At 47.2% G+C, this 144,179-nt stretch overlaps 1 protein-coding gene across 3 annotated transcripts; it reads right to left on the bottom strand.

Moving 5' to 3' along the window:
• Positions 1–40,681: 40,681 nt before the first annotated feature.
• b4galt4 (UDP-Gal:betaGlcNAc beta 1,4- galactosyltransferase, polypeptide 4) lies at positions 40,682–103,919 on the bottom strand. Of its 3 annotated transcripts, none has more exons than XM_070893290.1 (7): positions 103,641–103,919; positions 64,179–64,601; positions 62,557–62,789; positions 60,645–60,832; positions 52,921–53,043; positions 49,437–49,541; positions 40,682–47,152 (listed from the first exon to the last, which is right to left on the bottom strand). In XM_070893290.1, exons 2-7 carry the CDS (start codon positions 64,447–64,449, stop codon positions 46,999–47,001), a joined length of 1,074 nt encoding a protein of 357 aa, XP_070749391.1. In that variant the 5' UTR covers positions 64,450–64,601; positions 103,641–103,919; the 3' UTR covers positions 40,682–46,998. The 3 variants fall into 3 exon arrangements, with proteins under 3 accessions (XP_070749391.1, XP_070749393.1, XP_070749392.1); XM_070893292.1 differs by having other exon boundaries at positions 64,557–64,601; XM_070893291.1 differs by lacking the exon at positions 103,641–103,919 and adding an exon at positions 86,498–86,586 and having other exon boundaries at positions 64,557–64,601.
• Between the last annotated feature and the right edge of the window lie 40,260 nt (positions 103,920–144,179).

The raw sequence follows: 144,179 nt of genomic DNA, 5'->3' as shown, positions 1-144,179 counted from the left end.
TGGGTCCCAACCTCGCTCCGCTCCTGGGTCCCGATCACGCTCCGCTCCTGTGTCCCAACCTCGCTCCGCTCCTGTGTCCCAACCTCGCTCCGCTCCTGGGTCCCGACCTCGCTCCGCTCCTGTGTCCCGACCTCGCTCCGCTCCTGTGTCCCGACCTCGCTCCGCTCCTGGGTCCCGACCTCGCTCCACTCCTGGGTCCCGACCTCGCTCCGCTCCTGGGTCCCGAACTCGGTCCGCTCCACTCCTGTGTCCCAACCTCGCTCCGCTCCTGGGTCCCAACCTCGCTCCGCTCCTGGGTCCCGACCTCGCTCCGCTCCTGGGTCCCGACCTCGCTCCGCTCCTGGGTCCCAACCTCGCTCCGCTCCGCTCCTGTGTCCCAACCTCGCTCCGCTTCTGGGTCCCAACCTCGCTCCGCTCCTGTGTCCCAACCTCGCTCCGCTCCGCTCCTGGGTCCCAACCTCGCTCCGCTCCTGTGTCCCAACCTCGCTCCGCTCCGCTCCTGGGTCCCAACCTCGCTCCGCTCCTGGGTCCCAACCTTGCTCCGCTCCTGGGTCCCGACCTCGCTCCGCTCCTGTGTCCCAAACTCGCTCCGCTCCACTCCTGGGTCCCAAACTCGCTCCGCTCCTGGGTCCCAAAATCGCTCCGCTCCAGGATCCTGACCTCGCTCCGCTCCTGTGTCCCAATTTCGCTCCCCTCCTGGGTCCCGACCTCGCTCCGCTCCGCTCCCGTGTCCCAACCAGGCTCCCCTCCTGGGTCCCTGACTCGCTCCGCTCCGCTCCTGGGTCCCAACCTCGCTCCGCTCTTGGGTCCCAACCTCGCTCCGCTCCTGGGTCCCAACCTCGCTCCGCTCCTGGGTCCCTACCTCGCTCCGCTCCTGGGTCCCGACCTCGCTCCGCTCCGGGGTCCCGACCTCGGTCCGCTCCTGGGTCCCAACCTCGCTCCGCTCCTGGGTCCCAACCTCGCTCCGCTCCTGGGTCCCAGCCTCGCTCCGCTCCTGGGTCCCGACCTCGCTCCGCTCCTGTGTCCCAACCTCGCTCCGCTCCTGGGTCCCAGCCTCGCTCCGCTCCTGGGTCCCAGCCTCGCTCCGCTCCTGGGTCCCGACCTCGCTCCGCTCCTGGGTCCCGACCTCGGTCCGCTCCGCTCCTGGGTCCCAACCTCGCTCCGCTCCGCTCCTGGGTCCCAACCTCGCACCGCTCCTGGGTCCCAGCCTTGCTCCGCCCCTGGGTCCCGACCTCGCTCCGCTCCTGGGTCCCAACCTCGCATCGCTCCTGGGTCCCGACCTCGCTCCGCTCCTGGGTCCCGACCTCGCTCCGCTCCTGGGTCCCAACTTCGCTCCGCTCCTGGGTCCCAACCTCACTCCGCTCCTGGGTCCCGACCTCGCTCCGCTCCGCTCCTGTGTCCCAACCTCACTACGCTCCTGGGTCCCAACCTCGCTCCGCTCCTGGGTCCCAACCTCGCTCCGCTCCGCTCCTGGGTCCGAACCTTGCTCAGCTCCTGTGTCCCGACCTCGGTCCGCTCCGCTCCTGTGTCCCAACCTCGCTCCGCTCCTGGGTCCCAACCTCGCTCCGCTCCTGGGTCCCAACCTCGCTCCGCTCCTGGGTCCCGACCTCGCTCCGCTCCTGGGTCCCGACCTCGCTCCGCTCCTGGATCCCGACCTCGCTCCGCTCCTGGGTCCCGACCTCGCTCTGCTCCGCTCCTGTGTCCCAACCTCGCTCCGCTCCTGGGTCCCAACCTCGCTCCGCTCCTGGGTCCCGACCTCGCTCCGCTCCTGGGTCCCGACCTCGCTCCGCTCCTGGGTCCCAACTTCGCTCCGCTCCTGGGTCCCAACCTCGCTCCGCTCTGCTCCTGGGTCCCGACCTCGCTCCGCTCCTGTGTCCCGACCTCGCTCCGCTCCGCTCCTGTGTCCCAACCTCGCTCCGCTCCTGGGTCCCAGCCTCGCTCCGCTCCTGGGTCCCAACCTCGCTCCGCTCCTGGGTCCCAACCTCGCTCCGCTCCTGGGTCCCGACCTCGCTCCGCTCCGCTCCTGTGTCCCAACCTCGCTCCGCTCCTGGGTCCCAACCTCGCTCCGCTCCTGGGTCCCAGCCTCGCTCCGCTCCTGGGTCCCGACCTCGCTCCGCTCCTGTGTCCCAACCTCGCACCGCTCCTGGGTCCCAACCTCGCTCCGCTCCTGGGTCCCGACCTCGTTCCGCTCCTGGGTCCCGACCTCGCTCCGCTCCTGGGTCCCAACTTCGCTCCGCTCCTGGGTTCCAACCTTGCTCCGCTCTGCTCCTGGGTCCCGGCCTCGCTCCGCTCCTGGTCCCGACCTCGCTCCGCTCCGCTCCTGTGTCCCAACCTCGCTATGCTCCTGGGTCCCAAACTCGCTCCGCTCCTGGGTCCCAACCTTGCTCCGCTCCTGGGTCCCGACCTCGCTCCGCTCCTGTGTCCCTAACTCGCTCCGCTCCACTCCTGGGTCCCAAACTCGCTCCGCTCCTGGGTCCCAAAATCGCTCCGCTCCTGGGTCCTGACCTCGCTCCGCTCCTGTGTCCCAATTTCGCTCCCCTCCTGTGTCCCGACCTCGGTCCGCTCCGCTCCCGTGTCCCAACCAGGCTCCCCTCCTGGGTCCCTGACTCGCTCCGCTCCGCTCCTGGGTCCCAACCTCGCTCCGCTCTTGGGTCCCAAACTCGCTCCGCTCCTGGGTCCCAACCTCGCTCCGCTCCTGGGTCCCTACCTCGCTCCGCTCCTGGGTCCCGACCTCGCTCCGCTCCTGGGTCCCGACCTCGCTCCGCTCCTGGGTCCCGACCTCGCTCCGCTCCTGGGTCCCGACCTCGCTCCGCTCCTGGGTCCCGACCTCGCTCCGCTCCTGGGTCCCGACCTCGCTCCGCTCCTGGGTCCCGACCTCGCTCCGCTCCTGGGTCCCGACCTCGCTCCGCTCCTGGGTCCCGACCTCGCTCCGCTCCTGTGTCCCAACCTCGCTCCGCTCCTGGGTCCCGACCTCGGTCCGCTCCGCTTCTGGGTCCCAACCTCGCTCCGCTCCGCTCCTGGGTCCCAACCTCGCAGCGCTCCTGGGTCCCAGCCTTGCTCCGCTCCTAGGTCCCGACCTCGCTCCGCTCCTGGGTCCCGACCTCGCTCCGCTCCTGGGTCCCAACTTCGCTCCGCTCCTGGGTCCCAACCTCGCTCCGCTCCTGGGTCCCGACCTCGCTCCGCTCCTGGGTCCCGACCTCGCTCCGCTCCTGGATCCCGACCTCGCTCCGCTCCTGGGTCCCGACCTCGCTCCGCTCCGCTCCTGGTGCCCGACCTCGCTCCGCTCCGCTCCTGTGTCCCAACCTCACTACGCTCCTGGGTCCCAACCTCGCTCCGCTCCTGGGTCCCAACCTCGCTCCGCTCCGCTCCTGGGTCCGAACCTCGCTCCGCTCCTGTGTCCCGACCTCGGTCCGCTCCGCTCCTGTGTCCCAACCTCGCTCCGCTCCTGGGTCCCAACCTCGCTCCGCTCCTGGGTCCCAACCTCGCTCCGCTCCTGGGTCCCGACCTCGCTCCGCTCCTGTGTCCCGACCTCGCTCTGCTCCTGGGTCCCAACCTCGCTCCGCTCCTGGGTCCCGACCTCGCTCCGCTCCTGGGTCCCAATCTCGCTCCGCTCCTGGGTCCCAACCTTGCTCCGCTCCGCTCCTGGGTCCCAACCTCGCTCCGCTCCTGGGTCCCAACCTCGCTCCGCTCCTGGGTCCCGACCTCGCTCTGCTCCTGGGTCCCGACCTCGGTCCGCTCCGCTCCTGTGTCCCAACCTCGCTCCGCTCCTGTGTCCAAACCTCGCTCCGCTCCTGGGTCCCAACCTCGCTCCGCTCCTGGGTCCCGACCTCGCTCCGCTCCTGGGTCCCAACTTCGCTCCGCTCCTGGGTCCCAACCTCGCTCCGCTCTGCTCCTGGGTCCCGACCTCGCTCCGCTCCTGTGTCCCGACCTCGCTCCGCTCCGCTCCTGTGTCCCAACCTCGCTCCGCTCCTGGGTCCCAACCTCGCTCCGCTCCTGGGTCCCAACCTCGCTCCGCTCCTGGGTCCCAACCTCGCTCCGCTCCTGGGTCCCGACCTCGCTCCGCTCCGCTCCTGTGTCCCAACCTCGCTCCGCTCCTGGGTCCCAACCTCGCTCCGCTCCTGGGTCCCAGCCTCGCTCCGCTCCTGGGTCCCGACCTCGCTCCGCTCCTGTGTCCCAACCTCGCTCCGCTCCTGGATCCCGACCTCGCTCCGCTCCTGGGTCCCGACCTCGCTCCGCTCCGCTCCTGGTGCCCGACCTCGCTCCGCTCCGCTCCTGTGTCCCAACCTCACTACGCTCCTGGGTCCCAACCTCGCTCCGCTCCTGGGTCCCAACCTCGCTCCGCTCCGCTCCTGGGTCCGAACCTCGCTCCGCTCCTGTGTCCCGACCTCGGTCCGCTCCGCTCCTGTGTCCCAACCTCGCTCCGCTCCTGGGTCCCAACCTCGCTCCGCTCCTGGGTCCCAACCTCGCTCCGCTCCTGGGTCCCGACCTCGCTCCGCTCCTGTGTCCCGACCTCGCTCTGCTCCTGGGTCCCAACCTCGCTCCGCTCCTGGGTCCCGACCTCGCTCCGCTCCTGGGTCCCAATCTCGCTCCGCTCCTGGGTCCCAACCTTGCTCCGCTCCGCTCCTGGGTCCCAACCTCGCTCCGCTCCTGGGTCCCAACCTCGCTCCGCTCCTGGGTCCCGACCTCGCTCTGCTCCTGGGTCCCGACCTCGGTCCGCTCCGCTCCTGTGTCCCAACCTCGCTCCGCTCCTGTGTCCAAACCTCGCTCCGCTCCTGGGTCCCAACCTCGCTCCGCTCCTGGGTCCCGACCTCGCTCCGCTCCTGGGTCCCAACTTCGCTCCGCTCCTGGGTCCCAACCTCGCTCCGCTCTGCTCCTGGGTCCCGACCTCGCTCCGCTCCTGTGTCCCGACCTCGCTCCGCTCCGCTCCTGTGTCCCAACCTCGCTCCGCTCCTGGGTCCCAACCTCGCTCCGCTCCTGGGTCCCAACCTCGCTCCGCTCCTGGGTCCCAACCTCGCTCCGCTCCTGGGTCCCGACCTCGCTCCGCTCCGCTCCTGTGTCCCAACCTCGCTCCGCTCCTGGGTCCCAACCTCGCTCCGCTCCTGGGTCCCAGCCTCGCTCCGCTCCTGGGTCCCGACCTCGCTCCGCTCCTGTGTCCCAACCTCGCTCCGCTCCTGTGTCCCAACCTCGCTCCGCTCCTGGGTCCCAACCTTGCTCCGCTCTGCTCCTGGGTCCCGGCCTCGCTCCGCTCCTGGTCCCGACCTCGCTCCGCTCCGCTCCTGTGTCCCAACCTCGCTATGCTCCTGGGTCCCAAACTCGCTCCGCTCCTGGGTCCCAACCTCGCTCCGCTCCGCTCCTGGGTCCCAACCTCGCTCCGCTCCTGGGTCCCGACCTCGGTCCGCTCCGCTCCTGTGTCCCAACCTCGCTCCGCTCCTTGGTCCCGACCTCGCTCCGCTCCTGGGTCCCAACCTCGCTCCGCTCCTGGGTCCCAACCTTGCACCGCTCCGCTCCTGGGTCCCAACCTCGCTCCGCTCCTGTGTCCCGACCTCGGTCCGCTCCGCTCCTGTGTCCCAACCTCGCTCCGCTCCTGGGTCCCAACCTCGCTCCGCTCCTGGGTCCCAACTTCGCTCCGCTCCTGGGTCCCAACCTCGCTCCACTCCTGGATCCCGACCTCGCTCCGCTCCTGGGTCCCGGCCTCGCTCCGCTCCGCTCCTGTGTCCCAACCTCGCTCCGCTCCTGGGTCCCAACCTCGCTCCGCTCCTGGGTCCCAACCTCGCTCCGCTCCTGGGTCCCGACCATGCTCCGCTCCTGGGTCCCAACCTCGCTCCGCTCCTGGGTCCCAACCTTGCTCCGCTCCGCTCCTGGGTCCCAACCTCGCTCCGCTCCTGGGTCCCAACCTTGCTCCGCTCCTGGGTCCCGACCTCGCTCCGCTCCTGGGTCCCGACCTCGGTCCGCTCCGCTCCTGTGTCCCAACATCGCTCCGCTCCTGTGTCCCAACCTCGCTCCGCTCCTGGGTCCCAACCTCGCTCCGCTCCTGGGTCCCGACCTCGCTCCGCTCCTGGGTCCCAACCTCGCTCCGCTCCTGGGTCCCAACCTTGCTCCGCTCCGCTCCTGGGTCCCAACCTCGCTCCGCTCCTGGGTCCCGACCTCGCTCCGCTCCTGGGTCCCGACCTCGCTCCGCTCCGCTCCTGTGTCCCAACCTCGCTCCGCTCCTGGGTCCCAACCTCGCTCCGCTCCTGGGTCCCAACCTCGCTCCGCTCCTGGGTCCCGACCTCGCTCCGCTCCGCTCCTGTGTCCCAACCTCGCTCCGCTCCTGGGTCCCAACCTCGCTCCGCTCCTGGGTCCCGACCTCGCTCCGCTCCTGGGTCCCAATCTCGCTCCGCTCCTGGGTCCCAACCTTGCTCCGCTCCGCTCCTGGGTCCCAACCTCGCTCCGCTCCTGGGTCCCAACCTCGCTCCGCTCCTGGGTCCCGACCTCGCTCTGCTCCTGGGTCCCGACCTCGGTCCGCTCCGCTCCTGTGTCCCAACCTTGCTCCGCTCCTGTGTCCCAACCTCGCTCCGCTCCTGGGTCCCAACCTCGCTCCGCTCCTGGGTCCCGACCTCGCTCCGCTCCTGGGTCCCGACCTCGCTCCGCTCCTGGGTCCCAACTTCGCTCCGCTCCTGGGTCCCAACCTCACTCCGCTCTGCTCCTGGGTCCCGACCTCGCTCCGCTCCTGTGTCCCGACCTCGCTCCGCTCCGCTCCTGTGTCCCAACCTCGCTCCGCTCCTGGGTCCCAACCTCGCTCCGCTCCTGGGTCCCAACCTCGCTCCGCTCCTGGGTCCCAACCTCGCTCCGCTCCTGGGTCCCAGCCTCGCTCCGCTCCTGGGTCCCGACCTCGCTCCGCTCCTGTGTCCCAACCTCGCTCCGCTCCTGGGTCCCAACCTCGCTCCGCTCCTGGGTCCCAACCTCGCTCCGCTCCTGGGTCCCAACCTCGCTCCGCTCCTGGGTCCCGACCTCGCTCCGCTCCGCTCCTGTGTCCCAACCTCGCTCCGCTCCTGGGTCCCAACCTCGCTCCGCTCCTGGGTCCCAGCCTCGCTCCGCTCCTGGGTCCCGACCTCGCTCTGCTCCTGTGTCCCAACCTCGCTCCGCTCCTGGGTCCCAACCTCGCTCCGCTCCTGGGTCCCGACCTCGCTCCGCTCCTGGGTCCCGACCTCGCTCCGCTCCTGGGTCCCAACTTCGCTCCGCTCCTGGGTCCCAGCCTTGCTCCGCTCTGCTCCTGGGTCCCGGCCTCGCTCCGCTCCTGGTCCCGACCTCGCTCCGCTCCGCTCCTGTGTCCCAACCTCGCTATGCTCCTGGGTCCCAAACTCGCTCCGCTCCTGGGTCCCAACCTCGCTCCGCTCCGCTCCTGGGTCCCAACCTCGCTCCGCTCCTGGGTCCCGACCTCGGTCCGCTCCGCTCCTGTGTCCCAACCTCGCTCCGCTCCTTGGTCCCGACCTCGCTCCGCTCCTGGGTCCCAACCTCGCTCCGCTCCTGGGTCCCAACCTTGCTCCGCTCCGCTCCTGGGTCCCAACCTCGCTCCGCTCCTGTGTCCCGACCTCGGTCCACTCCGCTCCTGTGTCCCAACCTCGCTCCGCTCCTGGGTCCCAACCTCGCTCCGCTCCTGGGTCCCAACTTCGCTCCGCTCCTGGGTCCCAACCCCGCTCCACTCCTGGATCCCGACCTCGCTCCGCTCCTGGGTCCCGGCCTCGCTCCGCTCCGCTTCTGTGTCCCAACCTCGCTCCGCTCCTGGGTCCCAACCTCGCTCCGCTCCTGGGTCCCAACCTCGCTCCGCTCCTGGGTCCCGACCACGCTCCGCTCCTGGGTCCCGACCACGCTCCGCTCCTGGGTCCCAACCTTGCTCCGCTCCGCTCCTGGGTCTCAACCTCACTCCGCTCCTGGGTCCCAACCTTGCTCCGCTCCTGGGTCCCGACCTCGCTCCGCTCCTGGGTCCCGACCTCGGTCCGCTCCGCTCCTGTGTCCCAATATCGCTCCGCTCCTGTGTCCCAACCTCGCTCCGCTCCTGGGTCCCAACCTCGCTCCGCTCCTGGGTCCCGACCTCGCTCCACTCCTGGGTCCCAACCTCGCTCCGCTCCTGGGTCCCAACCTTGCTCCGCTCCGCTCCTGGGTCCCAACCTCGCTCCGCTCCTGGATCCCAACCTCGCTCCGCTCCTGGGTCCCGACCTCGCTCCGCTCCTGGGTCCCGACCTCGCTCCGCTCCGCTCCTGTGTCCCAACCTCGCTCCGCTCCTGGGTCCCAACCTCGCTCCGCTCCTGCGTCCCAACCTCGCTCCGCTCCGCTCCTGGGTCCCAACCTCGCTCCGCTCCTGGGTCCCGACCTCGCTCCGCTCCTGTCTCCCAACCTCGCTCCTGTGTCCCGACCTCGGTCCGTTCCGCTCCTGTGTCCCAACCTCGCTCCGCTCCTGGGTCCCAACCTCGCTCCGCTCCTGGGTCCCAACCTCGCTCCGCTCCTGGGTCCCAACCTCGCTCCGCTCCTGGGTCCCGACCTCGCTCCGCTCCTGGGTCCCGACCTCGCTCCGCTCCGCTCCTGTGTCCCAACCTCGCTCCGCTCCTGTGTCCCGACCTCGGTCCGCTCAGCTCCTGTGTCCCGACCTCGCTCCGCTCCTGGGTCCCGACCTCGCTCCGCTCCTGGGTCCCAACCTCGCTCCGCTCCTGTGTCGCAAACTCGTTCCGCTCCTGGGTCCCGACCTCGCTCTGCTCCTGTGTCCCAAACTCGTTCCGCTCCACTCCTGGGTCCCAACCTCGCTCCACTCCTGGGTCCCAACCTCGCTCCACTCCTGGGTCCCAACCTTGCTCCGCTCCTGGGTCCCGACCTCGCTCTGCTCCTGGGTCCCGACCTCGCTCCACTCCTGGGTCCCAGACTCGCTCCGCTCCTGGGTCCCGACCTCACTGCAAAATACACAGCCAATCAGCTACCTAGTTTCCGGTGACACCACACTTCGATTTTGTCCTCCTCAAGGCTCAGCTCGCGCTGCTCTCTGCGGTGGCTAGCTCCTGTTAAGCCCCACTGCTGATGCTGTCTCCTCCTAGGTCGGGTCGGCACCTGTGATAGGGTGGAAGGCAGGAGAGATTAAAAGACAAAAGGGATGATGGTGCAAGGCAGGAGGAGCTGGTAATGGGGCAAGTTAAGAAACCAAAGATGAGTCTGGAAAAGGTGTAAATGGAAATGGCAGAATCATCAACAGCTACCATGGGGAGAAAAAATAGGGGCAAAATCATGGTTTGAAATTATTGAACTCAATGTTGAGTCCAGAAGGCTGTAAAGTGCCTAAATGAAAGATGAGGTTCTGTTTCTCTAGCTTACATTAAGCTTCAGTCGAACAGTGCAGAAGGCTGAGGGCAGAGGTCAGACTGGGAGTGGAGTGGAGTATTAAAGTGACAGGCAACTGGAAGCTCAGGGTCACATTTACGGACTGAATGGAGGTGTTCTGCAAAGTGGTCACCCAATCTGCATTTGGTCTCCCCAATGTAGAGGAGACTGCCTCGTGAGCAGCGAATACAGTTTACTAAATTGCAAGAAGTACAAATAAATCACTGTTTCACCTGGAAGGAGTTTTTGGAACCCTGGACAGTGGGAAGGGAGGAGGTAAAATGGCAGGTGTTGCATCTCCTGTGCTGCATGGGAAGGTGCCGTGGGAAGGGGAGAGGTTGCTGGGGATGATTGAGGAGTGGACCAGGGTGTTGTGGAGGGAACTGTCCCTTCGGAATGCAGCTAGAGGAGTGGAGAGGAAGATGTATTTGGTGGTGGGATCACGCTGGAGATGGCAGAAATGGTGGAGGATGATTCGTTGAACATGGTGACTGGTGGGGTGAAAGGTGAGGATAAGGGGAACCCTATCGTGGATTTGGGAGGGAGGGGAAGGGGTGAGAGCAGAAGTGCGGGAAATGGGCCATGTCAACCACTGTAGAGGGGAATTCTTGGTTGAGGAAAAAGGAAGACGTATCGGAACCATTAGTATGGAAGGTGGCATCATCAGAACATATGTGACAGAGACGGAGAAACTGTAAGAATGGAGTGGAATCCTTACATGAAGCGGGGTGAAAGTGTAGACCAGGTAGCTGTGGGAGTCAGTGGTCTTGTAGTGAATGTTTGTCAATACTATAAGCCCACTGACTCATTTTGTTCTTTCCTTCCCTCCCTTGGATATTAAGGGAATCAAGGGATATGGGGATAGTGCAGGAAAGTGGTGTTGAGGTAAAAGATCAGCCATGATCTCATTGAATGGCAGAGCAGACTTGAGGGGCCGAATGGCCTACTCCTGCTCCTAATTCTTATGTTCTTATGTTCTCTCTTCCCTGCTCCTACATCTCTAACTTTTTCCAGTGACGAAGGATCAGTGACCTGAAACGCTAACTCTGTTTCTCTCTCCACACCTGCTGAGTATTTCCAGTAGTTTCTGTTTTTATTATTGGAATAGTCGAGTCTGGAAGTGACAAAAGCATGGGTGAGGGTTTCAGCAGCAGAAGGGCTTAGGCGGAGGAGAAGGTGGATAATGTTACAAACATGGAAGTAAGCAGTCTTTGTCACGGAGAGGACGTTTACATTGTGAATAATCTTACTGAGCCTGAGACAGTGGCCAGGAATGGAATGGGTGAGGATACAGAAAACTGAAGACAATGGTTTCAGCCTTCTAATGTTTATCTGGAGGAAAGTGCAGCGCATCAAGTTTGGATGTCGGACAAGCAGTCTGATGGCAGATGAGGGATCCAAACAGGCAGTGGCGATGTAGAGCTGGGAGTTGTCAGTGTACAAATGTAAACTGAACCATGTTTGCTGATGATATTGCCAAGGGGTAGCATGTAGATGAAGAATAAGGGACCGATGATAGATCCTTGGAGGACACCAGAGATAAGATTTTGAGATTGGGTCAGTACCATTGCTGGAGATGCTCTGGCACGATCAGATAGCGTGTGGAATCAAGCAAGTCCCAGTGCGCTGGACAATGAAGGAGAGGTGTTGCAGGTGGATGGGGTGGTTGACTGTGTCAATGGCTGCAGGGAGGTTGAGGAGGACAAGGAGTAATAATACACAGATGATGTCAATTGTGACTTTGGTTAGGGATATTCCAGTGCTGTGGCAGGGACATCTTATAAGAGAAATGCAAAGAGAGTGTTGCAGGAAAGATGGACTTGGTTAGTGTTATATATGTGGACCTGTATTTACTCTGTACAGCCACCAGAGGGCTCATCCCCTGGAGTCCAAAGGATCCCATAATCCTTTGGGAGCACAGGTATTTAAGGCGGCTTCACAGTTTGGAGAGGCACTCTGGAGAACTGCAATAAAAGACTAAGGTCACACTTTACTTTGAGCTCACAGTGTTCAGTCTGACTCTCTCTCTCCATACACAACAACTGGTGATGAGATACAGATAGCGAACCCAAAGATGCAGAGAACAGTGGACATTCTGGAGAAATTTTCGGAGGGAGATGATTGGGAAACTTTTGTGGAGCGACTCGACCAATAATTTGTGGCCAATGAGCTAGATGGGGAAGAGAGCACTGCCAACTGAAAGGCGATCCTCCTCACCGTCTGTGGGGCACCAACCTATGGCCTCATGAAGAATCTGTTCACTCCAGCGAAACCCATGGAGAAATTGTACGACGATTTGTGCACACTGGTCCGAGAGCATTTGAACCTGAAGGAAAGCATTCTGATGGCGAGGTATCGGTTCTACACCTACAAAAGGTCTGAAGATCAGGAATTGGCGAGTTATGTCACCGAGCTAAGACGCCTTGCAAGACATTGTGAATTTGAAGGACATTTGGAACACATGTTCAGAGACGTTTTCGTACTTGGCATTGGCCACAAAACCATACTTCGCAAACATTTGGCTCTAGAGACCCCAACTTTGAGTAAGGCCATAGCGATAGCCCAGGCGTTCATTGCCACCAGTGACAATACGAAGCAAATCTCTCAGCACATAAGTGCTGCTACAAGTACTGTGAACAAAGTGATGTTGTTTTCGAATCGTAACGTACAGGGCAGATCACATACCTGCAGCTGCACGTCTGCAGATGTCTCAGAGTCCACCATTAAGGGTGATGAATGCAAGGACATTAACACCTTGTTGGCGCTGTGGGGGTGATCATCGTTTCCATTCATGCAGATTCAAAGAGTACATTTGCAAGGGCTGTGGAACAATGGGACACCTCCAACGCGTGTGCAGGCGAGCTGCAAAGCCTGTTAAACCTGCAAACCACCATGTTGCAGAGGAGGACAGATCCATGGAGGATCATGATGAACCAGAGCCTCACATAGAGGAGACGAATTGTCCCCCGATAATGCTGAAGGTTGAACTAAATGGACTCCGGTGTCAATGGAGCTGGACACGGGCGCTAGCCAGTCCATCATGGGCAAAAAGACTTTTGAAAGGTTGTGGTGCAACAAGGCCTCAAGGCCAGTCTTAACTCCAGTTCGCACAAAACTAAGAACTTACACAAAAGAACTGATTCCTGTAATCGGCAGTGCTACCGTAAAGGTCTCCTACGATGGAGCGGTGTACAAGCTACCACTCTGGGTGGTACCGGGCGATGGTCCCACGCTGCTCGGCAGGAGCTGGCTGGGAAAGATACGCTGGAACTGGGACGACGTCCTAGCGCTATCGCCCGCTGACGACACTTTGTGTGCACAGGTCTTAAACAAATTTCCTTCGCTGTTTGAACCAGGCATCGGGAAATTTCAAGGAGCAAAAGTGCAGATCCATCTAATTCCGGGGGCGTGACCCATCCATCACAAGGTGAGAGCAGTACCGTACATGATGAGAGAAAGGGTAGAGATTGAGCTAGACCGACTGCAAAGAGTGGGCATAATTTCACCGATCGAGTTCAGTGAGTGGGCCAGTCCTATTGTCCCAGTCCTCAAGGGAGACGGCACCGTCAGAATCTGTGGCGATTACAAAGTAACTATCAATCGTTTCTCCCTGCAGGCCCAATACCCACTACCAAAGGCCGCCGACCTCTTGGCAACGCTGGTGGGAGGAAAGGCGTTCACGAAGCTGGATCTGACTTCAGCCTACATGAAGTAGGAACTGGAGGAATCATCGAAGGCCCTCACCTGCATCAACACGCACAAAGGTCTTTTTGTTTATAACAGATGCCCGTTTGGAATCCGATCAGCGGCAGCAATATTCCAGAGAAACATGGAAAGTTTACTGAAGTCGGTCCCGCACATGGTGGTCTTTCAGGACAACATCTTGGTCACAGGTCGGAACACAGTCGAGCACCTGCAGAACCTGCAGGAGGTTCTTAGTCGACTCAACTGTGTGGGGCTCAGGTTAAAACGCTCGAAGTGCGTTTTCCTGGCGTCTGAAGTGGAGTTCTTGGGAAGGAGTATTCCGGTGGATGGCATCAGGCCCACCAACGCTATAGAACGTGACTGAGCGGGAAGTGTATCCGCCTCCAGCTCCTGACGGTCCGCGTTGCGGAATTGGAGCTGAGGGTGGATTCACTCTGGAGCATCCACGATGCTGAGAATGACGTGAGTATCACGTGTAGTGAGTTGGTCTTACCGCAGGGAAAGGGTCCACAGCCAGATAGGGAATGGAAGACCAACAGGAAGAGTAGAGCAAGGAAGGTAGTGCAGGGGTCCCCTGCGGTCATCCCCCTGCAAAACAGATACACCGCTTTGGGTACTGTTGAGGGGAATGACTCATCAGGGGAGGGCAGCAGCAGCCAAGTTCATGGCACCGTGGCTGGCTCTGCTGCACAGGAGGGCAAGAAAAAGAGTGGGAGAGCGATAGTGATAGGGGATTCAATTGTGAGGGGAATAGATAGGCGTTTCTGCGGCCGCAACCGAGACTCCAGGATGGTATGTTGCCTCCCTGGTGCAAGGGTCAAGGATGTCTCGGAGCGGGTGCAGGACATTCTGAAATGGGAGGGAGAACAGCCAGTTGTCGTGGTGCACATTGGTACCAACGACATAGGCAAAAAAAGGGATGAGGTCCTACGAAACGAATTTAAGGAGCTAGGAGCTAAATTAAAAAGTAGGACCTCAAAAGTAGTAATCTCGGGATTGCTACCAGTGCCACGTGATAGTCAGAGTAGGAATCGCAGGATAGCGCAGATGAATACGTGGCTTGAGCAGTGGTGCAGCAGGGAGGGATTCAAATTCCTGGGGCATTGGGACCGGTTCTGGGGGAGGTGGGACCAGTACAAACCGGACGGTCTGCACCTGGGCAGGACTGGAACCAATGTCCTAGGGGGAGTGTTTGCTAGTGCTGTTGGGGAGGATTTAAACTAATATGGCAGGGGGATGGGAACCAATGCAGGGAGACAGAGGGAAACAAAAAGGAGCCAAAAGCAAAAGACAGAAAGGAGATGAGGAAAAGTGTAGGGCAGAGAAACCCAAGGCAAAGAACAAAAAGGGCCACTGTACAGCAAAATTCTAAAAGGACAAAGGGTGTTAATAAAACAAGCCTGAAGGCTTTGTGTCTTAATGCAAGGAGTATCCGCAATAAGGTGGATGAATTAATTGTGCAAATAGATGTTAACAAATATGATGTGATTGGGATTACGGAGACGTGGCTCCAGGATGATCAGGGCTGGGAACTCAACATTCAGGGGTATTCAACATTCAGGAAGGATAGAATAAAAGGAAAAGGAGGTGGGGTAGCATTGCTGGTTAAAGAGGAGATTAATGCAATAGTTAGGAAAGACATTAGCTTGGATGATGTGGAATCTATATGGGTAGAGCTGCAGAACACCAAAGGGCAAAAAACGTTAGTAGGAGTTGTGTACAGACCTCCAAACAGTAGTAGGGATGTTGGGGAGGGCATCAAACAGGAAATTAGGGGTGCATGCAATAAAGGTGTAGCAGTTATAATGGGTGACTTTAATATGCACATAGATTGGGCTAGCCAAACTGGAAGCAATACGGTGGAGGAGGATTTCCTGGAGTGCATAAGGGATGGTTTTCTAGACCAATATGTTGAGGAACCAACTAGGGGGGAGGCCATCTTAGACTGGGTGTTGTGTAATGAGAGAGGATTAATTAGCAATCTCATTGTGCGAGGCCCCTTGGGGAAGAGTGACCATAATATGGTGGAATTCTGCATTAGGATGGAGAATGAAACAGTAATTTCAGAGACCATGGTCCAGAACTTAAAGAAGGGTAACTTTGAAGGTATGAGGCGTGAATTGGCTAGGATAGATTGGCGAATGATACTTAGGGGGTTGACTGTGGATGGGCAATGGCAGACATTTAGAGACCGCATGGATGAAGTACAACAATTGTACATTCCTGTCTGGCGTAAAAATAAAAAGGGGAAGGTGGCTCAACCGTGGCTATCTAGGGAAATCAGGGATAGTATTAAAGCCAAGGAAGTGGCATACAAATTGGCCAGAAATAGCAGCGAACCTGGGGACTGGGAGAAATTTAGAACTCAGCAGAGGAGGACAAAGGGTTTGATTAGGACAGGGAAAATGGAGTACGAGAAGAAGCTTGCAGGGAACATTAAGGCGGATTGCAAAAGTTTCTATAGGTATGTAAAGAGAAAAAGGTTGGTGAAGACAAACGTAGGTCCCCTGCAGTCAGAATCAGGGGAAGTCATAACGGGGAACAAAGAAATGGCGGATCAATTGAACAAGTACTTTGGTTCGGTATTCACTAAGGAGGATACAAACAACCTTCCGGATATAAAAGGGGTCAGAGGGTCTAGTAATGAAGAGGAACTGAGGGAAATCTTTATTAGTCGGGAAATTGTGTTGGGGAAATTGATGGGATTGAAGGCCGATAAATCCCCAGGGCCTGATGGCCTGCATCCTAGAGTACTTAAGGAGGTGGCCTTGGAAATAGCGGATGCATTGACAGTCATTTTCCAACATTCCATTGACTCTGGATCAGTTCCTATGGAGTGGAGGGTAGCCAATGTAACCCCACTTTTTAAAAAAGGAGGGAGAGAGAAAACAGGGAATTATAGACCGGTCAGCCTGACCTCAGTAGTGGGTAAAATGATGGAATCAATTATTAAGGATGTCATAGCAGTGCATCTGGAAAATGGTGACATGATAGGTCGAAGTCAGCATGGATTTGTGAAAGGGAAATCATGCTTGACAAATCTTCTGGAATTTTTTGAGGATGTTTCCAGTAAAGTGGACAAAGGAGAACCAGTTGATGTGGTATATTTGGACTTTCAGAAGGCTTTCGACAAGGTCCCACACAAGAGATTAATGTGCAAAGTTAAAGCACATGGGATTGGGGGTAGTGTGCTGACGTGGATTGAGAACTGGTTGTCAGACAGGAAGCAAAGAGTAGGAGTAAACGGGTACTTTTCAGAATGGCAGGCAGTGACTAGTGGAGTGCCGCAAGGTTCTGTGCTGGGGCCCCAGCTGTTTACATTGTACATTAATGATTTAGACGAGGGGATTAAATGCAGTATCTCCAAATTTGCGGATGATACTAAGTTGGGTGGCAGTGTGAGCTGCGAGGAGGATGCTATTAGGCTGCAGAGTGACTTGGATAGGTTAGGTGAGTGGGCAAATGCATGGCAGATGAAGTATAATGTGGATAAATGTGAGGTTATCCACTTTGGTGGTAAAAACAGAGAGACAGACTATTATCTGAATGGTGACAGATTAGGAAAAGGGAAGGTGCAACGAGACCTGGGTGTCATGGTACATCAGTCATTGAAGGTTGGCATGCAGGTACAGCAGGCGGTTAAGAAAGCAAATGGCATGTTGGCCTTCATAGCGAGGGGATTTGAATACAGGGGCAGGGAGGTGTTGCTACAGTTGTACAGGGCCTTGGTGAGGCCACACCTGGAGTATTGTGTACAGTTTTGGTCTCCTAACTTGAGGAAGGACATTCTTGCTATTGAGGGAGTGCAGCGAAGGTTCACCAGACTGATTCCCGGGATGGCGGGACTGACCTATCAAGAAAGATTGGATCAATTGGGCTTGTATTCACTGGAGTTCAGAAGAATGAGAGGGGACCTCATAGAAACGTTTAAAATTCTGACGGGTTTAGACAGGTTAGATGCAGAAAGAATGTTCCCAATGTTGGGGAGGTCCAGAACCAGGGGTCACAGTCTGAGGATAAGGGGTAAGCCATTTAGGACCGAGATGAGGAGAAACTTCTTCACCCAGAGAGTGGTGAACCTGTGGAATTCTCTACCACAGAAAGTAGTTGAGGCCAATTCACTAAATATATTCAAAAGGGAGTTAGATGAAGTCCTTACTACTCGGGGGATCAAGGGTTATGGCGAGAAAGCAGGAAGGGGGTACTGAAGTTTCATGTTCAGCCATGAACTCATTGAATGGCGGTGCAGGCTAGAAGGGCTGAATGGCCTGCTCCTGCACCTATTTTCTATGTTTCTATGATCATTTCTGGGACGCTTGAACTACTTTGGTAACTTCTTACCGGGTCTCAGCACACTGCTAGAACTACTACATGTCTTACTACGAAAAGGGGGCGAATGGGTTTGGGGCAAAAGCCAAGAATATGCCTTTGTAAAAGCGAGAAAATTGTTATGCTCAAACAAATTGCTTGTGTTGTATGATCCATGTAAGCGTTTGGTACTAGCATGTGATGCGTCATCATATGGCGTCGGGGGTGTATTGCAACAAGCTAATAATTTCGGGAAACTGCAACCGGTTGCTTATGCATCCAGGAGTCTGTCTACGGCTGAGAGAGCCTACAGCATAATTGAAAAAGAAGCATTAGCGTGTGTCTATGGGGTAAAGAAAATGCATCAAGACCTGTTGGGCTAAAATTCGAATTGGAAACTGACCATAAGCCACTTATATCCCTGTTTTCCGAGAGTAAAGGGATAAATACCAACGCATCGGCCCGCATCCAGAGATGGGCGCTCACGTTGTCCACATACAACTATGCCATCCGCCACAGGTCAGGCACAGAAAACTGCGCCAATGCACTTTGTAGGCTGCCATTGCCCACCACAGGGATGGACATGGAGCAGCCCGCAGATCTAGCCATGGTTATGGAAGCATTTGAGAGTGAGCAATCACCCGTCACTGCCCGACAGAACAAAACCTGAACAAGCCAGGACCCCTTATTATCCCTAGTCAAAAGCTGTGTGCTTCATGGGAGCTGGTCCAGTGCCCCAGTGGAAATGCAGGAAGAGATAAAGCCGTTCCAGCGGTGCAAAGATGAAATATCTATACAGGCAGACTGCCTTCTGTGGGACAATCGAATAGTGGTCCCCAAGAAGGGCAGAGACACCTTCATCAATGACCTCTGCAGTACCCACCCAGGCATCGTAATGATGAAAGCGATAGCCAGATCCCACGTGTGGTGCCCGGTATCGATGCGGATTTAGAGTCCTGCGTTCACAGCTGTAATACATGCTCGCAGTTAAGCAATTCACCCAGGGAGGCGCCGCTAAGTTTATGGTCTTGGCCCTCCAAACCGTGGTTTAGGATACATGTCGACTATGCAGGCCCAATCTTGGGTAAAATGTTCCTTGTGGTTGTAGACGCGTACTCAAAGTGGATAATGTCGGCTAGCATGTTCGCTGCCACTACTGAAAGCCTGCGGGCCATGTTTGCCACTCACGGCTTACCCGATGTCCTGGTGAGCGACAACAGGCCATGTTTTACCAGTGCTGAGTTCAAAGAATTCATGACCCGTAACGGGATCAAACATGTCACATCTGCCCCGTTTAAACCAGCGTCCAATGGTCAGGCAGAGAGAGCAGTGCAAACCATCAAGCAAGGCTTGAAGAGGGTAACTGAAGGCTCACTGCAGACTCGCCTATCCCGAGTCCTGCTTAGCTACTGCACGAGACCCCACTCACTCACTGGGATCCCACCTGCTGAACTGCTCATGAAAAGAGCACTTAAGACAAGGCTCTCATTAGTTCACCCTGATCTACATGAACAGGTAGAGAGCAGGCGGCTTCAACAAAGTGCATACCATGATAGCGCAAATGTGTCACGCGAGATTGAAATCAATGATCCTGTATTTGTGTTAAATTATGAACAAGGTCCCAAGTGGCTTCTTGGCTCTGTCGTGGCCAAAGAGGGGAGCAGGGTGTTTCGGGTCAAACTTTCAAATGGACTCATTCACTGGAAACACTTGGACGAAATCAAACTCAGATTCACGGACTACCCTGAGCAACCCACCTTGGACCTTACCTTTTTGATCCCCCAACATACACACCAGTGGCAACCGGCACCACAGTTGACCACAAAGCAGAACCCATCATCCACAGCAGCCCTGCAGGGCCCAACATATCAGGCAGCCCAGCAAGGCCAGCTGCACAGCAGCCCAGCGAGGGTCCAACAAATGCTTCAACAACACCAGCTTTCACACCGAGACAATCAACCAGAGCAAGAACGGCTCCAGATTGACTCACATTGTAAATGGTTACACTAGTGACTTTGGGGGGGAGGGTTGTAATATGTGTGGACTTGTATTTACTCTGTACAGCCACCAGACGGCTCATCCCTGGAATCCCAAGGGATCCCATAATCCCTTGGGAGCACAGGTATTTAAGGAGGTTTCACAGGTTGGAGAGGCACTCTGGAGACCTGCAATAAAAGACTACAGTCACACTTTACTTTGAGCTCACCTGTTCAGTCTGACTCTCTCTTTCCACCACATCAGTTAGTAGTGGAGACAAGAATCTACATGTTATCTTTACTCTCTGGTATGATCCTGGAGTAATGGGCCATTTTGGCAGAGGAGAATGAGGCCAGATAACACGTGATGTGGTCCAGCCAGATCTGGAGGTGGATGGCTACGCCAGTTGTGTGGCAGATATGTATAAATCTACGCTTCTTGGACTTGAGGGGCCACAGATGGGGACCATACCGGGAGAATAACTGGGGTATAAGTAGGATGAGAGAGCAATGGTTTTTTGCCGGAGAAGGATACCAAAGGTGGACTTGAGGAAGTGACTGAGAAAATGAATAGCTGCAGAAGTATCAAGGCAAATGGAGGGACAAAAGCTAGGAGTTTGAAATTGTAATTGTAAGTAACTTGGGGGAGTTTTGCCTAGGGCAGATGTCGTAAGTAGGGTTGGAAGCAATAAAGGGGGATGTGGGTGGTGATCAGATATGGTCATGTCAGCAATCAAGATCATGGGAGTAGGGACTTGGGAGATAGTAAGCTCGCAGATGTGGTCATAATATGGTTAGGAAGGTTTATATGAAGGGAGAGTGTTAGAGAGGAAAGGATGGTGCAGAATTCAGAGGAAAGAGGTCAGAGGGGTTTGAGATGGAGATTGAAATCACCGAGGATGAGGAGTTGCTCAATACAGAGGATGAAAGAGGAAAGGAGGATATCACAAAGAGAAACTCAGAGTGGAGCTTAGATTTTACAAGGATTTTACATGAGAGGAGTGAAAGAAAGTGATGTGCTCAAAGGAGAAGAGGGAAGAGATCAAGGTGTGACTTAGAGATAAGGGTCACACCACCACTGCAATAGTTTGGATACAGCAGGTGATGAAAAGAATAACCAGATAGGGAGGCCTCAGGACGGGACAAGGTGCACCAACCCATGAAATCATGAAATCAAGAGCCAAGTTTCAGTCAAAGAATGTCAATAAAATCATCCACAATGATGAATTAATTTACATTCTGGAGGAAAATGAAAAGAGCGGTGGTGATGTTGATTCTCTGACAGAGTCCAAGGGGAGGGTTGCAGGACGAGGAGGATGTTGGTGAGGCTAGTCCCAGCTGGCGGATGGATGGGAAGGTCAGTGAAAGAGGAGATTGAGGCTGTTGGGGTTGCTGCTTGTAAGGAGGCAGTGACGGGTGCCTCGATGGGCCCTTGACAGAATGCCGAGAGGTGCAGAGGAAAAATGTGGGCTTACTTCAAGGGCAATTTATGCCTGGGATAATGGCAGCAGTACACGAAGACAGGGGAGTAGTGATGTGTGGCGATACGGATTGGGGCTGGTGGGGAAACCCAAGAGAGGAGAAATTAAAGGTGGCATAACTGGGCAACAGGAAGGTGAGGAGCTGGGAGAGAAGGGCCTGAGAGAAAATTCAATGGGAGATAGAAGTGGTGGGTTCAGGTCTAGGGTGGCAGCCAAAATGTGCAAGTTAATAGTCACAGAGGGATTCAGATTACATAGGCATGGCACAGATTAAAAGAGATATGTCCTGGTTGTAAACAGTGGATAGGGTGGATATGAAAGCATCCAACGATGATGTCTGAGGTCCTGTGATGGGATAAAGTTGACCTGAATACAGTGTGGAATCAACTTGGAGCATCCGGGAACCAGTATCCAGGCTCGGAAACAGTTGTGAAGAGAGAGTGGATCCAGTAGTCGTCAAGGGGAAGAGTATCAGTGGGCCCCCTGTTGGAGGTTGTCCAGTGTAATCAGAAGGCTGACCTCAGGTGTTAGCAGTGCACACCAGTACATTCAGTTTCTCAGCTTATACAGAAGTCTCAGGAATAACAGTGCAAGAGTCCAAATCAACAAAGAATCAGACTGTGCTATTGCTGCTTCTGTTCCCTATTCTGATGCCAAATTCAGGATAACTAATTTAAGAACTGAATGCAGCTAATGACTCGATAGCAACATGGCTTCACATAGAAACCATGGGAAATCAGAACCAAGAAAGAAAGTTCAAACTCCTGGCTCATCAGCTGCTGCTATGCACAGCCAGTTAATAAGTACAGAGAAGATTAGAGCAATTTGGATTGAGAAGCTGTTCATTTGGGCCGTAGAGTGTAAAACCACTGGCGGCAGGGTGAATGCAAAAGCAGGTGATGGATTGAGCATCAGAGAGTTAGGGTATTGCAGAGTTAGGCTTTGATGGATTGAATGATGTTTCTCATCTCTGCTCTGACTTTCTCAACATTCTCCTACTACTTTAATCAATTTCGTTGAACAAAATATGAATACGCGTCATGGGATGAGAGTAATTGACTTGTTTCCACCCTAATCAGGACCCAACCTTTAATTTTGAGCACAATCCCTGGCAGATTCATGCATACATTTGTCAGAAATCAAGATAAAAAACCAAATCCAGCCGGGCGATGAAATAGATATGTACTGGGCTGTTGATGGAACTATAAATACTTAGATTTTATCAGATAATAAAATGAGCCACCTGAACACAGAACAGTATTTTATACTAAAAGTACTCGCCTGTATAGTTAACCATTACTTTATTTACAAAGAAGGAAGCCCATGACTATTAACTGAATGTAAACACAAGCATCCTCTTCAGTTCTAGAGCAATGTGTAATGGAACTCCACCTATTTATTTAGTGCAGTGGGGAACATTGCTGTTCTATATTTGTGCAAGATATATGTTTCAGCATTTTATTATGTTCTCCAAGTGTAGTACAAAAGGACCTCATGATTTATAACATACAGCACATAATCTGTTACAAACATTGATCTACAGCATTGTGAGATGCTGCATGGTGTCAAAATATTTACTCATTATGACCTTCCAGCAACAGATGGCGGAGGTCTGTGTTGGCCAACAGGGCCTGTTAAATTACTTTCAGACCCTTCCTACAATGACACACAAACTATCCCATTCACCTAAAATCCAGTTGCAGAACTTCTAAATATATTTATTGTGTACAAACAGTAAGAGAGATTTCCCGCTGCTCCCAGGGGACAGGAAAATTGGGGACGGATTCTTTTCATGGGAATAAGGAGCATGCTTTCTCCACTCGTGCAGGGCCAGAAGAGGATGGTGATAATGGGGTCACTTTGACTTTGTGCGATAGTGTAAAACAGGCTCTTGTGCCGGGCACTTTCTCAGCATGTCTCACCATCTGCATGGGGACAGATTTAATGCAGGGTTGCAAAGGGGTCATTAAGCCTCAGTGTTAGGGTCTGCTCCTCCAGACCCCACAAGGAATGCCTGGGCCTCTGCTACCCCGGACTCCCCACCTTCTCACTGACAAGACCCTGCCGACATCTCCCTCTCACCACTTGTCCGAGTGCTAGTGGGCGACCTCCGGCCACCCTGCCGCCAGCCAATTGCCTCTTTATGCCCATTTTGGGTGGACAGCTGGTCAACAGAATTTAAATGGGGCACAGCGGCTAACATCAGCCGAGCTTCCCATGCCGACGGGGAGCCTAGGAGTTAAAATTTCCCCTTAATGTTTGAAGGAACACTGCTGAGGTAAGGCTGCATGATCTCACTGTATTTGCTCCGCTATCAAGCCATCACTCACCTATGTGATCTGTGGAGGTATTGAAGACTTACATACCAACCTAGAAAATTCACAAAAGCTGGTGCATAACTCCAAAAAAGCTTACAACACAAAAGCAGCCCTGAATATACACCATGACCTGGCTCACAACTTTATGGTAACTTAAGTTAAATTAGGTTTTTTATATTGCGTGGGATTCCAGGATTCTAGCTCTGAACCGAGGTTCAAAGTCTGCAATTCAGCGTGGGTTTTACTGGTGTGGAAACCAAAATCTATTAAGCCTGTGACGTGTGGAAACAAGTGGTTAGATTCATAGACCCCGCTATTAGCTCGGAGGCGAGGAGGGAGCGGTGAGTGGGGGTCGGTCCTGTCAAATTTAGCGACAGCCAGATTGAGACCGGGGGCAGGGGTGGGAGGAGATCGCAGGTCGGGGAGGGAATCGGCAGGGTATAGGATCGGTTGAATGGGAGTCCAATCACTGTAGACATTAACAGGTTAGCTTGGTGGGCCAGGGGTAGCATTCCTGCTCCTTCTGGCCCACAAGCAGAGCTGGAAAAGTACTTACCTCTTCCACGCAGCAGTACTCACCTTCCTTTAACTGCCGGGTTTCCCACAGCCTGGGAAACCCGGACAGTTAATCTTAAAGCTGGAACAGAGATAAAATCTGAGGCGCACAGCCACATTAAAATATTTAAGTGAGCGACCCGCCTCCTGGGAGCGGGTTGGTCACCCGCCTCGCTGTCCCAGCTCCGTTAAAACCGAAAGTGGGCGGGTTCAAGGAGGGTTGGGTTCAGGTTTGAAAATGTTTACATTTTTACTTCCCATCTGATCCAAATCCACCTGTTTTGGGGTTAAAATTCCCCCCATAGTGCAGGGTGATATGAGCTTGTCATTACATAATATATTAATTTGATATATATGATATTCTATCACTTCTTTTGCAGGAAAAAGCTACAGTACATAACAATTGCATTTTTGCAATGATGGATTTAGAAGTGTCAAACTGAAGCTCAAGATTTACTTGCAAACAGAGCTCTGGAAACAGACCCTCAGGAAATTTTGACTTTTGTTTTTGTTTTGACACATTTTGGTGCATTCCATCATTTTGGCATCTACTGTAATCTTGTCTTTGAAGCCAAATAACATCTATTCTGGAAGTGTTAGCTATTTCACATGCTAAAATAATGTAATTGTTACAAGTTACAGTTAAATCTTGATTTTGGAACCATTGTAGTCAGTACAACATGGCGATGGCAGGCCTGGGTGTACTGTAGCTGAATGGTGCTGCTGTGTAAATAACAATGGGCTGTAGGCTTACTTCCAACGTAACAACATTATGGAAATTAAAAGTAAATACAATATTCTACTGAAAATTACATTGATGCAAGGAACGTACCAGCAATTTGCATTTCCATCGCGAGTTCTTTCACCTACCCTTATACAGATCCCGGAGCTGAGGTACATATGCTCAATAAAATTCAAGATTTGGCCACCTGCCCCGCTAGCTTCCAGCCTCTTCATGAGGGCTGTATGAGTCAATCGTTTACAAAAATAAAATCACAAAGGGTTTCTCCTGCACCTTACAGGCTCTGTGATATCGTAGAAAGCTCAACCTGCCCTACATATTCCCCCATTAGAGCAAAACCCAGCCTATTCCTTTCTATTACACTGCATTTCTCCAAAGTTACTGAAATGCACGTCAGGTGAAAGTAAAGAACCATCTGAAGAGCTGTTGATGTCAGCGAGATTCTCTGTCAGTTTTTAGTCTCACCGGGATTCTCTGTGTGAATACAAACCACAAACACATGCTAGAAGAGCAAAGAATATGCCCACCTCAAACAGAATTCTATTCATCAGCCTCAGAAGGGCAGTTCCAAGGTAAGGCTGTTCTTGGCATTCTTCACCAGACCCAATAGCCGAGCGCAATAGTCAAATGGTTGGCATCAACCCCCTCAACTAAATTTGACCTAATTGACAGCTGGGAATAACAGATAAATACACACATCTTACACCTCATTTGTTGCCTAAGGGAAAGGCTGTTGCTGACTCAATTCTGCGCACAGATTTAGGTTTCTGGAGTTTGCAGGTCATGTCTGTAACCTCGGAAGTCACTCTCATCATATTGCTACTCAATATTAGAACATTGAGGGACTGGCCCTCTGATCACTAGTTGACCTGCCATCTATTCGATCAGCATGGGTGCCGTTTATACTGTCTCATCTTGGTCCTCAGAATCGGACCACGATGATCCCCACTACCAACAGCACCAGCTACACCAGCAACAGCAGCCTTCTCCCAAATGACCCGATGCTCCACAGGAGAGAGGGAGGCACACCAGGGATGCAGCGTGCCAGCGGTGATACTCCCAACATGGGGTATACAGGCAGAGGATGAGCTTCCTGGACATGACTGAGCAGCAGTGCTTCAGGAGGCTCAGGCTATCGCGTCGGGTCATTGCAGGCATTTGTAGCTTGCTGGAACAAGACCTGCTGCCCAGAGCCCTGGGATCTGCAGCAGACATTTGCAGGATCTCGCAGTCAACCACCCACAGATGCAGCACACAGGTCACCACAGCCAATTATATCAACTTTGCCACTGAAGAGGTCAATGTTACTGAGCGAGTGTTCGGATTTGCAGCTCTGGCCAGCTTCCCACAGGTGCAGGGCTTCATTGACTGCACACACATGTGGCCATCAGGGCACCCCATCATCACCCAGGTGTATTTGTGAACTGCAAGGGCTTCCACTCCTTCAATGTGCAGCTCGTCTGCAACCATAAAAAGATGATTATGCGTGTATGCACCAGATTCCCTGGCAGCTGTCATGAATCTCTCGTGTTGACCCAGTCCACCCTCCCTCACCTCTTTGTTACCTCCAAACAGACTTACCGGCTGGCTGCTTGGAGGCAAGGGCTATCCACTGAAGACATGGCTCATGACACCCCTGAGGAGGTCAAGTACTGAGGCGGAGGAGCGTTATAACGAGAGTCACATCTCCACCAGATGTGCCATATAAAAGCAATAGGCATGATGAAGATGCATTCCAGATGCCTTGACACATCTGGAGGAGCCCTTCAGTACGCACCAGCCAGGGTCTCCAGAATCATCATTGTCTGCTGCACGCTGCACAACATAGCGCAGTAGCAAGGATTGGAGCTGCAGGAGGAGCAAGGCTCTGAGCGCACAGTGCCTTCGGAGGAGGAGGAAACTGAGATGCAGATGCCACCAGCAATGGCGCACATTGCTGCCCGGGAGGCCTAGGATGGCTTCAACATGGCCAGATTGACTTAACTTGCTCCAAGTCAGCCACATGCTGCACTAGGTTCCACAACACCAAAGCAGCCCTACAATGACTAATCCACTGCTCTCACCCAAAGCCTCAATGCTCGAGGTTAAATGATGTGTCACTATTCCAAATGACAAAGCCACTTCCGAGGTTTGAGGTAAAAATGGATAAGACCTGAAGTGGTGCAAAGTTAAACATTTATGTGTGCAATCAACTGACACTTAGCGCTAACATTTTATGCCATACCCATTTGCTTGCCCTTGTGCATCTGCTTTCGTGTCATTTTTCTTTTGCGAGTGCTTCTACAAGGTGCTACCCCTGTGGCTTCAGCAGAGGTAGAGGCAGGCTGCTCACTTCCCTGCTGCGACTGCGTAGACACATTTGGCAGATGCCCTCTGGGTTTTGGAGCCTGTGAGGGCCCGGCCAAAGTCTGCTCCTCCTGCAACTGTGCAGGGCAGACTTGGTCATCGGGATCCGAGGAAGCGTCTGGGGCTCTGACTGAGGGGGGAGGTAATGGGGGAGAAGTATGGGAGCTTTGAGAAGAGCCCCCATTTCCAAGTCTCTTCTTACCATTGTCCCTCTCATGGGTCACCCGCACTTCCCTGCTAGCAAGGAACTGGCGAGTACCTTGCAGTACAGCAGTGGGGTGATGAATGCACAAGTCTACATTTACATCCTTGCTAGAGAGGAGGTCTGTGAGCCTCTGCCACCTATTGTCCAAAGCTAGCTCATGTGCTCATGGGAGTGGTGCATTAGCTGTTCTATGCAGGTAGCCCTCCTTTCCATGGAAGTGCACATAATTGCTGTAACGTATGCACCTGTGGGTATGCTCGCAGGTTTGTAGAGCTGTTGTTAGTGTCCCCCTCCCCTTTTATAGGGGGCACTTGTATATATATCTGTGGTTTTAGTGCCCAAAAAAACCCACAAAAAAACCACAAAAGAACAACAAAAAAAACCACAAAAAAAATGGCACTTGAAAAATGTTTGGAGTGTCCCCCAGATCGGGGTGGGGCGGGGGGGCACTTGATTTAATTATTTTTGTTTTCTACAAAAAGAGTTGGAGAGCTGTTGCGAGAGGTGGACGCCAGAAGAACTGGAGTGCATCATCACCCCCGGCAAACCAAATTTTAATTTGATTTTATATGTTTTAAAGTTTAATTTGTTTTATTGCCGGTTTTAGTGTCCCCCGAGTCAGGGGGCACTTGTATAATTTGCCTCTCGGTGCCCTAAAAAAAAAAACCAAAAACCACAAAAACCCCCCCCCCAAAAAAAACAACAAAAAAAAGGGCACCTGAAAAGTGTTTGGAGTGTTCCCCCCCACCCTTTAATAAGGGGGGCACTTGGATTAACGTTTTTGTTTTGCAACAAAAGAGTTGTAGAGCTGTTGTTGTGACGAGAGGGCTGTGGCTGACCAGGGTCAGGGACCTGCTCGATGGCACAGGAGCGGGCTGGATGGCGCCAGACATGTTGGCACGGCGTCTAAGCTGGGCCGATGTCCGGCGCAAGGCCAATGCCATCGAGTCACTAAAAACAGCGCTGGGCCCTGACTCCGTTTGGTGTGTCGAGGAGGCTCAAGCACGTGGGGAGATCCCATCCGAACTGACCCCTGTCCGGACGGAATTCCTCATCGGCGCCAAGCCCCGAAACTTCCCTCGGGAGCCGGCGCCTCACAAATTGAGCCACCTCGGGGAAATCCCCTCCGTGCCTTTCAGTTCCGCGCGGAGGGGTTTCCTGTACGGGCTGCTCCTGCACACTCTCAACTTTGCCATCCTCGCCGGCCGTCCGGACACGCCATGGCGTACCATCTTGCCGTCCGGAGGAGGCGGGGGTCCCCGATGGAGTGTACTCTACGCAGGAGTCCTCCCACTATTTATCGGGGACTTGGCCTGGAGGATGGTGCACGGAGCAGTCCCGTGCAATAAGTTTTTAAGTTGGTTCATGGGCTCCCAGGCCGATCTGGAAGAGTCTGTTTTCCATCTTTTTACTGAATGTGTAAGGTTGCAGCACCTATTCCATTATTTGAAGGGGCTGCTCCTCAAATTCTGGTTGCACTTCAGTCCCACACTCCTGATCTTTGGGCACCCTGTGCGGAGGGGAGCGGGCAAGTCAGAAGGCCTTCCCATGGGACTGCTCCTGGGCACGGCCAAGGGGGCCATCAGTCGGTCCAGGCAGCGGGCGGTCGAGGGGGTCGTTCAGCCCGACTGCCTGCCTCTCTTCCACGGTTACATTCGAGCCAGGATGTCCCTGGAGATGGAGCACGCGGTGTCCACTGGTACGCTCGCGAGAGGTGGGCGCCGGAGGGACTGGAGTGCATCTTCACCCCCGGCAACCAAATTTTAATTTGATGTTTTGTCTCAAGTTTAATTTGTTTATTGTGCCAGTTTTTGTGCCCCTCCCTCCCCCTTTTAGCCAGGGGGCACTTGTATAATTTGTGTTTTAGTGCCTTCAAAAAAAAAAAAAACCCCCCCCCAAAAAAGCAAGGGTGCACTTGTTTGAAAGTGTTTGGAGTGCCCCCCCCTCCCTTTTAATCAGGGGGTATTTGATTTAACGATTTAATTGTCTTCAACTAAAATAGTTGTGGAGCTGTTGTTGTGATGAGAGGGCTGTGGCTGGCAAGGTGACCAAGGTTAGGGACCTGCTCGTTGGCGGAGGAGCGGGCTAAATGGCGCTAGACATGCTGGCATGGCGCCTAAACAGGGCCGACGTCCGCCACGCGGCCAATGCCAACGAGTCACTAAAAACAGCACTGGGCCCTGACTCTGTTAGGTGTGTCGAGGAGGCTCAAGCACGTGGGGAGATCCCGTCCGAACTGACCCCCATCCGGATGGAATTCCTCATCGGCGCCAAGCCCCAAAACCTCCCTCAGGAGCCGGCGCCTCACAACTTGAGCCTCCTCGGGAAAATCCCCTCTGTGCCTTTCAGTTCTGTGTGGAGGGGTTTCCTGTACGGGATGCTCCTGCACACTCTCCACCTTGCCATCCTCGTCTGCCATCTGGACACGCCATAGCGCACCATCTTGTCGTCTGGAGGAGGCGGGGATCCCCAATGGAGTGCACTCTACTTGGGAGTCCTCCCTTTATTTATTGGGGACTTGGCCTGGAGGGTGGTGCACGGAGCAGTCCCGTGCAATAAGTTTTTAAGTCAGTTCATGGGCTCCCAAGCCGCCTTCAATTTCTGCGGTCTGGAGGAGTCCGTGTTCCATGTTTTTACTGAGTATACGAGGTTGCAGCCCCTCTTCCAATATCTGAAGGGGCTGCTCCTCAAATTCTGGTTGCACTTCAGTCCCACACTCCTGATCTTTGGGCACCCTGTGTGGAGGGGAGTGGGCAGGTCGGAAGGCCTCCTCGTAGGACTGCTCCTGGGCATGGCCAAGAGGGCCATCAGCCGGTCCAGGCAGCGGGCAGTCGAGGGGGTCGTTCAGCCCGACTGCCTCCCTCTTTTCCGCGGTTACATCCAAACCAGGATGTCCCTGGAGATGGAGCATGCGGTGTCCACCGGTACGCTCGCGGCCTTCCGCGAGAGGTAGGCACCGGAGGGACTGGAGTGCATCATCACCCTCGGCAACCAAATTTTAATTTGATTTAAGTAGACTATCCAAAGTTTAATTTGTTTAAATTTGTCGGTTTTAGTGACCCCCCCCCCCTTTAATCAGGGGGCACTTGATTATTGTTCTACTTGAAATAGTTGTAGAGCTGTTGAGGAAATCCCCTCAATGCTTTTCAGTTCTGCGCGGAGGGGAATCCTGTACGGGCTGCTCTTGCACACTCTCCACGTTGACATCCTCGTCTGCCGTCCGGACACACCATGGCGCTCCACCTTGCCGTCTGGAGGAGGCGGGGGTCCCTAATGGAGTGCTCTCTACGTGGGAGTCCTCCCTTTATTTATTGGGGACTTGGCCTGGAGGGTGTTGCACAGAGCAGTCCCATGCAATCGGTTTTTAAGTCAGTTCATGGACTCCCAGGCCGCCTGCAATTTCTGCGGTCTGGAGGAATCCGCGTTCCATGTGTATGTTGAATGTGTGAGGTTGCAGCCCCTATTCCATTATTTGAAGGGGCTGCTCCTCAAATTCTGGCTGCATTCAGTCGCAAGCTCCTGATCTTTGGGCACCCTTTGCAGAGCTGAGCGGGCAGGTCAGAAGACCACCTCTTAGGACTGTTCCTGGGCATGGCCAAGGGGGCCATTAACCGGTCCAGGCAGCGGGCGATCAAGGGGGTCGTTTAGCCCAACTGCCTGCCTCTCTTCCACGGTTACAGCCGAGCCAGGGTGTACCTGGAGATGGAGCACGCGGTGTCCACCGGAGGGACTGGTGCGCATCATCACACCCAGCAACCAAATTTTAATTTGACCGTTTATTGTCTAAAAGTTTTATTGTTTAATGTCCAAAGTTTAATTTGTGAATTTGTCATTTTTAAGGGGGCACTTGATTTATAGTTTTACTAAATTAATTGTAGAGCTGTTGCATTGTGAGTGGCTTAGTCAGTTATGTGATGTACACAAGACTCAATATCCCAGTCAACAGAGCTGGTACCAATATTCTCGCAGGGAGGTATGGTCATGGGAGCCTCTGCTCCATGGGAAGTTTCTGTCCTCCCTGAGCTCGCCTTAGGACACCTGCGTTACAGTGTGTGAACGCTGGGGCAGATTTAAACTAAGTTGGCAGCGGGATGGGCACCAGGATGTAGCAATAGAAAGGAGAAACAATGGGCACAAAGGATGAGGAGAGATGGATAGCACTAAAGCAAGAAATAGTAAGGTATTAGGTAGGGTCAGACTAAGAGAGAACATAGGATGGTCTAAGATAGGTTCACAGTGTATGTATGTGAACGTACAAAGCATAGTAAATAAGGTTGGTGAGCTGCAGGCACAATTAGCCACATGGGAATATGATGTTGTGGCGATAACAGAGACCTGCTCAAAAAAGGACAGGATTAGGTATTAACTATTCCTGGAGATAAGAGGTTCAGGAAAGGTAGGGAAGGAAAGATAGGAGCTGGTGTGGTAATATTGGTTAAGGAAAATGTTACAGTGCTGGAGAGAGAGGATGTCCTGGAGGGGTCAAGGACAGAATCTATTTGATTAGAGTTAAGTAAAATAGAGATGCCATTACACTACTCGGTGTATTCTATAGGCCACCAACTAGTGCGAAAAATATGGAGGAATGAATTTGCAGAGAAATTACAGAGAGATGTAAGAACCATAGAGCAGTGATAATGGGAGACTTCAACTATCCGAATATAGACTGGGATAGTAATAGTGTAAAGGGCAGAGCCGGGGAAGAATTTCTGAAATGTGTTCAGAAGAACCTTCTTGATTAGTATGTTTCAAGCCCAACGAGGAAGGTGGCATTGCTGGATCTGCTTCTGGGGAATGAGGTAGGTCAAGTGGAGTAAGTGTTAGTAGGTGAACATTTAGGGAACAGTGATCATAGTATCATAAGGTTTAGATTAGCTATGGAAAAGGACAGGGAGTAATCTAGAGTAAAAATCTTTAATTGGAGGAAGGCAAATTTCAGTGGGATGAGAACAGATCTGACCTGGGTAAATTGGATTCAAAGATTGGCAGGCAAAACTGTAGTGGCACAATGGGCTGCCTTTAAAGAGGATATAGTTTGGGTACAGTTGAGGTACATTCCCACTCGAGCGAAATGTAGGACAAATAAAGTCAGAACTCTCTGGATGATGAAAGAGATAGAGAGTAAGATGAAGCAGAAAAAGAGGGCGTATGAAAGATGTCAGGTCGAGAATACATCTGAGATTCAGGCTGAATATAGAAAGTTCAGAGGAGAAGCGAAAAATAAAATAAGAGGGGCAAAGAGAGGGTCTGAGAATAGAATGGCAGCCAACATAAAAGTTAATCCAACAGTCTTCTATATGCATATAAATAGTAAATGGGTAGTATGAGGAGGGGTGGGGCTGATTAGGGACCAAAAAGGAGAACTACGCAGAGGGTATGGCTGAAGTACTAAATGAGTACTTTACATCTGTCTTCACCAAGGAAGAAGGTGCTGCCATAGACATAGTAAAGGAGGAGGTAGAGGAAATACTGGATGGGATAAGAATTGATAAAGATGAGGTATTAAAAGGACTGGCTGTACTTAAAGTAGATAAGTCACCAGGACCGGATGGAATGCATCCTAGAACACTGAGTGAAGTGAAGAAGGAAATCGCAGAGGTACTGGCTATAATCTTCCAATCCTCCTTAGAAATAGGGGTGGTGCCAGAAAACTGGAGAATTGCAAATGTTACATCCTTGTTCAAAAAACAGTGCAAAGATAAACCCAGACTAGTCAGTTTAAGATCGGTAATGGGGAAGCTTTTAGAAATGATAATCATGGACAAAATTAACAGTCACTTGGACAAGCATGGATTTGTTAAAGGCAAATCATGTTTAACTAACTTAATCGAGTTTTTTGATGAGGTAGCAGAGAGGGTTGATGAGGACAATGCAGTTGACGTGGTGTACATAGATTTCCAAAAGACGTTCAACAAAGTGCCACATAATAGGCTTGCAGCAAAGTTGAAGCCCATGGAATAAAAGGGACAGTGGCAGCATGGATACGGAATTGACTAAGTGACAGGGAACAGAGAGTAGTGGTGAACGGTTGTTTTTCAGACTGGAGGAAGGTACACAATGGTGTTCCCCAGGGGTCTGTACTAGGACCACTGCTTTTCTTGATATATATTAATAGAAACATAGAAACATAGAAAATAGGTGCAGGAGCAGGCCATTCAGCCTTTCTAGCCTGCACCGCCATTCAATGAGTTCATGGCTGAACATGCAACTTCAGCACCCCCTTCCTGCTTTCTCGCCATACCCCTTGATCCCCCGAGTAGTAAGGACTTCATCTAACTCCCTTTTGAATATATTTAGTGAATTGGCCTCAACTACTTTCTGTGGTAGAGAATTCCATAGGTTCACCACTCTCTGGGTGAAGAAGTTTCTCCTCATCTCGGTCCTAAATGGCTTACCCCTTATCCTTAGACTGTGACCCCTGGTTCTGGACTTCCCCAACATCGGGAACATTCTTCCTACATCTAACCTGTCTAAACCCGTCAGAATTTTAAACATTTCTATGAGGTCCCCTCTCATTCTTCTGAACTCCAGTGAATACAAGCCCAGTTGATCCAGTCTTTCTTGATAGGTCAGTCCCACCATCCCGGGAATCAGTCTGGTGAATCTTCGCTGCACTCCCTCAATAGCAAGAATGTCCTTCCTCAAGTTAGGAGACTAAAACTGTACACAATACTCCAGGTGTGGCCTCACCAAGGCCCTGTACAACTGTAGCAACACCTCCCTGCCCCTGTACTCAAATCCCCTCGCTATGAAGGCCAACATGCCATTTGCTTTCTTAACCGCCTGCTGTACCTGCATGCCAACCTTCAATGACTGATGTACCATGACACCCAGGTCTCGTTGCACCTCCCCTTTTCCTAATCTGTCACCATTCAGATAATAGTCTGTCTCTCTGTTTTTACCACCAAAGTGGATAACCTCACATTTATCCACATTATACTTCATCTGCCATGCATTTGCCCACTCACCTAACCTATCCAAGTCACTCTGCAGCCTCATAGCATCCTCCTCGCAGCTCACACTGCCACCCAACTTAGTGTCATCTGCAAATTTGGAGATACTACATTTAATCCCCTCGTCTAAATCATTAATGTACAATGTAAACAGCTGGGGCCCCAGCACAGAACCTTGCGGTACCCCACTAGTCACTGCCTGCCATTCTAAAAAGTACCCATTTACTCCTATTCTTTGCTTCCTGTCTGACAACCAGTTCTCAATCCACGTCAGCACACTATCCCCGATCCCATGTGCTTTAACTTTGCACATTAATCTCTTGTGTGGGACCTTGTCGATAGCCTTCTGAAAGTCCAAATATACCACATCAACTGGTTCTCCCTTGTCCACTTTACTGGAAACATCCTCAAAAAATTCCAGAAGGTTTGTCAAGCATGATTTCCTTTTCACAAATCCATGCTGACTTGGACCTATCATGTCACCATTTTCCAAATGCACTGCTATGACATCCTTAATAATTGATTCCATCATTTTACCCACTACTGAGGTCAGGCTGACCGGTCTATAATTCCCTGTTTTCTCTCTCCCTCCTTTTTTAAATGTGGATGTGGGTGTACAGAGCACAATTTCAAAATGTGAAGATGACATATAACTTGGAAGTATAGTGAACAATGAGGAGGATAGTGATAGACTTCAAGAGGACATAGACAGGCTGGTGGAATGGGCGGATATGTGGCAAATAAAATTTTACGCAGAAAAGTGTGAAGTGGTACATTTTGGTAGAAAGCATGAGGAGAGGCAATATAAACTAAAAGGTACAATCCTAAAGGGGGGTGCATGAATAGAAAGACCTGGGGGTATATGTGCACAAACCATTGAAGGTGGCAAGGCAGGTTGTGAAAGAGGTTAAAAGAGCTTATGTCATCCTGGGCTTCATGAATAGCGGTATAGTACAAAAGCGTGGAAATTATGAACCTGTATAAAACTGGTACGGCCTCAACTGGAGTATTGTGTCCAAATCTGGGCACCGCACTTTAGGAAGGATGTGATGGCCATACAGAGGGTGCAGCAAAGATTTACAAGAATGGTTCCAGGGTTGAGGGACTTCAGTTACGTGGATAGACTGGAGAAGCTGGGGTTGTTCTCCTTGGAGCAGAGAAGATTGAGAGATTTGATAGAAGTGTTCAAAATCATGAGGGGTCTGGACAGGGTAGATAAAAACTGTTCCGATTGGTAGAAGGGTCGGGAACCAGAGGACACAGAATTAAGATGATTGGCAAAAGAATCAAAGGCAACACAAGACACAATTTTTTTTTTTACACAGCGAGTGGTTAGGATCTGTAATGCACCACCTGAAAGGGCGGTGTAGGCAGACTCAATCACAGCTTTGAGTTGGATAAGTATCTGAAAGAAAAACAATTGCAGGGCTACGGGGAAAGGGTGGGGAAGTGGGACTAGCTGAAGCGCTCTTACAGAGAGCCAGCATGGGCTCGACGGGCCAAATGGCCTTCTTCCATGCTGTAACCATTCTATGATTCCATGATTCTATGACCCTCCAAGTAATAAGTGACCTCCTTATTCACCCTACCAAAATGTAATACCTCACATTTATCTGTATTGAATTTCATTTGCCAATTATATGCCCATTCTGCACGTTTATTAATGTCCTCTGTAATTTGTTGCAGTCCTCCTCAAATTGACTATCAAATTTGGTGTCATCCGCAAATTTAGAAATTGTGTTTTTGATTCCAAAATCTAAATTGTTAATGTAAATTGTGAACAACAGTGGTCCCAGCACAGATCGTTGTGGAACACCACTGTAAATAGCTACATTTTACCAATACTCTTTGCTTTCTGTCTTGAAGCCAGCTAGCTATCCATTCTGCTATTTGTCCCCTGACTTCGCATTCTCTGACCTTGTTCATCAGTCTATTCTGGGGTACCTTATCGATGGCCTTTTGAAAATCTAAATAAATTACACCTGCTGCAAAATGCGTAAATCAGCATAAACAATCGGGGTCCAATGAAATGGTAAACCCACACACATATTCCTTCTTTGAGTCTAAACATTTAAGTTTCAACTCATTTCACCATCATTCATGCAGATTAAGCACAGGGAAACGTTTCAATTTTTAACGTGATTTATACTTATATCCTAAATATTGATTAAAAGAAAAATGAAAATACAGAACAGGTCTCAGTGAGGATATATTTTTAACTCTCAATAAATTCCAATTTAATGACCAGAAAAATGATCGTTTCATGCTGCACCTGAAAATTCGGTTGCAATGTGAATAGGCTCTCCGAGCAAGCGCAATTGGAGGTCACTCACATTTGAGAGTTGGGGACATGGCCAATTTTGTGGGCGGAGAGTTTGATGGATGAGTGTAACAGATTGAGGAATCATAGAAATTTACAGCATGGAAAGAGGTAATTTCGGTCCATCGTGTCCATGCCAGCCAACAAGAGGCTATCCAGCCTAATCCCACTTTCCAGCTCGAGGTCCGTAGCCTTGCAGGTTACCACATTTCAAGTGCACATCCAAGTACTTTTTAAATGTAGTGAAGGTTTCTGCCTCTACCACCCTTTCAGGCAGTGAGTTCCAGACCCCCATAACCCTCTGGGTGAAGAAATTTCCTCTCAAATCCCCTCTAAACCTTTTTCCGATTACTTTAAATTTATGTCCCCTGGTTGTTGACCTCTTTGCCCTTCCTATCCACTATAGCTAGGCCCCTCAATTTTATACTCCTCAGCTCCAAGGAAAACAAACCAATGCAATCCAATGTGTCCGAAGCTAAGATTATCCACTCCCAACAATATCCTCGTAAATCTCCTCTGTACCCTCTCCTCTGTAGCCACAGCTAGAGTACTGCACGCAATACTCTACCTGTAGCCTAACTAGTGTTTTATACTGTTCAAGCATAACCCCCCTGCTCTTGTATTCTATGACTTGGCTAATAAAGGCAGCATTCCGTATGGTTTCTTAACCACCTTTTCTACCTGGCCTGCTACTTTCAGGGATCTGTGGATATGCACTCTAAGGTCCCTTTGTTCCTCTGCACTTCTCAATGTCCTACCATTTAATGTGTATTCCCCATCCTCGTTAGCCCTCTCCAAATGCATTACCTCACACTTCTCCAGATTAAATTCCATTTGTCACTGTTCTGCCCATCTGATCAGTTGATTTCTTCTTGCAGTCTACAGCTTTGAGCTGGGCTTGGGCGAAGTGTAGTTAGGCATGTAACTTAATCGCGTCAAAAATTCCATAATCTTTTAAGTCACGTAATTTCCTTACACCCAGATTATGGGTGTATCTGGCCGCAAATGCAGAGGAAACTCCAGGCCAAGTTTAATCCTGCGTTTTATGTTTGTCACCAAATGCTGACAAGTGAAGAAAGCCCAAAACAACACTAATGATTGGCCCAAATGTGGATAAGGAAGAAAGCATCCCAGTTGTACAATGTCTGAGGTCAAATTCCCCGCTCAATACTGACAAGCTGCAGTTAAGAGTAAGAAGTGAGCTTTGGACAACTTCTGTTTATATTGTACAAGCTCAGCCCATTGGAAGCTGTTATTGTTCTGACTTCAGTGATTACATCGCAGGATAGATTCTAGAGCAACGGTGGCAAATGTTCGTGTCCCGTTACTTTCAACTCATCATGACTTTCAAGTTTCTGACCGTTGACCCTCTCTGGCGGCAGAGGAGATCTGAGCAATTATTCCACCTCCCGCCACCAATTGAAGGAGATTTAGCTAAAAGCAGCATTGGCAGTGTTCTGACTGATAGGTCATGGAGGGGAGGGTGGGTGCCTATGTGGACTGACAAGTGGAGAAAAACCAGAAAGGGCAGGAAGAGAGCATGCTCTCCAAACAAGAACATTTCTTTAAAAAAAAAGAAATGCTTACTGACCTACTATGGATGAGGTGGAATCTGTATGGGTAGAGCTACAGAACACCAAAGGGCAGAAAATGCTAGTGGGAGTTGTGTACAGACCACCAAACAGTAGTAGTGAGGTTGGGGATGGCATCAAACAGGAAATTAGGGATGTGTGCAATAAAGGTACAGCAGTTATCATGGGCGACTTTAATCTACATATAGATTGGGCTAACCAAACTGGTAGCAATACGGTGGAGGAGGATTTCCTGGAGTGTATAAGGGCTGGTTTTCTAGACCAGTATGTCAAGGAACCAACTAGAGAGCTGGCCATTCTAGGCTGGGTCTTGTGTAATGAGAGAGGATTAATTAGCAATCTTGTTGTGCGATGCCCCTTGCGGAAGAGTGACCATAATATGGTAGAATTCTTCATTACGATGGAAAGTGACACAGTTAATATAGAGACTAGAGTCCTGGACTTTAAGAAAGGTAACTTCGACGGTATGAGACATGAATTGGCTAGGATAGACTGGCGAATGATACTTAAATGGTTGGCGGTGGATAGGCAATGGCAGACATTTAAAGATCACATGGATGAACTTCAACAATTGTACATCTGTGTCTGGCGTAAAAATAAAACGGGGACGGTGGCTCAACCATAGCTTACAAAGTAAATTAGGGATAGTGTTAAATCCAAGGAAGAGACATATAAATTGGCCAAAAAAAAAAGCAGCAAAACTGAGGAATGGGAGAAATTTAGAATTCAGCAGAGAGGACTAAGGGTTTAATTAGGAGGGGGGAAATAGAATATGAGAATAAGCTTGCAGGGAACATAAAAACTGACTGCAAGCACTTCTACAGATAGATGAAGAGAAAAAGATTAGTGAAGACAAATGTAGGTCCCTTGCAGTCAGAATCAGGTGAAGTCATAATGGGGAACAAAGAAATGGCAGACCAATTGAACAAATACTTTGGTTCTGTCTTCACTAAGGAAAACACAAATAACCTTCCGGAAATACTAGGGGAACAAAGGTCGAACGAGAAGGAGGAACTAAAGGAAATCCTTATTAGTTAGCAAATTGTGTTAGGGAAATTGATGGGATTGAAGGCCAATAAATTCCCAGGGCCTGATGGTCTGCATCCCAGAGTACTCAAGGAAGCAGCCCTAGAAATAGTGGATGCATTGGTGGTCATGTTCCAACATTCTATAGACTCTGGATCAATTCCTATAGACTGGAGGGTAGCTAATGTAACCCCACTTTTTAAAAGAGAGAGAAAACAGGGAATTATAGATTGGTCAGCCTGACATCGGTGGTAGGGAAAATGTCAGAATCAATTATTAAAGATGTAATAGCAGCACATTTGGAAAGCAGTGACAGGATCGGTCCAAGTCTGCATGGATTTATGAAAGGGAAATCAGGCTTGACAAATCTTCTAGAATTTTTTGAGGATGTAACTAGTAAAGTGGACAAGGGAGAGCCAGAGATTAGTGTGCAAAATAAAAGCACATGGTATTGGGAGTAATGTACTGACGTGGAGAGAGAACTGGTTGGCAGACAGGAAACAGAGAGTAGGAATAAATGGGTCCTTTTCAGAATGGCAGGCAGTGACTAGTGGGGTACCGCAAGGTTCAATGCTGAGACCTCAGCTATTTACAATATTCATTAATGATTTAGATGAAGGAATTAAGTGTAATATCTCCAAGTTTGCAGATGGCACGAAGCTGGGTGGCAGTGTGAGCTGTGAGGAGGACGCTAAGAGGCTACAGGGTGACTTGGACAGGTTAGGTAAGTAGGCAAATACATGGCAGATGCGGTATAATGTGGATAAATGTGAGGTTATCCACTTTGGTGGTAAAAACAGGAAGGCAGAGTATTATCTGAATGGTGACAGATTGGTAAAAGGGGAGGTGCAACGAGACCTGGGTGTCATGGTACATCAGTCATTGAAGGTTGGCATGCAGGTACAACAGGCGGTGAAAAAGGCAAATGGCATGTTGGCCTTCATAGCTAGGGGATTTGAGTATAGGAGCAGGGAGGTGTTACTACAGTTGTACAGGGCCTTGGTGAGGCCACACCTTGAATATTGTGTACAGTTTTGGTCTTCTAATCTGAGGTAGGACATTGTTGCTATTGAGGGAGTGCAGCAAAATTTCACCAGACTGATTCCCGGGACGACAGGACTGACATATGAAGAAAGACTGGATCGATTGGGCCTGTATTCAATGGAGTTTAGAAGAATGAAAGGGGATCTCCTAAAAACATATAAAATTCTGACGGGATTGGACAGGTTAGATGCAGGAAGAATGTTCCCGATGTTGGGGAAGTCCAGAACCAGGGGTCATAGTCTAAGGATAAGTCATTTAGGACCGAGATGAGGAGAAACTTCTTCAGAGTTGTGGGCATGTGGAATTCTCTAGCAGAGAAAGTTGTTGGGGCCAGTTCGTTAGATATATTCAAAAGGGAGGTAGATTTAGCCCTCATGGTGAAAGGGATCAAGGGGTATGGAGAGAAAGCAGGAATGGGGTACGGAAGTTGCAGTATCAGCCATGATCATATTGAATGGTGGTGCAGGCTCAAAGGGCCGAATGGCCTACTCCTGCACCTATTTTCTCCGTTTCTACTATCTCGCTAGCTCAGATCTCTTCTCCCCCACTTTTTGAATGTTCAGATCAACTTAAATCCATGTTGGCAGGCGATGGATCGTGAGTTGACATTTACTCTCTCTGTCAGAAGCTAAACGTGTGTAAATTATCAGGGCTCCAAATTCAAGGGAGCAACATTTCAGCATGAAAATAGCTGTGAGCCTTTGCACTGGCTGAGGAAAAGGATAAACACTGATGTGGTTTTACACTTAAATTTTATTCACATGGAGAAACAATAGCATTTAAAAAATATATATCTAAACAATTTTGTAGAAACACAGGACATGCAATTTTAGCTATGATTTAAGGGACAGGTGGGCACAAAAATCATGTGCGGAAGAACTTTATTTTAAAAGATGAAACTTTTAAAAACCATGTAGTTGCTATACAGTAGTGCATAAAACAAATCTGGCGAAGAGGATATTTTCTTCACCTCAGGAGGAGGAAAATACAAACCGACAAGTGGAAAGGAAGACTTTAATAAAACATTGTGGTTATCTGATTTTCACTGAATGTGTGTGTAAAGATACCTTACAAGGTACTTGTCTAATTTGCACAACTCTATGGGTCATTTGAGCAATGACAATTCAATAAAATATATTTTTCTCTCATTACAAAATACTCTTAATTACAACAGTTCCGTTGCCAACTAAATCACACAATCCCACAATTGATCTTTGTAGCTTCTCTTGTAGTCACAATAAAAAGGTATCATTTCGGAACCCTTACTGGACTAAACACTCATCCCAACTGATCACTAAACTTAAAATGTTATGATTGATAACCTATGTATACTCCTTGGAGTTTAGAAGAATGAGAGGTGATCTTATTGAAACATATAAGATTCTGAGGGGGCTTGACATGATAGATGCAGAGAGGATGTTTTCCCTTATGGGGGAATCTAGAACGAGGGGGCATAGTTTCAGAACATGGCTTCGCTCATTTAAAACAGAAATGAGGAGGAATTTATTCTCTCAGAGGGTCGTGAATCTTTGGAATTCTCCACCCCAGAGAGATGTGGAGGCTGGGTCATTGAATATATTTAAGATGGAGATAGACAGATTGTTGTATGATAAGGGAGTCAAGAGTTATGGGAAGCTGGCAGTGAAGTGGAGTTGAGGCCAGGATTAGATCATCTTATTGAATGGCGGAGCAGGCTCGAGCGGCCAAATGGCCTACTCCTGCTCTTATGTCTTATGTTATGTTCTTATGTAATACATAATAGGTTTACCGCAACACAGTTCTTACCAGTCAATCAAATCAAACAGTGTTTTATATTGCTTGTAATGTAATGAATAAAGCTTCTATTAACTAACAAAAAAAAGCTGCAATGGCTGAGAGTCGATCACAAGCCCAGTGCTGAGATTGACAAGGAGGAGTAAAACTTGTCCCTGGTGTCTTATACAACTTTAAATTACCGCTCACGGGCTGGTGCAAGTGTCTATGCTTACAGTCCACAACTCATCTGCGCATATTTTAAAAGCAGTTTGGGAAGTAATGGAAGGGAAGGGGTTTCCCGATGAGTGGCAGCGAATGATAAAACCTCACGCCATCACTTGCGAGAATCTATTGATATTATTCGTGACAAAGTTTCAGGGAGCTAGGAATTGTCAACAGCATTCCGTGAGTTATGAACACGTGTTTGGGCCGCACTTCCCCACCAGTCCTGACGTTAAACTCTACGGTCAGGATTTTCACAGCAATGGTTAGGAATTTCTAGTTCCTATAAAAGGCGCACTTCCGAGTGAGAGAGCAGCTCCGAGCTGCCTCGGCAGCACCACTTTGCTTTAAAAAAACCTCAGGAAGGCAGTGAAAAGATCCGTTTGTGAGCCACTCTGAGTAATAAATCACTCTGCACAACGAAACACTTGGCCTACCTAGAATTTGGAAACTAGTTTATTTTCTAATTAAATCTTAAGACATGTCAGGCATAACATACTGCAGCAGTGCACAGTGCAGCAAAGGAGGCGGCACTTACATACTACAGCAGGCCGCTTAGAATGCAAGCAACTGAGGAGATCATCATTTCTGAATAAAAAGAAAATGAAAGCAGGCAAGTTCCTCACTGCATTTTTGGCTTTGGGGTCAATTTTAATTGTCCCCGTCAGACAGGGAAGGGGCGGTAGTGAGTCCATTTCACACCCCACCCGCTGTTCCTTTTGATTGGCTTAAACAGATGGGAACATTGAGCGGTGTGAGCAGGCAGCTGAGCTGCTGAGATCACCCCGTTTGCTGCACTCCCAACAGCTTTCAGAAAAGTGAGGTAATGAGTCTAGCACTGGCACAGTATTCGTCTGAAGAGAAAGGTGAAAGTTTACCATTGGCCTAGAAATTGGCCCACATATGTCAATGGAAATATTTACAGCACCGTGGTAGAGGAGTGATGTAATACTTCCAGTGAGCAACGTGCTGAAAAGGGCAGCTTTTACCAAACCGAACATTCTCGCCGATACCTATCCACACACATCTGCAGTAACAGCATTGACACTAGGCTAACATTTTATTAAAATACAAGGCGCACTCCCCCTGTGGGTACATTGTATGCAGCTCTCAACTTGCACCATACATGGAGCTTGGTAGCACTTATACATATCCTTATATCAAATCACCTTATATCAGCCAATGATTAGATGTAGCCAACATCAAACTATTAATTTCATAAAAGATCAACAATTTATGAATGGATTTATAAAAATATTTCTACAACTAGTTTTCTAAAGTCCTAATTAAGGCTGGATTAGGCTAATGAAAATTGTGCAGAGACTTGAGGTATAATAAATAAGAGATTGATGCTGCATATTAAACTACTCACAGCTCAAGTACTGCATTTCCTCTCCCCTCCTCCACCCCCACCCTCAGCAATGTGCTAGTTGCATTATGGAGATCAAGGAATAAAAATTCATCTGGGCTGCGAGGGTAGCTTGCACCTGAACCTGGTCCGAGGATCCATAGAAATCGGTCCTCGGGGCTTCATCTGAATAATTGTGCCTTCACAGGCAGCTCGCCCGATGGGACACATCAATTTCAGGTCATCTGCCTCACTGGGTAGCAGCCCTCAGGCAAGTCCCGGGGGCTCTCAATCACGGCATCTGTGGAATCGGGGGAGCATTCTTCTTCCACCTGGATCCAGAAGATGATGTGTTTTTAATAAGCCTTACAATAAAAATTCATCTGGGCTGCGAGGGTAGCTTGCACCTGAACCTGGTCCGAGGATCCATAGAAATCGGTCCTCGGGGCTTCATCTGAATAATTGTGCCTTCACAAACACTTGCTTGGTGGTTGTGGGGGTCACTGAAGAATCCCAAGCCAGGCAGGCCCAACGTCTACCCCTCTCATCAATGACAAAATGGGTCAATTTCCAAGGGCCTATTGCCTATTAAAAGCATCCGCCAGGGGTTACCTCCAAGGTGGGCCCCATGAATTTGGCAGCGAGACCAATGCCTGGGTAGATTGGGCCCATCCCATCGCCAAATCGGTATGCTTTCCAACCATTTTTTGGGCATATAGCCAGTGCCAAGCATACCGATTTCTACTCCCAAGATAATCATGCAACCAGATAAACATGATGTATGCAGAAGTACAGCTATTTCATCAATTTATCTACATTTCAGGGCCAAAGGCATGTATATTGACCACTGAACACCAATCTGCGGTTTATTTTAAGGTACCACCAGATTTTAGAATTTTCCATCTATTTCTGAAACCCCATTAAAAGACCATGAAAAACTAATGCGACTCCATTTTATAGTCATCACAGCAAAAAAGAAAACACTAATCTATAAAGTGGAATAATTTTTCACTTGCAGTCAATTTTCCATACTTTGTACTTGCACAATTTACTGCTTAGTTAAAAGTTACTAATATTGGCCCGATTCCATAACCCTGCTTCCTCATCTGCTCCCTGATCTGAACAATCCTCTTGTACACTGCCTGCATTATGTTCAGTGGTTGCAACAGCTGCTAACTTCCATGATGAGATAGGAGGGCAAATTCAGCAATCGCACACTCCCAGCATTGAGCCGCACTTGAAGGGAATTTACCCCAAGGTGAGCACTGCAGGAGTAGTAATATATACATGTTACCCTTTGTGCTTGTGAACATCAAGGTGTTAGTGCTGTGGAATGAAAGTCTTGTCATTTCACACATCCAGGGCCAGCATCAAGCACTCCCAGGTCAGATATAACAGTTAGATGTCGAGTAAAAACTCACTTTACTGCGTCCTAGGTCTTAGCCCCAATATCAGAAGAACGCTGCATCAGTGGGCCATTTCCCACAACAGTCATTTGGGGCTTGAATGAGAATACCAATTAGTGTGACCTTTCTGCTGTAGGCTGAGAGGACTCTTACAGCATGCAGAGAGACTTTAATCCAATCAGTCCAAAATGGATTAAAATTCAGATCCCAGAGATGAATGCCAGTGTCCAACCCACTCACCTTTCTTCTAGTTTCCAGATTCCTAATCGCCTTAATGAGCCGGAAAACCTGCCCTGCAGTGCTCAGCTCCGGCTCTCATTATGGAAGCTGGCAGCGTTCAAGATTTTACTCGACAGAACTTATATTAAGGGTGAATTCGCTGTTGGAGGAGCAATAGGACTGGGGTTATGGAAAAGGTTTCACATTTGTATACAACAGCCCAATTTAAGGATCATAGTAATATTTATGCAAGGATAATTATAGCAAATTAATTATATTTGTCAGTCCTTTTGAAGCAAGTGAAGAATATTTTTTTTAAGCTTTCCTACCGGTAATTTAGCTGTGTGCAGGACACTGGAGACATTCGCAGAAATTCCCAACTCGCTACCATAGCTTTGGTGGAAGATCAGTGGAAAACTCCAAATTAATGCATAAACATGGTTAAGCGTTAGATTATGGTGGGCAATCAGAAGGAAATTACTGGTGCCTACATTTACTCTCAATATTGTGTAGGAAAAATAAACCAAAAGAAAGAGAGCATTGAATGGAGCAAAGAATCTCTAGCAGGGTGCAATGTGTGTTACTGGTGGATTTTCTCTAACTGCGTGTCATGTGGGAGCATAACAAATTTCAATGGGCAACTAATACCAGCGCAGGCTCTTTCACCACTAAAATACAAGGACAGTTCTACAACCCCACTTCACGACTCATTTAACTAAATATCAGTGAGCTGTTCCTGAGAGTTGCAGGACTCCAGCTTTGGATAGTAAACTCGTGGATTGTGATGAGTATCGTCTGTGCCCACTGTGATGTTCATGCACAGCGGCTACACTCTCACGTCATCAAGTCATGGGAGTAGTTCACGCCATCCATCATAAAAGAGAAATGCTGTTGAGTGTGACCAGGAATAAATATCACAAGGCTGCATTGTGAAAGTGGTGCAGGACCTCCAGTGGTCTTCGCCTGTATATTCACTCAGTCACACATGACGATGGTATTTTCACAATAGCAATTTCTAGGGCATTCAGTAATACAAACTACACTCAACTGGAGGTTTTGGATGCCTATTGAAAGCTCTTTAGTAGTTTAACAATGATTATCAGAAGAAGTGAACTTTACACAGGAACAGAAAGTCCACAATGATGACATCCATTAATCTCAGCAAGCAAGAACTGATGGTAATCTACAATAGCTAAATAAGTGAGCAGAGAGTGGTCTGACCTGAAGAGTAACAAAACAAAAATCATTAATGACAGTTCTATGAAGAGACTGACTTGCACCCGGGGCTTTGGTCCGCTTTTAATGCCTGGGGGCTTGGTGTGTTTTTTTTGTAATTCGTAAGGAAGTTGTTTTCAGAAAAACAGTTCTGGAATACAAAGCTAGCACAACAAAATATTGCCTAGTGATTACAGAATGGGAAGTGTTCACATCACAGCTGTAAAGTCAGAACTTGGAGTCCAGGGAGTAAGGCATCACAGCTGGTCCACCATGTGTGTCCTCAACTGTTAGCAGTTGTTAGTAGTAGTTGTTGGATTACCACATCGAAGATCACTGATGGTGCAGCAAAGCACTGACTGGAGTCTTTAAAAGGGAGTAAAATATTATGCCCTCACCGAGTCCGAAACCTCGAGACAACTGCCTAGCATCCTTAAAAAAAATGTTTTATTCAGTCTCGAGATACAGGTGTCACTAGCAAGGCCAGCATTTATTGCCCATCCCGAATTGCCCTTGAAAAGAAGGTATTAGTGAGCTGCTATTTTGAACTGCAACAGTCTGTTTGGTGACTGTACTCTTCCACCATGCCATGCCGTTAGGGAGGGAGTTGCAATATTTTGACCCAGAAATTCACAACACCCAGATTCAATTTTAAGGTATATAGTGTTTGAACAATTTCTACTTGCTTCATTCACCGAGATTTAGTACCAACTGACAGCTATCAGTTGACTTTCAGTTTAAAAAATGGTTCAAGTTTCATTGCCCACAGTTTATTCTTGTTGATTTTCAGGCAGCATATAAAATGTCACTCAGAGTTACTGCAGGTTGCAAAACCTGAAGATTTATTCATTTTTCTCAAAGGAGAATCTGTACAGCAGCCAATCATCTGGGACCCACAAGTGAAAGCAGGAACACTGCATTTAGACAGCAACTTTTGGATTGTGATGAGGATCACCTATGTCCACTGTGATGTTAATGTACAAGGGTTTATGTTCTTGTGTTAGCAAATTGTAGGAGCAGGAGCTCAAACCATCTTTGCTCCAGACTTGTGGAACTTTCTTTAGTAGCGTCATCCTGTGAAGATGAACAGAAGTATGAGAAGTGCTATGATCAAGCAAAAAAACCCATGAACAGATTTATTTTCTGAGCAAGTACTAGAATATCAAATGTACTACAACAACAATCTCTCATAGGGGAGAAAAAGTTAATCAAACCACAAAAATAAATTTAAAACTCATATTAGGGAGAACTTCCTTATTGAAAACGTGATAAATGTATTTGAGACAAAGATACTAGGAATGACTAGGAATGCAGTTGGTGCTATAATTAGAAAGGGCGCTGAGCACCTCGAGTCTCATCGCTGAGAGCATGCAGAAATCAAACGCAGGCAGCGGAAAGATTGTGCGGCAAACCAGTCCCACCCACCCTTTCCCTCAACGACTATCTGTCCCATCTGTGACAGGGACTGTGGTTCTCGTATTGGACTGTTCAGTCACCTAAGGACTCATTTGTTTAGAGCGGAAGCTAGTCTTCCTCGATTCCGAGGGACTGCCTATGATGATGACTAGGAATGCAGTTGGAGCTATAATTAGAAAGCTGCTACACTGGGAGAATTAGAGCATTAGTGAAATAAGCCGGAAGATTCTCCTGTCCTCGGCTTTTCTCACATTCTCAACATTTTTCAATCTAGTTCCAGCAAAGTTTTATTAAAGCTGGCCGGGTGGCTCAAACTTGGGTGAAATAATCCTCTGATCAAAATTTTTATTGGCTGGGATTTTGTGGTTGTAATGATGGCAAAACAGTCAGCAACTGTGCAACTTCTGGCGTCCGCCCGTGCGCGGTTAAACTCGTAAATCCAGTAGTAGACTCCTTGCTCCTCCACAAGGCACGCTGTTGAAGACCACGCAGATGGCAATCTTTTTGAAATCACTGAACTGACGAGAACTTTTATTTCTTTGCTCTAATATCGCTGTTAAAACCCCATACAAAATTAAGCCTCGTTCAATGAGGTGCAACTGGGTTTTTAAACTTGGTTTCTAAGTCATAATCACTGCTGAACAATCACTTGTCCCTGAAAAGCTAATTTTATTTGTGGAACGTCAAATGTTTCCATGATAAAAAAAAAATCTGTATTTTAAATATAATAATTTTGTTTTACAGTTTATGATATTGCAGCTTCTAGCCATATCCTACATGTATGTTCCAATTTTTATTTGTCTCTAAAATTTATAAGTGAAGGTAATCAGTACATTTTACTTCTTGGTTTGCTATCTGAGAATTCTTCAATGTGATTAGCTGCTTAACCTGTTTGATGACATCATTGCTGCTGGACATTGGAGAGCCCCTAGACTTGGCACCAGAATCAAATCAACACTGGGAAAGGTGAAAAATCAATGCCACAGAGACCGTTAGATTTTTGTGTGTAGCTTTCTTCGAGGTCAGCGGTGAGTGCCATCATTTCCCCATTGACTGCAAAATCTGGGCCATTATCAACTTGCAACAGTTAGTTCATCCCATCATTGTGTTCCTCACACTTCCCATCGGTAGAAATTGTAATGACTTTGGCAATGAAAACTACTGAGACTTATGGCAGGTGAGGAATCAGAATGCATGGCTCCAAAAATCCATGAAGACAAGAGACAAAGTGAAGTTAGCCCCAAGTGATAATGCTCAACGCAACTAAGCTGCAAAAATTATACTTGATTTTTTCAGGCGCCCATTCATCACAATATCAAATGCAACTGTTTTTTTTAATAAAAAGGATGAATTCGTTTCAAGCTAAACTAAAGCTGTTACTTTACTGCTGCAATATTCTCGTAGATTTTTAAACTTTATTTTAAATGGTTGGCACTTTCGATGTCAGGTAAATGATCAGTTTAGGAGCAGAATTACACTTGGGCCAAACTCCATCATTCCAGTACATACAACTTAGATCGCAAGATATTTTGATTTAAATAGTAACTGGGACTGTTGTGCACCCATGAGTTCAAAAAGATTAGCATGTCAGGATTTGAAGCAGAACAAAACCATCAGTCACAATTATACAGTACTGATAAGGCTATAAAAACAAACATAAAAAGCTGATGTTTATAAAAATTGTAGCCAACCTACCAAAATCATAGTACAAGTATCTGTGCAACGCACCAGGATATTTGTATTAAAGACAAAGAACAAATTTAGTCCCAGACATAAACCACCACAGATTGTTCTGTAACATGGTGACACCGTGACCAGAGTAGATCTCAGATCGAAGACACCAAATGATGCTTTTATAAAAGAAAAGCAAATACACAAACTTGCACATCTACAAACATGGGGTTGACCGGTCCCACTGAATTAAGTTTCCATTCCAACCCACCTTTCACGATTGACTTCATTTCCATGATCTCTCGTGTGGAAAGTCATTGTGTATCTGGCTACCTCAAGAGGGGGGCGCACAATTTTCATTTTGTGCAGCTGAACTCTGAAAAATAAAACTGGCCATTAGTACAAAGCACTTGTGTGCGACAAATAAAATGTCACTTTTCTGAGGGAGGACAAGTAGTTATTTATTTTTTGTTTTATTCCCCGAGTTAATACGTGGCAGCACATTGCGGTACTCATATGTTAACCATTTTAATCTACATTTTATTCCACATGGATTCAACAAGTTTTTCTTTTCCCTGACCTATAGTCTTGCAGGTGATTTAATACAGTAATAAATCATCTCAACTGTATGTAAATGCACCTTATATCACCAGAGATGTGCTTGGGAGAGATAGCTGCCTCCATTGCTTTGCAGTATGCAAACCTACCCTAAACTCAAACTTAGTTCCTCTGTAGGAGGTTAAAAAAAGGGAGTATTTTCAATAGTAATAACTTACATAGAAATTAGGTGCAGAAGCAGGCCATTCGGCCCTTCAAGCCTGCACTGCCATTCAATAAGATCATGGCTGATCATTCAACCTCAGTACTTGGGAGTACTTTCAATAAATTACTATTCCAGGTTGGTGTGGTGCTCAGATTTATAGCTAATTATATAAAACACGATCCAAGTAACTCACTTTGGGAACAGGGAGGAATTCTAAATCAATGATTGACCTTCCTGCCATCTTCCATACCCTTCTCTGTAATTCTGATCTATCTACAGCACTACAGAAACAAACACTTCCCACAAAGGCCAATATTAATTACGTATAATAGCCTGGGGGAAACTGCATTTAATTCCTCAGCCATCAACTTCCATGCAGCTTATTCCTCCCTCTTCACACAGTCAGTGGTTTTGCACTACTGACAGTGCCACCCTAGAAATAGTGGATGCATTGGTGATCATTTTCCAACAGTCTATCGACTCTGGATCAGTTCCTATGGACTGGAGGGTAGCTAATGAAACACCACTTTTTAAAAGAGGGAGAGAGAAAACAGGCAATTATAGACTGGTTAGCCTGACATCAGTAGTGGGGAAAATGTTGGAATCAATCATTAAGGATGAAATAGCAGCACATTTGGAAAGCAGTGATAGGATTGGACCAAGTCAGCATGGATTTATGAAAGGGAAATCATGCTTGACGAATCTTCTGGAATTTTTTGAGGATGTAACTAGCAGAGTGGACAAGGGAGAACCAGTGGATGTGGTGTATTTGGACTTTCAAAATGCTTTTGACAAGGTCCCGCACAAGAGATTGGTGTGCAAAATCAAAGCACATGGTATTGGGGGTAATGCACTGACGTGGATAGAGAACTGGTTGGGAGGTAGGAAGCAGAGAGTCGGGATAAACGGGTCCTTTTTAGAATGGCAGGCAGTGACCAATGGAGTGCTGCAGGGCTCAGTGCTGGGACCCCAGCTCTTTACAATATACATTAACGATTTTAGATGAAGGAATTGAGTTTAATATCCCCAATTTTGCGGATGACACGAAACTGAGTGGCGGTGTGAGCTGTGAGGAGGACGCTAAAAGGCTGCAGGGTGACTTGGACAGGTTAGGTGAGTGGCAAATGCATGGCAGATGCAGTATAATGTGGATAAATGTGAGGTTATCTATTTTGGGGGCAAAAACACGAAGGCAGAATATTATCTGAATGGCAGCAAATTAGGAAAAGGGGAGGTGCAATGAGAATGGGTGTCATGGTTCATCAGTCACTGAAAGTGGGCATGCAGGTACACCAGGCGGTGAAGAAGGCAAATGGTATGTTGGCCTTCATAGCTAGGGGATTTGAGTATAGGAGCAGGGAGGTCTTACTGCAGTTGTACAGGGCCTTAAGTGAGGCCTCACATGGAATATTGTGTTAGTTTTGGTCTCCGAATCTGAGGAAGGACGTTCTTGCTATTGAGGGAGTGCAGCGAAGGTTCACCAGACTGATTCCAGGGATGGCTGGACTGTCATATGAGGAGAGACTGGATCAATGGGCCTTTATTCACTGGAGTTTAGAAGGATGAGAGGGGATCTCATAGAAACGTATAAGATTCTGACGGGACTGGACAGGTTAGATGCGGGAAGAATGTTCCTGATGTTGGGGAAGTCCAGAACCAGGGGACATAGTCTAAGGATAAGGGGTAAGCCATTTAGGACTACGATGAGGAGAAACTTCTTCACTCAGAGTTGTTAATCTATGGAATTCCCTGCCGCAGAGAGTTGTTGAGGCCAGTTCATTGGATATATTCAAGAGGGAGTTAGATGTGGCCCTTACGGCTAAAGGGATCAAGGGGTATGGAGAGAAAGCAGGAAAGGGGTACTGAGGGAATGATTAGCCATGATCTTATTGAATGGCGGTGCAGGCTCGAAGGGCCAAATGGCCTACTCTTGCACCTATTTTCTATGTTTCTATGTTTCTTGCTGCACCTCCTGCAGCAAGGACTCCCAAGGCATCACTGGCCTGAGTCCCTGCACACAGGGAGCGTATGGGAAGGGGCTTGCCTCTCAAAGTTGAGTGAGGTCAGCCCTCCCCAACAGCCAGTGCAGCTGTGTCTGCGTCACAGGAAAGCACAGCTTGATTGTGGCAGACCTGATCGAGTCTTAGCTCTCAATCTCACCTCCAACTGTATTGCCCCAATTCCTTTTTCTATAAAAACACCGTCAGATGTCTCAAAGTCAGTTACACAATTCATTTGACTGAATTTTTAAAATAGAGGACAGAATTTCAAATGAACGTGCTAAGTGTTCAAACTTCCATGTCAGTAAGTCTCATGCGAAGCACCTTAAATGCTTTTTTTTTTAAAAAAAGAAAAGAAAAGATATGTTTCATCTAACAATTGTGTTGCTTCCTGAAAGAGCTCCAGTAAATCGGTTTGGCTCAGAATTATTATTTTCATTTGTTAAACGTTCTTGAATTAGTTTCCAATAGGCTCCCGTGCTTGCCCTACAATATCAGAGATGAGAAAGGTTGAATTCACTGAGCAGTGCACTCTCACTTGACTGCATAAATGAACCTATACAGGAACATGAGAGAGGAGACATCTTTTCATCAGGCAGCCCAGACTCAGCAGAGCTTAATTTGATACATATTTTGTTCAGAACAAGCTCAGTTCGATTATTTTGCATTGTATGACTGCAACAAAAATAAACTTATTACAACAGATGGGTAATTCTTCAAAATATCAAATCTCAGCATGGGCAGCACATTACCGAACCTACCTCAATTTCACTGTCATTTTAGATTCTTTGAGGTAAGTGTATGATGGGTACCGAGCAGTTAACACAATCAGGCCAAGAGTTTCTTTTTGGCTGTGTACATACTCAAAATGTACTTTTATGCGCAAGATAACGGAACAATCAAACTGCTGACAATAATCTGATGTAGGCAATTATCCAAATATTTTGAACAATTGCCGTGCTCGCACCAAGTGTATAGATGCACTGACTTACCTTATGCGAAGATCGTCATCCTCACCACCCCAACCCCAATAACGGTTAGAAAACCCATTGACTCGGGTGAACTGCTTCTTGGTCATTGCTGTTGCTCCACCGAAGTAACCTTTGTAGCGCAACCTTGTGTTTGGAAAAAGTATACATTTGTAAATGTTATTTTACCTGCAATTTTTTTTCTGCAAAGAGATAATTCAACTGTACTGCATATCAACGGAATCTGTAGGCGGAGTATTAAAATGGCATGGACCAAACTGGCTGCAAAGAAAGCACTATTTCCCCGTTTATAAACCCCAACTATCAGCTGAGTGGTGCCCGAAAGCTATTGCCCGATATCTGCACCATGCTTGTCCCCAACAGCTTTAACAAGTGCAATGAGGGCCCATCTAAAAATTCACTACAATCTCCAAACCTTTCATCTGAAAATGCAGGGCAAGTCTGCAGTACAGTTAATTTGTGCAGCAGATTTAAATCTTGACATGATCAGCATGCTGAAAGCTGTATGCTTTTGGTCAATGGAGAGCAATGTAGCAATTGTTTCCATTTAGTTACAATTTCACGCTTTATAACAAAAAAAGCTGCCCAAGGTATTCGAGCAATCTCCTTCCTCCTTAGATATTAGAAAGTATGAAAGCTTCCTTTATGAAACCAGAAGGCTCTGAAATAAAATGAATTAGAGCATTTTCAATGCAATTACCAGGGAGCCATGAGCCAGAACAGAAAACAGTTACCAATGCTGTCATTAATTTAGCAATTTCAGGATTATATATGAGAAATGGAAGTATCACCCCAGCGCAGTAGTAAGTGCTTGGAGACAGGTCAAATTACAGTCATCACTGCAACGTGACAAACTTGCATTGTAATTTAATTCCTGACATTCCCAAGTGAAAAAATGTCAGCACCATAATATCGCTTGCCCTGAAGAAAATCATACTCGTTGGCATTAACTGAATTAGTTACCTGACCAGTCATAGCAATTGCTAATCACTCAAAATGAACTGAAAATGAAGTATATGACCCCTATAAGTAAATAAACAGTAATACAGACAGCAGTGTTGATGGAGGAAATGGCATTAGTGACCAAAAATTGATATGCAAGCCATTCTTTGCAGAGACAAAACATGTACATCATAGCTGGTAAGGTGAGTAACTAAATCAACAAGGTTCAGAAGAGTAGCAGATTTTGAAGTACCTAACTTCCAACACATTAAATATCCCATCTGCTTTTGGATCAGTTGGTAAAGATGTTCTGTTGAATACTGCTATTTCTCAAAGTGTCACACCATTTACTGGATACCTTTTTAATAGGAACATTTATTTAAATGAAACATTCCCATATTTATTTTAACTACACCCTAATACAAAACATAGGATATACGGCACAGAAACAGGCCATTGGGCCCAACCAGTCCATGCCGCCGTTTATGCTCCACTCGAGCCTCCTCCCATCTTTCCTCATCTAAATCCATCAGCATAACACTCTATTCCCTTCTCTCTCATGTGCTTGTCTAGCCTCCCCTTAAATGCATCCATACTATCGCTTCAACCATTCCCTATGGTAGCGAGTTCCACATTTTCAACACTCTTTGGGTAAAGAAATTTCTTCTGAATTCCCGATTGGATTTATTTGATTATATTAATGGCCTCTAGTTATTCTCTTCCTCATAAGTGGAAACATTCTCTCTGCATCCACTCTATCAAAACATTTTATAATTTTAATGACTTCTATTGGGTCACCTTAGAAACATAGAAACATAGAAAATAGGTGCAGGAGCAGGCCATTCAGACCTTCTAGCCTGCACCGCCATTCAACGAGTTCATGGCTGAACATGAAACTTCAGTACCCACTTCCTGCTTTCACGCCATACCCCTTGATCCCCCGAGTAGTAAGGACTTCATCTAACTCCCTTTTGAATATATTTAGTGAATTGGCCTCAACTACTTCCCGTGGTAGAGAATTCCACAGGTTCACCACTCTCTGGGTGAAGAAGTTTCTCCTTATCTCGGTCCTAAATGGCTTACCCCTTATCCTTAGACTGTGACCCCTGGTTCTGGACTTCCCCAACATTGGGAACATTCTTCCTGCATCCAACCTGTCCAAACCCGTCAGAATTTTAAACGTTTCTATGAGGTCCCCTCTCACTCTTCTGAACTCCAGTGAATACAAGCCCAGTTGATTCAGTCTTTCTTGATAGGTCAGTCCCACCATCCCGGGAATCAGTCTGGTGAATCTTCGCTGCACTCCCTCAACAGCAAGTATGTCCTTCCTCAAGTTAGGAGACCAAAACTGTACACAATACTCCAGGTGTGGCCTCACCAAGGCCCTGTACAACTGTAGCAACACCTCCCTGCCCCTGTACTCAAATCCCCTCGCTATGAAGGCCAACATGCCATTTGCTTTCTTAACCGCCTGCTGTACCTGCATGCCAACCTTCAATGACTGATGTACCATGACACCCAGGTCTCGTTGCACCTTCCCTTTTCCTAATCTGTCACCATTCAGATAATAGTCTGTCTCTCTGTTTTTACCACCAAAGTGGATAACCTCACATTTATCCACATTATACTTCATCTGCCACGCATTTGCCCACTCACCTAACCTATCCAAGTCACTCTGTAGCCTCATAGCATCCTCCTCGCAGCTCACACTGCCACCCAACTTAGTGTCATCCGCAAATTTGGAGATACTACATTTAATCCCTTCGTCTAAATCATTAATGTATAATGTAAACAGCTGGGGCCCCAGCACAGAACCCTGCGGTACCCCACTAGTCACTGCCTGCCATTCCGAAAAGTACCCATTTACTCCTACTCTTTGCTTCCTGTCTGACAACCAGTTCTCAATCCACGTCAGCACACTACCCCCAATCCCATGTGCTTTAACTTTGCACATTAATCTCCTGTGTGGGACCTTGTCGAAAGCCTTCTGAAAGTCCAAATATACCACATCAACTGGTACTCCTTTGTCCACTTTATTGGAAACATCCTCAAAAAATTCCAGAAGATTTGTCAAGCATGATCTCCCTTTTACAAATCCATGCTGACTTGGACCTATCATGTCACCATTTTCCAAATGCGCTGCTATGACATCCTTAATAATTGATTCCATCATTTTACCCACTACTGAGGTCAGGCTGACCGGTCTATAATTCCCTGCTTTCTCTCTCCCTCCTTTTTTAAAAAGTGGGGTTACATTGGCTACCCTCCACTCGATAGGAACTGATCCAGAGTCAATGGAATGTTGGAAAATGACTGTCAATGCATTCGCTATTTCCAAGGCCACCTCCTTAAGTACTCTGGGATGCAGTCCATCAGGCCCTGGGGATTTATCGGCCTTCAATCCCATCAATTTCCCCAACACAATTTCCCGACTAATAAAGATTTCCCTCAGTTCCTCCTCCTTAATAGACCCTCTGACCACTTTTATATCCGGAAGGTTGTTTGTGTCCTCCTTAGTGAATACTGAACCAAAGTACTTGTTCAATTGGTCTGCCATTTCTTTGTTCCCCGTTATGACTTCCCCTGATTCTGACTGCAGGGGACCTACGTTTGTCTTTACTAACCTCTTTCTCTTTACATACCTATAGAAACTCTTGCAATCCGCCTTAATGTTCCCTGCAAGCTTCTTCTCGTACTCCATTTTCCCTACCCTAATCAAACCCTTTGTCCTCCTCTGCTGAGTTCTAAATTTCTCCCAGTCCCCAGGTTCGCTGCTATTTCTGGCCAATTTGTATGCCACTTCCTTGGCTTTAATACTATCCCTGATTTCCCCAGATAGCCACGGTTGAGCCACCTTCCCCTTTTTATTTTTACGCCAGACAGGAATGTACAATTGTTGTAATTCATCCATGCGTTCTCTAAATGTCTGCCATTGCCCATCCACAGTCAACCCCTTAAGTATCATTAGCCAATCTATCTTAGCCAATTCATGCCTCATACCTTCAAAGTTACCCTTCTTTAAGTTCTGGACCATGGTCTCTGAATTAACTGTTTCATTCTCCATCCTAATGCAGAATTCCACCATATTATGGTCACTCTTCCCCAAGGGGCCTCGCACAATGAGATTGCTAATTAATCCTCTCTCATTACACAACACCCAGTCTAAGATGGCCTCCCCCCTAGTTGGTTCCTCGACATATTGGTCTAGAAAACCATCCCTTATGCATTCCAGGAAATCCTTCTCAGCTTCCTTTTTTCAAGAGAACAAAGACCCAGCATGTTCATCCTTTCCTGATATGTATACCCTCGCATTTCTGGTATCATCCTTGTAAATCTTCTCTGTACCCTCTCCAGTGCTTCTATATCCTTTTTATAATATGGCAACTAGAACTGTATGCAGTACTGCAAGTTTGATCCAACCAAAGTTCAACACAGGTTTAGCATAACTTACCTACTTTTCAATTTTTTACCTCTAGAAATAAGGTAATAGTGATTGGTTCACCTTTTTTATGGCCTTGTTAACTTATGTCGCAATTTTTAGTGATTTTTGTATTTGTATTCTGAGTTCCCTTTGTTCCTCCTCCCCACCTAGACTCGCACCCTCCAGGTAATAAGTGACCTCCCTATTCTTCCTCCCAAAATGTAATACCTCACATTTATCTGTGCTGAACTTCATTTGCCAATTATATGCCCATTCTGCAAGTTTATTGATGTCCTCCTGTAATTCGTTGCAGTCCTCCTCAATATTGGCTATCTCCCCCCAACTTGGTGTCGTCTGCAAATTTAGAAATTGTGTTTTGGATTCCAAATTCTAAATAGTTCATGTAAATTGTGAACAGCAGTGGTCCCAGCACTGATCCTTGTGGACCACCACTACTCACCTTCTGCCACTGTGAATAGCTACATTTTACCCCTACTCTCTGCATTCTGTCTTGAAGCTAGCGAGCTATCCATTCTACTACTTGTCCCCTGACTTTGCATTCTCTGACCTTGTTCACCAGTCTATTATGGGGCAGCTTAACAAAGATTTTTTGAAAATTTGGATAAATTACATCTACCGCATTACCATTGTCTACCCTTCTCCGAATTCCCACTCTTTCCAAATAAAACACTCTGTTCAAGTGACTCCGTTTAATCCCGCTCTGTGCAGACCTGCTAGTTTACTGAACTGGGCATGTTGTGAAGACAATTCTTAGTAAGACTACATCAAATTTATCACTGAATTCAAAGCAGCATGAAGTATTGAATGCCAGCTTGACTCTATGTTAACAACAAAATGAGTGCAATCCCAAGGAGCTCAATAGGAGAATTCACAACTTGATCCAATGATATTCGTTCTCATATACTGGCCAATTAGGATTATTATACAATATAAGGATAACTTGTCATTTAAGTCTGGATTTTAATGAAGCCTGCCCAGTGCAAACTGAGAAGGCAGGTGGTATATATGGCGGTCAGACGATTTGCACCGCGGTCCCGATGCAGTCGTGCTCGCCGCCATTTTTGCAGCGGTGTTTTCAAGCAAGAGAGGGCCACCGGGGGCCAGCGAGGGCCTAATTTAAACATGAAAGTTATGCCCCACGACATCAGCAGCACTGCAACACATTGTTTACTCTAACAGGCAGGAGTTCCACACGTTAGCAAACCCAACAGTAAAACCTGGTGGGATTGGGGTCTGGGAGAGATCCAATGGGCAGTGAGCTGCAGCTCAGTGCAGCTTTGTATTTTGCCGGGAGAGTTTCCAGCCTGTAGGTCACTTATTTCACCTGCAGGAACTTTCTCATTAAGGGCACTATTATTGTTACTTTCTTCTGCCTGGAGGAAGAGTAGCAGCAGCAGCCCCAGCAATCAGCATCTCTCAGCAGATACCAGATGAGGGGGGGGGCGGGGGCTGCTCGCAGGAGGCCATACCCAGCACACAGGGTGTATAGGCCAAGAGTCAGTCACCTGGATCTATCTGAAGAGCAGTGCTTCAAGAGGCAGGTTGTCACGGACCTTTGTAGCCTCCTGCTGCCTGCCGGGGGGCGTGGGGGGGAAATAGGAGGGGAAATTTCTTCACCCAGAGGGTGATGGGGGTCTGGAACTCACTGCCTGAAAAGGTGGCAGAGGCAGGAACCATCACCACATTTTAAAAATATTTGGATGTGCACTTAAAGTGCCGTAACCTACAGGGCTATGGACCAAGAGTTGGAAAGTGGGATTAGGCTGGAGAAGCTGTTTGTTGGCCGCTGCAGACATGATAGGCCGAAATGGCCTCCTTCCGTGCTGTATATTTCTATGATTCTAATCTTTACCTTCTTTGTCATGGTCTCTTTCCAGTCTGCTACAGGGGACCTCACCCACATCTCCCAGCATGCAGTACACAGTTGTATTAAGCAGGTCAGCAACGCGCGGTTCGCCAGGGGTCAGCAGTACACCACATTCCCCAATGACCTCAACAGGAGAGAGCGTGGAGAGCTGCAGCAGTGACGGTCTCGCACCACGTCCAGGGTGCAACTGACTGCATACATGTCACCATCAGGGCGCTTCAGTTCCAATCTTCCCCATTGAACATATTTTCGTAAAGTTTGGAAGTTCCAGTGATGTGTTTTTTTTCTTTTAAATGTCTCATGATCATATATCACGTGACCACGTGTCGCATGTCACCTGATCACGTGTCACATGATCAAACCTGCAAGAATACATCCAAGCAGAATTGGCAAACCTAATTGGAGGCCAAAGTGTAATACAGGTGACTAGTTTAATAGCAAATGCCGTGAATTCATTTCTCACTCAAGTGCTCAACACATAATGCTTATCTTTAAAAAAAAAGTTTCCTAACTGTACTACTCTGACGAGATGCAACCTTAGTGGACTGAGCAACGCCAGTGGAAGGCTGCTGCTCACATCAGGATAGCCCCGCTTTAAATACTCTTCCGGCACTGAGCCAGCAATGCAAGTTTGGACGATTGCCTGATTTGCACCTGCATCTTGACAGCAGCCAGTCATTCTTATTCAATTGAGGCCATGGAGTTAACATGGGCCGGGCCTCATGCCAAGGAGTCCGTGAGGAATTACTCCCACCCCAAACACACCAGCATTAAAATCGAAGCTTTAGTCTGACCTTCAATCTTTCTCCCAATCTACCAGGAGGTTGAGTAATCTGGCTTGGATCCAAGGATGCGGTTATTGCCTCTCCTGGTTGATCGGTTTCCAATTTTCTTTTCTTTCCTCCAACATGCTCTAGTAAACTCGGTGACCTAGCCAAGATTAGCAATTTGCTGTTGAATATGAAAAATTACTGACCTAGAATATCCCTGGAGCTGCTCCCACAACTTGGCCAGGAGTGCAGTGAAACCACTGTTTATGCACGAAAGTGAGGTTTACATTGCACCTCTGGTGAAGTCAGGCTGGGGGGCGTGGGGGGGAAGGAGGTGAGGGTGGAGCATGAACAGCTCCAAATCCAAGGAAATCCCAGGTCAACGTCTATGAAAATATGGAGTGCTTTTCACTGGTTTATGTGTGTATGTCGTCACACTTCAGGACCTCAAACAGCAGAGGTCATTGTCACAGACAATTTTCAATCATCTGACTATTGATAACTTCATAATCTTGTTTGATAAATCAAACTCTTTAATCAGCCTCAGTGCTGTTTGCAAAATGGGCCTTGGCCTTTTACCTGGGTTTCTCCAAATCAGCACACTGTGGCCAATTGGGATCATTATACAATATAACAATGATTTTGCATTTAATTTCCCCTTCAACCTCCGTTCTGTGTCAAAATCAGACTCCACAATAGCACCTACTTGTATCCAGTCGCATTCCGGCCCACAACGAGGTGTTTCGGCTCATGATCACAGAGGTACACATTGAAGTCATTCTCTGGTACAAGATCAACATCATGGAAAATGAAGCAGTCCCAATTGCGTTCCTTCAGTGCTTCCAGGAAGCCCACGTTCAACAGCTTGGCTCGATTAAACACACCATTACCAGCCTAACAGAACAAAAGACTTCAATCAGCATGTGTCACCTATGGCAGAGTCACTAGAAAAATGAAATGCTTAAAAAGCTTCCTATTTTCCCACTGAGTGACCAGCATCCTGCTTACCTTCACCCAATTTTCCTAGATCGATGTCAAACTTTGTTTTGTACCTAAGCAACACTACCCACTGAGGCTTATGATCAACATCGATGATTTATAAAAAAGGTGAGTTTGAGAAGTATGAGATAATGCAGCTCCAAACACTATTATACTTATAAATGACTACATTTTTACACCATCCTCAATTATGTACAATGAACCCTTCATTATAAAACTATAAGGAGGGTTGGCAACAAAGTTCTCATCAAGGACTCATCTGCAGAATCTTTGTTGGTCATAATGGAACTTTATAAGTGGCAACTTTGGAGAACAATTCGAATACATTGGCAGGATGCTATGCCAAGATCCATAGATTATGGTAGCAGCTGATCTTCCTGAAGGCGAGGGAGGGGGTCTGCGGGAGCAAAGGAGAGAGAAGATGGCATCGACAAGAAAGGGATGGCGACAACAATGACGAGATCTTTTGTGAAAAAACAGAAAGGAGATTCACAGGTGAGAAATGGGATAGGAGAGGAGCAAAGGAAGATTGCGACACAACAAACATGAATGAGAAGCACAGAGACAGAAAACAAAAATAAAAGGACAGAGAAATACAAAAAAAGAGATGGGAAGGAGCATCTTCCCATCCCATTTCCAAAAACACAGACAACAGGCACATGAGAAAAGGAAAGGGAAAGCAACTAAGAAAAAAAAGCAAAACTAGAAAGGCCATATTTTTTTCTAGCAAGGAAACTCAAGTTTTGGTTAGAAATTAATTTAGCACCAATGAAAGCAGCGGCCTGGATTTTGCAGCCAACAGCGGTCTCTATGGCATAGATTTCACTTTTCCCAACGTTAATTTCATTCTGACGCCATCGATAGTGGATCTCCAGTGTCCAGCAACAGTGATGTCATCAAGCAGGCTAGGCAGCCAATCATATTGAAGAATTCTTAGTTAGCAAACCAGAAAGTAGTGAGCAGGTTTTAATCAAACATTTTTTTATAATTTTAGAGATGGCGAAATGAAGTTTGGGATATACACATGGGATTAAGGTAGAAGCTGAAATATCAACAAAAAAACTTTTTAAAAAAACCATAATTTTAAAAATTATGGAATTTGTGTCATGGAATGAAGAAATCGGACATTCCACAAATATAAAATTAATTATTCATAGCCAGAGAAGTTGTTCAGCAGTAATTCAGACTCAGTACGTTGTTAAAAACCCAATCACACCTCATTCAACAAGGCACAACTTTTTCAAGGTTTTCACAGCGAGAATAGAATGTAAAAAGTGGAAGCTCATGTCAATTCCGTGATTTTAATTGATTTCCATCGGTGCGGACTACAACAGTGCACCCCGTGGAGGAACGGGGAATCCCCGACAGCAACCTCACGATTTCTGCATTTAAATGTGTGTGTTTTTTCTCCAGAAGCTGCTGTCAATTTTACAAAAGTAATGACTGCGAACACTGACAGTTTCACCGTCATTACAACCGCAATTTCCGGGCCAATAAACCCACCAGTGCCAAGTCAGCGTAAAATTGTAATTGTAGTAAATGACGTAGGTTACATTAATGTACAAATCCAAGAGGATCATCAAAGTCTTGCTTTCTCTGCACTCTTATTAATAAAATACCTGATTAATGACATAGATCCCATAATCCAGAAGCTGCCGCTGCAGAAACGGGTGTAGATGCTCAAGTAGATATAGGAGGTGTCTTTCCCGGTGCCTGTACGGAATCAGTATAGCAACACGTTGAAGAGGTTGGCACTCTTGGGGCCTATACATCCCTTCTCGTACGTTTGGGTTCTTTGTCTGAACCTGTTCCAAGGTGAGTTGTGCATCAAATTTTAAAATGGTTACACCACCTAAAAGAATTAAGATTGTGTGGAGGGTAGGAAAAGAAATTATTTTGTTTACATCATTAGTTGTTAGTAACCATCTCTGCTCTTATTTAATAAACCACAGCTATGGTTCGCAATTTTGCTTTAAAAAAAATTGTACCCATTCTGGGAAGATCAAATGTTCAGCCTCTTAAACCTCGTGAAATAAATTCAAAAACAGCTGATGTATTTTTCCTCAAAGCGAGGACTAGGAATTCCAGCAGGCATTCAGTTTACCTGAAGCTGGTTTTGTGTCATCAGAACAGACAGGAATTTACAAGGAACAAGAATAGACCATCCAGCTCCCCAACCTCTTCTGCCATTCAATTAGATCATGGCTGATTTGTACCTCAACTCCACTTACCCGCCTTGGCTCCATATACCTTGATAACTTTTGCCCAATAAAAATCTGTCGATTTTAGCCTTGAAAATTTCAATTGACCCAGCATCCATGGCCTTTTGGGGGCCAGGGAAATTCCAGATTTCCACTACCTTGAGAGAGAAAAAGTGCTTCCCGATTTCACTCCTGATTTTCTGCCCTTATTCTAGATTCACCTACCAGAGAAATTGGTTCTACCGAATCCTTTTTTAAAAAAAAACACCTGAATTAGCATCTTTCAACCTTCGTGGTGTCAGCCGTAGCTCAGTAGGTAACACTCAATTCTGAGTCAGAAAGTTGTGGGCTCATGTGCCACTCCAGAGATTTGAGCAGAAAAATCTAGGCTGATACTCCAGTGCAGTACTGAGGGAGCTCTGCACTGTGGGAGGTACCATCTTTCGGATGTGACGTTAAACCTCCGATACCCGCTCAGGTGTGCATAAAAGATCCCATGGCACTATTTCAAAAAAGAGTAGGGGAGTTCACCCATGCCCTGGACTATTTATCACGCAACAAACATCACTAAAGCAGATTATCTGGTCATTATTACATTGTTGTTCGTGGGACATTGCTGTGCACAAATTAGCTGCCATGTTTCCTACATTACAAGAGACTATTCTTCAAAAGTACTTCATTGGTTGTAAAGCGCTATGGGATGTCTTGAGGTAGTGAAAGGCGTTATATAAATGCAAGTGATTTTTTTTTTAATAATGACAATCTATACGCCCCAACTATGAACCATTTCTGGCAAAATGAATTTAATTCTTCAGCTTTACCTTGGGGAGAAAAGTGAAGTTTGCTTTGGTGACTAACCTTTTTCGTCTGCATTGAGGATATTACACATTTCCAATACCCACCTCTATACACGAGTAAACCCTTTACTTTAAAGTCTACAAACTTCTCAACCAATTCACAATAGTAACCCTGACATGGTTGCAAATCCTTCCTTCGTCCCCTTCATCGTACATGTTAAATGAAAACGTCCCTATACTTACGCAGGTATGGTGATAGAAAAGGACACAATGGAAGTCTTGTTGGAGTTGGGGACACCTGTGGTGGGCAGCGCGGACCTGTTGACACCATCTGGTCTTCAGACCATCTTTGCATTTTCCATAATCTTTGTGCCAGAGGTTGGGGATTAATTTCCCATACTAGCTCCTGGATATTATGAGTTATTATCCAAGTAACAATAGAGCCAAGACTAACAATAATTAACAGAAGTTTCAATCTTTGAGGAAAACTGAAAGCTGCCAATTTACAAGCCATAGTATAAATATCAGAGAACAATAAAGGTAATGGATCATAGACCAGCTTTATAATGAATTTTGGCAGAGGAATGTCGTGGATCCTCTATAATAATCCTCTCCACCTACGTGTTTTCTTGCCCATGGCATACTTTGTACTTCTAGGTATTCAACCTGCAAGACAAAAAGATTAAGTCAGTAATCAACTGAGACAGCTCACATATTTCCAAAGAAAACAAAACTTTGCATCAAAAAGAAAATTATCTTTCAAAATGTTTGGTAATTTACAGAACCACATATACTGTCTCAACAGCAGCAACTTTTGTAATTTAAGTTGGAATTTTGTAATAATTAAGTTTGATTGTGTTCTTTTTCAGGTCAATCAGTACTATTCAGAAACAAAACTATTGCTTCGAATTGCAGGCAAAATGGGAAAAAGAAGAAATACTGGCTCAATTCAAAGATGACTGAAAAATCTTCCCAACCAAGAACAGAGATTTCTTTGCCACCAATAACCCCAACCACCATGCTTTCTGTCGGACCTGGCATTCTGCTAACTGACTGCTGCATTTGCTTCTAAAAATTATGCTTAAAGTAATTTATTGGATGTGAAGCACTTTAGAACATCCTGAAGATGTTAAAAAGATACTATGCAAGTGCAAGTTCTTTCTTTCTTAATATAGACTCAATCATTTGACTATTCCAGAAGTTGATGAGTTTGAGGGCATCACTGTAGTTGGGATTTGTAAATCACCCCAATGGTAACTGGCAACCCCATATGCAACAAAATTATAGCTGATTCACTGTAGAACAATGAAACATTGCTCCCTCTCCCTCATCCTCATATTCTATGGTGGGGATAGAACAGAATGGAGACACTATGTATTGAGCAGCTTCTTTCCTGAAACCAATGACTTTATCAGGTACAATTCCAGGCACTAGTATTTCATAGTAGCCACTTATGATGTGTAAGTCGACACAAAATGGTCTTGACAGTTTATTCAATGATGTGAGGTGCCACAGCATAACCTAGCCCTCACCCAACAGCTCTACGAGTTGTAAGAGTGTAAAGCGCAATGGTGTTGGCATTTCTTTCAAATTTTCTCCTCTTTTGCTCTGTGGTAATCTTGGGGGCTGATGACAGCTCACTCAAATGGCCACTAGATTGGAGGTTGACGCTCTTGCCCAAAGAAGGATATTTATTCCGAGCAGGAATTTCTAGTGGCCTCCACCTGACCCAGCCTTAGACGCTCAATCAGCCCCAGATAGGGCTGTACTTTCTCCTATGCTCTTCATGTTTACCTCAGAGCCATCTTATGTTGTGGAAGTCTAGACAAACGGTCTGGACAGTCTATTCAAAATAAGGGAAACTCAAAAGGCTTGATTGACCCATAGGTCTTTTCCTGTCCATAATTTTTGTATGTTTGTAAAGGGAACTTATTTTGGTGTGGCAAGTAAACAAGCAGTCCATACATGCAGGCATGTTTCCCTGTTTCTAGCTATCCTGCAGTGACCCACAGATCCCATGTTGAATGGAATAGGCTATTATGGTCTTCCGAGACAGGTTATACGATTCTCAGCAAACCCCCAGTGAACAGTGTGAATCAGTAGAAACACGACTAGTCGCAGCACGACATTCGTGGAGCAAGAGAGAGATCAGATGATTGTGTGGTTGGAAACTACTGCAGTATGACCATCATACTTCAGAACAAATAAGCAACCCGATTGAATTCAAACTGATGAATTGTTCTGTGGCTATCAAGGGAAATCAGGGATAGTATTAAAGCCAAGGAAGTGGCATACAAATTGGCCAGAAATAGCAGTGAACCCGGGGACTGGGAGAAATTTAGAACTCAGCAGAGGAGGACAACGGGTTTGATTAGGGCAGGGAAAATGGAGTACGAGAAGAAGCTTGCAGGGAACATTAAGGCGGATTGCAAAAGTTTCTATAGGTATGTAAAGAGAAAAAGGTTAGTAAAGACAAACGTAGATCCCCTGCAGTCAGAATCAGGGGAAGTCATAACTGGGAACAAAGAAATGGCAGACCAATTGAACAAGTACTTTGGTTCGGTATTCACTAAGGAGGACACCAACAACCTTCCGGATATAAAAGGGGTCAGAGGGTCTAGTAAGGAGGAGGAACTGAGGGAAATCTTTATTCGTCTGGAAATTGTGTTGGGGAAATTGATGGGATTGAAGGCCGATAAATCCCCAGGGCCTGATGGACTGCATCCCAGAGTACTTAAGGAGGTGGCCTTGGAAATAGTGGATGCATTGACAGTCATTTTCCAACATTCCATTGACTCTGGATCAGTTCCTATCGAGTGGAGGGTAGCCAATGTAACCCCACTTTTTAAAAAAGGAGGGAGAGAAAACAGGGAATTATAGACCGGTCAGCCTGACCTCAGTAGTGGGTAAAATGATGGAATCAATTATTAAGGATGTCATAGCAGTGAATTTGGCAAATGGTGACATAATAGGTCCAAGTCAGCATGGATTTGTGAAAGGGAAATCATGCTTGACAAACCTTCTGGAATTTTTTGAGGATGTTTCCAGTAAAGTGGGCAAGGGAGAACCAGTTGATGTGGTATATTTGGACTTTCAGAAAGCTTTCAACAAGGTCCCACACAAGAGATTAATGTGCAAAGTTAAAGCACATGGGATCGGGGGTAGTGTGCTGACGTGGATTGAGAACTGGTTGTCAGACAGGAAGCAAAGAGTAGGAGTAAATGGGTACTTTTCAGAATGGCAGGCAGTGACTAGTGGGGTACCGCAAGGTTCTGTGCTGGGGCCCCAGCTGTTTACATTGTACATTAATGATTTAGACGAGGGGATTAAATGTAGTATCTCCAAATTTGCGGATGACACTAAGTTGGGTGGCAGCGTGAGCTGCGAGGAGGATGCTATGAGGCTGCAGAGTGACTTGGATAGGTTAGGTGAGTGGGCAAATGCATAGCAGATGAAGTATAATGTGGATAAATGTGAGGTTATCCACTTTGGTGGTAAAAACAGAGACAGACTATTATCTGAATGGTGACAGATTAGGAAAAGGGGAGGTACAACGAGACCTGGGTGTCATGGTACATCAGTCATTGAAGGTTGGCATGCAGGTACAGCAGGCGGTTAAGAAAGCAAATGGCATGTTGGCCTTCATAGCGAGGGGATTTGAGTACAGGGGCAGGGAGGTGTTGCTACAGTTGTACAGGGCCTTGGTGAGGCCACACCTGGAGTATTGTGTACAGTTTTGGTCTCCTAACTTGAGGAAGGACATTCTTGCTATTGAGGGAGTGCAGCGAAGATTCACCAGACTCATTCCCGGGATGGTGGGACTGACCTATCACGAAAGACTGGATCAACTGGGCTTGTATTCACTGGAGTTCAGAAGAATGAGAGGGGACCTCATAGAAACATTTAAAATTCTGACGGGTTTAGACAGGTTAGATGCAGGAAGAATGTTCCCAATGTTGGGGAAGTCCAGAACCAGGGGTCACAGTCTGAGGATAAGGGGTAAGCCACTTAGGACCGAGATGAGGAGAAACTTCTTCACCCAGAGAGTGGTGAAGGGAGTAGGATGTTTGAGGTCAAACTTGCAAATGGACTAACTTGCAGAAAGCATTTGGACCAAACCAAACTGCGATTCACAGACAGCCACGAGCAACCTGAAGAGGACACCAACTTCGACCGTCCGATACACACAAGTGGCAACCGACATCATGGTTGACCACGAAGCTGAACTCATCATCCCCAGCAAGGCCAACTGCGCAGCAGCCCAGCGAAAGCCCAACCAACTCACCTGCACCTGTTTCTACCGAGACGATCGACTAGGGAGCGGAAAGCCCCAGATTGTCTCACCCTGTAAACTATTGACTTTGTGGGGGGAAGTGATGTTATGTATGTAACACCTTGTAACCAGCATTCTACCGCCACCAGAGGGCGCATCTGTTGGAGTCCCAAGGGATCCCAGCATCCCTTGGGAGCATTGCTTATAAGCAGGCCTCCCATGCTGTGCCAGAACTCTGGAGTCAGAATAAAGAGACTAAGGTCACACTTACTCAAGTCTACAGGACTCAGTCACATTGCTTTATTTGAGACATAACACATTCCAGCACCAGACCATTGCTGCAGAGTTCCTCAGGATAGTTTCCTCAGCCCAGCCATGTTCAGCTGCTTTATCAATGACCATTGCTCGAACACAAGGTCAGGAATGGTGTTCGCAAAAAATTCCATAGTGCTCAGCTCCACTGACGACAAAAACAACAACTTGTATGAAATAGTGCCCTTAAGGTAGTGAGATGTCCCAAGGTGCTTCACTGGATCATTATGAAACAAATTTTGATACCGAGCTACATAAGCCAATGTTAGGACAGGTTGCCAAGAGCTTGGTCAAAAAGGTAGGTTTTAAGGAGCATCTTAAAGAAGAAGAGGTAGAGAGGCAAAGAGGTTTAGGGAGGACATTTCAGAGCTTAGGATCTCGGCAGCTGAAGGCACGGCCGCCAATGGTGGAGTGATGAAAATCAGGGATGCATAAAAGAAGCCACAACTGGAGGGACGCAGATATCGGAGTGTTGTAGGACTGGAGGAGGTTACAAATTTAGGGAGGGGCAAGGCCATGGAGGGATTTGAAAACAAAGATGAGAATTTTTAAATCTAGGCATTGTCGGACCAGGAGCCAATGTAGGTCAGGAGCGATCGGTGAATGGGACTTGGTGGGCGTTTTGGATGAACTCAAGTTTACGGAGGGTACAACGTGGGAGACCAACCAAGAAAGCATTGGAATAGACAATGGCTTTGGTCTTTCTAATATTTAGTTGGAGAAATTTCTGCTTATCCAATACTGGATGTCGGACAAGCAGTGTGACAAATCAGAGGCAGTGGAGCAGTCGGGAGCGGTGGTGGTGAGGACGAGCTGGGTGTTGTCAGTGTAAACATGGAACTGATGTGGTTTTGGATAATGTCGCTGAGGGGCAGCACATAGATATGAAATAGAAAAGGGCCAAAGATAGATCCTAGGGGGTCTCCATAGAAAACGGTGTGGGAGCGGGAAAATGAAACATTGCAGGCGATTCTCTGGCTATGACTGGATAGATAGGAATGGAGAGATAGAAGGGGAGCCCCACTCAGTTGGATGATAGAGAGGCGGCGTTGGAGGATGATGGCATTGTCAACCGTGTCAAAGGCTGCAGACAGATTGAGAAGGATGAGGAGCAGTCACACAGGATGTCATTTGTGACTTTGATAAGGGCCATTTCAGTGCTCTGGCAGGGGCAGAAACCTGGAGTGGTTCAAACATGGAGTTTTGACAAGATGGGCATGGATTTGGGAGGCAACAAAATGTTCAAGGGCTTGGGAGGAAAAAGGTAGGTTGGAGATGGAGGGGTAATTTGCAAGAGCAGAGGGATCAAGGGTGTGTTTAAGGGAGGATGATAACAGCAGATTTGAAGGGGAGGGGGACGGTAGCCGAGGAGAGGGAACTGATCATATCAGCAAGCATGGGGGCCAGGAAGGAAAGTTGGGTGGTCAGACTAAGGCTGAGGGAGCAGGAGGTAGGTCTCATCGACAAGATTAACTCAGAGGGCATGAGGGGAGATACGAGAGAAATAGAAAGTGACGCGAATTCAGAGATAGGGCAGGGGGAACCTTAGGGGAAGTTTGGCTTGGTGGGCTAGGAAATGGGAGGGGAGCAGCAGAGGCAGCTGAACGGATAGAATCGTAGGGCCCAAATTTTCCCAGGTGTTGCTCCGTTTTTTTGGGAGCAACTTGATTTTTCTGGACTATCTTAAAAATCCCCATTCTGCACATTCAATTTCCGCCAGTGTGAGTGAGTTAGTTAGGATTTTTTTTAAGTTTAGTTTTTTTTTCAAAAGGGGGCGTTACCAGCCACCTATGCCCGTTTTGGCCATTTAAGCCAGTTTGCACAGCTAATAGTTGCTCCAAACTAACTTAGGCCAGCATATGTGGCCACTTGTGGCCGCACAGAAAACGCTTGCGCTTGACTGAAGAATGAATAGGATCAAACAGCTATACAAGACATATGACACTTCGCAAAGTTGAGTTAGTATACAACAGAAGCAGTCATGGAAGCTTAAACTACAAAAATAATAGTAGAGACAAAACATATTTCCATAATTTTTTCAAAATATCCAAATAAAAAATAGAAATACCTCTTGCTCGTAATTCTAATGTTCTATGTAGGGAAGTATTTTCATCAACAAGGTTAAGGAAAGTTTTGAGTAAGCTCATTAAAATTACTGGCTACACAGTTATCATTCTCCGCGCCCCCCATCAAAACTCTCCTCACTAAACAAAGCACAACCATCAATAATAAATAAAAAATAAAACTAAGTCCTACCTTGGTCCGGGAAGTCAGCGGGCCGGTCAGCCGGTGAGGAAGGCCACTCGGCTTGGGATAGGGGCAGGACATCGAGTCCCTCGATGTAGATGAGCTACTGCGCATGCGGGAAACATCCCTGCGGGGACTCTTAGGCACAGGGCCCTAGCTCCGCCCCCTAATTGAATTGCCAGCCACGTCAAGCCATGGGAGAGGCCACAGAGCGGCCAGAGTGTGGAGACAACTTCTTGGTGCCGTTTGTATCCTAGGAAGTCGGTGCATCTCACTTGAGTGCGGCGAAAAAAAACGGGTGGGCCAAATTTGGGCCCATAGAATGGTACAGAAAGAGGCCATTTGACCAGTCGAGCCCATGCCAGCTCTCTGCAAGAGCACTTCAGCTAGTCGCACTCCCCCGCCCTTTCCCCGTAGCCCTGCAAAAAATTCTCAGGTACTTATTCAATTCCCTTTTGAAAACCAAGCTGGAGTCTGCCTCCACCACCCTTTCAGGCAGTGCATTCCAGATCCTAACCACTCGCTGCGTTAAGGCTTTGTCTCATGTTGCCTTTGGTTCCTTTGTCAATCATCTAAAATCCGTGTCCTCTGGTTCTCAACCCTTCCACCAATGGGAACAGTTTCTCTCCATATACTTTGTCTAGATCCCTCATGATTTTGATCAGATCTCCTCTCAACCTGCTCTGCTCCAAGAACAACCCCAGCTTCTCCAGTCTATCCACGTAACTGAAGTGCCTCATTCCTGGAATAATTCTCGTAAATCTTTTCTGCACCCTCTCTAAGGCCTTCACATCCTTCCAAATGTGCGGTGCCCAGAATTGGACACAATACTCCAGTTGAGGCTGAACCAGTGTTTTATAAAAGGTTCATCATAACTTCCTTGCTTTTGTAGTCTATGCCTCTATTTATGAAGCCCAGTATTCCCGATGCTTTTTTAACCACTTTCTCAACCTGCCCTGCCTCCTTCAACAATTTGTGCACATATACCCCCAGGTCGCTCTGCTCATGCACCCCCTTCAGGATTGTACCCTTTAGTTTACATTGCCTCGCCTCATTCTTCCGACCAAAATGTATCACTTCACACTTTTCTGCATTAAATTTCATCTGCCAGGTGTCCGCCCATTCCACCAGCCTGTCTATGTCCTCTTGATCACCATCCTCCTCACTGTTCACTATACTTCCAAATTTAGCGACATCTGCAAATTTTGAAATTGTGTCCTGTCCAAGTCATTGATATATAAATCAAGAAAAGCAGTGGGCCTAGTCTCAAAAACAACCATTCACCACTACTCTGTTTCCTGTCACTTAGCCAACTTCATATCCATACTGCCACTGTCCCTTTTATTTCATGGGCTTCAACTTTGCTGGCAAGTCTATTATGTGGCACTTTATCAAATGCTTTTTGGGAGTCCATATACAGCACATCAACCGCCTTGCTCTCATTAACCCTCTCTGTTACCTCAACAAAAAACTCGATCAAGTTAGTTAAACACGATTTGCCTTTAACAAATCTGTCCTGGCTTTCCTTAATTAATCCACACGTGTCCAAGTGACTGTTAACTTTTGTCCTTGATTATCATTTCTAAAAGCTTCCCCACTACCGAGGTTAAACTGACTGGCTTGTAGTTGCTGGGTTTATCCTTACACCCTTTGCTGAACAAGGGTGTAACATTTGCAAATCTCCAGTCCTCTGACACCATCCCTGTATCCAAGGAGGATTGGAAGATTATGGCCAGTTCCTTTGGATTTCCTCCTTAACTTCCCTCAGCATCCTAGCATGCTTATCAACTTTAAAGTACAGCCATCCTTTCTAGTAACTTCTCTATCAATTTTTATCCCATCCAGTATCTCCACTACCTCCTTCTTTCACTATGACTTTGGGCAGCTTCCTTGAAGGCAGAAGCAAAGTACTGCACCGCTGCCATGCCCTGTGTAGGTCTCCCTTTTGGTCCCTAATCGGTCCCACCCCTCCTCTTACTATTTATATGCCTATAGAAGACTTCTGAATTCCCTTTTATGTTAGCTATCAATCTATTCTCATTCTCTCTTTTCACTTATTATTTTCTTTTTCACTTTCCCTCTTAATTTTCTATATTCAGCCTCATCCTCACTTGTATTCTCAACCTGACATCTATCATACACACTCTTTTTCTGCTTCATCTTACTATCTATCTCTTCATCATCCAGAAACTACTGGTTTTAGTTGCCCTACCTACATAAGAAATAGGAGCAGGAGTAGGTTCCTCGAGCCTGCTCCTCCATTTAATACGATTATGGCTGATCCGATCGTGGACTCATATCCACTTCCCTTCCCGCTCCCCATATCCCCTTATCGGTTAAGAAACTCTATCTCGGCCTTAAATTTATTCAATGTCCCAGCTTCCTCAGCTCTCTGAGGCAGCGAATTCCACAGATTTACAACCCTCTGAAAGAAGAAATTCCTCCTTATCCCAGTTTTAAAATGGGAGGCCCCTTATTCTAAGATTATGCCCTCTAGCTCTAGTCTCCCCCATCAGTGGAAACATCCTCTCTGCATCCACCTTGTCAAGCCCCCTCATAATCTTATACGTTTCGAAAAGATCACCTTCAATCTTCTGAATTCCAATGAGTAGAAGCCCAACCTACTCAACCTTTCCTCAGAAGTCAACCCTCTCATCTCCGGAATCAACCGAGTGAACCTTCTCTGAACTGCCTCCACAGCAAGTATATCATTTCTTAAATATGGAAACCAAAACTGTACTAACTATTCCAGGTGTGGCCTCACCAATACCCTGTATAACTGTAGCAAGACTTCCCTGCTTTTATACTCCATCCCCTTTGCAATAAAGGCCAAAATTCTATTGGCCTTCCTGATCACTTGCTGTACCTGCGTACTAACCTTTTGTGCTTCATGCACAAGTACCCCCAGGTTTTTGCAATTTTTCTCCATTTAAATTATAACTTGCTCTTCGATTTTTTTTCTGCCAAAGTGCATGACCTCACACTTTCCAACATTATACTCCATTTGCCAAATATTTGCCCACTCACTTCGCCTGTCTCTGTCCTTTTGCAGGTTGTGTCCCCCCCCCGGTTCTGGGGGAGGTGGGACCAGTACAAACCGGACGATCGGCACCTGAGCAGGACCAGAACCAATGTCCGAGGGGGAGTGTTCGCTAATGCTGTTGGGGAGGGGTTAAACTAATATGGCAGGGGGGATGGGAATCCATGCAGGGAGACAGAGGGAAGTAGAATGGGGGCAGAAACAAAAGATAGAAAGAAGAAAAGTAAAAGTGGAGGGCAGAGAAACCCAAGGCAAAAAGCAAAAAGGGCCACATTACAGCAAAATCCTAAAGGGTCAAAGGGTGTTAACAAGACAAGCCTGAAGGCTCTGTGCCTCAATGCGAGGAGTATTCGGAATAAGGTGGACGAATACTCCTGCAGTTACTACAGTTGTACAGGGCCTTGGTGAGGCCACACCTGGAGTATTGTGTACAGTTTTGGTCTCCTAACTTGAGGAAGGACATTCTTGCTATTGAGGGAGTGCAGTGAAGGTTCACCAGACTGATTCCCGGGATGGCGGGACTGACCTATCAAGAAAGACTGGATCAACTGGGCTTGTATTCACTGGAGTTCAGAAGAATGAGAGGGGACCTCATAGAAACGTTTAAAATTCTGACAGGTTTAGAGAGGTTGGATGCAGGAAGAATGTTCCCAATGTTGGGGAAGTCCAGAACCAGGGGTCACAGTCTAAGGTTAAGGAGTAAGCCATTGAGGACCGAGATGAGGAGGAACTTCTTCACCGGGAGTGGTGAACCTGTGGAATTCTCTACCACAGAAAGTTGTTGAGGCCAATTCACTAAATATATTCAAAAAGGAGCTAGATGTAGTCCTTACTACTAGGGGGATCAAGGGGTATGGCGAGAAAGCAGGAATGGGGTACTGAAGTTGCATGTTCAGCCATGAACTCACTGAATGGCGGTGCAGGCTAGAAGGGCCGAATGGCCTACTCCTGTACCTATTTTCTATGTTTCTATGAATTAACTGCGCAGACAGCAGTTAACAGATATGATGTAATTGGCATCACAGAGGCATGGCTCCAGGGTGATCAAGGCTGGGAACTCAACATCCAGGGGTATTCAGCATTTAGGAAGGATAGACAGAAAGGAAAAGGAGGTGGGGTGGCGTTGCTGGTTAAAGAGGAAATTAATGCAATAGTAAGGAAGGACATTAGCTTGGATGATGTGGAATCAGTATGGGTGGAGCTACTAAATACCATAGGGCAGAAAACGCTAGTGGAAATTGTGTATAGACCACCAAACAGTCGTAATGAGGATGGGGACAGCATCAAACAAGAAATTAGGGATGCGTGCAATAAAGGACCAGCAGTTATCATGGGCGACTTTAATCTACATATTGACTGGACTAACCAAACTGGTAGCAATACGGTGGAGGAGGATTTCCTGGAGTGTATTAGGGATGGTTTTCTAGACCAATATGTCGAGGAACCAACTAGAGGGTTGGCCATCCTAGACTGGGTGATGTGTAATGAGAAAGGACTAATTAACAATCTTATTGTGCGAGGCCCCTTGGGGAAGAGTGACCATAATATGGTAGAATTTTTTATTAAGATGGAGAGTGACACAGTTAATTCAGAGACGAGGGTCCTGAACTTGGGGAAAGGTAACTTCGATGGTTTGAAGTGTGAATTGGCTAGAATAGACTGGCAAGTGATACCTAAAGGATTGACGGTGGATAGGCAATGGCAAACATTTAAAGATCACATGGATGAACTTCAGCAATTGTACACCCCTGTCTGGAGTAAAAATAAAATGGGGAAGGTGGCTCAACCGTGGCTAACAAGGGAAATTAAGGATAGTGTTAAATCCAAGGAAGAGGCATTTAATTGGCCAGAAAAAGCAGCAAACCTGTGGACTGGGAGAATTGTGTAATACAGCAGAGGAGGACAAAGAGTTTAATTAGGAGGGTGAAAATAGAGTATGAGAGGAAGCTTGCTGACTGCAAAACTGACTGCAAAAGCTTCTATAGCTATGTGAAGAGAAAAAGATTAGTGAAAACAAACGTAGGTCCCTTGCAGTCAGATTCAGGTGAATTTATAATGGGGAACAAAGAAATGGCGGACTAGTTAAACAAATACTTTGGTTCTGTTTTCACGAAGGAAGACACAAATAACCTTCCGGAAATACTAGGGACCGAGGGTCTAGTGAGAAGGAGGAACTGAAGGACATCCTTATAAAGTGGGAAATTGTGTTAGGGAAATTGATGGGATTGAAGGCCGATAAATCCCCGGGGCCTGATAGTCTGCACCCCAGAGTACTTAAGGATGTGGCCCTAGAAATAGTGGATGCATTGGTGATCATTTTCCAACTGTCTATCGACTCTGGATCAGTTCCTATGGACTGGAGGGTAGCTAATGTAACACTACTGTTTAAAAAAGGAGGGAGAGAGAAAACGGGTAATTATAGACCGGTTAGCCTGACATCAGTAGTGGGGAAAATGTTGGAATCAATTATTAAAGATGAAATAGCAGTGCATTTGGAAAGCAGTGACAGGATCGGACCAATCAGCATGGATTTATGAAAGGGAAATCATGCTTGACAATTCTTCTGGAATTTTGAGAGGATGCAACTGGTAGAGTGGAAAGGGAGAACCAGTGGATGTGGTGTATTTGGACTTTCAAAAGGCTTTTGACAAGGTCCCACACAAGAGATTGGTGTGCAAAATCAAAGCACATGGTAGCGGTGGTAATGTACTAACGTGGATAGAGAACTGGTTGGCAGACAGGAAGCAGAGTCGGGATAAACGGGTCCTTTTCAGAATGGCAGGCAGTGACTAGTGGAGTACCGCAGGGCTCAGTGCTGGGACCCCAGCTCTTTACAATATACATTAATGATTTAGACGAATGATTGAGTGTAATATCTCCAAGTTTGCAGATGACACTAAACTGGGTGGCGGTGTGAGCTGTGAGGAAGACCCCTAAAAGGCTGCAGGATGACTTGGACAGGTTAGGTGAGTGGGCAAATGTATGGCAGATGCAGTATAATGTGGATAAATGTGAGGCTATCCACTTTGGAGGCAAAAACACGGAGGCAGAATATTATCTGAATGGCGGCAGATTAGGAAAGGGGGAGGTGCAACGAGACCTGGGTGCCATGGTTCATCAGTCTTTGAAAATTGGCATGCAGGTACAGCAGGTGGTGAAGGCGGCAAATGGTATGTTCGCCTTCATAGCTAGGGGATTTGAGTATAGGAGCCGGGAGGTCTTACTGCAGTTGTACAGGGCCTTAGTGAGGCCTCACCTGGAATATTGTGTTCAGTTCTGGTCTCCTAATCTGAAGAAGGACGTTCTTGCTATTGAGGGAGTGCAGCGAAGGTTCACCAGACTGATTCTCGGGATGGCTGGACTGTCATATGAGGAGAGATTGGATCAACTGGGCCTTTATACACTGTAGTTTAGAAGGACGAGAGAGTATCTCATAGAAACTTACAAGATTCTGATGGGACTGGACAGGTTAGATGTGGGAAGTATGTTCCCGATGATGGGGAAGTCCAGAACCAGGGGACACAGTCTTAGGATAAGGGGTAGGCCATTTAGGACTGAGATGAGGAGAAACTTCTTCACTCAGAGAGTTGTTAACCTGTGGAATTCCCTACCGCAGAGAGTTGTTGATGCCAGTTCATTGGCTATATTCAAGAGGGAGTTAGATATGGCCCTTACGGCTAAAGGGATCAAGGGGTATGGAGAGAAAGCAGGAAAGGGGTACTGAGGGAATGATCAGCCATGATCTTATTGAATGGTGGTGCAGGCTCGAAGGGCCGAATGGCCTACGCCTGCACCTATTTTCCATGTTTCTATGAACACCTTATATTCAGGAATATTTAGTATCCAATCCTGCTCTTTTTTGAGCCAGGTCTCCATTATCGCTACGACATCATATTTTCATGTGGCTATTTGCACCTGCAGCTCACCAACCTTATTCACTACACTTTGTGCATTCACACATATGCCCTGTAAACCTATCTTAGACCTTCTTTTGTTCTCTCTTACTGTGACCCCACCTAATACCGTACTATTTCTTACTGTAGTGCTATCTATCTCTCCCCATCCTTTGTGCAATTTATTTCTCCTTTATGTTGCTACATCCTGGTGCCCATCACCCTGCCAAATTAGTTTAAACCCTCCCCAGCAGCATTAGCAACCCCCCACTGCAAGGACATTGGTTCTAGCCCTGTTGAGGTGCAACCCGTCCGGCCTGTACAGGTCCCACCTCCCCCAGAACCAGTCCCATGTCCCAGAAATCGGAAGCCCTCCCACCTGCACCATCTGTCCAGCCACACATTCATCTACTCTCTCCTCCTACTTCTATAGCTCATAGCTCATGGCACCGGGAGTAATCCAGAGATTAGTACCTTTGAGGTCCTGCTTTTTAAATCTCTTTCCTCGCTCCCTACAATCTGTCTACAGGACTTCATCCCTTTTTCGACCTGTGCGGCTGGTACCGATATGGACTACGGCCTTTGGCTGTTCACCCGCCCCGCTCAATGTTCTGCAGCCACTCAGTGACATCTTTGACCCTGGCACCAGGGAGGCAACATTCCATCCTGGACTCAAGTCCACAGCTGCAGAAACGCCTGTCTGTTCCCCTATCCAATCCCCTACCACTATTGGTTTCCCAATCTTCCTCTTCCTTCCCTGTACAGCTGAGCCATCCGTGGTCTCAATCTTAGAGAAAAGGAAGGCCACAAGCTCCTCGCACTTGTTGGAGGCGAGGGTGGAGGAGGCAGGGGAGAGGGGTGTAAGAAGATAGTGGAGAAGAGAAGCCAAGCCAGGGCTTACCTTTGCAATCCAAGTTAATCCTGGAATATTGAGCAGTTTTGGCAGTGGAGAGCAGGACCCGATGGTGTTTTATGTGGTGATGAATGGCTAAATCAGTTGCCAGTCATAAGTGTTCAAGTCTGCATCCCTTGGACTTAAGGGAGCGAAGATGAGGGCCGTACCGGGGCGGGGGGAGGGGGCGGGGGTGGAGAGGAGAGGAGAGGAGGATGGCCAGGGTGAGAGAGCGTTTTTTTTAAAAAGGGGATCAAAGGGGGAGATGAGGGTTAGGGTTGAAGGAGGACAGTAGCTTTGTTGTGGTGAATGAATCTCCAAAGGCTAGAAGGTTGGGAATTTGAAAATGCTGTTTTAAGTGAATTAAGGGAGTTTTTTTTCCCCCAGTGGTGGACACAGAAGGAAGTGGGGTTGGGAGAGGGAATAGGGATGGAAGGAAGTGATCAGAAATGGCCTTATCTGTGATTGACACGATGAGAGTAGAGAGACCACGTGAGATGGCAAGTTCGAGGAGGTGGCTGTGAATGTGGGTAGAGGAGTTTATATTGAGGGAGTTAAAGGAGGGCACGGAACAGCATGAGGAGTTGAGACGGTGCAGAGGTTGAGGGAGGAAAGGAGTGAAGATATCCGAGAAACTCGGCATGGTATTTGGGTGGGCTGTAGAGAATTAGTATTTTAAAAAAGGAGAGAGGGGTGGAACAAGGGGATATGCTCAAAGGTGGTGTCAGACCAGGTGTGATTTGGTGATAACAGCCACACTATCACCATGGTGGTCTGGGCAAGGCAAGTGGTGGGGAGGCTTCATTAAAGGGTAGGTGTCATTACCCATCAGCCATGTTTCCATCAAGGCCATGAATACGTAGAATTACAGAGCATATACAGTACAGATCATTTTGCCCAACTAGTCTAGGCTGGCATTTATGCTCCACACAAGCCTTCCTCATCTAACTATTAGCATAAACCTCTAGTTCATTTTCCCTCATATGCGCTCATCTAGCTTCCCCTTAAATACATTTATACTCTACACTTCAACCACTCCCTGTGGTAGCTAGTTCCACATTCTCACCGCACTCTGGGTGAAGAAGTATCTTCTGAATTCCTATTTGATTTCTTGATGACCATCTCATATTGATGGCTACTAGTTTTGCTCTTCCCCACAAGTGGAAACACACACACTGGATTCCATCAAAAACTTTCCTAAATTAAAAGATCTCCATTAGGTCACCCCTCAGCCTTCTCTTTTCAAGACAAAGAGAAATCGACCATGTCATGTTTGTAACGACAATGTACCACCACTGTATTACTGTACACACTCAACACCTTGACCACAGAGGGTGAACTTGTGGGAGACACTCCTTACCTGATCACTCAGGTATATAAAGGGAGGTCCCACGCAGGGTCATCACTTCTGGAGTGCTGTAATAAAGAGTTAAGGTCACTGAGTGGCCTTGTCCCTGGAATGTGCCTCGTGTGGTTTTATGCTGTAGAGTAAGGACTTTATATTGGCAACGAGAAACGGGAATTCACAATCCACGAGAATGGCCACCGGTGGCACAGATGAACAGTACTTAGTTGGGGAAGACTGGGACGAGTTTGATGAGAGTCTTCAGCAGAGCTTTGTCACAAAAGACTGGCTGGGGGTTTGCAGCGGCCGCCAAGCATCGGGCTCATCTTCTGACCAGCTGCGAGCCAAAGACTTATGCGCTCATGAAGGACTTACTGGCACCCGAAAAGCCGTCGGACAAAACCTTTGAAGAGCTTAGCAAGTGGATTGGGGAGCGCCTCAAGCCGGCGAGCAGCATACACATGGCTCAACACAGATTCTACACCCACCGACTTCGTGAAGGACAGAGCATACCGGACTTTGTAGCGGACCTCAGGCGCTTGGCCAGCCTCTAAGTTCACAGACGCCTGCAGGGGGGAGATGCTGAGGGACTTCTTTATCGAGGGTATCGGTCATGAGGGAATTTTTCGCAAGTTAATTGAGACCAAGGATTTGACCTTGGAAGCGGCGGTGTTGTTGGCTCAGATTTTCATGGCGGGGGAGGAAGAGACAAAAATGATTTACGTGCGCAATTCTGCTTCCAATGCAGCGATGGATCAGGGAGTCAACGTCCTCAATGCTACTCAGAGCCCCGCGGACAGGCAGGGTCAGTCAGACATTCATCAGGCAGTAATAGACCCCAGAGTAGGACCTCAACAGAGACAATGGCAGGCTGAACGGACGTTCACGCCATCACAGTGGACAATGCGGCCCGGGATGGGGCCATTGACACCCACTAATAGGGTACTTAAGAGCAGTCAGAGGGACAATCAGTGCGGAATTCCTGGCCACAGCCCTTTTGTCCCCAACAATGGAAACTTTAACTCGTGCTGAAGGTGTGGGGGAAAACACTCAGCCAGATCTTGCAGATTCCAATAGTTTGTCTGCAGAAACTGCAACCTCAGTGGCCATTTAGCTCATATGTGCAGAAAGCCTACAACCAGACTGATATATGAGGCAGGTGGACCAGAAGAAGGCTTTGTGAGGCAGGATGACTTTTGGGGCAAATCGATGGACGCCGAGGTTCAGCGGGTCCATGCGGCGAATATTCACAGTTCATACACCAAAACGCCACCAATGATGATGATGAGGAGGATTTTACTGAACGGTATTCCAGTACGCATGGAGCTGGACACGGGGGCCAGCCAGTCACTCATGGGCGTTCAACAATTCAAGAAGCTATGGCCACTCAAAGCCAGTAGACCCAAATTAGAACGTATCGAGACACAATTAAGGACTTACACCAAAGAAATCATTCCGGTGCTAGGCAGTGCAATGTTGGTTGTCACACACAATGGGTTAGTGAACCGGCTGCCGCTCTGGATTGTCCCGGGCAATGGTTCCGCACTGTTGGGGAGGAGCTGGTTAGCCGAGATGAACTGGAAATGGGGGGATGTTCACGCAATGTCCTCGGTGGAGCGAAGTTCGTGCTCACAAGTTCTACAACAATTCAAGTCACTTTTCCAACCTGGCGTCGGGACATTCAAAGGCACTAAAGTAGTGATACACATTACCCCAGACGCCAGGCCAGTGCACCACAAAGCCAGAGCGGTGCTGTATGTGATACAGGAGAAAATTGAGAGCGAATTGGACCGGCTGTTGAGAGAAGGCATCATCTCGCCTGTTGAATTCAGCGACTGGGCGAGCCCCATCGTCCCCGTTCTTAAAGTGGGTGGCTCTGTCAGGATCTGTGGTGACTACAAGGCCACCATCAATCGGGTGTCCTTACAAGACCAATACCCGCTCCCAAGAGCGGAGGACCTCTTCGCCACGCTGGCAGGCAGCAAGCTGTTCACCAAGTTGGACCTCGCTTCAGCCTATATGACCCAGGAACTGGCCGACGAATCTAAACTACTGACCACCATCACCACGCACAAGGGACTGTTCGTTTATAACAGGTGCCCGTTTGGCATTCGATCAGCGGCCGCGATTTTTCAATGCAACATGGAAAGCCTGCTTAAATCCATCCCTGGAACAATCGTATTCCAGGACGACATCTTCATCACGGGTCGAGACACCGAGGAACACCTCCACAACCTGGAGGAGGTGCTACGCCGACTGGACTGGGTAAGCCTGCGACTCAAGAAGTCTAAATGTGTGTTCTTAGCTCCCGAGGTTGAGTTTCTGGGCAGGAGGGTTGCTGCAGATGGGATTCAGCCCACCGAATCCAAAACAGAGGCGATTCGACGAGCACCCAGGCCCTGCAACACATCGGAGCTGCGTTCATTCCTGGGACTGTTGAACTATTTCGGGAACTTTCTGCCGAACTTGAGCACGTTGTTGGAGCCGCTACACGTGCTCCTGCGTAAGGGTCGCGATTGGTTTTGGTGGGGACTGTCAGGTACGGGCTTTTGCTTGTGCGCGAAACCTACTGTGTTCAAACAAGCTGTTGACCCTGTACGATACTTGCAAAAGTTTAGTTCTGACATGTGATGCATCGTCCTATGGGGTTGGGTGCGTGTTGCAGCAGGGTAATGCTGAGGGTCAGCTACAACCTGTGGCTTATGCCTCCAGGTCGTTCTCTCAAGCAGAACGGGGCTATGGAATGGTTGAGAAGCAAGTGCTTGCATGTGTCTATGGTGTAAAGAAAATGCATCAGCACCTCTTTGGTAGGAAATTTTAATTAGAGACGGACCACAAGCCATTAACATCCCTGTTGTCAGATAGCAAGGCTGTCAATGCCAACGTATCAGCTCGCATAAGCGATGGGCTCTCACGCTAGCGACCTATGACTATTCCATCCGGCACCGGCCTGGCACTGAATTGCGCTGACGCGCTCAGCAGGCTTCCACTGGCCATCACCGAGGGGGCAGCTGAGCAAAGCGCTGAGATGGTCATGGCTGTCGAGGCCTTCGACGGTGCAGGTTCCCCTATCACAGCCCGCAAGATCAAAATCTGGACAAACAGGGATCCCCTCCAATCCGATTAAGAAATGTGTCCTGACTGGGGATTGGGCGCCTGCATATGGAGCATGCCCTGAGGTGGTCAGACCATTCCACAGACGTGGAATTGTGATGTAAATTGTGATTTACATGCAATATTTATCCAGTACAATGAAATCTCTCTCGTACCATCAAATGCAGGTCACTTTTGAGTTGCACCATGAGCAAACACAGGGTGCAATATGTCACTCTTGTGCCTCTTCTAATGGACCGATTAAGAGCAGCATTGACAGACAGCTTCAAGCTATATTTTCGAGCTACAAAATATATCACCCTGCTGTGGAATAAGTAATTTGGCTCAACAACAGGGGAATTGACATCTCACTGAAGTCAGACAGAGTACAACTGTGGCAAGCAAAAAGGCAACAGGTAGAAGCCAAGCACAAGTTACAGTAGTGGGGCTTCCCTAAATCTTTCAGTCTCTCTACTTTTCTTTATTCCTTTAAGACGTTCCTTAAAACCTACCTCTTCGACCAAGCTTTTGGTCATCTGCCCCAACATCTCTTCATAGGGTTCGTTGTTTTCAAATTTTAAAATAACACAACTTTAACCCTTCTCAACCTGAAGCAGGTTGACAATGGTTTTGGATTCTTGCTGAAAATAATGGTCCGGATTTTGCATCATAAATGGTGAGTTTCATCAGCGCTCCAAGTTATTATGGAGTAAATCAGACAGCAACTTCCAGAGTCCACACATGCACAGTTGCTGCCCAAGTTACGCTGCTCCTCCACAGACTACACTGTAACAGTACCTCGCCAACAGACTCTGCATTGAAATCCAGACCTTTTGAACATCCCCCAATTTAAATGCTACACCATCAGTGGTTGTGCCCCCAGCTGCCTAGGTCCTCTGGAAATCCCTCCCTAAATCTTTCAGTCTCTCTACTTTTCTTTATTCTTTAAGACGCTCCTTAAAACCTACCTCTTCGACCAAGCTTTTGGTCATCTGCCCCAACATCTCTTCATAGGGCTCATTTTTTTTTAAATATAACAATCCTGTGAAGCACCTTGGGATGTTTTATTATGTTAAGGGTGCTATATAAATCGAAGTTGTTACTGTTGTTGTTGTCAGGGTGTGAAGTTGTTGTACTTACCTACTAAACACACTAGAAAAATTTAAGCCTGGTGCATTCAGGTGTAAGTGAATTTTTTTAAGGCGCAATAATCATAATTGCTGCCAAATAATCTCGCTGGCACTGAAAATATAATTTTACAAGTGTGGAATCTCATTTTTTCAAAATGCAATTAATTAGTGTTGGGAGATTTTTTTTTAAATCAAATTCTTTTTAACTTTTTATTTCTGTCTCTTCATCCCATCTTTCTTTCTCTTTCTGCATCTAATTTATACTTCCTGGTTTAGACTCTGCATGTCTAAAGATTCTTCAATCTGATTATTTAAAGCGACACTGTTGTTTTCCCTGCTCACACATGCCACAGATCCCCTGAAAAGACTGCGACACTGGATCAGAAACCAGATGACAGCAAGTTGCCGCTTAAAAGCCTGCAAAAGATCGGGGGCTTGCTGTCAGCAAAATCCGGGAAAATATTGCGCCCAGTACTTTTGGAGGAAAACTATTTTCGATTCTAAAGCCTACTCCACATTAAGTGGCGAAAACACTTCACAAATATCACCACATATCAAAAGGACGAAACCTGCTCCACTGTATAGATGCTATCTCACCAAATATAAACCTGCTCAACAACCTTTGGGGCCAATGTTCTTTACAATGTCACAACCACCAGAAACCTTTTTGCGGCGGTGCAGTGTTCAGGGCGGCTGCAGGGCGGAACTGCCGTTGGGTTGGGTCGGCCGCCACTCCGAGTCACCAGCGCGTCGCTAATGACGTCAGCGCGACACGTCACAACCGTCCCTCCCCTTCAGTTAAAGACGAGGGCCGCTGCGAGCTCTGCAGCCACTTTCGCGGCACCCACTGGGCCACCAGGGAGGGTTTCGGCCAGGCCAGCAGCCCGGTTCCCAAGAGAGGGTGCCGGGCTGCCTGTTGGAGGTCAAACCCATGGCTTTCCATGGTCAGGCCGACTGCAGAATCGGCCAACAATTAAAAGAAAATGGCAGCCACAGCAGTGCGCCCCCCCCCCCCAGCCCTTTAAGGGCGGACGCGTCGCCCAGCCACAAGAAGCTTCTCGCCGGGGAAAGATGTCGGGGGTACCGTCAGGCGACTGATCTTCTCCCGCGGGGCAATTTCCCACGCGGGGCAGAAAGAAGGGGGGGGGGGGGGAGGGGGAGGTCTCCGGCGGTTGGTAAGGAGTCAACGCTTGCCCGATGGGGCAGGAAGACAGTCGGGGCAGTCCCGTACACCACTCCAAAAATAAAGGAAGGTCATTTAGAAAATGTCGGCCCCTCCGTACCGACCGAGCAGTGATTGCTTTCCGCACCATTGCTGCCTCTTTGAGGCAGTAACGGCTCTTTTTTAAAAAAAAGGGGGGAAATTTCAGCCCCTAAATGTCCACAAGGATATCCACATCCTTGCTGGGCTGATCAGCAACTCCAAACCCTCAGATACACTGACAAGCCCTTGTCTGCAACCCACCTGATCAACATTACAGAACACAAGCACCCATCACCATCTAGTTTCCAAGTCCACTTCAATCATTAAACCAACTACAGCCACACCAGAAGCTGATTGATTGATACATACATACAGAACTTGGGGAGAAATTCATTTATCCAGGAAAGTTGCCGGGGAGTTAACATGAAAATGGCCGCAACACTTACGGGGCAAAATTCGCCATGGTGGGGGGGGAGCGGGGGGGAGACCGGAAGATGGAGATTGTTGGCACAGCGCTTACCTTACCTACCATGCAACGTCCTAGTGGCATCAGACCCAAAGTTTGTGTGCAGGTACGGCCTTCCAGCTTCCCACAGCCTCCGGAAATCGAGGCTATGGAGCTCGCAAGGAATTGTGAGCAATGAAAAATTAAAGGGGCCATGTACACTGAAGGAATACAAATTAAAATTAAGTGAAACAATGCAGTTTACAGCTCCTTCTGCCAAAAAAAAATTAACAGTAAAAAGTACCAATTATGACTATTCAGCTCAAAGAAATGTGAAAAATGCCTCAGCACGAACACAAATGGCTCAACAACCCAGGGAAGGGGCACCCAGGGTCTGGCAGGCAGCATTCCAGCTTTGTGCTGAGGATATATACAGCAAGACAGGCCCACAGAAGCCAGGAGGCTCTCCAGAATGAACGATATGGGACTATGTCACCAAGGCCGTCACTGCCAGCAGCGTCACCCCCCCACACCACCTGGCTCCAATGCCCAAAGAAGCTTCATGACCTCAAACCAAGGGTCAAGGGTCAAGGTTAGTCAATGCATCTTCAAAAGCCGTCTCCTACCAACTGCGCCACTAGTCTCACACACAGTTCAATGCACGACCCCCATCCCCCCACTCACCTACCAACAATCTGCACCAATCATGAGGCACGACTCCCATTCCTAGCCTCCCTTCACACCCAATGGAGGAGACGGTGCAGGCCATTCTTGGCAGAGGCGTGGCTGAGCCCTTGGACAGCAGCGGGGCTGAAAAGATAAAAGTTATTGGTATCCTCATGCGTTATCTGCCTTCTGGCAGGCACCTCATGCTTTCCCGCCCTCCTTTCGCCACAACACCACCCTTGTGCCTTCCTCATTTCACACACCCAAGAAATGCAGCCTGCCCAGCCAGTGGATGACCAGGAAGAGCGACAGCAGAGAGAGAGAGGTGAAGAAGATGATGATTGATTTGACACTCCCAGTCATCAGCAAGGTTGACCAGCAATGCCATTTGCAGTGTTCCCCCACAAAGTCAGCAGCCTTCCACCAGCCATGCTGCAGCCACTGGGGTTGCACTGCATATCAGCAGGGTAGTTGAACAACCTACCACCAATCCATCTCAAATCTAGAAGGCCATTTTGGACCATCACCGAAGTTCTTCAGCGATCTCCCCTCAGCCTTGATGACCAATGGCAATACGCTTGGAAGAACTGTGACATACGGAATGGATTCCTTATGGTGGACCCCACAGTACAACCTGTAGGATCAAACCTTCCTCGCAAACAGTGGACAACCATCAACTGCCTCAGAACTGGTCGTGCTAGATGCTTTCACCTTCTCCATAGATGGAAGACCCTGGAGCAGATCACTGAGCACTGCCCTCAGTAGAAAATGTGCAGGCAGCCTACAAGATATCCATGCCGTTACACCGAAAGCTTTGGCCTGGATGTCCAACTTAGATATTGACATTTGATTTGCTTTGCTACTACAATATGAAAGAAGAAGAGTAAGATAGGCAAAGGAACACACAAGACACTCACCAAGAGAATGCATATGGGTGATGAATGGAATAGACATATATAGGTGGATTGGAAAGTTTGCGTTGTGTTGGCTTTTATTTCAGATTGTGGCCAAGAGGACGCTGCGATGATCAGTAACAGGTGGAAGGTACGGTGTAGGACTAATGTTGAAAGGTGAATTGGGGTTGAGGTCACTGGGACCGCAGGCAGATGATTCCATCCCACAAATCCCGGTCACAAAAGGGCTGTCTGGGATGCATCCTTCCATCTGCTTCCTCCTCTGCAGCTTCCTCCTCATCCCTCTACGAGCAGATGTGATCAATGTGAAAGGACAGCATAAAATGCTGGAAATACTCAGCTGGTCAGGCAGCACCTCGACCTCAGACATGCACTCTGTTTTTTTCTTCACGGATGTTGCCTCATCTGCTGAGTATTTGCAGCATTTTCTGTCTTCTCAAAGGCCTTCATTTACTATCCAAGCCCTTGAAAGTGTCCAGCAGCACTCCCGACACACTTAAAAAGCTTTTAACATCTATGTCAGCAAGCCACTTTTTACTTCAGTAAAATCAAAAATTCCACTCAAAGCTGAAATACAAACGTACCTGAAAGATGTGCGTGTCCTTTTAAGAGGTGCTGACATCACCACTGTTACCCTGCTTAGGACCCAGCGCTAAATTAAGCGCGGGGTCGAAGTTCGCATTGGCGCCGTTAAGTCACCAGCTGGCGAAAGAGTGGCGGCCGGCGTTTGAGCCATTTAATGGCACTATGGAGTGGTGCTGAGGGGAGCAATTTCTAGTCGCATGACTTTACAAACACATGGCCTAGCTATTCAAATTAGAACATGGTAATCCATTCAAAATTAATGAGTCATCATAGACATTAAAGTCAGTAAATCTAGTAAATGTTGTCAAAATGATCTGAATAAATTTCTAATGCTGATGATTATAGAGTACACCAAGAAGTATGGTAAATAAAAGATAAAAGCTCGTGGATGGCCAGTGCGTTGTTCACAAGTGAACAGACATTGAGATGCAGAGAGGGGCGGTGATAATGGATCCGCTAGCGGAATCCACAGGGTCAGCGCTGGGAGGGGTGAATGGGACAGGTAGGAGGTTGGAAAGATTAACACCCGACAGGTACGTTGGGCGGGAAGGTCAGCAAGAGAGCAGGATGGTGAGGTCGAGGTTGCTGCCTATAAGCTGGCAGCAGTGAGTGCATTGATGGGCACTTTGGAGGATGCCAAGAAAGGCAGTGAGGAAAGCTGTAGGCTGATCCAAGAGGAATTCAAGCTTGGGATGGCGGCAGGAGAGTAGGAAGATCAAGGAGTGGTGAAGGGATTTGGAGGGGCAGAGTACCCAAGCGGGGAGAAATAAAAAGTGGCACGAAGATAGGAGAGAGATAGAGGCCTAGTAAGGGTACCTCCGCTCATGCTGGTCCCAGCTCTCAGCCGTCCCCACTGGGCTCGAACATCGCCCCTCGCTGGTCGGGCCCTAGCAGCTGCGGAGGTCGAGCCCAGCGAGGGGTGGGGGGGGGGAAAAAGAGGTCGAGCCCAGCGGGGGGCGCAGGGCGAGTCCAGCGGGGGGGGGGGGGGCGGCAGCACAGCATTTAACAGCAGCGGGGTCAGGGCCCAGGGGAAGCGCAACAGAGCTTGGTGTCTAGTTGTCTTGGTCAATCCTTGCCACTGGAAAAACCAAGCTCTGTCAAGCCTGTGTGGTGGCTGGTGTTCAACGGTCACCACACGTTCAAAAAATCCATGCATAGGCATCTTCCACCCTTTAAGATGTAACTCATTGTCACACCTGCGAGCCCATCTTTTTTTGGTGTGAAGAGCATCATCCTCGTCACGAGGGACTGCCGAGTCGTAGTAAGGGTAAAGAGAAAAGGGAAATTGAAGTGATGGACAATCCAAAGTGGCAGCCAAAACATTCATGAGAATGGACACGGAGACTCAAGTTACATTGGCACAGTTACATAGCAAGATTAGGATAGATATGTCCTGGTAATAAGCAGAGAATACAGAGGAGACTATAGGAGAAAGTCTAGCGTTAGAGGTTCTGTGGTGGGATAAAATTGGCATATATAATGGAGTATCGACAAACTGATGTTCAGGTTCGGAGACAGGTGTGGAGAGCAAACGAGTCCAAAACTATTTGAAGGGTAGAGTAGAATCGATAGTGGGGCAGAAAAATGGAGTTCACGATACAAGATCCAGAAGTGACGGAAAAATAGAATTCGCCCCAGGGGAGTGAAATTCTGGCCAGGAGCCACAGTGCAGCAAAATACCAGCAGAGCAGTCATAAGCTCAGGTAACTGCAGCGGTGAGAAATGGGCTGTAGCCTGGACAAAAGTAGATCAGAGTCACAGCAGCTGAATCGTACAGTGTAGTCCAGTGGAGTAGTGTAGTCTTGATGGCAGAGAAGTCCAAGAATTTGGAAGCCTGATTTAAGCAAGGTTCCAGTGCTCATTGATGAAAATAAAGAACAGGCATAGTCGGGGGATGGGCCAGGAGCCCAGGTAACTTTAAACTTGCAGCTTCAACTTGTAATCAGGGCTAAAATGCACCCACTATTAGAGCCTGGAGAATTTAAACAATGCACGAGAGGAGATTGGGGGAAGAATGGGCAAATGATTGCAATGAATGGCCAAGGATAGAGTTGCACAGCAAAGGAGCAAAGAAGCTCTGTAGGAAACCCCTCCAGTAACAAATCTACAGCAGTGCCTGCACACAATCTAGGCTTGGGCAACGAATGGCTCACCTTCTATCTCCTGAAAGCCTCTCCACCATCTACAAGGCTCAAGTCTGGGGTGTGATGTTATTCTCATCAGTTGCTTAGCACAACAGCACTGAAAAATCCCACCACAGCAGCTGGGGAAGCTAAATTCAGCTAATTAAATAAATCTGGAATAAAAAGCTAGTATCAGTAATGGTGACCATGAAACTATGGGATTGTCGTAAAAACCCCAACTGGTACATTAATGTCCTTTAGGGGGAAGGAAATCTGCCGTCCTTACCTGGTCTGGCCGATACGTGACTCCAGACCCACAGCTATGTGGTTGACTCTTAACTGCCCTCTGAACCACTATGAAACACAGTACACAGACTGCAGCGATTCAAGGCACCACCTTCTCCAGAGCAATTGGGGATGGGCAATAAATGGTGGCCTTGACAGTGATGCCAACATTCTAGGAACAAATAAAAAAGCTGGACATCACCCAGGATAGAGCGATTTGCTTTGTCAGCACCCCACCAAACTCAATATCCAATCCCGCCATCAATAGCGAACTGTGGCTGCAGTATGTAGAATCTGCAAGCTACACTGCAGCAGCAGCTCACCAAGTTCACTTTGACACCATCTCCTTCCCTTGCAATCTCCACAACTAATAAAGGACAAGAGCAGCAAGGAAGCATCATCACCGGCAATTTAACTCCAATTCACACACCATCCCGACTTGTGTAACTAAAATGCGGATCCTTCGCCAATGTGTCAACATCCTGGAATTAACAGACAAACAACTCTTGTATAAAAAGGCACATAGTATTGAAGTGAGAAATTTGAGAATTCCTCCCTAACTTGTATACGTGAGATTCTCTCTAATTTCAATACAGCTAATGGAAAAAACAGCAAATAAACATTTTGAAGACTGCTTTCAACTAAACACTGGAGAAAATAAATCAGAAATTAAAAGTGAGAACACGCGCATAATGACCCACGCACAGATCTCACCCATATCTTCACCTCAGGCAACTATCAAACCCACGGTCTCAAAGAAAATCATAGGATGTTTGTATTGAATGGGATGGCTTGATTTATGCCAAACACTTTAAATGACCCGTTACCTGGTCACCCATCCAAGTACAGTGTCAGCAATCAGACCACGCAAAGCCATCCTCAAATATGCGTGACACTGCTTTTGTCCAGAGTTGTAATAATTTGTCACACTAGCCTGTATTCTGTGCAATTTGCAGAAAGATCTGGCAGTAACCAATATTAACCCCGCGTGTCCCATGTCCAGCAGTAACCAATATTAACCCCGCGTGTCCCATGTCCAGCGAGAAAGAATCCAATAAATAATCCAAGAGGCAAAAAAGTGCTTTTTATTTTGGCCAAACCCTGAAACTGGGCATTGAAACAGTGCATCTCTGCCTGTCCTCGACATTGCCTTCAGTGAATAGAGATGGGGAAAGAAAACAGCCCCTCATTACAATTGAATTACCATGGTACCAAAAGTCGAGGTGAATTACAAACCAGTGGCCTGAAATTGCCCATCTCAGAAAGGCCCGTTAGCGCCACCGGTTGGCGCTAAAGGGGTTTTGCCCGGGCGTGGCGGCCAGAGCGCTCACCCCCAGAATTTAACCCCGGGTCTCAGAGTGCAAAAAGTGCTTTGCGGCGCACCCCACAATTAGAGCAGCGCATGCCCGGCGCAGCACATGCACGGCGATGATGTCACAGCCATGCGTGCTGACCCCTTTGCATCCCACGGGGGAAATTGCCCTGCGAGACGCGAGGTCGGTGTGGGACGATGTCACCGACAGTTTTGTGGGGCGAGAAGCTGTGGTGATTGGGGCGCCAGCCGCCCTTAAAGGAGAGGTGCTAGCGCCGCAGCCGGCATTTTTTCCAATGTGTCGGACGACTTTTCAGTCGGCCCGACAATGGCGGGCACTTGTGCGGCCAAGCCGCCAACATTCAGCCCGGCACCCTCTCTTGGGTGCCAGGCCGCTGGCTCGGCCAACACCCTCCCTGGTGGCTCAGTGGGTGTCACTAAAGCGGCTGCAAACTTCGCAGTGGCCCTCCCGACGTTGTGACGCGTCATGGTAACGTGGCACATCCGCGTCACACTGACCATTACCACAACGCCCCATTACCACAACATTTTCTGGTTCCAAGAGCCCAATTCCAGTCTTGCTGGGCGCTAAATTTTCTTTTAATTCGAACTGTGCGCCCAAAACCAGGCGTGGGGCAATTTTGCTCCCCCCAGGTATCCATTGAATGCACTCAAATTCAGGACTTCCAGAAACCCACTTCAAACTTGTACTGCAGAAAACTTGTATCCCTCCCCCATCCTTCAGGTATACAGTCTAAATGGGTGGGAACCGCCTTGTCCCTAAATTCTGAGTTAAGTCACTAGCTATGACACCATACTTATTACTCAGCAAAACTGTGCCATACCTACAATGCTTTCATTTTAAGAAAACAATGACATTTTGACAGTACACAAAGATATACAAACATTTTGGTTTAAAAAAGTAAATCAGTAACTAGAGTCCAGGAAGATAGCATTAACTGTTGTCAATCTATTCCACATCAAGCTCATATTTCCCATTTTGACCAAGAAGGACAACGAGTCCATCTTTGTAAATTATATTGAATGATATCGATGGTATTGTTAAATATAAAATATTTCTAGGGAGAAAAGGGTATTTAAATACAAAATGGCACATGGCTGAAATTCTTACTTTTGAAAAATGAGCCAATAACGTGCGTTAGTATGGCAAGATTAACAAAGTGCTAACAAAATTTACAGGAAAGCATTATTTCTCAAAATATGTGCTTTTTGGAGAATGCGTATTAATTAGCCATCATAAAACCCTAGAGTCAATTCTCAGCGCACCCACCATAATCTCAAGCAGCTAACAAGAAACTTTAACAGATATAAAATGACCCAAAATTGTGTCGTTTTTTTTTAAAAACATTGCTGAAAAAATTAGATCACCCTGATTTACCAACAAGGCCCGCTTGTGCTTAGGCACATACTGGTACATAGAAACATAGAAAATAGGTGCAGGAGTAGGCCATTCGATCCTTCGAGCCTGCACCGCTATTCAATGAGTTCATAGCTGAACATGCAACTTCAGTACCCCATTCCTGCTTTCTCGCCATACCCCTTGATTCCCCCTAGTAGTAAGGACTACATCTAACTCCTTTTTGAATATATTTAGTGAATTGGCCTCAACAACTTTCTGTGGTAGAGAATTCCACAGGTTCACCACTCCCTGGGTGAAGAAGTTTCTCCTCAACTCGGTCCTAAATGGCTTACCCCTTATCCTTAGACTGTGACCCCTGGTTCTGGACTTCCCCAACATTGGGAACATTCTTCCTGCATCTAACCTGTCTAAACCCGTCAGAATTTTAAACGTTTCTATGAGATCCCCTCTCATTCTTCTGAACTCCAGTGAATACGAGCCCAGTTGATCCAGTCTTTCTTGATACGTCAGTCCCGCAATCCCGGGAATCAATCTGGTGAACCATCACTGCACTCCCTCAATAGCAAGAATGTCCTTCCTCAAGTTAGGAGACCAAAACTGTACCTCACCAAGGCCCTGTACAACTGTAGTAACACCTCCCTGCCCCTGTACTCAAATCCCCTCGCTATGAAGGCCAACATGCCATTTGCTTTCTTAACCGCCTGCTGCACCTGCATGACTGATGTACCATGACACCCAGGTCTCATTGCACCTCCCCTTTTCCTAATCTGTCACCATTCAGATAATAGTCTGTCTCTCTGTTTTTAACACCAAAGTGGATAACCTCACATTTATCCACATTATACTTCATCTGCCATGCATTTGCCCACTCACCTAACCTATCCAAATCACTCTGCAGCCTCATAGCATTCTCCTCGCAGCTCACACTGCCACCCAACTTAGTGTCATCCGCAAATTTGGAGATACTACATTTAATCCTCTCGTCTAAATCATTAATGTACAATGTAAACAGCTGGGGCCCCAGCACAGAACCTTGCGGTACCCCACTAGTCACTGTCTGCCATTCTGAAAAGTACCCATTTACTCCTACTCTTTGCTTCCTGTCTGCCAACCAGTTCTCAATCCACGTGAGCACACTACCCCCAATCCCATGTGCTTTAACTTTGCAAATTAATCTCTTGTGTGGGACCTTGTCAAAAGCCTTCTCAAAGTCCAAATACACCACATCAACTGGTTCTCCCTTGTCCACTCTACTGGAAACATCCTCAAAAAATTCCAGAAGATTTGTCAAGCATGATTTCCCTTTCACAAATCCATGCTGACTTGGACCTATCATGTCACCCCTTTCCAAATGCGATGCTATGACATCCTTAATAATTGATTCCATCATTTTACTCACTACTGATGTCAGGCTGACCGGTCTATATTTCCCTGTTTTCTCTCTCCCTCCTTTTTTTTAAAAAAAAGTGGGGTTACATTGGATCAGTTCCTATGGAGTGGAGGGCAGCCAGAGTCTATGGAATGTTGGAAAATGACTGTCAATGCATCCGCTATTTCCAACATTCCCTACATTTTTGCTCAAGATGCTTGAAGTAAACCTTGGTCACCACCTTGCTTCATATTTTTTTTTTTAAAAAGAATGTGATATATAAACACACACACACAATACAAATAGTCATAATATAATTAGTCATTATATAGTGAGTAACATTACATCTAATGGAACCAGGATAATGAGGAAGCCATGAGAGGAAACGGAGAGCAAGATTAAAAAGGATCACAAAATATTGTAGGAATACGATAGAATCTACCACATCAATGAGTGAAAGTGACTCCAGAACAATACAACATAGACTGAATGCAATATAGATAACATACTGGAGACAAAATTATAGTACAATGTGATGGACAGAGTCATATAATTTTCATAATAACAGCCTGATGTAGTACAGGTAATCCAATACAGCCCATCTGCACTGCATGCTTTGACACAGTTCCCTTTTCAGTCATTACTACAGTGAGTCTTGTAAAGTTGTTGCATTCAGAATCGCAATTAAATTGGCTCTGCCACGCAGCGAAATATGTTTTGATTTAATTGTGCTGTTGAGGATAGCTGTCTCTATGTCATGTAAATAAAGAAGAATACACTTGTAAATTCAAATAAAAAATAATATTAGCTTAATACAAAATCAAAATCAGCACTGAATAGGTAGGGTACCCGTATAGCATAGAAACAAAGCACTTTGCGTACCCTATTGCTTGATAGGATATTATAACCACTGTTAATCTTGTCCACATTGTCAATATTGAATCCTTTTAACCTTGCCTGTCAACACACACATTTCATTATCAAATGAATATTTCATTACCATCAAAAGAGCAAATACCGCCACTAGCCTTTTAAAACCCCAGGTTCCAAACAACCTGTGTTTAGAGAACAGAACATTCTATGAACAACATGCCCTAAAAAAATGATATATAAGGGAAATGAAATGATCGTGCTTTGAGGGAATTAGGTAAGTGGAAGAGAAATGTATTGATGTTCACATTTTTGTTTAGTACTCATTTAATTCATATGCTGCTCACCCAATCCTTAAATCTACAATTAAGTTACATTGATTTTTCTTTTTACAATGTCTACAGTCAAGTGCTGACATGAAGCCAGTCTAAGGAAAGAGAACAAGGAAGTTTTAAACAGGGTGCATTGGGAGTGGCTTGCATCCCAATGCCAGAGTTATGAAATTTATGCATGGTTACCATCCAACAGATGTTTCAAATTGCTCCACCAATGTACACAGGAAATTTTTAAAAATTTCAAAAAATTAACAGCACTGTTGACAAACTGGTCAGTTCAGTTCACAAAATGTTCTTGCACACAATATAGCCATTTTGTATTTGTTTTACAGGAAACATCTAGCCCAGTTCAGGGATACAATTACAGCAGTGAAAAGGAACAATAGGCTATTGTAATTCATTCGTAATAAGAGTACGCAATGCAGTAAATACAAGTGAACATTTTTTTCCCTCAATAGATTTTTATACATGCTTCTTTTTAGTATATGTTTATTTTCTTATTTCTGGACCAACTCAGATTCCATGCCGCTCCCCTCAGATTGGGTTAGGGCGATTTCTCTAACTGAACAGCATTCGCACAGACAACAGCTAGAGTTATCTCAAAGTTTCCAGTTACCGTCACTTGGCAGAGTTGGCTACAAGTGGCTTCTTCACCATGTAGTGTGCAGAAAGTGGAGCAGTCTATAGTTACAGGTGGAATTAATCTAGGAGGGAAGAGTCCATGTGCCACATTTAGTGTACCAAAAGTCTTTGAATTGGAAATGTTGAGCATACAAGAGACGACACAGGTTCAAGGACATTAGCGAGGGAGGGGAGATTCGAGATGGAGTGGTCGAGAGGACAAATGGGTAGATGGAACGGCCAAGGTGGAATCTGACAATTTTTTTGGGAGGGGCGGCAGAGCGAATGATGGAATGCATTGGTAGGTGGGCAAAGCTCAGTGATAGGGAACAAGTTGCCACCCATAAGCCAGCTTTCCTTTCAGGACCAGAAGGTCAGCAGATTCATCCACAGTACAGTTGTGGATGGCAGGTACCTTGTTCATAATTGAGCAAACAGTCTGATGGAACAGGGCACTGATTGGTGATCCACTGGTGAAGTTGTGGGCCAGAAAGAGACAATTGGAAGAAACAAAAAGGGATGGTGAGGAGGTTCGAAAGGTTAATCCGACAGGTGAGCTGTGTGGGAAGGTCACCAGGAGTGGAGGATGAGACAGTTAAGGTTGCTGTTGTGCGTGAGCCTACAACAGGTGCTACAAAAGGGCTAGAATACCATGGGAGAAGCAGAATAGTCAATCTCAAACTTGGCAACATAGAAATAGTGAGCATGATAGCAGCAGACTTCAGGAGGACATACAGACTGGTGAAATGGGCGGACACATGGCGGATGCAATTTAAATGTGAAGTGATGCACCTTGGGAGAAACAACATGCAAAGGCAGAATAATCTAAATGGTACTATTTTGAGGTCGGAGCAAGAGCAATTCACAAATTGTTGAAGGTGGCAGGGCAAGTTGATAAGGCATGTGGGATTCTTGGTTTTGTAAATAGTGACATTGAATATTCAAAACAAGCAAGTGATACTAAACCTTTACAAGTCGCTGGTTAGGCCTCAGCTGGAGTACCGTGTACAATTCTGGACACCACACTTTAGGAAGGATGTCAAGGCCCTGGAAGGGGTACAGAAGAGGTTAACCAGGATGATACCAAGGATGAGGGACTTTAGTTTTTTTGGAGAGATTGGGGAAGTAGGGATTGTTCTCTTTAGAGCAGAGAAGGTTAAGGGGAGACCTAATAAAGGTATACAAAACTATGAGGGGTTTTGATAAAGCAAGTAGGAAGAAACTAATTCTTCTGGCTAGTGTGTCGGTAACCAGAGGGCATAGATTTAAACTAATTGGCAAAAGAACTAGAGGGGCGATGAGGAGAAATTTCTTCACAGAGGGTTGTTAGAATCTATAATGAACTACCTGAAAGGGTGGTGGAATCAGATCCCATGGGAACTTTCAAAGCAATTGGAAATCATAGAAATTTACAGCACAGAAAGAGGTCATTCGGCCCATCCGGTCTGTGTTGGATGAAAGAGTTATCTAGCCTAATCCCACTTTCCAGCTCTTAATCCGTAGCCCTGTAGGTTGCAGAACTTAAAGGCGGTGAGAGTTTCTGCCTCTACCACCCTTTCAGGAAGTGAGTTCTAGACCCGCACTACCCTCTGGGTGAAAAAGGTTCTCCTCCACTCCCCTCTAATCTTTGTACCAATGACTTTAAATCTATGCTCCCTGGTTATTGACCTCCCTGCTAAGGGGAATAGGTCCCTTCACTCTATCTAGGTCCCTCATAATTTTGTACATCTCAAGTCTCTCCTCAGCCTCTGCTGGTAAAAAGAACACAACCCCAGCCTATCCAATCTTTCCTCATAGCTAAAATTCTCCAGTCCAGGCATCATCCTCCAAAATATTCTCTGTATCCTCTTTAGTGCAATCACATCCTTCCTGTAATGTGGTGACCAGAACTGTGCGCAGTACTCTAGCTGTGGCCTAACTAGTATTTTATACAGTTTAAGCATTACTTCCGTCCTCTTATATTCTATGCTTTGGCTAATAAAGGAAAATATTCCATATGCCTTCTTAACCACTTTATCTATCTGTCCTGTTACTTTCAGTTCTGTTCCTTTACACTTCTCAATATCCTACCATTTATTGTGTAATCCCTTGCCTTGTTAGACCTCCCCAAATGCATTACCTCACATTTCTCCGGATTTAATTCCATTTGCCACTTTTATGCCCAAACAGCCAGTCCATTGGTAGCTTCCTGCAGTCTACAGCTTTCTTCTTCACCATCAACCGCACAGCCAATTTTTGCATCATCTGCAAACTTTTTAATCATGTCCCCTACATTGAAATCTAAATCATTGATCTATACCACAAAAAGCAAGGAACCTATTACTGAGCCCTGCAGAACCCGAATGTAAACATCCTTCCAGTCACAAAAATACCCAGCAACCATTACCCTTTGCTTCCTGCCACAAGGCCAATTTTGGATCCAACTTGCAACTGTCCCTTGGATCCCAAGGGCTTCACTTTTCTGACCAATCTGCTTAGTGGGACCTTGTCCAAAGCCTTGCTAAAATCCATGTAGACTACATCAAATGCACTACCCTCATCGACCTTCCTTGTTACCTCCTCAAAAAAGATTAATTTGCAGGGTTACGAGGAGAAAGCTGGGTATGGGATTAATTGGACAGCTCTTTCAAAGAGCCAGCATAGACATGACAGGCCAAATAGCCCCTTCTGTGCTGCAAGATTCTATGATTCAAGGGCTTAACACTTAACATACTTAATCTGTATGAAGAATATCGCAGGCTCTATTTCAGACCTTGAATTGGCTCGGGGAGGATCGAATGACACCTTCCAAACTTTTTCAGCTTTGTGCATTCCACAATAGGATCCTCTAGGAAGCCTTAATTTAGCCAGGCCGCATTTTGAAAGTTTATCTTTAGATACCATGGTATTCCCTTCCTTCCATTCTCTCAGTTCTTGTTTTTCTCTCACAATTTAAGGCACTTCTGGCTTTTCTAATTCGACACAATTGAACCAACTCATCCTGATTCAGCCACACAAGATGGACAATTGCAAGATCTTTCAAAAGTCTAGCTTTGAACATCAGTGTACCTATAAAAAGTTAAAACATTCCCTCAGTTTAAATGGAATGGCTCACTCCCGATAAGAAATGATAAGCATTGTACTGGTCTCCATATTAAAAAAAGGATATAGAGGCACTAGAGAAGGTGGAAAACAGATTCTCAAGAATGATACTATAATTGAGAGGTTATACCCATCAGAAAAGATTGAACAGGCTGAGCTCTCGAAAGAGAAGGCTGAGAGTGACCTAATAAGAGATCTTTAAAATTATGAAAGTGTTCAATAGGGTAGACGTGGAGAACTTAGAGAAAATGTTTCCACTTGTGGGGTGTCCAAACTGGGGGTTATAAATGCAAGATCGTCACTAATAAATTCATCAAGGAATTCAGAGAAAACTTCTTTACCCAGAGAGTGGTTAGAATGTGGAACTTGCTGCCAGAGTAGTTGAGACAAATAGTACAAATACATTTAAGGGAAAACTAGAGAAGTACATGAGAAGAGAATAGAAGGATATGCTGATAGGGTTAGATAAAGTAGGGAAGGAGGAGGCTTGTATGAAGCATAAATACCAGTATAGACCAGTTGGGCTGAATGGCCTGTTTCTGTGCTGTAGAGTCTATGTAATTCTGTGTGTGGAACCAGGTGCAAATAACTCCACTATATTTTTACATCTACTACTGTACTCCCAAGCAGAGATTGATTTCAGCAACATTCAGCGGCACACACTTAGTGAATTTTGGCTTGGGGGTGGGGCGGTGGGGAAAAGAAGTTGCAGAGGATGCACGGACACAAGGTGAGCCTGTCACTTTAGGGCAGTGTGTACCACAAAAGTTGATTCCATAAGGCAACTGGAACCGTGTTCCCTGTAATTGTTTTGGGCCGTATGACCCCTTTAATAGGCCGCGCAACCTATTCAAAATTTCACGTATGCCTTGTGGAATTAACCAGCCTTAGTACAAACATTTCTGCTCTGTGCCTTATGACAGGCCAGCATGATACAAATCAAAATTTCAGCATGACTTCGCAACCCTTCGGATACTCGTATGGACTTTAGATGAAAACCTATGGGCCGTATTTTGTAGTCAGTGGTGAAGGAACGGCGCTTGCCATTCACTACGCGGACAGCTGCCCACAGCGTTTTTGCAGGCTTTTGGGCAGAGACCTACTCTTGTCGGGCTGATCCAGGACAGGGTCCTCTGCAGGCGTCCGTGCATAGGTCAAAAAACAATGAGGCTCTTCAACCAATCTCATTGAATAATCCTTACTGAGACACAGAGTCCAAACCAGGAAGTATAGATTAGATTTAAAATCATCATGTACAGAAAGAGAAATAAAGATTGGGAAAGAAAGATGGGATTGAGAGAGATAAAAAAGACAGACAGAAAAAGTAAAATAAAAATGAGTTTATTTTTTAAATCGCCAAGACTAGTTAAGTTCTGAAAAAATGAGTCTCCCTACTTATAAAATTAAATGTTCAGGACCAGAGATGCCATTTGACTAATTATCACTTATCACGCTGTTAAAAATTCACGTACTCACGAACAATGTTTCCTCTAAGCTCCAGGGGTTCCGCGCTGCCAGTGAGCTGGCTTTTAAATTGAAAAAAAACATGCATATGCGAAATTTTGAATAGGTCGCACAGCCTATTAAAGGGGTCATACAGCCCAAAACAATTACAGGGAACACGGTTCCAGAATGCACCAGCCCTAACTTTTTCTAGCGTGTTTAGTGGGTAATTAGTAGGCAAGTACCGCAACTTCACACCCCTAAATGGATTTTAGTGCCGAGTCTGTCGGCAAGAACTGTTACAGCGCAGTCTGTGGCAGAGCAGAGCATCTCTGATAGCAACTTCTGGATTTCTGTCTTTAAATGTGCATGTGCGGACGCTGCAAATTGCTGTCCAATTTACTCTAATAACAGTGAGAGCTGGTAGCCTCACCGTTATTATCAATGCAAAATCCAGATAATTCTGTATATAAAATTACACCTTTCGCCTACTCTTAGTGGGCAATCCAGGGGCTCTACTATTGGCCCGTTACTGAACCACACAGACCAGGAAGATGCCAAGTTTAATCACTGGTTGTTAGTAGAACTCAGTCAATAAAATGTTCAGGTGCTGCAACTGACATGAACATTCTCAGACTGGGGGCAAAAGGAAGGTCAATCAGGGCTCCAGCTCCTAATTGCTATCCAGTGACCCTGTTGGAAAGTATCCATCCGTAGACACCAGGATAGGAGAGGATGGGACTTGGTTATGATGTTCCAAGAAATACAATAGCTGGTCAGCATTCCTTTTGGGAGCAGAAGCAAAACATTGCCACTTGGACAAGGTACCCGAAAGCTGCCAGCACCCATACCAATGTACCCAGGTCTTCAGGAGCAGGGCAAAGCTAGGGTTAGAGATTCAAAAATACAATATTTGTCCACTGAAACCTATAATGCAAGACAAAGTCAGGAATTAGGCACATACCAAGTTCTCCAGCCTCCCTTCCTGCTGGCCACCACCACCCATTCCCTCCAGGGGCTCTTACCCCGAACCAGTCGACCCAATCGGGAACAGGAGGAGAGATAATACCACCCAGTTACTAGTACCAATACCACAAGTCCTCCCCCTGCACAAACTCCATGACCACAGCCCCTCTGTGCCTGCGCACATTCAGAGACTGAACTCCAAGTCATACTCAACATCTTCACTGAGGCATACGAAAGCATGGGCCTTACACTAAACATCCGTAAGACAAAGGTCCTCCACCAGCCTGACCCCACCACACAGCACTGCCCCTCAGTCATCAAGACCCACGGCGCTGCCCTGGACGACGTGGACCACTTTCCATACCTCCCTCAGCAAGAGCAGACAGCGACGACGAGGTTCAACACCGCCTCCAGTGCGCCAGCGCAGCCTTCGGCCGCCTGAGGAAGAATGTTCGCAGATCAGGCCCTCAAATCTGCCACCAAGCTCATGGTCTACAGTGCTGTAGTGATACCCGCCCTCTTGTATGGCTCAGAGACATGGACCATGTACAGTAGACACCTCAAATCACTGGAGAAATACCATAAGTGGCAGCTATGCCCTAAGTGGAGGAAGAGCATCCAGGAGGGCGCTGAGCACCTCGAGTCTCGTCGCCGAGAGCAAGCAGAAAACAAGCGCAGGCAGCGGAAGGAGCATGCGGCAAACCAGTCCCACCCACCCTTTCCTTCAATGACTGTCTGTCCCACCTGTGACAGCGACTGTAATTCCCATATTGGACTGTTTAGTCACCCAAGAACTCACTTTTAGAGTGGAAGCAAGTCTTCCTCGATTTCAAGGGACTGCCTATGATGATGATGATCTGCACATGGAATATCCAGGGTGTCTATATTAGTCACTGCCTTCTAATTACAACAGAAACATGCATTCATAATGAAGAGGAGAAGCAGAGGAATTTACATAGAGACACACAGCTATCTTAATAATTGTGCACAGCTATACAAATGATCCCAAATTTAATATTTCAATGTATATGCAAACTATATGTACATGGTGTAGGCACACAATAAGGAAATCCAATATATACCTAAAAAAGTTACCCCTTCCTCTTCTCCTGGAGGACCTCCACGGACCTTTAAAATAGTGCCATGGGATCTTTACATCCTCTCACCTCAGTTGAACAGCACAGCACCCCTTCAGTCCAGCACTGAAGTGTCAGACTGCATTCTGGGCTCGGTGGGACTTGAACCCATAACCTTCAAACTGAAGAGGCGAGGAGTGCGGTCACTGGGCCACAGCTGACACGTTGTGAGTCAAATGCCACCTCAAGATGTACTTTAGCTGAGCTGCATTTCATTCCCAATCGGTAAAAATTACAACCTACGCTTTATCCCTCCATTGAAAAGAAATAACACAATAACAAAGTAAATGTACTGGCCTCCTGTATGTCCCAGCAAGTAATAGGAGTGCCACCTTAATCAGCAACAGGTCAAACTCAACCACATCGCAGAGAAACCTCCTGGTGAAGGAAACACTTGCAGGATGGAAGCGCAGGCTTTCTGTGAGCCATTGTTTCATTGTTTCAGGAACCGCTACCTGCTCAGTGCTCACCTGCCCTGGGTGTGAGCGCTCGACTCTGCGCTGGCCCACCTTCCCCAGTGCATCGAGCACTATTTATTTTAAACAAAAAAAACACCGAGATACTTAAATAGCAGTTCTACACCCTCCCCCCCCCCAAAAAAAACACAACCCGATTAATGATACCGCGTTAATTCTCCTGGGAAACACACCAACATATTTTTTCTACACAGAAAAAAAACAATAAGGTGGTTAGATGTCCAAATAACGTCGCGCCGCGACCAGGCTCCCAACACTGTGAGCTCACCTAGTGTCCAGGCTCCCTGTGTGTGAGGGCTGCTATGTTACAGACCCTGCTCCGGGGAGCACACCACAAGCGCCGTGCCGTGCCGTGCCGAGCCAGGCTCCAGGCTGGCCAACCAAGCCGATCGCTCGCTTCCCGCAGAGCCCAGAGCCCAGCCAGTCCCCCGGGGGAGCTGCCGCTTTAACCAGCGCTGCCTTGTTTCCTGGAATTGGGCTTCAGACGGAAGCTGCAGAGAGAGAGGCTGGCTCCGGCTCACACTTGCTGCAGTCCCCAGCACTTACACTGGGCGGAAGGCCGGAGTCACTGAGCTCATGTGAAGGGAGGGCGGGAGGGAGGATTAAGTTTGGGGTCTGCCTACTCCTCCTCCTCCCCCAGAACGGCACGCATGCATTCATTTCTTTCGCTGCTCCACTCAGGGCTTATATCGGGGGCGGGGAGAGGGGACACTGAGTTACCCCAGTGTCACCCAACCTAAACAAAAAACATCACCACAAATACACTTTAGTTTGCAGAATACAATTCAAAGGATAATTAAATTAAAATGCCATTATGTTGCTCTCCACTAGGTGCCATTACGGTTTATGGAGTAATTCAATGTTATTTTAAATAAAGGATCACTTTACCCCTTGATTGAACAAAATGAACATTGGCTTTTTTTATGCAAGGATGGTTTGGAATACTTCTCTTGCAACAAAGTCTGAGCTATGGAGTGGAGCCTCCCCTTTATCTGTGGGGGACTTGGCCTGGAGGCCCCGTGCAGTAAGTTTTTAAGTCAGTTCACGGACTCCCAGGCCGCCTGCATTTTCTGCGGTCTAGAGGAGTCCGTGTTCCATGTTTTTATGGAATGTGTGAGGTTGCAGCTCCTCTTCCATTATTTGAAGGGACTGCTCCTTGATTTCTGGCTGCACTTCAGTCCCACGCTCCTGATCTTTGGGCACCCGGTGCGGAGGGGAGCGGGCAGGTCGGAGAGCCGCTCCTGGGCCTGGCCATTAACGAGTCCAGGCAGCCGGCAATCGAGAGGCCCGTTCAGCCCGACTGCCTGCCGCTCTTCGTCCGCGCCAGGGTGTCCCTGGAGAAGGAGCACGCGGTGGCTACTGGTACACTCGAGGCCTTCCACAACAGGTGGGCACCGGAGGGACTGGAGTGCATCATCACCCCTGGAAACCAAATATTGATTTGATTTGTTAGGTTTTCTTAGGTTAGTTTGCAGTGTCTAGTTGTTGTGTTCCTTTAACAATGGGCACTTGGTTTAATTGTATAATTTAAAAGAGTTGTAGTGGAGCCTTTGCGGGTGTCTCTCCTCCCTCCCAGTGATGAGAGATCAGAAGGGTTGCTCTGGGCTAGTGTCCAGGACCGACAACAGACCCATTAGAGCATGCTTGCAGTCCCTCAGTGAACACTATACTAAGTTGGGGGTGTCTGAGCCAACAGGTAGTGAAGGATCCATCTCCAAGGAGGCTGGCAAAATAATTGGGCCGGAATTTTCCCACTGCGTGCATGCAGGTTTGGAGTCGGGTTGGCAGTAAACATTGCATAAAAAGAGAGCGCGCCAGGAACCCTCCGTCATCCCGCCTCCTCGCGCCTTTAACTTGGACGCATTTGTTAGCGCACCATGGACCCAAACTGCAGAGGCGGGCAGCCTAATTAATCTCATTAAAACCTTGTTGTCAGACCCTTATCAGAGATTTTAAGCAGATATTTTGAATTTCACTGGATGACCACAGGAATCTCGCAGCTCGGGAACAACGTCTGTCAACCTGAGGCGGAGGGTCAGTGGCCATTGAGCGAGGTCATTACTGCAGAGCATGGAAAGCGCAATAAATAATCCACCTTACACTTCATTACTTGCCTAAGGGAAAGGCTCTTGCTGACTCCATGTTATGCACAGATTTAAATGTCAAGAGTTTGCAAGTCTTTTCTGCAACTTTGGAAGCCTCACCTCCTTGCTACAAACTATCACAACAATGACAGATTGCTTCTCTGATCTCGACTTGACCTGCCATCTATTACATCAGCAGAGGTTCTGCTTATACTGCCGCACCTTGGCCCTCAGAATCAGAAAAGCATGAGCCTCAACACCAGCAGCAGCAACAACAACAGCCTTCTCTTCAAGACCTGATGCTCCACAGAAGCGAGGACTTCAGCGCAAGGGCTGCACCACGCCAGAGGCGATACCCCCAGCACAGGGTACACAGGCAGAGGATGAGCTTCCTGGACATGACTGAACAGCAGTGCCTCAGGAGGCTCAGGCTATCGCGCCAGGTCATCGCAGATATTTGCAGCTTGCTGGAGCAAGAGCTGGAGCCCAGAGGACCTGGTGGACACGCCTTACCAGTGACTGTCAAAGCCACCAGCGCCCTCAACTTCTTCGTCTCAGGATCCTTCCAGGGATCTGCAGCAGACATTTGCGGCATCTCGCAGTCGGCCGCCCACAGATGCATCACACAAGTCGCCGATGCCATGTTTGACAAGTCAGCCAATTATATAAACTTTGCCAGTGATGAGGCCAGTGTTACAGAGCGGGTGCTCGGCTTTGTGGCTCTGGTTGGCTTCCCACAGGTGCAGGGCGTCATCGACTGCACCCATGTGGCCATCTAGGCACCCCATCATCACCCAGGAGTGTTTGTGAACCACAAGGGCTTCCTCTCCCGCAATGTGCAGCTTGTCTGTAACCATAGGAAGATCATCACGCATGTGTGCACCAGATTCCCTGGCAGCTGCCATGACTCTTGTGTCCTGCGCCACTCCACCCTCCCTCAGCTCTTCGCAATGCCAAAAACACTGGCTGGCTGCTTGGAGACAAGGGCTATCCACTGAAGACGTGGCTCATGACACCCTTGAGGAGGCCAAGTACTGAGGCCGAGGAGTGATATAATGAAAGACACATATCTACCAAAAGTGTCGTGGAGCAAAATCTAGGCATGCTGAAGATGTGCTTCAGATACCCTGACAGACCTGGCAGAGTCCTTCAGTACGCCCAGCCAGGGTCTCCAGAATAGTCATCATCTGCTACACGCTGCACAACATAGTGCAGCAAAGAGGAATAGTGCTGAATGAGGAGCAAGGCGCAGAGCGCACAGCCTCTTCAAAGAAGGAGGAGGAGCATCAGCTAGAAGACGAGGAGGAGCAGGAGGAATGTGAGGTCAGGGACGTCCTCATCATGACCAGATTTAATTATCTATTACGCATTACACCCATATGGCTGCCGCATGCTGTGTCAAGTTCCATCACCGCCCCCACCCCCCAATAACACCATAAAGCATCCCTACAATGAAAAAAACCATTCCTTTTACACTGACCCCCATTGCTGGAGGTAAATGATGTCTCACCATTCACTGCTACTCACTAAGCCACTTAAGAAGTAACAGAAAAAAATGGGCATGACCAGAAAGTAGTAAAAATAAATAGTTTTATACATGCCATAACATTAACAGAACCTTAATAATAACACTTCTTCAAAGACCTATGTGCTTACCCTTGTGCGTCTACTTCTGTGTCATTTTTCTTTTCCGAGTGCTTCTACGAGGTACACCCCCTGTGCCTTCAGCAGAGCTAGAGGCAGCGTGCTCACTTCCCTGCTGCAACTGCATAGACCCATTTGGTGGATGTCCTTGAATCTTGGAGCCTGTGAGGGCCTGGCCAAAGTCTGCTCCTACTGCGACTGTGCAGGGGCAGACTCAGCCATCGCGATCCGAGGAAGCGTCTGGGGCTCTGACTAAGGGGGAGGCAATGGGGGAGAAGTGTGGGAGCTTTCAGAGGAGCCCCACTTCCATGTCCCCTCTCACCATCATCCCTCTCATGGGCCACCCGCACTTCCCTGCTAGCAAGGAGCTGGCGAGCATCTTGCTGCACAGCAATGGGGCCATGAGGACCCAAGTCTATGTTTAGATCACTCCTAGAGAGGAGGTCTATGAGCCTCTGCCATCTGTTGTCCATGGATAGTGCTAGGTATACAAAAACTCCACGAGGTTGAGTACTGTGAGCTAAACTTGGTGTGACCTTAGTCTTCTTTATTACAACTCCAGAGTGCCTAAACAACATGGCAGCCAACCTTTTATACTGGCCCTGCACCTGTGTGCAGGTGACCATTAGGACTCCAACATTCACGCCCTCTGGTGGCAAATATTACATAATTGCATACATAACAGATAGCATGTGCTCATGTGAGTGGTGCATTAGCTGCTCCAGGCAGGTGGCCATCCTTTCCATGGAAGAGCATACCATCCCTACGACATGGTGGTGCTCATGTTGGAGATGGATTCCTCCATTCACTGCACGCTTGCACACTTCGTGACCGCAAAACCTGCCAGAGCACCCTGCACTTCTTCCTGCACATCCAGGATCATCCTCTTCCTGGATGGCCCCCGAGACTCAGCGTCTGCGTGCAGCTGAGCAGAGCTGGGAGCATTCTGCGCAGGGGCGGATTAACCATGGGGCGGATGGAGCTGCAGCCCCAGCCCCACCAAAGAACATAGGTCCACCAAATAAATGTAGGGAAAAAAAATAAGGCTGCCCAAATAGGCTGAATAGAATAGACAATAAGAGAAGAAAAACAAGAGCAAGGAAAATATTGTTTATTGGCCTAATGTATACAAACCTATTTTTGCAGAGACAAGAGGCTAGATTTTACACTTTTTTTGCATGCATAACACCCACTTAACATCCATTTTACCGCTGAAATGAGGTATAATGCCCAGATAGCGTCCATTTAGCCACAAAATGGAAACTGCCGCCCATTTTTCGGACACTTATCGTCGAGTGTTACTTTCCCCATGTACGTAACGCCGGGAAAAATAGTACCGCCCGCCCACTTTTTGGGGCCGGAAGCATCCAAATGGGCGAAACCAATACCCATAATACCACCCAGTGTTACTTTCCGCACGTAATTAACGCCGAGATTCAATAATACCGCCCGCCCACTTTTTTTTGTCGTAAAGATCACATTTACCGAAATTAACTCCCAGGAGATCACCCAGCTTCATTTTCACCACCTCGCACACATATCGCCTACAATATCGCTCGCCCAAAACACCGCTCAGAAAAAGTGAGACTATTCTGAACGAATCAGCGGTGTGGGCCCCATTTTTTAAATCGCAGGTCGCTTCATTCAAAAGGCTGTTTCAACTTCGGGGGAGTTTAGATTGACTCTGGAGTTCTTCTCAGGTGAAGTGACCATCTCAACAAACATATTTTCAGACTCTGGATTATTGGGGGTTTACTCTAGGTGTATTTTAGTGAGGAAATTATTGCTTCTGATCAATCGCTATTATACTTTCACTTCAATGGGACCAGCCATTTCTCAGCCTGCATCGATTAACACGCAGATGCTGCAGAGTGCAGATGGCTCAATGTGTGATGCACATCATTATGTGCCCAACTTAAGATGTGCCAGAATGAGGAGGAGGTCCAGACCACACACACCCCGCACTTACAGGGAGAAGAGGTCTTACCTCGACGTGTCCGAGCACACCTGCCTTCAGAGACTGCGCGTCCACAAGGTGGTGATCAATGAAATATGTGAGCTCATCAGGCCACATATGCAGCCTGCCATCAGGACATCAGTGTCGGTCGAGGTCAAGGTCACCGCGGCACTGTCTTTCTACGTGTCCAGTTCCTTTCGGGCCTCCGCGATCAAGATTTCCCCTCTGTCTCACCATGCCACACATCGCTGCATTAGACAGGTCACGGAGGTCCTGAACGTGCGAAGGATGGATTTTATCAGCTTCCCCATGACCACGGAGGCTCAGACTGACAGGGCTGGAGCATTCTACCACATTGCTAAGTTCCCCAGGGTGCAGGGAGCTATACAGTGCACTCAGATCGCCATGCGGGCACCTTTTCAGGACCCAGAGCTTTTTCATAACAGAAAAGGATTTCACTCCCTGAAGATCCAACTAATTGCCGACCACAACCAGATCATAATGATAGTGAATGTCAAATGTCCGGGCAGCTTCGCTGAGGCTCACATCCTGCGTGAGAGCGCTGTCTCTGATATGTTTAAGTGTCAGCCACAAGGACAATGCTGGATGCTTGGTGACAACCGATATGGCCCAGCCACCTGGCTGATGACCCCCCTGCATGACACCCACACCGAGGCCGGGAAACAATACAACCAGAGCCACAGAGACACACGCAATGTGGTCCAGATAACAATAACTGTGCTTAAACAGCACTTTAGAAGCTTGGAGCACTCAGGAGGGGAGCTATAATACACCCCTGAGCAAGTAACTAAATTCGTGGTCGTGTGCTCCAAGCTGCACAACCTGGCTATCAGGAGGGAACAAGAATTGCCAGAAGGGACTAATGATACACCTAAGGAGAGAGAGGAAGAGGAGGACAAGGGGCTGAATGCTGAGCTACAGCCAGACAATCAGGCTGACTATGCAACCATGACCACGCCCCCCCTCCAGACCGCAGGAAAGGGCCCGTGGTGGCTACATAGCTGCAAGACTCTTACGTCAGGAGCTCATAACTGAACGATTTTCCTGAAAGAACATTGCTGTGATTGACAATGTTGACACACTGCTGTGTGTGTGCAGCTCAGACATCAATGGTGGGCATCACCTTGGTGCCAGTTAAAGCTTAAGCTGATTGAAGTTAAGTTTTATTTAACCCTTTCATGTTAAGGAATCACCAGTGTGTAACGGTCCAGTTATCTGAGACAATGTGCAACAAGGTTATGTTGAATAAAAAACATTTTATACGACCATTAATCTGAAATCATAAGTATCACGGGCAAAAACACCCCACCCCCACCCCACTTTTCGACCATTGACATCAATCAAATGTTCAACATGTCCAGCAACACAGAATTCAAAGGCAAAGCAGGAGGGTGGCCCCCTCCCCCCACACATTACAACAAATTGCATACACCCAGATAGAGATATAACACAACCATCACCTGCGGACATGCACCTCACTTTCCTTCCCCCCTCCCCTTCTTCTCCCCACCTCTACCCCTTCCCCTCCTCGCTCCATGCCGCCTGGTCGAAGAGCTCCTCAGGCGGTGCCTCGTTGCGGGGGATGAAGGCAGAGGCGGTGGTTGCACAGCTATGGGAGCGGGGGGGTGCCGAGGTGGGAACATTCTCGGATCCAGAAACAGGATCTTGGTCCTGTTTCTCATCTGACGTTGGCAGTGGTGGTGCGGAACCTAGGAGTGGAGTATCGCGCTTTGGGACCACTGGGAGGCCTATGCCAGCAGTGTTCCTAGCAATTGCCTCCAGGGCCTCCACTATCCACGGAACGTACTCAGTCATGGTGGCCAGCTGTTGGGATGTGCCCCCCCAATGCATCAAGGATCTGGTCACCAATGTCTACAGTCCTCCTGGACAACTGTACGTTCTCTCCGCTCTCATGTGACGCTCGTGGACCAGACCTGCCGCGTCCACGAAACCTCCGTGGGGTCAGCGCTGTCCTGGGGACAAATGGGGTGCCCTGTGGCGAGGAGCTTGGGCCCGGTACCTCCAGAGTGGAGGCGGGAATGGCCGGAGGAGCAGTAGATGGCTTTGGGGTGGAATGGCTTCTGGAGCGTGGCGATGCAGGTTCCTCGAAGCCTGCGCTCTCATCCATAGCGAACAAACCCAGTGGATTGACGGGTGAGAATCGGAGTTCCTCAGCACCAGATGTTGGATCGTCCGGCGAGTCGGGCCCCGCGCCCCCACCTTCTGGCCTCTGTGGTCTTGCCTGGGGCTGCGCTGCTGGCTGAGCTGCAAAACACAAATGAGGTTATTAGAGGAGAAGGGGGCACTAGGGTCACAAGGTGATTCCAGCGTTACACACAGCATATGCACAACAAAAGCACCACCGCTATCAAAATCATCGCAGACATCACATTTCATGACCATCAACACATTCTGCATTACAATGACTTTCATTAGGCCAGTATTATTTATAGGACAATTTTAGAAATCATCTATCATATATGTTAGCGCGAATGTTGCCTTGGAAGAATCACTCGACACTCTGGGTCGGATCCAATGCCAAAATGGCCTTTATTACGCCAGCGGGGAGAAAGCCTCTGGTCCAACTCCAGGCACTCCACTTCACCGAACAAAGAAGTTCATCAATATTTATCTGTTTTACAATAGTTCATTACAGTTACTCAGCCCACTTCGGCTGGACACAATCCAATCATAATGATTATATATTACATAGAGGTTAAGATGGGCCAATAAAATTAACCCCGATACATCAGGGGGCTACATGATCAGTTCGTGACAGTTGGGGGCTGATTCATATCCATGTGATGTTTTCCAGGCCCCCCTTATCTTCGTTACTCATGGGTTCCGCCGGTGCCTAGCTCCTTATCTCCGTGGTTGCTTGGCACCTCATCTGAGGGTCACTGACTTGAGGACATTCCGTACTAGGTACCGCAGTGTTCTGTATGTTATCTTGTCTCAAGTTGTTGATTCAAGACATTCCTGGTACCAGGCTCTGCAGGGTCAGCGCTCAGTCAGCAGTTTTAGCTAACTTGGCTAACCGAGCCCCCATCATGCTTTGCTAAGCCCCCTGGCAGCCATTTTATATTTGGCTAACATTTTAAACATACATACATACATATATTTATATATTCAGCAGGTGCCTTTGCCTTCCTACAACAATATATGATTGTTCGGATATGAGTGAGTGTGGCGTCTATCGACTTTACATCATACAATGGTGTAAACTTTACTCACGTCGCATCACTTCAGGGTCTGCAGATGCCTGCGTGGCCGTCCAGAGGTGCTTCCCCACGAGTGCGAGCACTCGCTCCTCCATCTCAGTGATGTCGCTGGGGACTGGTGACCCCCCACCCGTTCGCTTCTGCACGGACCTCATCGTCGATAGCTTCTTCTGTAAAAGGTAACAGAACGACATGGCATTGTATGATATCATTGCTAGGTACTATCACAGAGACTGATACAACACATAACCGACAGATGTAATCATGATTATTATGATAATTATCATTCTTTACCTAAAGACGTACACCGTGACCGCAGGCTTTGAGTACAACATTCCAGGTAAAAGTGAAAGACCTCACATCTGATGATGACTCTTACAACTCAAATTATATAAATACATAAGTACATGTAAATAAATGTAATACTTACTCTTGCGGATCCGACAAGGTCGTTCCATCGTTTGCGGCATGGTTGTCCTCACGCACCTCGTTGGTCACCGACGACACCACCTCGGCTACCTCGGCCCATATCTTCTGGTAGTGGGCTTCCCACGCCATCCCTGGGTCAAATCACCCCAGCGTAACTCACCCTCCTGCAGGAGGGAGGCATTTGCTCATCCAAGAACCTCCGCACTCTTTTGCACCCTCCAATGTGCTCCTCTCCCAGCTCACTGCTCTCATCAGTGTCCGTCTCCACAGTGTGCTGTGTCTCCTCCTCCTCTCCCTCCATTATAGGCACCAAATTCGGGAAAATATCTGGCTGGTAACAGCTAATTTTTTTCCCCCAATTTGCTTAAAGCTCTAAACTCTCCCTCCTTCCTCCCAAAGCAGCCACACTACACCCACACACGCCTTCACTCCCTCTCAGTTCCCTCTCTCTCTGCCTCCTCTTCTGCACGTGTCATGATGACCCTTGACCTCCTGAATCGTGGGAATCGAGCGTTGCCATGCCGTTGCTAAGGACAGCGACACTTTACGGCAGAAGGTCAGAGAGATTTAACGCTACCGCCCATTTCATATCGCTCGCGGTAACGCCCAATTTAAAAAATGGAGAGTAGGGGCTTTGAGAATGGGCGACAAGCTGCTGATCTGAAAACCCATTTTTACCGCCCATGGCAGAAATACCGCCCATTTTTGGGCGATCTGCACAAAAGTGTAAAATCTAGCCCAAGATCTTTACTATTTATCTGTGTTATTATTTAACTGTGTAATTATGTAATATATTTAATATATAAAATATATGTTAATATATAATATATTATATTAATATATTATAATATATGTCCTCCATAGCAATTTGTTATTATATTTATGCATTTGATATAGAGTATATGCTTTCATTGTTGAATATACTGGCCTATGTTTTCATACTCAGAATCAGAATCATACATGTAATGTAATGAACATGAGCAAACATAACGATAGGCCCATTGATCAATTTGCCCCAGGCCCATCAGGCCCTTAATCTGGCCCTGATTCTGCACCCTCCGACAAGGAGTCTCCACCGCCTCCACCATCTGCATTTGCTGACTTGTGACTTGTGACTTGTGAGACACCAGGTGACAACACTACTCCAGCTCGTGTAGGACCTACCAAGATGTATATACCTGGTGACGGTGCACCCTTAGAGACTGGAGGCTTGTCTGAGGAGTCCTTAGAGAATTCTTACAAGGCTTGACAGGGTAGATGCAAGGAGGATGTTTCCCCCGGGCTGGGGAGCCGAGAACCAGGGGTCACAGTCTCAGAATAAGGGGTCGGCAATTTAGGACTGAGACGGGGAGAAATATCTTCACTCAGACGGTTGTGAATCTTTGAAATTCTCTGCGCCAAATGGCTGCGGATGCTCAGTTGACGAGTATATTCAAGGCTGAGATCGATAGATTTTTTTGGCACTAAGGGAATTGAGGGATATGGGGATAATGCGGGAAAGTGGAGTTCATGTTGAAGTTCAGTCATGATCTTTTGAATGACGGAGCAGGCTCGATGGTCCGAATGGCTTCACTTCTGCTCCTATTTCTTATGCTATTATGAAATGCACAGAGAGACAGAGCAGGGAATTAAAACACAGAAACAGGCAGTTTGGCTTAATCAGTCTGTGCTGGTGCTGATCTTGCACATGAGCATTAGTCCTAATCGCAGTGCTTGCCCTGCTCCCATATTAATTTATTCCTCATCCCTTCAACCACCTATCTAATCTATTTTGCTTCAATCACTAACTCTGGTAGTGCATTCCACAGCTTAAAAACCCACTATGTAAAATTGTTTCTCCTGCTCTCTCCTAATTTTCTTACTTTTAATCTTAAATCTATGTCCCCTCATTGTAGACCGTCAGTCACTGGAAACAGTTTTCTTCTATCCACTCTGTTCCATCCTTTCACAATTTGAAACAACTGTCAAATTACAGCGTAATCACTACTATTATAAGAAAAACCGCCCCAATTCTTCCAAATCTTTCTTTATATTTGTATTTCCTCATACCAGCCAGCACCTGAATGAATCTGTGCTGTACACTCTGTATTCCTTTAACATCCTTCCTATAGTGTGGAGCACGTACTGCACATAATCATAGGTGTAAGTGTTACTTTTATTTTTGAACCAAAATGTACCACCTCACAACAACAAAAATTGCATTTATATAGTGCCTTTAACATAGTAAAGCATTTCAAGGTGCTTCACAGGAAGATTATGAAACAGAATTTGACACCGAGCCGCATATGGAGATATTAGGGCAGGAGGTAGGTTTAAGGAACATCTTAAAGGAGGAGAGGGAGGTAGAGAGGTGGAGAGGTTTAGGGAGAGAATTCCAGAGCTTAGGCAGCTGAAGGCAAGGTTGCCATTGGTGGAGCGATTATACTCAGGGATGCACAAGAAGCCAGAATTGGAGAAAATCTCGGAGGGTGGTAGGGCTGGAGGAGGTTACAGAGATAGGATGGGGCAAGGCCATGGAGGGATTTAAGAACAAGGATGAGAATTTTAAAATCAAGGTGTTGCCAATATAGGTCAGCAAGCATAGGGTGATGTTTGAATGGGACTTAGTGCAGGTTAGGATACAGGCAGCAGAGTTTTGGATCAGCTCAAGTTTATGGAGGGTGCAAGGTTAGGAGGCTAGCCAGAAGAATATCGGCAAAGTTGAATCTAGAGGTAACAAAGGCATGGATGAGGGTTTCAGCAGCAGATGAGCAGAGGCAGGGGCGGAGACGGGCAATATTGCGGAACTGGAAGCAGACGGTCTTTGTGACGAAGAGGATATGACGTCAGAAGCAAAGTTCAGGGTCAAATAGGATGCCACGGTTGTGAATGGTGTGGTTCAGCCTCCGACAGTGGCATGGGAGAGCCAATGGCTTTGGTCATCCCAATATTTAATTTAATATTGACTTTCAATTTCAACTGCCACTTTTTGTCCATTACATTATTTTATCAAATTCCCCCTTCAACTTCCTTTGGTCCTCAGCATCATTTACTATGTCTCCTATTTTAGTATCATCCATAGATTTGGACACAACTCCTTTTACCACATAGACTCTCCCCAAAAGATTAAAGGAGGTTTGTTGCTTCAATGACATACAAGGAAAATATAGAGGTGGATATGCTAATTTTATGGCATTATTATGTGTATGTCTCAAAACGCTGTGAGTAATGATACTTGCCACTCCCAGATTCAGTTCCTGCTCTATGCTGAGTTAGCTGATTTTGTTTTGCAGAGTCCGATCCCACACCGATGCAGCATCCATCCAAACATATACTTTCCAACAGGAATTCTGCCGGATTATTTTCTCCCAAATGCCCTTCCTTTGGCCATGGACATTGAGCTCAATTGTAGGCCGTGATTTCCCCCACCTCGTCGAGTTCTGTGCGGCTGGGATGTAGAATGATTTTACGGTGATTGGGCTTGTTAAGCCTGCCCAGCGAGTTTGCCGGCCAACTGAAGGAAGAGGGTCTGATGACGTCACTTGATAACTTTTCAGCCGGTTTCCTTAAAGGGACCATACATATATTAATTTTGATATTTGTGCTGTCAGTGTTCTGCAGCATTGAGGTACTGCAAACACTGACAATTATCGTACAGAGGTGCACGGCTGCACCCAGGCTCTCCCAGCATAGCTCGCAGGGAGGTCCTCTTCCCTTCCAATGGGCGTAAAAGACCTCCCCAGGAGACCTGCAGCCTGATTGCACATTGCACAGGCAGACATAAGCAGGGATGTCATCAGGAGGAGCTGGCTACAGTGGAGTAAACCTTTCAATGATCTCCGTAGATCACGAACGTTACTGCAAAACCACATTCAACTTCATCCTGCTGTGCCACTCATCACATCCCCATCACTCTGCCTTCCCTACACTACTCCTGTACATCTTTACTCACACAAACTTCCCTTGCACCTCTACCCACCCCTCTCTATCTACATTATCACTTCCCCATCTCACTAGTCACCCCTCAAACTCACCCTCATCCTAATCCAACCCTCGCACTCACCCTCATCCTAGTCCAATTATACCAACTAACAACACAGAAGGGTATGTGCGTGTGTGCTTTAGCCAATGTTCATATGAAGTTTCTGTTGATGTGGTGTCAAACATTGAAATCTTTATTTTCAACACTTTGCGTTCTTGGACAGATTTGTGGGCACCTTTGGAAGTGGCTTAATGAGCTGCAGTGAATGTTGAGTCATAGCGATACCCTCCCAATGGTGATGACTGTGAAAGGAATGGCTTCGGCATTGTAAGGATGCTTTATGGAGCTGGTGTGGGGTGGTGCCAACCTGGTGCATCATGTGGCAGCCAGGGTGTGCTGCATCAAGTGAAGTAAATCTGGCCATGGTGAGGCTGTCCCTGGAGTCCCGGGCAGCAATGTGGTCGGGTGCTGATGCCCTGTGTACTGTGCAGCATCAATCGATTGCGGAGAATGTTGGTGTTGTTGTTGGTGCTGCTGGTGTGTCTGGTGCTGCTGGTGTTGGGGCTGATCGTGGTGGGATTCTGAGGACCAAGGTGAGATAGTTTCAAAGGCACCGATGCTGATGTAATAGATGGCAGGTGAACTTCAGATAACAGAAGCGATCTGTCAATAGTGAGAGAGGTTGTTCCAATGAGGTGACACTGGATACGGAGTTTGCTCCAAACACTTGCAACCTGCATAAAGCTCAATCTGTCTTCCAAATGCAATAAGCAGCAACTTCTGAGCTTGGAAAGTGAACAGCTGAAAAGATGATTTCATGGTAGCACAATTCTCGCCTTGCTTACCTGACATGATCCCCAAGCAGCATGGACCCTGTGGGTGACCTTGTAAAATGGTAAGGTGAGCTCAAAATACTGCTTAATGGGCTGTGATCAAGGTCAGAATGAATTAAATTGCCTCCCCCAGCACTGTGTGTTGGGTCTGTTCAGCGCTGACAAACCCGACATCTGGGAAATTAGCGTGGTGGTTGGTTGACAGCAGCTTCCTGACCCACTATCAGAAAAAAAATTCCCACTCGACCTGCAACTAAACGCGCCGCTGATCCCCTGAAAAATGCCCCCTGTAGTGTCCTTACTGCAGCCCTAGTGTTACAGGAGGGTCCCTTATTCATGATTTACATGTTACAGTTCTGAACTCCATATCAGAGACCTTTATGAATCCAAATGCACATTAAAAACTGCTACTTTTATACATTTCTCTCACCCTCTTTTTGTGATAATCCAGACATTTCTATTTTACATCTTTTGTACAGAAGTTAAAATACAAGTCCCTATGAATTCTAACAGAACTAACTTATTTTCCAGCACTCATTATCAAATAATTAAAGTTCTCTGAAAGTTATGGATCATTACGCGATAGCATGTCTTTAATTAAGTTTACTGAAGTGGTTAAGCTGACCATTGCTGCAGGGTGATTCCTGCGGCACTTTAAATTGACTTCCTTACTTAACAAGCAAAGGTTAAAGGTTCATATTACTACTATACAAAGAGAAATCAATATTAGTATAACATTAGTCGACTGCAAGACAATTTGATTAAAAACCCTTTCCTTACAGTTCCCCCTTTGTTAAGCTTAGAATACCTAAAGTCAACACTAAACATTATTTCATCAGCATCACATATCTTTCTTAATCTATTCTATTGCATAGGTCTCTACCCATTGGTGTTACATAACGTATCAAAAATATTCTAATATATCATCATACATTGGATAGTAATTAATGTTCAAAACCTAATCCTCTTCATGTACATCCATATATCGAAAAGTCATCACCTGGACTTAAATGATCCTCCAGTACTTTCTTATTGTTATCTATAATGTGGATCATTTCAATTTCAATTTTGGGGGCTTAGCCTGATTGTGGAATTTCCAAATCTATGTGCTTCTCTATTTTAACTTCAATAACTCTGATCAGTATCAGTTGTTTAACCTTATACTGGTTGTTTCATTAAGCTTATGCAGAACGTTGATTTCTCTATGGAGCAGGTGTTAGAGCCTTGAGTAAACGTTTTAAATTATTAGTGATACAGCATATGTTCTCACTCTTCTGAGCCACATTAACCATTTCATGTAGTGGTGTTGTCAGCATAACAACTACAACAACTTTTATTTATATCGCACCTTTAACATAGTAAAATGTTCCGAGGTGCTTCACAGCAGTGTTATAAGACAAACCAGATAAATTTGACACCGAGCCACATAAGAAGAAATTACGGCGGATGACCAAAAGCTTGGTTAAAGAAGTAGGTTTTAAGGAGCGTCTTAAAGAAGGAAAGAGAGGTAGAGGGCCCAAGTTTCGAGCCGTACCGAGAACGGCGCAGTCCCGACCTGGACGCCCGTTTCTCGCGCCACAAAGTGCGCCGAAAAAAACCCTCCAGATTCTCCACCTCCCTGCAGGTCCTCTGGCCCTCGGCGCAGCGCAGCAGGAGCTGCAGGGGGCGGAGCCAGGTCCCTGCACCGAAAACTGTGCCGGGACCTCTGCACATGCGCGCTACAGTGGGCACGCAAGTGCAGTAGCTCCAGGTGCCCGAAACGGTTTGGGAGGGGCCCGAAGCACGCAGCCCCTAGCCCTGGCCGAATGGCCTCACTGGGGCTGCGTGAATAAGGCTCCTCCCACGGCCAGCTCCTGCTTCCTCCCGACCCGACTCGACTCCCGCTTCCCGCCTCCGGACCGGACCCGACACCCGCTCTCTCCACCCCCCCCTCCCCCCCCGGACCGGACCCGACACCCGCTCCCCCCTACCCCCCCGCCCCCGGACCGGACCCGACACCCACTCCTCTCCCCTGCTCCCCCCCCGGACCGGACCCGACACCCGCTCCTCTCCCCCTCCCCCCGACCCCGGACCGGACCCGACACCCGCTCCCCCCGAACCCGCCCCCCCCCCCCCCCCCGGACTGGATCCGACCTGACCTCCCTCCCCCGACCTGACCTCCCTCTCCCTCCCTCCCTCCCTCCCCCCGACCCGAACCGAACTGACCGACCTCCCACCACCCCCCCGACCCGACCCAACGCCACCTACCCACCCCCCCCCAATCTCCTTCCCCCCCCCACCAATCTCCTTCCCCCCCAATCTCCTTCCCCCCCCATCTCCTTCCTCCCACAATCTCCTTCCCCCCCCAATCTCCTTCTCCCCCATCTCCTTTCTCCCCTTCTCCCCTTTATCCCCTTCTCCCCCTCCCCCTTCTCCCCCCTCCCCCTTCGCCCCATCCCTCCCCCCCTACCCCTTCTCCCCCATCCCTTCCCCTTCTCCCCCTTCCCTCCCTCTGCTCCCTCCCTCTCTCCCTCTACCCCACTCCTCCCCCTCCCCTCGCTGTCAGAAACACAGACACTGACAGACAGAGAATGAGAGACACACAGACAGACAGAGAGATAGAGACACTGACAGAGACACATTGAGGGGGGCATCCCAATACGCTGTTGGAGGACTCCCAGTGCTGCAGTTGGTAAGTAGAAAATGTTTTATTTATTGATTTTTAAAAAAATTATTTCTTATTAATTTTTTTTGATTGATTTATTGGTTGATTTATTGATGTATTTATCATTTATTATTGATGATGGCTCTTTATTTGTAAAACTGAAGTGTTTAATGTTTGTAAACTTCCCTTTAAACCCCCCCCCCCCCATTCCCTACGCCTGATTTGTAACCTACGCCTGATTTTCTAAAGTGTCGACAAGGTTTTTTCGAGCGACAAAAATCTTCACTTACTCCATTCTAAGTTAGTTTGGAGTAAGTTTTCACTCATGAAACTTTGAAATCAGGTGTAAGTGGCCGGACATGCCCCCTTTTGAAAAAAAAATTCTGTTCCAAAGTGAAACTGTTCTAACTGACTAGAACTGGAGCAAACTAAATGACGAGAATTCCGATTTCTAAGATACTCCGTTCTACACCAGTTGCTCCTAAAAATCAGGAGCAAATCATGTGGAAACTTGGGGCCAGAGAGGGGGAGAGCTTTAGGAGAGAGTTCCAGAGCTTAGGCCCAAACAGCTGAAAGCAGAGCCAAAGATGGTTGAGCAGTTATAATCAGGGATGTTCAAGAGGGCAGAATTTGAGGAGCGCAGACATCTCAAAGGGGTTGTGAGGCTGAGATTACAGAGGTAGGGAGGGGCGAGACCATGGAAGGATTTCTAAACAAGGATGAGAATTTTGAAATCGAGGCGTTGGTTAACCGGGAGCCAATGTAGGTCAATGAGCACAGGGGTGATGAGTCATCGGGACTTGGTGCGAGTTAGGAAAGGGGCTGCTGAGTTTTGGATGACCTCAAGTTTACGTAGTATAGAATGTGGGATATTAGCCAGGAGTGCATTGGAGTAGTCAAGTCTAGAGGTAACAAAGGCATGGATAAGGATTTCAGCAGCAGAAGTGCTGAGGCACGGCGGAGGCGGACAATGTTACAGAGGTGGAAATCGGCGGTTTTAGTTATGCCGCATATATGTGGCAGGAAGCTCATTTCAAATATGACACCTAGGTTGCGAACAGTTTGGTTTAGCCTCAGATAAATGCGAAGGAGAGGGATAGAGTCGGTGGCTAGGAAACACAGTTTGTGGTGGGGACCAAAGGCAATGGCCTCGGTCTTCCCAATATTTAATTGGAGAAAATTTCTGCTCATCCAGTACTGAATGTTGGACAAGCAGTCAGACAATTTAGAGACCATGGTGGGATCAAGAGAAGTGGTGGAGATGTCGAGTTGGGTGTCATCAGCGTACATTGAAAATCGGTGCAGGAGTAGGCCATTTGGCCCTTCGAGCCTGCACCGCCATTCAATAAGATCATGGCTGATCATTCCCTCAGTACCCCTTTCCTGCTTCCTCTCCATAGCCCTTGATCCCCCTTAGCCGTAAGGGCCATATCTAACTCCCTCTTGAATATATCCAATGAACTGGCATCAACAACTCTCTGCGGCAGGAAATTCCACAGGTTAACAACTCTCTGAGTGAAGAAGTTTCTCCTCATCTAAGTCGTAAATGGCCTACCCCTTATCCTAAGACTATGTCCCCTGGTTCTGGACTTCCCCAACATGGGAACATTCTTCCCGCATCTAACCTGTCCAGTCCTGTCAGAATCTTATACGTTTCTATGAGATCCCCTCTCATCCTTCCAAGCTCCAGTGAATAAAGGCCCAATTGATCCAGTCGCTCCTCATATGTCAGTCCAGCCATCCCTGGAATCAGTCTGGTGAACCTTCGCTGCACTCCCTCAATAGCAAGAACGTCCTTCCTCAGATTAGGAGACCAAAACTGAACACAATATTCCAGGTGAGCTGTCACTAAGGCCCTGTTCAACTGCAGTAAGACCTCCCTGCTCCTATACTCAAATCCCTTAGCTATGAAGGCCAACATACCATTTGCCTTCTTCACCGCCTGCTGTACCTGCATGCCAACTTTCAATGACTGATGTACCGTGAAACCCAGGTCTCGCTGCACCTCCCCTTTTCCTAATCTGCCGCCATTGAGATAATATTCTGCCTTCGTGTTTTTGCCACCAACATGGATAACCTCACATTTATCCACATTATACTGCATCTACCTTGCATTTGTCCACTCACCTAACCTGTCCAAGTCACCCTGCAGCCTCTTAGCGTCCTCCTCACAGCTCACATCGCCACCCAGTTTAGTGTCATCCGCAAACTTGGAGATATTACACTCAATTCCTTCATCTAAATCGTTAATGTATATTGTAAAGAGCTGGGCTCCCAGCACTGAGCCCTGCGGCACTCCACTAGTCACTGCCTGCCATTCTAAAAAGGACCCGTTTATCTCGACTCTCTGCTTCCTGTCTGCCAACCAGTTCTCTAGCCACGTCAGTACATTACCCCCAATACCATGCGCTTTGATTTTGCACACTAATCTCTTGTGCGGGACCTTGTCAAAAGCCTTTTGAAAGTCCAAATAAACCACACCCACTGGTTCTCCCTTGTCCACTCTGCTAGTTACATCCTCAAAAAATTCCAGAAGATTCGTCAAGCATGATTTCCCTTTCATAAATCCATGCTGACTTGGTCTGATCCTGTCACTGCTTTCCAAATGCGCTGCTATTTCATCCTTAATGATTGATTCCAACATTTTCCCCACTACTGATGTCAGGCTAACTGGTCTATAATTACCTGTTTTCTCTCTCCCTCCTTTTTAAAAAAGTGGTGTTACATTAGCTACCCTCCAGTCCATAGGAACTGATCCAGAGTCGATAGACTGTTGGAAAATGATCACCAATGCATCCACTATTTCTAGGGCCACTTCCTTAAGTACTCTGGGATGCAGACTATCAGGCCTCGGGGATTTATCGGCCTTCAATCCCATCAATTTCCCTAACACAATTTCCTGCCTAATAAAGATATCCTTCAGTTCCTCTTTTTCACTAGACCCACTGTCCCCTAGTACATTCGGAAGATTTTTTGTATCTTCCTTCATGAAGACAGAACCGAAGTATTGGTCCAATTGGTCTGCCATTTCTTTGTTCCCCATTATAAATTCACCTGAATCCGACTGCAAGGGACCTATGTTTATCTTCACTAATCTTTTTCTCTTCACATATTTATAGAAGCTTTTGCAGTCAGTTTTTATGTTCCCTGCAAGCTTCCTCTCGTACTCTATTTTCCCCCTCTTAATTAAACCCTTAGTCCTCCTTTGTTGAATTCTAAATTTCTCCCAGTCCTCAGGTTTGTTGCTTTTTCTAGCCAATTTATATGCCTCTTCCTTGGATTTAACACTATCCTTAATTTCCCTTGTTAGCCATGGTTGAGCCACCTTTCCCATTTTATTTTTACTCCAGACAGGGATGTACAATTGTTGTAGTTCATCCATGTGATCTTTAAATGTTTGCCATTGCTTATCCACTGTCAACCCTTTAAGTATCCTTTGCCAGTCTATTCCAGCCAATTCATGCCTCATACCGTCGAAGTTACCTTTCCTTAAGTTCAGGACCCTAGTTTCCGAATTACATGTGGAAACTGACTCTGTGTTTTTCGATGATATCACAAAGGGGCAGCATATAGATGAGAAATAAGAGGGTGCCAAGAATAGATCCTTGGGGGGATACCAGAGGTAACGATGCAGGAGTGGGATGAGAAGCCATTACAGGAGATTTTCTGGCTATGATTAGGTAGATAAGATTGGAACCAGGCAAATGCAGTCCCACCCAGCTGGACGATGGTGGAGCTGTGTTGGAGGAGGATGGAGTGGTCAACTGTATCAAAGGCTGCAAACAGGTCCAGGAGTACGAGAAGTGATAGTTTATCTTTGTCACAGTCACATAACTGACCGTGTCTGGAGCCTGTTCTTCACTGTATCTTCTTGATGCCTATCGCATACTAGTTGTTTCACACGCAACACATCACTTCTGCACACACAGCGGTATCCCAAGATCATGCAGCACGTGACATCTGATACAAGCCATTTCTGCCCTTCCAGGCTATCTATCAAAAAGCTGGTCCTGGGCTGCATGGGGATCTTACTATCAATCTTGCTATCATGAGCCCTGGAGGAACCTTACTATTCAATCCAATATCTCTCAATAAAAAATGGATCAGTAGTTCCCTCACAGTTTGGTCCGATGTATCATTAACAATTTTTGTTTATTTTACTGAACACTTTTTGGACCTTTTAATATCAGATTTTAAAAATATCATGCACATTGTCAACACTCAGTATCCATCAGTAGTTAGAGTTCTTTTACTTCTTCACATCACCTGCTCACTCACTTTTCCATGCTATATTGCTTTCGAGATCATACTGATTCCAGAGGACAAAAAGATAAGGCATGTTAGTTACCTTTAACACAACAATCCCCTCTCTTGAAACCAGGATTAGTTTCAGACTATGTTGTGTTCATACTCTATTTGTTTGTTACATCTCACAGGACGGGCATTAGGACCCTGCGGGAGCTATTCACGGTTGCTGTACTCATGCTGGTTCATGCCGATTTAGGGACTCAATTTTGGGTTGTATAAAAGCACAGTTAAGTTAAGTTAATTTTCTCCTGCTCAGTTTGTCAGTTATTTACGCGTACACAACATAATTTGCAACGAGGATGACTCAAATTAACCCCACTACTGCCCCCCTACCCCGCCCGCCTTTCCTCTCCACACCCAGGGACCCTCCAATTCCGTGGCCGACTTGCATGAAAAAGTTTTTCTACGTACATCACAGCGAGTGGGTTAGACGCTGACAATGTAACACCAGCTCGCCGCCGTGCAATACTTATCCACTGCCTCGGCACCAAAGGCCAACGCATCTTTGGCCAAATTGAAGACACGGAGTCCAAGGACAACGCAGTAAGCGCCCCAGAAAACTATTTTGGGCCAAAGAAAAGTATCGTGATGGAGAAATATGAATTCCGTCAAAGAGGGCAAGGGAACGGTGAACTAATCAAACAGTACATCGTTTCATTAACTGAACTGGCTGCTACATGTAACTTTGGAGTACTCACAGAGGTTAGTTTAACATCTGTAGTGGGGAAAATGCTTGAAGCTATCATTAAGGAAGAAATAGCGGGACATCTAGATAGGAATCGTGCAATCAAGCAGACGCAACATGGATTCATGAAGGGAAAATCATATTTGACTAATGTACTGGAATTCTTTGAGGATATAACGAGTGGATAGAGGTGTACCGATGGATGTGGTGTATTTAGATTTCCAAAAGGCATTCGATAAGGTGCCACACAAAAGGTTACTGCAGACGATAAAGGTACGCGGAGTCAGAGGAAATGTATTAGCATGGATAGAGAATTGGCTAACTAACAGAAAGCAGAGAGTTGGGATAAATGGGTCCTTTTTGGGTTGGAAATCGGTGGTTAGTGATGTGCCACAGGGATTGGTGCTGGGACTACAACTGTTTACACTATACATAGATGACCTGGAAGAGGGGACAGAGTGTAGTGTAACAAAATTAGCAGATGACACAAAGATTAATGGGAAAGCGGGTTGTGTAGAGGACACAGAGAGGCTGCAAAGAGATTTAGATAGGTTAAGCGAATGGGCTAAGGTTTGGCAGATGGAATACAATGTCGGAAAATGTGAGGTCATCCACCTTGGGAAAAAAAACAGTAAAAGGGAATATTATTTGAATGGAGAGAAATTACAACATGCTGCGATGCAGAGGAACCTGGGGGTCCTTGTGCATGAATCCCAAAAAGTTAGTTTGCAGGTGCAGCAGGTAATCAGGAAGGCAAATGGAATGTTGGCCTTTATTGCGAGAGGGATGGAGTACAAAAGCAAGGAGGTCCTGCTGCAACTGTATAAGGTATTGGTGAGGCTGCACCTGGAGTACTGCGTGCAATTTTGGTCACCTTACTTAAGGAAGGATATACTAGCTTTGGAGGGGGTACAGAGACGATTCACTAGGCTGATTCCGGAGATGAGAGGGTTACCTTATGATGATAGATTGAGTAGACTGGGTCTTTACTCGTTGGAGTTCAGAAGGATGAGGGGTGATCTTATAGAAACATTTAAAATAATGAAAGGGATAGACAAGATAGAGGCAGAGAGGTTGTTTCCACTGGTCGGGGAGACTAGAACTAGGGGGCATAGCCTCAAAATATGGGGGAGCCAATTTAAAACCGAGTTGAGAAGGAATTTCTTCTCCCAGAGGGTTGTGAATCTGTGGAATTCTCTGCCCAAGGAAGCAGTTGAGGCTAGCTCATTGAATGTATTCAAATCACAGATAGATAGATTTTTAACCAATAAGGGAATTAAGGGTTATGGGGAGCGGGCGGGTAAGTGGAGCTGAGTCCACGGCCAGATCAGCCATGGTCTTGTTGAATGGCGGAGCAGGCTCGAGGGGCTAGATGGCCTACTCCAGTTCCTAATTCTTATGTTCTTATGTTCTTATGAAATGATCAGGTATCAAATTATAGAAAAAACAACAATCCTCCATGTTCGGGAACGTTTGCTAATGGAGGATGACAAATTGACATTGGAGAAAGCAACTAATTTGGCCAGCCAAATCGAATTTAGCGCTTTCCGAGTCAAAAGCGATCAGATCCCCTGCTCCACCTCTGCAGCAGACTGCAGCTACAGTCCATGTGCAAGGCGTTCGTCCAAAGCGGAAATCACAGCAGAGACCCAGGGCTAGTAATAAGCCACCCACGATGGATTGCGGGCTTAACTTCCACTTCTTTAACTGTGGAAATGCCCCTAGCGGAGGACAGCAAACCGCTCACGGCATTCACGACGCATGATGGTCTGTATCAGTATCTACGCATGCCCTATGGACTATCTTCTGCACCAAGTGCATTTCAGAAGATTGTCACTACTATGCTAGCAGGCATAGAGGGAGCCCTCAATCTACTTGATGATATCATCGTTCATGGATGGACAATGGGCGAACATGATTCGTGACTTCACGCCATTGTGGCTAGACTTGCTACACATAACATTACACTTAATGCCGATAAGTGTACATTCGCTGCTCGAGCTTTCTGGGCTACAGAGTCTCAGCACAATGTGTCAAGCCGATGCTTGACAACATTGACGCAATCCAGCGAATGCAGGAGGCTACCAATGTCAAAGAACTTTCATCATTCCTCGGCACTTGCAACTTCTATCTATAGTTCGTCCTGCACTACGCGCACATTGTCGAACCACTTCGCAAGTTCCTGCGCAAGGACGTCCCTTGGGAATGGACAGATTCCCAGGCTCAGGCATTGAACACGCTTAAGGAGAAAATGACATCCCCTCCTATCCTCGCGCACTTTGATCGGAATGCCACAACGTACATCACCACAGATGCTTCAGGCACCACCATGGGTGCTGTGCTCTCGCAAAGGATTGACGGCCTGGAACACCCAGTGGCCTTCATCTCTCACACTCTCTCGTCTCCAGAACACAAATACTCTACAGGGGAACGCGAAGCACTCGCTTGCATCTATGCATGTGAACACTGGCACATCTACCTTTATGACAGGAAATATACCCTGCATACGGATCACCAAGTGTTAACTCTGCTAATCGCTACAACTGGATCTGGGCACAGACCACTACGAATCAGCCGATGGTCAGATTGCCTTCATCAGTATAACATTGATGTAGAGTACATCGCTGGCAGTCGCAACCATGTAGCTGACATCCTCAGCCGCTCGACACCTGCTTCGGACTCTGGTGCTGACTTGTTCACGGATGACGACACATATGTCACGTCGATCATCACTCAGTCCATCAGAAACCTTGTCTCCTGCGACGAACTCAAAACCAAATCACAGAGTGATGCTACGCTCCAGCGTGTGTGCCACTTCCTCCAGACTGAGTGGCCTAAGCAAATTCCGGAAGAGCTGAAAACATTCCACAGACTTTGTGATGAATTTTCCATTTGGAACAATGGCTGCCAAGCTCGTGGTGATAGAGTAGTTGCTTCAACAACGCATTCTCTCATTGGCACACGATGGACACACTGGCATTGTCCGCATGAAGCAGAAATGTCGCAATTCAGTATGGTGGCCTAGGATTGACACTTGCATCGAGTCTCACACTGCGAAGCATGCAGTCTGTGCGAAAAGGCCACAAACATTCAACCAGCGCCAATGAAGCCCATTCCATGGCCACAAAGATCATGGCAACAACTTCAGTTGGATATCTTCGGTCCAGCTGAAGCAGCTCCATAGCACCAGCGTTTCCTTGTTGTAGTACATGACCTGCATTCCAAAAGGCCAGAAATCGCTACAACAAGATCAGTGACCTCATCAGTGATTGTCACTATTCTGCAGCGTATGTTCATGAAGTGGAGCCTCTCAGAGGTAATACTCACTGACAATGGACCACAGTTTGTGTCCGACCAGTTCGCGGATTTCCTCATTCATCATGCTATCGAGCATTGTCTTACTGCTCAGTACAATCCTCAAAGCAACGGAGTTGTTGAGTGATTTAACCGCGTTATCAAAGAGGGTTTGAAAGCCAACCTCACAGCAGGCCAAACATTCAGCGAAGCGGTTCAAACCATTCTCTGCACATACCGTTCGACAAAGCACTTGCTAACGGGGAAGACACCCGCTGAGCTCATGATTGGGCAAATCTTCACTGGTTACTGGACATTCTCAAACCCCCAGCCAAACCTAGCACGAAGATAACCACACTCGTATCCCAGATTTTGGAACAGCGATGAAAAGCGAAGTTGTATACTGACACAAAACGACGTGCTCAAAAGCCCCAACTGAAGAACAGAGATTGGTTCAGAGTTAAGCGCCCAAACCGTAGTCATAAGCTCGCATCTTCACTTTCGCCTCCAAAACAGATTGGGCGAATGTTCAGCCCTCACACCTACAAGCTCAATGATGGAACTCGATGGAAAGCTCATAAACTGATCCCAACTCACAGACCAACAGACCAGCAGGATGGAACAGAGACACGGTTCTGTTTCTCACCTGAAAACCTCGATCAAACACCGCAAGCTCCACGTCGCTCTCAGCGTATCAGAACACGACCTGGCTATCTCAGTGACTTTGTCTGTACATAGACTGTGGTTTTAAAAAGGGGGGAAATGTGTTGTGTTCATACTCTATTTGTTTGTTGCAGCTCACAGGACAGGCGGAAGCTATTCACAATTGCTGTACTCAAGACACCGTTTTGGGTTGTATAAAAGTACAATTAAGTTAAGTTACTTATCTTCTGGATCAGTTTGTCAGTTATTTACGCATACACAGCAGACTGGACTGGTTATGTTGAACTGCCAGGACTTGTCACTGTTTAATAATCTCACCTCTTTTCTCTGTTTGGAATTCCTGAGCACTGGTCTCTGGGTCCTGATGCCCAAACAGTTACAGAGTGCTCAGGATTTGTAACCACTTAAGCTCTTTCCTATCAATAACTTTATTCCGCAAATGTTCCTCTCTTAACAATTTCAATTTCAGTTGACTCCCATGGAAAAATCTTTCTTTCTTTGTTCCAATCGTGCTTTATTTTATTTTACGGGCACATCAATAAAAAAAAGGAAGGCTGGGATGGGAATAGGCCCATTAGGGGATAGACAGGATAATACCACAGGTAACAATAGAGAGATGGCAGAAATATTAAATCATTATTTTGCTTCAGTATTTACCAGGGAGATAGAACAGGTGGACATGACATGGGATGAGGAGATTATTAATGAGATGAGTGCATTTAAAATAAAAAGAGGGGATGTATTAAATAAACCAATCAAACTCAAAGATAAAACCTCTGGTCCAGATGGATTGCATCCACACATTTTAAAAGAATCTAGGGAAGAGATAGTAAAGGCATTACTACACATATTTAATAATTCATTAGAAAAATATGTAGTGCCAGAGGACTGGCGAATAGCTAATGTAATAACTATATTTAAGTAGGGGGATAGAACGTGTCCAGGGAATTGTCATCATAGGCAGTCCCTTGAATCGAGGATGACTTGCTTCCAAGTCAAAAAGTTCACAGGTGTTTCAATGGTGAACCTAAAATTCCAGGTCCGAACTAAATCTTGAAGGTGGAAGATGTCTGTGCGTGGACTTTTTTAACGTGTGGTGGCCGTTGCACACCAGCCACCACACGGGCTTGACAGAGCTAGATCTTGGTCCAGTAGCAAGGATTAACCTTATAAACCAGTCAACTTAACATCGCTGGTAGGAAAAATAATGTAATCCCTACTAATGGGAAAAATAGAAGAACATCTCGAAACCAAAAATATAATAATGAATAGTCAACATGGATTTCAAAAGGGAAAATCTTTGTATCGAACCTTGGTTAGACCACTGCGACAGTTCTGGTCACCATATTAAAAAAAGAATATAGAGGCATTAGAGAGGACGCAGAGAAGATTTACACATATGATACCAGAAATGCGAGGGTATACATATCTGGAAAGGCTGAACAGGCTGGGTTTCTGTAATATTAAAAATCATGAAAGGTTTGGATATAGAGAATAAAGAAAGAATGTTTCCACTTGTGGGGAAGAGCAAAACTAGAGGCCATCAATATAAGATAGTCATCAAGAAATCCAATAGGGAATTCAGAAGAAACTTCTTTACCCAAAGAGTGGTGAGAATGTGGAACTCATTACCAGAGTGAATGGTTGAAGCGAATAGTATGGATGCATTTAAGGGGAGGCTACACAAGCATATGAGAGAGAAGGGAATAGAGGGTTATGCTGATAGATTTAAATGAGGAAAGACAGAAGGAGGCTCGAGTGGAGCGTAAACGGTGGCATGGACTGGTTGGCCTGTTTTTGTGCCGTATATCCTATGTAATCCTATGTAATTTATATAGTGTTATACAGAAACTGCCTACATTTGACTGTTGGGGTAATTACTACAATAAAAGAGAAACAAATTGTAGTATAACATTAGTAGACTTCAGAACAGTCTGATTAACCCTTTGCTCAGTGACTACACTTCAAAAAGTACTTAATTGGCTGTAAAGTGCTTTGGAACGTCCCATGGTCATGAAAGGCGCTATGTAAATAGAATCATAGAATGGTTACAGCACAGAAGGAGGCCATTCGCCCATCAAGCCCTTGCCGGCTCACTGCAAGAGCACTTCAGCTAGTCCCACTCCCCCACCCTTTTCCTGGAGCCCTGCAAATCTTTTCTTTCAGGTACCTATCCAATTCCCTTTTGAAAGCCACGATTGAATCTGCTGCCGCCACCCTTTCAGGCAGTGCAGTCCAGATTCTAACCACCCACTGCATAAAAATCTCAATCTCAATCTCTCTCTCTCCGCATTCTACTACTAAACTGACCTTTCTACTGAAGAGAGAGAGAGAGAGAGAGAGAGAGATTGAGATTTTTATGCAGCAAGTGGTTCGAATCTGGACTGCACTGCCTGAAAGGGCGATGGCAGCAGATTCATTCAATCAATCAATCCCTCTCTCTCGTTCTCTCCCTTTCTACTGAAATAAATGAAAATATAATTGTAATAATAAATTTGTTTAAATTTGAGTCAATATATCTGTAAAATACACTTAATAACTCACAAATTAGGAAGCGCTCTTGTTTTAGCAGCCTTCTCCCTTCCTCCGACATTCAAAATGGCGTCCTTGGTGCCCAGTTTTGTGAGGAAAGCCCGGAAAAAGCAACTATTCCTCAGCGATGTTCTCTCTTGGTAGGCCACTTAATAGTGTAGATGAACAAAAGGACCTTGGAGTGCTTGTCCACAGATCCCTGAAAGTAGCAGGTGGATAAGGTGGTTAAGAAAGCATACGGAATGCTTGCCTTTATTGGCCGAGACATAGAATACAAGAGCAGGGATGTTATGCTTAAATTGTATAATACTTTGGTAAAGCCACAGCTGGAGTACTGTGTGCAGTTCTGGTCGCCGTATTATAGAAGGACGTGATTGCACTAGAGAGGGTGCAGAGGAGATTTACTAGGATGCGGCCTGAAAGGAGATTGGATAGGCTGGGTTTGTTCTCATTGGAACAGAGGAGGTTGAGAGGAGACGTCATTGAGGTGTACAGAATATTGAGGGCCTGGACATAGTGGACAGTAAGGGCCTATTTCCATTGGTGGAAGGATCTATTACGAGGGGGCATAGTTTGAAGGTGGTTGGTGGAAGGTTTAGAGGGGATTTGAGGGGGGACTTCTTTACGCAGAGGGTTGTGGGGCTCTGGAACTCACTGTCTGGAAGAGTGGTGGATGCAGAAACCCTCACCACTTTTAAGAGATGGTTGGATGGGCACTTAAAGTGCAGTAACCTGCAGGGTTACGGACCTAGAGCTTGTAATTGGGATTAGACTGGATGACCTTTTGTAACCTGGTCAGTCTTTAATGGCTTCCAGAAGTGAAGATACAAAGGTGAAGTTCAGGTTATATACCGGGCCCAGCACGAGTGTATCTATGACCCTAGGGCTTACGACGGTAGTGCCCCCTGGTGGTGGGAAGACCTTATCTACATACATTACATCATTTCCGCCACCCCCCCAGTTCTTGGCACAAGTCCATATTACAAGTTCAGACGGTCCGGAGCCCTTCGCTCCCGGTTGACCGTCTCAGTACAATCCCAGTGCTTTCCGAGTCTCTCACGACTTGGGGCTGGGCGTTGACCACAGTGGGTTCTTCTGATGGCTGGACGTGAGCTCGCGGTGTCTTCTTCCAACTGTTCCGGTTCGTCAGTGTGTCTTAGCTTGATTTGATCAATGTGTTTCCTGCACATCTGCCCATTCTTGAACTTAACCATATACACCCGGTTACCCTCCTTATCTGTAACATTGTCCGGGAGCCAGTTGGGCCCTTGACCATGGTTAAGTACATACACTGGGTCATTTACAGATATGTCGCGTGACACTGCGGCGCGATCATGATACCACTGCTGGCATTGACGTCGGATTTCGACATGATCGTTAAGGTCAGGATGGACTAGAGAGAGCCTGGTTTTGAGGCCTCTCCATCAATAGTTCCGGTGAGCGTGTGTGGCCTTGTCCTGTAACTGAACAGTATGTGTGACAGGCGTGTCTGCAAGGAACCATGAGTTACGCGTTTCAGGCTCTGCTTGATGGTTTGAACTGCCTGCTCTGCTTGACCATTGGACACAGGTTTGAATGGGGCTGACCTCACGTGTTTTATGCCATTGCGTTTCATAAACTCTTGAAACTCCAGGCTCGTGAAACACGGTCCGTTGTCGCTGACAACGATGTCTGGCAGACCATGTGTGGCAAACATGGCTCTCAGGTTCTCAATGGTGGCAGTGGAAGTGCTGGATTACATGATCACACATTCTATCCATTTGGAGTATGCATCCACCACCACAAAAACATTTTACCGAGGAAGGGGCCCACAAAGTCGATGTGGATTCTAGACCACGGTTTCGATGGCCACAGACTGAGTGAAGCTTCCTTTGGGGCATTGCTTAACTACATACAAGTGCTGCACTGATGCGCGCATCACTCTAAGTCTGAGTCAATGCCAGGCCACCAAACATGGGACCTGGCGATGGCCTTCATCATGACAATACCGGGATGCTTACTATGTAACTCCCTGCCTTTCTTGGGCATTACAACACGATTACCCCACAGTAAACAGTTGGACTGGATGGAAAGCTCACCTTTGCGATGGCTGTACGGTTTGGTTTCATCACCCATTTCCTTGGGGATAGTCGACCAGTCCCCATTAAGAACACAACGTTTTACAACCTATATGGTCGGATCCTGGATGATCCAGATCTTAACTTGTTGAGCAGTGACAGGCGACCCTTCACTCTCAAAGGCATCCATGACCATGAGTAGCTTTGCGGGCATTGGTGTTTCCACCTCCGGTGTGGGCATCAGCGCAGTTGTCAGTGCTTGGTCTATGGCGAATGACATAATCATAGGCAGATAATGTCAGCGCCCAACTCTGGATGCAGGACGACGCGTTGGTATTGATACCTTTATGTTCCGAGAACAACGATATAAGCGGCTTGTGATTGGTTTCCAGCTCGAAACAAAGCCCAAACAGGTACTGGTGCATTTTTTTTACCCCATAAACACATGCTAAAGCCTCTTTCTCTTCCATGCCATGGGCTCTTTCCGCCTTGGACAGGCTTCGAGATGCGTATGCAACTGGTTGTAGTTTGCCTGACTCATTGGCTTGCTGGAGTACGCAGCGGACCCCATAGGACGACACATCACACGTCAAAACTAGATGCTTGCAGGGGTCATACAGTACCAGTAGTTTGTGGGAACACAACAGATTTCTAGCCTTCTCAAAGACTCTATCTTGAAGTTCACCCCACACCCAGTCACCTCCATTCCTGAGCAGTTTGTGCAAAGGCTCTAATAATGTGCTCAATTTGGGTAAGTAGGTGCCGAAGTAGTTGAGAAGATCCAGGAACGAGCTCAGATCCATCACATTCTTGGGCCTGGGCGCATTTTTGATGGCCTCTGTTTTCGCGTCTGTAGGCCTGATCCTGTCTGCAGCAATCTTTCGTCCAAGGAATTCGACCTGTAAGGGGTTCGGGGGAGTGTTATGCCTTGGGTGTCTCTCTCTGGGCTTCTGCCCTCACAGCTTATGCCTGGCCTGTGAGGCACCTGTGAGTGCCAAACATTCCTAACCCCTTTCTTCCCTAGCCTGTGGCACACAGTTGAGCGTTTTCGAGGCGCTTCTGGCTTCCCTTACACTGTTCTGACACAAGACTCACCATCAGGAGATGTAATACAACAGAACTGAGACGAGGCGATTCCAAGAGGAACTTTAAGCTTCCAATTTACTTGACAAGGTGTGTCTCAACAAACAGCAATACACCATCAAAACAATCCCCCTAAATCCCACTAAACAGACACAACGAAAATGTTTACACAAGTTTAACAGCAGTGCAATGCCCAACCTCCCACCTTTCTCACCTAACTGAGTTGGGAGTTCTGGGGACCAGAGATTATACTCACCACAGCCTTTACAGTCTTTCCAGGTCAAAACGCGGTTCTGGGGTTCTCTTTTAGCTATCTTCAGGAGCTTGAAGTTACTTTTTCGGTTGTGATTTTCTTGGAAACTTGGTTGTTGTTGCGTCTTGTTGTTCCTGTGGATCTACCAGAGTCTAGCTCTCAGGGGAAGATCCTTGTGGAAAAAGAAACGGTTCAGTCTCCAGTAGCGAAAAGAGGCTGAACTGATGCCGTCTCGGGATGGTGGTTTGCTTCTTCTGTCTTCGGTGTCTTCGGACACTGGTCTTCCTTCTGTGTCAAAAGGCTGACTGCTTGCTGGAACACGAGAACGGAACAACTTGTCGGGGCAGAAACCCCTTCTTATATCCAGTTATCCAGCCAGACTTTCGTGCTGAAATAAATCCTTCCCATTGGTGGGCTTGTGATTTTTGAAAAATGCAGCAGTGTTGGATTTCGCGGGGGGTTTTCCCTGATCCCTGATGTTAACCTAATCAAGGGTTCAGTCGGTGTTAATTGAGTTGGCAGTGTGTGGGCCTCCTGTAGCCATTGTGTAAGCCCTCGGTTTTGTTGTAGGCATTAGGCACCTGCTGAAGATATCAAAACCTAGGGCAACGGCACCTGTAGCATAAGGTTAGAACTACACCTGTAGCATAAGGTTAGAACTACACCTGTAGTATAAGGTTAGAACTAAATGTAACTCTAATACCATGAAATGGCTACCCGTGAAGCCTCAAAGGATTTCTGTTAGCTGAAATGGATCGCATTCCTGGAAATTGATAATTGTTGTTTCCCACACACAGGAATAACAAGCAAATTCTGCAGATGTCTCTGATCAGCCAGGCCTCTGAAGGAGAATGTTCTGGTGAATGTAAGAACAATACGACTCTGTAACAGGATTAAGATAAGGAGGCTACCCAAAGACAGCACCCAAGGACAGTAAGATAAGGGAGGCCTGGACCAGGTTTCAGGATACATGTGTCGTTCCTAGCAACACACTCCTTAGCAACACATCTCTTAGCAACACATCTCTTAGCAACACATGAGCCACTTTATGTTTAGAAACTAACTCTATCTATTGGTCTAATTGAATTCATAATCTGTATGATTGGATAGTATCCAGCCTGTTTGGGCTGATGTAACTGTAGTAAACTGTTGTAAAACATATAAAGATCCATGAAACCCTTTGTTCTGTGGAGTGAAGTGACTGGATCCAGTCCTAAGGCTTCCTCCCCGCTGGCGTTAATAAAGGCCGCATTGGCGTTGGAACCAATTCTGAGTGTTGAGTGATTCTTCTGATAAAACACTAACACTAACAGTGGCATATTCGACAGGATTTCCCAGAGTCGCTGGACGCCCTTGGAAAAACCCGGGTGAGTATAAAAAACGATTTTTAATTATAAAGGATGCGGAAGGTGGAAGCCGGTTGATCGACACGAGGAGACGGTCTAATATATCAAACGCCTAGCCTGAGCCTGAATTAAGAGGACTTTTGTCCCACGTGACGGCCAGGAACCAAGTAGGCATAGGGAACACACTTAGACCGTGGGATCGTGATACCGAGAGACATCTTCCGGACCCAGTAGTGTGATTTGAAATATACCCCGGGGTACAGCGGCTAACGGAATCCAAACCTGTGAACAGGGTTGGACCAACGGGCAGAGCGGTGGTAGGTAGTAGTTAAGGATACGTAGAGTGCTGCGGGAATTGCTTAAACGTGTTTTAAGAATTGTATAAGTTTGTGTAACAGCAGACTTGTGACCTGACAGCAGCCCAGAGACGGTCTACTACAAGTTGTGCGCGGTAAAAGGCAAACCTCTGAGAGTAGATTCCTAATGGTTCTAGTCCTACCCAGGAATGGCCAAATAAAGCAGATAAACTCGAGTGGGAATCAGAAGGGTCCCTTACCCGCCATCTGGCGGAAAAGCAAAATAAACTAATCGAGAAAATGATTGGAGCAGGGTGGGATCCTCAGGACCTGCCAGCAACCCAACGGGAATGGTGGGTGAAGGAACGGAAAAACCAATACCGGTAGTCCACTACAAAAGTTATGTGAGGAATTATTTAGATAAAACTACGAATTCCCTGAAAGGTCATGGATCCAAAACAATTAATAGGAAAGAAGAGAGACTGTTGTAAATGTCTGGTCGTTGAGTGAGAGTCCCTGTGTGATTTTGTGACTGCGGAATGAATTTTTATGCTGTCATGTTTCTGAAAGCCTGGTTGGAAGAGGAATGCAAGTGTCTGTTTATTTTAGCTAACCCTTTGTAGTGTTGTCCCGTATGTGGGAAGTTTTAAGACATTTTAAGTTAGAAATGCAGGTGTAGATTTATTCGGATGGTAAGTTACGGAGCTAGAAAATGTACAAAGCATAGGTTTGTTGAACAAAAGATAAAAAATTTGACACGCTCATTTACTTGTCGAAAGAAAACATGCAATAATTGATTACATTGGGTTGAAAGACATAAATTTAGTCTCGGAATGAGATAAAGAATGCCTTTTAAGAAAGCTTCAAGCTTAAAAAAAAAGGTTTTAAATAAAGATTGAAATTACAAAGTTTGAATTGGGATTTTGAGATATTCAGAGAAGGCACAGGAAATACTGAGGTGGATTCAAAAAAAAAAATTATTAAATTAAATCTGATCAGGTCAAACTCCTGGGCGAGTGGCGAGCTATCTGTGAAGGTGTAAAAGGAACTTTTGAAAAATGTTAAAAACAGCAAGCTTTAGCAGTTTAGAAGAGACATTTTAACGACTTTGAAACTGGAGCATTTTGAGATAACGAAAAGCAGCCCTCAAACCCTCAAAGCTGGACTCCATTCCAGTATGGAGAAAAGAAAAAGATAAAGACGCCACTTTGAAAGTAAACAAATGATTTTAAATTAACAAATGTGTTTGTGATGGAAAAAGACATAACTTACTAAATACTAGTTGATATTGGTTTAATTAGAAAAAAAAAATTGGAAGAGGTAAAAAACACTCTACATGGATTTGAATTTTAAATTATGAGAAAGTTTCAATGCAGTTTGAAAAGATTTCCAAAATGGACAGTGTTTATCAAGAAAAGTCCCGAACAGTCTAAACAAGCAGGAGGGTTTTGAAGATAATGAGGAGAAAAGATCTAAGCTATGCGAACTCAACACAAAAAAAAACTGGGAATTAGAGAATCCTACTAAATTCTTAAATTCTTATAGAAAATGGAACTGGCACAGAAGTTTAGATGTTGTGCTGAGAGAGAAATTTAAAAAAAAAATTGAATTTCAGTAAACAAAATTGCTATTAAAAATGTGTGGTCTCGTTTTAAATCAATTTTTAAAAAAAAGAATTTTTCGGATGATTACGTGAAGTCACATAATGACATCAGGCTTTCTTACAAACCTGTAAAGGAGTTAACCCTTTCCATTGACAGCTGTCTTATACTGGACATTATTAATTTGGATTTCTTAATAAAATAAAGAAACTCACCTGACAGACAGAGGAAATGGTGGGATATTCAGAATAAAAATAAAACAGAACTAGCTGGTCAAGAGTTAAAAGCTAAGATAAACAGGCTGGAAGAGATGTTTTAAAAAACGGGACTAGACGGGTAGTGCAGTGCACAGCCATAGCACCATCACCTATGGCAATAGAGCCAATGTACCCCACGGTGGGTAGGTGTAGTCCACAAACCCAACCTAACGGTAAAGCAGACAGCGATGTTTGGAGGAATAATGGTGGCATTGGTGTTGATTGGAGTTTGGATATTTAGATGGGTCATCGTGCAGGCTCGAGCACAGCAGGCTCAAACGCAAAACTGACGGCAGCCCAGACAGGGACATGAAGTGATAGAGATGATACGACTATAAAGAATATGGTTAACCTAATCCTTACCTTCGATTCCACAGAGTGACAGCGACACAAGTAGACCAGAACCTAACACCTGGTGACGACCAGGCTATCTGTTTAAAATTTTCAGATAAAACACTCACCAAGATGGGACCGCAGTGGTGATTTCGACTCTGGGGACTCATGATACTGGGAACCTCAAGACCCACGCAAACACTGGATGATACCAATGGATTGCAGCGCACTCAGGAAATAAACAACTACATGAACTATGGAGTCTTGTTTAATTTAACGGATGGAATGTGCATCCCAGCAGCCAAGGACTGGAGCAAGGACAGGACTTATTTTAATGCATGGTTACAAGTGAATCCTAATAAGAACCGGGTATGTGTACAGTGCTCCATGGGTATAAGGAGCAGCTGCATTAAACGGAGGGATGTCAAAGGGCCCGATGAATGTACTTTCGGCATAATTGCCCGAGGAACTGCCTTGTCCCATAACTACTAAGGGACCAGAAAATGGGATTGTAATGTACAACGAAGGGGAATTATTGTATAATAATGTTAAACATGAAATTGTGCCTGTCCTGATCAATATTTCAGGCATCCAGATGCCAGAATACTGTACGGAACAGTCAAGGAAAATGTACAATGTATTAAGTAAAGTTGTAATGCAGCAGGCTGTCGATGCAATGGGTGCCAGTAGATTCCGGGGAGTCAGTCCCCAGGATAAAGAGGGAAATAGTTAATGATATTGCTACCGGTTTCAATACAGGGACCTCCGTAGTAAACCCGATAGATATACAAGGGTTAAATGAGAGGGTGGAACAGCTTAGAGGGGTGATGAAGGGGTTATTAGAGAGGGTGGAGCAAAACCAGGAAGATCAAGCCAACCTAGGAAAGGAGGGTGCCGAAATCCAGTTGGATGGCATTTCAGTCCTGGAGGCTCATGCCAAAACTATCAACCACCTCATTGATAGAGAAAAAGAAGATACAGGAAAGCAAAGACAGGGGCAACTCTGTCACGCTTATGGTCTGTGGATGGTGGGGAAGATCTGCCACAATCTCGACCAGATCCAACGCGGGGAAGTACCCGATTGGATAGACAGTTCACATTTAGCTCAGTTGGCTAACCAGAGGGGGACACTGGATAATTGTACTCTGAAGGGACTGACCCGAGTATACCCAGCAATTCCAGATTGCCAGATGGGAAGGAATACTGGGATAGGGATAGTCCTGATGATCCCTATAGCCACGCCGCACTCAGGACCGTTCCCCCTGTACCAACTAGAGAATATCGGAGTAATACGGGAAAATACGTTACTATCTGACTACCACCTCCGCCTTTCGCCGAAACGACATACTTACCGGGATTTCCCTAACAGAATGCAAGCAAAGGGGGGAGATCACAGTATGCCCTCACCCGGTAGACCGAGGTGAGCTAGGCGAGTGCGGGTTTAACTGAACCGACGGGTGTGTACTAGAAATAGTGCCCGCACACATGCACTTTGCGAGGGCAGGCTACGGAGGGAAAGGAAGATACTGCGTCTCTACTACTGAGCGTTCATACCGGTATAATGACCTGCAGTGCCCAATACCACAGCCGAACTTTTGCTTTACGCCACTACGACCTGTCACGATCGGGCAAGCGCATATCACCCAGGTTAGGCGCCGGAAGTCCGAAGTTATTGAGGTAACCGATCAGCTCCATGATCATTTGCAGGATTATGACGAGCCAGATCAGGTCCCTATCTCACATCTACGAGAGTTGAGGCTCAGAGTGGGTCAATCCGTAAAGCTCTACCACCAACTGCAAACTAAAATCGATATAGACTTACAAAGTCAGAATTGGTGGAGAAAGGTCTGGGACTGGGGAATAAATGTGAACATCCATCATTGGATTCGAATAATTTCACACGTACTGGTCGGGATACAATTGATCTTAGCAATAACATGGGGCATAATGGCCTGCCAGGCATGCAGGCACCATGAACAACGAAGAGGGACCCATGACCGGTCCCCAAATACTAAACAAGCCTATCTTGTAAAGGGGAAGGAGGATTTGACCTTTGTCAATTTGATCGAAGCAACCGGGACTCCTGAAACCGCGTGACTGGCCAGCACGTTGAGGCAGGGAGTACTGGGCCGTGCACAAAAACTAACGTCGGTTAAAGGGGGACTAGGACTAGCCCCCTTACCGAAAGGAGGGAATCGTTGTAGGCATTAGGCACCTGCTGAATATATCAAAACCTAGGGCAACGGCACCTGTAGCATAAGGTTAGAACTACACCTGTAGTATAAGGTTAGAACTACACCTGTAGTATAAGGTTAGAACTAAATGTAACTCTAATACCATAAAATGGCTACCCGTGAAGCCTCAAGGGATTTCTGTTAGCTGAAATGGATCGCATTCCTGGAAACTGATAATTGTTGTTTCCCACACACAGGAATAACAAGCAAATTCTGCAGATGTCTCTGATCAGCCAGGCCTCTGAAGGAGAATGTTCTGGTGAATGTAAGAACAATACGACTCTGTAACAGGATTAAGATAAGGAGGCTGCCCAAAGACAGCACCCAAGGACAGTAAGATAAGGGAGGCCTGGACCAGGTTTCAGGATACATGAGTCGTTCCTAGCAACACACTCCTCAGCAACACATCTCTTAGCAACACATCTCTTAGCAACACATGAGCCACTTTATGTTTAGAAACTAACTCCATCTATTGGTCTAATTGAATTCATAATCTGTATGATTGGATAGTATCCAGCCTGTTTGGGCTGATGTAACTGTAGTAAACTGTTGTAAAACATATAAAGATCCATGAAACCCTTTGTTCTATGGAGTGAAGTACCTGGATCCAGTCCTAAGGCTTCCTCCCCGCTGGCATTAATAAAGGCTGCATTGGCGTTGGAACCGACTCTGAGTGTTTAGTGATTCTTCTGATAAAACACTAACACTAACAGTTTGTTTTGGGTTCCCTACTTTTCTTAAGGCCTGCATAATACCCCTCCATTGTGTAAACGTGGGGGAGACAATAGTCCGGTATCGGTGATGAGTCAGTCCTGAGTTTTCGAGCAAGGGCACTCCCATTGGCTAGGAGTCCCTTGCTTTGGGCTGACTCTGTCCCACCATTGGCCCTCCGGTATCCTCCCTCTTCCAATCACTGCCCTGCCAAGGCCAAACCGTCTCGGTTTCAATTCACATCTGGTTCTGGGTTCCCTGTTCCTTCCAGGACTCTGGCCTGCTGATTTATTGCAGCACAGACAGATCCCACAGCTCTTTTCCTTCTGGGTAAAATGAGGGGTTTTCGTCCTCCCCTACATAGTCAGACGCCACTCGAGTGTGTCAAAGTTCAGGGTTGTGAGAAAACCCCTGGTCTCCCAAATTGGCCAACTTTCCCCAGTTTAACTCTAAACTTGTCCCAGTCCATATACATCGTAATCCCTGTTTAACACAGTGCAGAACACAGAATCCAACAGGTTACAACATTTACAACAGCAATATATACATTTGCCTAAGATTACAGCAGTATTTGTCCATTGAGTCTCATTCTGGCTGCCCCAGACATTGTCATTTCAGTCTTAACCACAAAACAAACAAACCTGCCCTGTAAACTCCCCAGGGGCCATGTATGAAAACACGGTAATCCCTTGGAATAACAAACAACCTGAGTATTGCGGTCAAGCTTTGTTTACACGCTGTGAGTGTTTAGCAATGGCTCGCCTCTCTGTGTAGTAGCCTTAGGAACTGATTTCTCCTGAGCTTATAGCTTGTAGCGAGCAGATATGCTACAATCAGGAGTTGGCCGATCACCAAGACATGTGATCCCACCCGGATCCACGCAGGTATGTCTGCCCATATCCCCAAATCCCACCATGCTGGGGGTTTAATCTGGGCAATCTCACCTGCTAGAATTTCAGTTTTCTGTTCCATGGTGTAAAAATGTTTTTTGAGACAAATCCACTGCCTGGAGGAGGGCTGTAAGTTTCTCAGGTAGCGGGACAATGGGATAGCCAAAATGGGCGACATATTGTTGTAGGTGTCTGAGGTTGTTTTGTACTGTGAGGTGAATCGTGGAAGGTTCTGGGATGGATGTCACTGTACAGGCGTCGTCGACCACTCGGCTGACCGTACCCTGGGGACCAGGATGCCCTCCGCTGAGGGGCTCGTATAGTCCCCCTTAATGGGTCTGGTGCTGTCCTCCAAGGCCCTCCCGAGCTCCGGATAATCAGTGGGAGACTCTTGCTGGCACAACAGAGCACCCTCCCTGTTGTCTTTCGCCTTCTCGGTCTGAGGCGGGGAGCTAAGTAAACAGGGGACCATGATGCCCTGGGCCGTGGCACTCTGTCACTCCTCCTTACTGTCGGTGCAGAGTCCCACGTTATGGGCTGCAATGCTATCTCCTCAACCTCTTGGGCTAACCCCAGCTGATCCACCATGGGAGGTTCCGCTTCCCCTTGGACCTTGCTAATGGTAGAGCCTTTCTCCCTACTTCTGTTAGTGGGCTGGAAACCTCTACCCAGTGGTGGGATAGCCTTACTGGAGCTGTGAACCAGCCCCAGCTGTAGAGCTTCGGGGCTCGCTGCCTCCTCCGGAGCCTCCACATCCACCGGGGCCTGTTCTTCCCCCAGTGCCTGATTCCCTTCCCTTGCTCGTCCCCTCTGTTTGTTACCCGTTTTGGGGTCAAACAATTTACACTGATTAATGTGATACCACTTCACCCGGCGAGGCAATTGAACCGCATAGACCATAGGGCTAGCCTTGTCGACGATGCTGTATGGTCTCATATACAGTGGTTCAAATACCCCGACCCGGGCGAAGCTTCTCACCATCACCTGGTCGCCCACCTCCCAATCATGGTGACTGCGGGGTTCCAGCAGCAGCCGATTGGCACGGTGCTGTTTACCCATGTTGTTGGCCGCCTGCCAGTGAATCTGTTGAAGCTGTTCAAACAGATTCCTGATGAAGCGGTCCCGGTTCACCTCTCGAAGCTGCCCTTCGGTGAGAACCGGCGCCAACACATGCACTGGGGTTCTCATGATCCGGCCCGTCATCAGCTCATGGGGTGAGTACCCTGTGCTCTTTGACTGACTGGCCCGGATTCCCATGAGGACCAACAGTAAGACCTCCACCCACTTGTTTGGTGAATCTCCCGTCTCCTTTATGGTCCAGTTCAGGCGTTCTACGGGGCCTGAGGACTGAGGGTTGAGGGCGACATGCCATTTGGCTCTTATCCCCAGCACCTTTAGGGTGGCCTGTATCACCTGGCCGGTGAAGTGGCTTCCCCGGTCAGGCTCCACGATTTGAGGTAGATCCCACCG

This window comes from Pristiophorus japonicus, chromosome 11, assembly GCF_044704955.1.
Source record: "Pristiophorus japonicus isolate sPriJap1 chromosome 11, sPriJap1.hap1, whole genome shotgun sequence".
Classification (NCBI taxonomy): Eukaryota; Metazoa; Chordata; class Chondrichthyes; family Pristiophoridae; genus Pristiophorus; species Pristiophorus japonicus.
This window is presented reverse-complemented; position numbering and strand designations above follow the sequence as displayed.

Coding starts and splice junctions, on each gene's coding strand:
- b4galt4 (XM_070893290.1), bottom strand. CDS start 64,449: ATGGCTTGTAAATTGGCAGCTTTCAGTTTTCCTCAAAGATTGAAACTT. Junction 49,542..52,920: donor GATGACGATCTTCGCATAAG/GTAAGTCAGTGC, acceptor TTTATTTTTCAG/AGTTCAGCTGCACAAAATGA. Junction 47,153..49,436: donor AATGAAGTCAATCGTGAAAG/GTGGGTTGGAAT, acceptor TCATCTTCACAG/GATGACGCTACTAAAGAAAG.